This window comes from Medicago truncatula, chromosome 4 (genome assembly GCF_003473485.1).
Source record: "Medicago truncatula cultivar Jemalong A17 chromosome 4, MtrunA17r5.0-ANR, whole genome shotgun sequence".
NCBI lineage: Eukaryota > Viridiplantae > Streptophyta > Magnoliopsida > Fabales > Fabaceae > Medicago > Medicago truncatula.
In genome coordinates, this window is record NC_053045.1 from 7,974,697 (window position 1) to 8,111,566 (window position 136,870).

General features: G+C 31.9%; 13 protein-coding genes and 4 long non-coding RNA genes across 19 annotated transcripts; 7 read left to right on the forward strand and 10 right to left on the reverse strand.

Annotated features, from left to right (window-relative positions):
- Positions 1–5,883: 5,883 nt before the first annotated feature.
- LOC11419273 (F-box/kelch-repeat protein SKIP11) lies at positions 5,884–7,128 on the forward strand. Its single transcript, XM_003604925.3, has one exon. It carries the CDS (start codon positions 5,884–5,886, stop codon positions 7,126–7,128), a length of 1,245 nt encoding a protein of 414 aa, XP_003604973.1.
- A 4,585-nt stretch (positions 7,129–11,713) lies between these two features.
- On the reverse strand, positions 11,714–13,522 carry LOC11414306 (RING-H2 finger protein ATL33). The gene has a single exon (XM_003604926.4). The coding sequence runs from the start codon at positions 12,526–12,528 to the stop codon at positions 11,962–11,964; it is 567 nt and encodes a 188-aa protein (XP_003604974.1). The 5' UTR covers positions 12,529–13,522; the 3' UTR covers positions 11,714–11,961.
- Positions 13,523–15,106: 1,584 nt separating this feature from the next.
- On the reverse strand, positions 15,107–20,332 carry LOC11417930 (3-ketoacyl CoA thiolase 1, peroxisomal). Its single transcript, XM_003604928.4, has 14 exons — positions 20,082–20,332; positions 19,928–19,986; positions 19,201–19,285; positions 18,751–18,877; positions 18,392–18,490; positions 18,235–18,302; positions 17,615–17,722; positions 17,452–17,529; positions 17,240–17,372; positions 17,028–17,124; positions 16,211–16,334; positions 16,014–16,122; positions 15,469–15,552; positions 15,107–15,350 (listed from the first exon to the last, which is right to left on the reverse strand). The coding sequence occupies exons 1-14, from the start codon at positions 20,169–20,171 to the stop codon at positions 15,304–15,306; spliced, it is 1,308 nt and encodes a 435-aa protein (XP_003604976.1). The 5' UTR covers positions 20,172–20,332; the 3' UTR covers positions 15,107–15,303.
- Positions 20,333–23,678: 3,346 nt separating this feature from the next.
- LOC112420777 (uncharacterized) lies at positions 23,679–26,819 on the forward strand. The gene is made up of 2 exons (XR_003010846.2): positions 23,679–23,889; positions 26,564–26,819. It is a non-coding gene; the product is annotated as an uncharacterized lncRNA (long non-coding RNA).
- Positions 26,820–30,221: 3,402 nt separating this feature from the next.
- On the forward strand, positions 30,222–35,343 carry LOC11422508 (disease resistance protein RGA2). Its single transcript, XM_003604931.4, has 2 exons — positions 30,222–33,710; positions 35,195–35,343. The coding sequence occupies exon 1, from the start codon at positions 30,606–30,608 to the stop codon at positions 33,678–33,680; it is 3,075 nt and encodes a 1,024-aa protein (XP_003604979.1). The 5' UTR covers positions 30,222–30,605; the 3' UTR covers positions 33,681–33,710; positions 35,195–35,343.
- Positions 35,344–35,605: 262 nt separating this feature from the next.
- LOC11414308 (vesicle-associated membrane protein 722) lies at positions 35,606–87,011 on the reverse strand. 2 transcript variants are annotated; one of them, XM_039833105.1, is made up of 6 exons: positions 86,647–87,011; positions 85,164–85,305; positions 84,958–85,078; positions 84,672–84,734; positions 48,052–48,108; positions 35,606–35,736 (listed from the first exon to the last, which is right to left on the reverse strand). In XM_039833105.1, the coding sequence occupies exons 1-6, from the start codon at positions 86,834–86,836 to the stop codon at positions 35,650–35,652; spliced, it is 660 nt and encodes a 219-aa protein (XP_039689039.1). In that variant the 5' UTR covers positions 86,837–87,011; the 3' UTR covers positions 35,606–35,649. The 2 variants fall into 2 exon arrangements, with proteins under 2 accessions (XP_039689039.1, XP_003604990.1); XM_003604942.4 differs by lacking the exons at positions 35,606–35,736; positions 48,052–48,108 and adding an exon at positions 81,788–82,188 and having other exon boundaries at positions 86,647–87,007.
- Positions 38,544–41,109, reverse strand: LOC11421524 (vesicle-associated membrane protein 722). Its single transcript, XM_024780396.2, has 4 exons — positions 41,059–41,109; positions 39,071–39,225; positions 38,877–38,997; positions 38,544–38,651 (listed from the first exon to the last, which is right to left on the reverse strand). The coding sequence occupies exons 1-4, from the start codon at positions 41,107–41,109 to the stop codon at positions 38,589–38,591; spliced, it is 390 nt and encodes a 129-aa protein (XP_024636164.1). The 3' UTR covers positions 38,544–38,588.
- Positions 42,755–46,615, forward strand: LOC11414307 (putative disease resistance protein RGA1). The gene is made up of 3 exons (XM_003604933.4): positions 42,755–46,072; positions 46,161–46,241; positions 46,346–46,615. Exon 1 carries the CDS (start codon positions 43,009–43,011, stop codon positions 46,069–46,071), a length of 3,063 nt encoding a protein of 1,020 aa, XP_003604981.2. The 5' UTR covers positions 42,755–43,008; the 3' UTR covers position 46,072; positions 46,161–46,241; positions 46,346–46,615.
- Positions 51,472–52,805, forward strand: LOC112421322 (uncharacterized). The gene is made up of 3 exons (XR_003011578.2): positions 51,472–52,262; positions 52,344–52,425; positions 52,528–52,805. It is a non-coding gene; the product is annotated as an uncharacterized lncRNA (long non-coding RNA).
- Positions 56,311–58,143, reverse strand: LOC112421089 (uncharacterized). The gene is made up of 5 exons (XM_039833106.1): positions 58,015–58,143; positions 57,740–57,891; positions 57,509–57,661; positions 57,085–57,216; positions 56,311–56,979 (listed from the first exon to the last, which is right to left on the reverse strand). Exons 2-5 carry the CDS (start codon positions 57,777–57,779, stop codon positions 56,645–56,647), a joined length of 660 nt encoding a protein of 219 aa, XP_039689040.1. The 5' UTR covers positions 57,780–57,891; positions 58,015–58,143; the 3' UTR covers positions 56,311–56,644.
- On the forward strand, positions 62,942–72,394 carry LOC11419275 (putative disease resistance protein RGA1). 2 transcript variants are annotated; one of them, XM_039833104.1, is made up of 4 exons: positions 62,942–63,485; positions 67,408–71,729; positions 71,818–71,898; positions 72,003–72,394. In XM_039833104.1, the coding sequence occupies exon 2, from the start codon at positions 68,675–68,677 to the stop codon at positions 71,726–71,728; it is 3,054 nt and encodes a 1,017-aa protein (XP_039689038.1). In that variant the 5' UTR covers positions 62,942–63,485; positions 67,408–68,674; the 3' UTR covers position 71,729; positions 71,818–71,898; positions 72,003–72,394. The 2 variants fall into 2 exon arrangements, 1 of the variants encoding a protein (XP_039689038.1); XR_005645723.1 differs by lacking the exons at positions 67,408–71,729; positions 71,818–71,898; positions 72,003–72,394 and adding exons at positions 66,075–66,154; positions 67,055–67,192 and having other exon boundaries at positions 63,133–63,485.
- LOC112421096 (uncharacterized) lies at positions 66,631–67,291 on the reverse strand. Its single transcript, XR_003011071.2, has 3 exons — positions 67,153–67,291; positions 66,966–66,994; positions 66,631–66,871 (listed from the first exon to the last, which is right to left on the reverse strand). It is a non-coding gene; the product is annotated as an uncharacterized lncRNA (long non-coding RNA).
- LOC11412623 (uncharacterized) lies at positions 74,170–74,944 on the reverse strand. The gene is made up of 2 exons (XR_003011070.2): positions 74,900–74,944; positions 74,170–74,320 (listed from the first exon to the last, which is right to left on the reverse strand). It is a non-coding gene; the product is annotated as an uncharacterized lncRNA (long non-coding RNA).
- On the forward strand, positions 76,601–80,340 carry LOC11419276 (putative disease resistance protein RGA1). Its single transcript, XM_003604941.4, has 3 exons — positions 76,601–79,786; positions 79,875–79,955; positions 80,060–80,340. Exons 1-2 carry the CDS (start codon positions 76,725–76,727, stop codon positions 79,948–79,950), a joined length of 3,138 nt encoding a protein of 1,045 aa, XP_003604989.1. The 5' UTR covers positions 76,601–76,724; the 3' UTR covers positions 79,951–79,955; positions 80,060–80,340.
- Positions 87,012–91,491: 4,480 nt separating the features above from the next.
- LOC11428112 (sterol 3-beta-glucosyltransferase UGT80A2) lies at positions 91,492–102,373 on the reverse strand. Its single transcript, XM_039833703.1, has 15 exons — positions 102,239–102,373; positions 101,923–102,198; positions 100,181–100,362; positions 99,517–99,753; positions 98,732–98,843; positions 98,141–98,311; positions 96,828–96,891; positions 96,611–96,668; positions 96,343–96,520; positions 94,940–95,070; positions 93,395–93,497; positions 93,243–93,319; positions 93,028–93,075; positions 92,795–92,944; positions 91,492–91,940 (listed from the first exon to the last, which is right to left on the reverse strand). Exons 2-15 carry the CDS (start codon positions 102,110–102,112, stop codon positions 91,770–91,772), a joined length of 1,872 nt encoding a protein of 623 aa, XP_039689637.1. The 5' UTR covers positions 102,113–102,198; positions 102,239–102,373; the 3' UTR covers positions 91,492–91,769.
- A 6,113-nt stretch (positions 102,374–108,486) lies between these two features.
- Positions 108,487–122,570, reverse strand: LOC11428113 (sterol 3-beta-glucosyltransferase UGT80A2). The gene is made up of 14 exons (XM_024782534.2): positions 122,316–122,570; positions 119,343–119,524; positions 118,375–118,611; positions 117,189–117,300; positions 116,795–116,965; positions 115,007–115,070; positions 114,807–114,864; positions 114,539–114,716; positions 111,225–111,355; positions 110,298–110,400; positions 110,144–110,220; positions 110,014–110,061; positions 109,780–109,929; positions 108,487–109,087 (listed from the first exon to the last, which is right to left on the reverse strand). Exons 1-14 carry the CDS (start codon positions 122,497–122,499, stop codon positions 108,917–108,919), a joined length of 1,866 nt encoding a protein of 621 aa, XP_024638302.2. The 5' UTR covers positions 122,500–122,570; the 3' UTR covers positions 108,487–108,916.
- Positions 122,571–130,834: 8,264 nt separating this feature from the next.
- On the reverse strand, positions 130,835–131,568 carry LOC112420752 (uncharacterized). Its single transcript, XM_024780397.2, has one exon. It carries the CDS (start codon positions 131,496–131,498, stop codon positions 130,872–130,874), a length of 627 nt encoding a protein of 208 aa, XP_024636165.1. The 5' UTR covers positions 131,499–131,568; the 3' UTR covers positions 130,835–130,871.
- Positions 131,569–136,870: the final 5,302 nt, after the last annotated feature.

The following is a 136,870-nucleotide window of genomic DNA, read 5'->3' on the forward strand; positions in this document are numbered from 1 at the left end:
ACAAACTAGGATCGCTAACTATCTATAATTTGTCTAAACTAAATAATCGAACATGTCATCATATTCATTTATTTATTATAAAGTTAGCGTGTAACAATCAATTAACATGAGTTGATTTTATGGAATGGCTGGGGTGAGTAGTCTTAAAACATTCCTCTTTCTATCCGGCTAAAATACCTATCAATCAGGCTAGAGCCGCCATAACTCATCTTGTCATCGTGAAGGTTTTCCTCGGAGATCAAATTAACGTGGAGTCTCGAAGGAAACCAGTTATTAAATCAATTGTTTCTAAATAAATTACTAATTAATCATAACATGTCATATGTAAATTAGTGTCATTCCCATTCCTAGACACTTAATCATATTTCTCAGTTTAATCTCTCGTATTAATGCATTGGTCTTTAGCTTTGTTTTGACCTTTTCAAAAGTATAACATGGTAAACGATTATCACATACACGTGACCAATTACCATACTTACAAAAGGCAATTTTGAGGTTTTATCGATGTGTAACTGGTTACAACAGAGAGTGTAGCCGGTTACCATGTAAAAATTTAGGCTTAAATATGTATTTGATCCTTGCAATTAGGGGTCGTTTAAAAATTGGTCCCTGTAATCGTTAATCCTGGCAATTTACCCCTGCATTGTTTAATCATTTAAAATTTCGTCCCTCTCCCGTGGCAATCACTGCCACGCCACATGAAATTCCAATTTTACCCCTGAGTTTCCAATTCTTTCTTCAATATTTTGTCCTCTTCTTAAGGGCAAAATTGGAATTTCATGTTTGGCAGTGATTGCCACGTCATCAAATTAGTGACGTGGCAGTGATTAAGTTGGTCAAAGGACTAAATTTTAAATGATTAATGATTGCAAGGCTAGTTTGCAAGGATTAGCGAATACAGAGACCAATTTTTAAACGACCCCTAATTGCAAGGATCAAATACATATTTAAGCCAAAAATTTACGTTGTAGGCATTTTCCCATAGCTGGTAATCGGTTACCATAGGGGTGTAACCGGTTACCACCCCTCAAAAATTCAATTTATGGCTTATGTAAAGAAGGTAATTGGTTACCATAAGCTGCAAAATCATTTATTCAGTTCAAAACAGGCCTAAAGTAATGCTTCAACATGGGCGAGAGGTCATTGTTGTGAAAATCCCGACTTAAATTCTAAAATCCAGAATTTTGCAACTTTATTCACCTTCAACGACTCAATCCATAGTGGATTCCTAATATAGGCAAAATCCTAATAAAATCGCTTCTAAATCGCACAAAATCGTGAAATACATACAAAATTGCAGGATTTTAAAGGGTTTTGAAGGATTGTCCAATTTTTTTGGTCATTTTTGTATAAGTGTTTTGTGGAATTTAAACTGAGTCATTTCTATATAGAATTTATAACATATATTAAGCATTATTTTTGTTTTGACAAAATCCATCGATTTTAGTTGTGCTTTTACGATTTCGTATATTGATTCTACAAAAGTAGTTGAGTAAATCCTTCGATTTTGATTGCGATTTTACGATTTTCAACTTTTCTCTTCCCTTTCGACCTGAAGCAAAATCCTAATTTTGACAACCTTGAAACATATTACAATTGTTAAATAAATCAATTATCATTCATTTATCACTCACATAATCCTCAAAGCTATACCAAGGAGGGTTCTACACTATTAGGAACTCACATTGATCATTTTTGCCACTTTAATTAGTTTAACTTCAACTCCTCAGCCAAATATCAACTATCAACTCATATCACAACTTCAGCCTTCCATTTCAATCTTTGATCCTTGCACCCAAACATGCATACCAGCTCAAATTTTCACATATAAGTTCATCACAGAATCCTCACATGTATAACTTAAAATCATTTCTTGATCAGCAAATCCTTGTGTCTATCACCCATGATTCTCTTAGCACATAACCCCTACATGCATTAACTCATAACTGCTGAAGTGAAGAAATTGAATGAGAACAATGTGAGTTTTGGATTCGGCCAGAGGAAAGGAAAGGAGAAGAAGTGGAGTTCCATTGAGTCTTCAATTGCCAAGGGTCATCAATATATAGGTTATTGCATGGTGATTTGAGGTAGAAATGATGAGGGATGGCCGAGGGAGGAAGAGAGTGAGATGAGGGAAATGTTACTTTCTGACTTAGTAAAATGGAATGGAATGAGGGAAAACAAAGGAAGTTGGTTTATCTATAAACATAGGGAAAAGACTCTTATACGCTTATCTTACAAGAATTCTCTCCAATTATAAACATTCAACACTACATCTATTAGATTATAAGGAATGATAAGTGAACACAAAAATACAAACACAAAAACGAAATCAGGGGTAGTCTTGTAATTTCCAACAAAATTTAATGGCAAAATTGAGATTACAAGTTGAAATTAGGGACATTTTTCATAATCTCTCTCTCTCTCTCTCTCTCTGAAAAGCGAACAGTCACCACCATCCTCTTCACCACCCTCCCACCATCATCGTCACAGCCAGCCCGTCGACACCAGAGTTCTCATCCTCTCCACACACCGTCTTCGTCCATTCCACCAACCATCGTTCAAACCAGAAAATCGTTCAAATTCAATTTCTCCGCATACAACCACCATACCGTCCTCAACGGCCGCCACCTGATGAAACGCACAGATCCACTATTAAAGAACATATATGTGCGTATGGTCGCCGGTGAGAGTTGCAGATGAGAGAGTGATAAAAAGAGGAAGAGGAAGGTGTTTGAAAATGAGAAAGGGGAGAGTGATGTACGTGAGTCTGAGAGGGCAGAGAAAGAAAAGAAAGAAAAAAGGGAAAAAAATAGAGTATAGGTGAACAGTAAATACGGTGCTGTCGTATTTGTGTCTGTTTTTTTGTGTCCATTTATCATTTCTCTTAGATTATCATGTGGTTTATTACGATATACCCCTTTAAGAAATTTTTTTACTTCCAACTCCCAGTACTTTAACCATTAGGTGATTCTCCCCGTTCAACCCTCGATTTACTACACGAATTGATTTGGCTGATATGTCGAGTATGACATTCAAATCTATGGTTTTCAATTCTACACATGCTGAAAAGTATCTGGTATAAATTTCCTCAACCGAGAGATATGAAGAACATCATGTAACCCTATCATAGTTAAAGGTAAAGGTAAATGATGGCTATTGAACCAATACATCTGAGTATATGAAATGGTCCAATATACTTCGGACTGGGTATCTGAAATGCCCTAATATACTTAAAAAAATATATAAATTTTGAAAATTTATATGCTCCTTATTTTCTTTAAATAATGTTATTTAAATATCTTTAATATTTAAGTAGTACTCCATTTATACACAACCACCTCTCTCTTTTCTTCTTCCCAAACTCTAATCGTCACCATTTTTCTTCTTCATGATCTACCAAAGAGGGGCAATTTAGGGTTAATTTTGACTTAAAATCACCTATCTGAATTATTTTTCTCTATACGATTATTGTTTTGATTTTTCGTCTTTGTGCAGTGTGTTTTTTATTTTCCTTCTTAGTGCAGTGTTTATTTGTTTTAGGTTAAAAAATTAGCTTTAAACAAGTGCAGATTGAATCAATGACTTTGACATTGTTAATGTTGCAGCTCCTAAGTAAAACTTGACTTTATAAGCCCAAACGATAGGGATATTTTGGTTGACATAAAAACTCAAGAGACATACCCTAAGAAAAAAACCTCAAAAGACATGGTTTAAATCCTTAATCTCAACATCACTTGCATTATTTTATATTTTTATTGCTATCAATTTTATGGTCAAAAGTTGCTTTAATTTGTTCTATTAAAATAATTTTATAATATAATTATTATAATTACATAAAAATAGGAAAAATGGAGCTACTCTATGAGAAGTTACACTATATGATCGCAATCAAAAAATTTGATCCCAATCACTCACTATAACATCGAAATTCACCAATTCAACCTCTACATATAGTCGTATTATATAAATGATTAAGTATAACAAAACTAATATCAATTTTTCATTTGTAGACTTGTAATCTCATAATCAAAATTTACTTGTAATTTTAAAATGCATATTATATGTTTGGTTGATGTCATATTGTATTATAAATAAATGTAAACTCAAAAGTAAAATTTAATTTAATGTGATATGAACAAAATCTACCTATAAAACTTCGATTTTTAAACTCTATATTTATTCATATTTATTAGTAGTTGAAATTAAAAGAAAAAGTAAAATATCAACATGGTGTTGAGAGAGTTGATAAAATAACTCTCTTAAAAAAATCATTTGTGAACGATCAAACATTTTAAAAAATAAAAGTCTAATTGTTACTTCGAGAATTAGGCTCTAAAGAGGGCAAAAATCGTGGGATATCAAGGGGAGTACTATGAGTCAAAGACCCATTTTTTTAGTCAAATAAGTCAAAGACCCTAATTAATGTTATTAGCAGAAAAAGAAAATACCATTTAAAATAAAAGAGAAAGACTGAAAAATAAAATAAAACAGATGATAAGAAAGAAAAAACATATATGTAGTAAATTAAAAATAAAATAACTAGTAAACAATGACCCAAGTTCATAGTATTTGAAGGTAAGGGTCATTAAGGGTTTGACTTCAGTCATGCTACAATCCCAGATAATGAATCTGCACTGTGTAGTTTTAGTATGTCATAGGTGCATGTGTTTTTTTATTTATTCTTGCTATATTGTTTAATATTTTTTCCCAACTATAAATAAAGAATACTATTGACACACAAACAACATCGTCTCATAGAGATATATAATATTAAGGAATGAGTGTATACACTTTGGAGAATAGAGGTTGGAGATAGAGAACTAACTTTATAGTGCTTTCAAAATCGTAAGTTTTTCTTCGTGTTCACTCTTTTTATTTTGATCTGAGTGTTTTTTTTTTTCATCTACGTTTTTTTTCATGCTTGGTCGAATTTTTTTTCAATTTCTGAGTTGAAATAATTATGTAGAAAAATATGAATGGGATTCTTGCAAATTCAAGTTATAAGTGTTCTTTTTCAATAATTATTTTTTTGATTGAACGTGGAAGACCTTGAATTTTGAATTGTATGTCCTTATTTTAAGTAAATTATATTAATTATCGAAAACTGCTCACTCTTTTTTTTGAATTTCCATGCTAAGGTAGCCAATAACTATCTGATTTTAAAAAGCATAATTTATAGGACATTAAATTTTTATTTCATTTCCGTCTGTTCTCTCTTTTTATTGCTCCAACACATATAAATTATGAACAACATTCTTTATGAAATTAGTTAGCTTTTGTTTAAAATTATATGTATAGATGTTTGTGATTTCAAATTATAATAATATGCTTATCTTTTTAAAATACACCAACAATATAATGAATATAATATAAAATTTTATCTTTTTTAATGACATCAACAATATAACATTATTATAGAATAATTTTTCTAAGGGTATAATTGGAATAATAAATAATTTAAGTAATATTGTTGAGGTTGTTTATATTTTAATGGGATTTAAGTAATAAATTAAGTAATATTATAAAAACGATAAAATAATAAATAAAATACTTTTAATGAAGGGTAAAAGTGTAAAGGAAAAAAATCAGCCCGAATTCATGTATTTCTTTATATATAGTATATATTATATTATCGTTCTTCATAATATGGTATTGACAATTGGATACTCACTATCATGTGATCTATGTTTGAATATATTTTATCCATAAAGCATTAATTTATTATTTTTCATGCACTTTCTTACTCATTTACTGTAAAAATCATTAATGGTTCGAAATTGTTCAATAGTTTTTGTTGATTGTACTTTTCTATTTTACATTTGTATGAATGTTTAATTAAGTTTCTGTGTGGACCAGTTAGGTTTTAACACTCGTCACTTAATGGATCTTTCAAGCAATAAGCATCAACCAAATGGAGAAGAAAAGAAATATATGAAAAGAAAACTGGTAAAACAAGCAGAATGTCCCAAGGAAGAGAAGACGAATAAGGAAGCGGAGGAGCAAGAGTTTGCCATTTTTTCCCATTCCAAAGACGATAGGGATTGTAAAAGGCAAGAAGATATGACACATGACTCGAGTTTGCTTTTTCAACATCTTGGTCGGGATATATCAATCCATTGTCTTCTTCAATTGTCAAGGTCTGATTATGGCTTAATTTCTGCATTGAACAAGAATTTTCGATCACTAATTAGATCAGGGGAGCTACATCAGCTACGACGAAAATTGGGCATAGAAGAACATTGGGTTTACTTCTCTTGTGATTTACTTAAATGGGAGGCATTTGATCCAAGTCGTGGTCGATTTATTCAATTGCCTAAAATTCCTTGTGATAAAGTTTTTATGTTGTGTGATAAGGAGTCGTTGGCTGTCGGTACTGAGCTTCTAGTTTTTGGAAGGGAATTGATGGGTCCTACCATTCATAAGTATGACTATCTATCAAATACGTGGTCAATTGGAAAAATGTTGAATACTCCAAGATGCTCGTTCGGTTCATCCAGCCTTGGAGAAATTGCAATATTAGCAGGTGGTTGTGATCCATGTGGCAACATCTTGAGCTCAGCTGAGATTTACAACTCAGACACTGGAAAATGGGAAACCCTTCCAAACATGAATAAAGCAAGAAAAATGTGTTCGGGTGTATTTATGGATGAAAAATTTTATGTCCTTGGTGGAATTGGAGCTGATAAAACAACACCACTTACATGTGGTGAGGAATTTGATATAAAGAGAAAAGAATGGCGTGAAATACCCAACATGTTCCCAATGCCAACTGGAGTATTGGAGGCACCACCATCTTATGGACCACCTCCCTTGATTGCAGTTGTAAAAAATGTATTGTATAATGCTGATTACGCAACAAAGGAAGTAAAGAAGTATGATAAAAACAATAACTCTTGGGTTACCATTGGAAGATTTCCTGAGCAAGCCACCTCAATGAAAGGTTGGGGATTAGCTTTTCGTGCATGTGGAGATATGCTAATTTTTCTTGGAGGTCCCATTCTTCATTGTAGAGGCATGTTGGAAATCAATGCTTGGGTCCCAAATGAAAGAGCGATACAATGGAATCAACTTGCAAGAAAGAAAATAGGGAGCTTTGTGTATAGTTGCACTGTGATGGGATGTTGATGATGTTCTCTGTTGCATGAACTTTTTTTATGTGGATGTTTTTATGTTTTCAATTTAACTCAAAATATTGTCGTTCAATGAGTTTTGTTTATTGATGTGGGTGCTACTTTTTATAATATTGGATTTAGACTGACTTTTATTGTATATTGTTGTTGGTGTTTTTAATTTATATTTTCTATTGGTGTTGTTGGCAAAACATTTTTATAGTTGTAATAATCAGTCAACAAAGGTTTTAATTTTCAAAACTATGCAAATATTTAGCTAGATTTTTATAGAGTAATATATGTTAGATTCTCCTATGAAAGAAAATTTATGCAAAACTAACATCAATACAAATGAAATTTTTTAAAACATCACGAAATGTTTAATACACAAACAAGAATTTGTTTTAAAAAAATTTAAGAAAAGTTTGGGATACTATTTGAATTAGAGATCAATGTATAGAATCACAAAACCAAGAAATTTTTTTTTTTGAATAAAAAAAAAAAAAACCTAGTTATATTTGAAAATTTATCAAACTATAAATCATAAGGGAGCCAAATGCATTAACAAGCCAATACAACATCTCAACCAATCATAGTAGAGTCCACGAGTATGGAAGCCAAAATGTCCAATATACCACCGTCAAACCAACATTATGATATACTTCATTCTTCCCTTTATATAAACTCACCTGCAAACTTTTGCTTGCATATATTGAGAGAGAAATTTTTTTCACTGTAATTAATGTATTATTTTTTTGACAAAACACTGTAATTAATGTATGTATTTATCTAAAAGTTTCAGCTCAACTATGCCGATATTGTTAGACCGGATGCCATAACCGGGGTTCGAATCCCGGTACCTCCACTTATATGTGTGAGTTTATAATGACTTTGTCATTTCGTCTATCTACCAAAAAAAAAATATATGTATTTTACATAGGGCTATGACTAAATTGTCATTGTATTATATCAAAATCGTCAACTGTGTACTTGTTATTTATTTTCAAAATTCCAAGACAAATTAAGACTATCAATTAGAGATTTATTGGGAAAACATATAAAATACATTTAGTAATTTTAGATAATGCTTATAATTATGGACAATATTCTCCTAAAAAATAAATAAAGGCAATATATTTTCTCAAAAGGTGCTTATAAATAAAGACGGTGGTGGAGTATATCAGATCCGTTCCTAGAGTTTTACGGGCCTTACGCATAATATGAAAAAAGGGCCCTTACATAATGCATCATAGTTTTTTTAGCTCATTGTTGTGTTTTTTTTGCTTTTCATTTCGTTTTTTTATTTTGCTTTTCACTACAAAATAAATGTTATTTTTAGACAACATCTGAAAATAAATTAAATATTCTATATACACCAAAACAAAATAAAAATACCGTAGAAATAGAGAAAAATAGCACATGTGAAGTAGACTGAAATTTTAGCACCCTATTTTCAACTAAAATAGAATTTTCTTTTTACGAAAATTATCCCAATTTCTTGGATAATAAATATCGTCGATATTTTTAATATTAGTGAAGCACATTATTAGGAACAAAGGGCCCAAAAAATAGCACCAATTTCTTCGATAGTAAATTTTTTAGCATATTATGAAGAACAACCAAATTTTTTTATAAGAGGGTGTATATAGAAATATTTGTGTTATATGGGATATATATAGCAAATCTCACTAAAAGGGCCAAAAATACTAACAGATGTCAGCCCATTTCTTTATCATGTCAAAGTTTAGGCCTTTGAAGAGAATGTTTCTTATATACCCCCCGAAATCCAAATATTTCTAATAAAAAAGTTTTTGGACCCCCTACCGGCATGGGCTCTAGGCCGTCGCACTCGTGGCCTATCCCCTAGGACCGGCCCTGGAGTATATACGTACCAATGTTTTATGAAATTTAGAATAGTATATTAATTGGATTAATATTATAGTGACCCTAGCTTTTTCTCTTTCATTATTGTTTTTTTCTCCGTGACTCATTTTTTATGAGAGTGTTGCTAAATAGTCCGACAGATTCAACGCACGAAATTGTACGACATGTTCAATCATAGGCTATATATATTTTATCAATGACTTTCTTATAGCTTATGTCATATGTTATGCATATATGCTTATGAGTGATTTTGTATGTAGTATATATTAAAAAAATACTGTCACCAAAGAAATACATGAATAATCCACCCATTCCAGTTATAAAACACATGCAGAAGTGATTTGGATAAAGACCGTCGTATAAGAAAGTGTTTTGTTGTGATTTCTCATAAGCAAAATCTAAAAAATGCAATATTTATTATTTTGGATCAAATCAAAGTTAAGAGAAAAGGCTAAATACCAACTATAGAACCATTCGTCCATATTCCACGACAAATATATTATCGTGCATTTGATCATTTTCCTTTTTCGAATTGAGGAAATAAATAGTCTAGATAAAGAGGCTAGAGTGGGGCTAGACGTCATTGAATTATATAGGATGTTGGTTTCATCCTAGTTTTGGAAAGAAATAATAAAGAAGGAAAGTATTTTCATGCAAAAGTGCCGAACGACCAAGGTGAATCTTGAAAGTAAATATAAACCTAATGTTTGATCAAAAAAATAAAAAAATCAACGTAGTGAGATTTAGCTTAATCACTATATACACTTTTTCAATAATAATGTATGGTGATTAAACTCATTTGAAAATATGAAAACTCTATATTTTAAAAATTATTATTTTATTAAAATAACAAAAACAATCACCATAAATCTTTTATTATTATTTTGTTCTTATTCCTAAGTAACTAATGCTAGAGTGTGAACCTTCGTATTATTGATCTCTTGAATAAATGGTCTTCTCGGTGATAATGTGACTTGGTGATCTTTAGTGGAAAAACATAGGTTTTGGAGTGATAATAAGGTCATAGGTTCAACTTCCCACACTTCGACGAGTATGGGTTATCAAACTTCAAGTTTGTAGTATAGAGAGATGCGTCAAAATCGTTATGAATTAAATTATGTTATAGATTGAATTGATAATACTTTACATTTGATATTGAGTCATTTATTCCTAATTTCTCCCACTAACTTCCCTTGCCTGTCATTGAATATAGAGCTTATGGTATTTATTCATTTATATAAACAAGTATGAGGGATTGGTTTTGGTAAACACAAAGTATCATGAAATTTGGTTAGATATGTACCTCTCATCCAATCATTCAAGGTCATATCATATTTTTATATTAATTTGAAATAAATTCAAATGTTAGTGCAAAATAATAATAAATGTTGAATTGGTATTATAAAAGAGACAATTAATTTGAAACAAAAAAATAGTAAGAAAAACATCTAATTTAAGACAGATGAAGTCGTTTTTAATTGTGAAAACAACTCCAAAAGTGAGAGCCCGATTCATAAAGGCATTAAGAATATAAGTAAAAGGAGCATAGGAGTGTAGAACTTAAAAGTCAATCCTTATTTTTTAGTGAGAGAAGTTTCCTCTTCTTTCTAACCTTTCTTTTCTTTTGTTCATTAAAGAGGGGTAGTTTTGTGTCATTTTTTAAAGTTTGAGTTTGTTTAATTTATTTACAATTATTGTCGATTTATGAGATAAATAGACATAAGTGATAGGTTAAGTTACAATAAAAGACGGATGGCTAAATGGAGCAAACCCGGATTCCATTTCTTGACGGATCACCTCTTTACAACGTGTTTTTAACGATACAAATATGAAATCATATGTATTGTAATCACTTGTATTATGTTAGTTCTGTCAAGATTTGTTCGTTTTGTGCTATTAATTTTATGTTGTTAGTTTGTTTGCAAATTTATTTTTCAATTTTAGAATTTTTTATTTATGTAATCTACTGATTTGAAAGAATCCAATTAAAATTTAATTTGGATAGAAAATCCATGAAATTGATTTGGAAATAGATATTGAAATTAAGAGAGTAAGAGGAAAGCAGGTGGTTAAGGTAGGATTCATTCTGGGGATGTTACCGAAGAAATATTCAATAATTGAAGTTAGTTTTTTTCTTCTTTTATTTTACGAGGTTAGCTTCAAAGTCCATAGACAAATGATTGTCTTTTTTTTTTTCCTTTCTTTTTGGAAACAAACTTAACTGATATTATTGATTAAATATTGTGCAATATAAGAAGGATAAGTATAAAAAAAAACGGTGAGTAGTCTAAGAACAGACTACCATGATTAACGTATGAACAATCATGTTCATTTGACTCTTAATAAACTTCACTTCAAAATTGAAATGTAAAGATAACTAAACAATAATACAAGAATCAATAACAATGAGACGATAAAGATTGCATAAAACTATTAATCAAACGACAGATATAATCTAATTGACTAAAATTTGACTCATAGCAAAGGTAGTTTAAATTTCATTTATTTTATAAAAAATTTTAAATTTCATTATTGGAAAAATATATTTCATATATAATATGCAATAGATTTCAAATGATTTGAATTTTTAGAAAAAACTCGAAGTATTTTTAAGTTGTATTTATCTTTTGGTGGAACTTTGAATTACAAAGACCTATTTTCTAAAATTGGAGTGTTAACCAAAAAAAAAAAAAAAAAATGCAACTAGAACACCAAACTTGTTAAAAGTTTCTTCTATTTTTTCCTTCCTTGGCCATACATACAGATCTCTTTCTTTCTTGCTACATTACATTGGTAATTTGCTTGATCACAATTCCATTTTTTCAATAACTAACAGTTCATGGAACCCAGTAAAGTTCAATTAATTAACTTTACTATACTAATGGAACTTTATAAACGCAATATTTTCCTAAGCTAAAGTAAAAAAATTGAAAAAAATAAAATAAAATTAAGGGACTTCATAAATTCAAACTAAAGTAGAAGCATCTGGAAGACCCTGCATCAGATCATTATCTCTCACCGGAGCCGCCGCCGCCGACATATTCCGCCGTTTACCGGCGACCGTAGCACGACAAATCGGACAGCTAGATCGATTTCCAAGCCACAAATCAATACAATCAGCATGAAAATAATGCTTACAACAACTCAGCTCCCGGAGTTTCTCACCGTCGACGAACACCGACAAACAAACAGGACAATCACCACCGGTTTCCTTCACATGAGCATCCTTCCTGTATTTAAAATCGGAGACAGAAGCACCACCACCGTTGGTAAGATCATCAGAAGCGAAAGAAAGTTCACCGGAGTTTTGCTCCGGTCGCCGGCGGCAAAAGGAAAATCCAAAAGCAAAAATGAAAGTGTAGATTAAAGCAGGTATAGTGACAATAGCAATAAGAGCTAGTAGAAATTCGAGAGGAGAGAGATCGACAGAGCGGGAAGAGTCCGGAAAAGGCGGTGGTGGTGTTGTTAGGATGGCGATTTGTGCGGCAGTCAGTGGTGGCGCTGAGAACGGTAAGGGTGGTGGGTGTTCCATAATGATGAGATAGATTATAAGAGAAGTTACACAACTAAAGTGTGAGTATTATTATGTGTCATGTGGTTATGTTTTAGGTTTGGTTGAAAAAGTGGTTGGCTATGTTTGTTAATAACACAAATGAAAGGGATAGTTATGTTTTGATGTTACTTGTTTCAGCTTTATTAGGAATTTTTATGTTTTAATAATTGATAGGGGGGTGGGAGTGAGAACTAATATAATGTGGATTAGATGTTAAGTAAGAATATAAAACTACACCTTTTTTTGCGTGTATGTGTTTGGGCAGTTGGTTGATGATTGATGTGTGGTTAAGAGTTTGATTTCTGAGGAGTGCATAGATTTAAATTTAGTTATGGCACTCAACTATTCAGTTGATGTTAAAATTGATGTGTAATTTAAATCGTTTGATCTCAAATTAATGAGTGAGATTAAATTAATAAGTGAATTTGTGGAAAATTCTTAGGTAAAACGTCAGAGTGCATTGATGAACACTTGTTAGGAGATGTCTTCCCTTTAAACGAGTCTTTGTATGTCAAAAGATTAGTCTTTAACTTCCGACTCAATCATACCTTGGGGAGCAAAAGAATAATAATTTAGGCATCCCATGGTTGTTTTCATAACTTCCATTTTTTAACCTGTGATTGTTAAATTGGCTTGTGTCTTGAGGTGTTGTACTTGACTTTTGAACTAGGTAGATGAAGCTTCTGATATATGGCTGCTAGTTCTACAAGTAGTAATCACAAGATTGTACCTTTTATTTTGTTCTTGATGAAATGAATGGGCACATGCCTTTGTTTGGATGTTTTTAAATAATTTTACTGTTACTAGCAACTATTTGTAATCTTCATTATTCAATTTTATATAGAAGCTAATAGAGAAGCCCTAGATAAAAAAAATGTAAAGTAAAGCTTAATTTTTTATAAAAAAAAAAATAAACTAACAAGAATGTGACAATGTTGGGGAAACAAGGTTGGAAGTTTATGACCAACCTGGATACTATAGTAAAAAGAATTTTCGAAGTCATAAATTTCCTACATGAGGATTTTTTTAGAAGCGGTCTTGGGACACAATCCACGTTATGTTTAGCATAGTACATGGTCGACCCAAATGGTGCTGCAGGAGATCGACGATGGAAGATTGGTTAAGAAAAGCGGAGGCTCTTGCTATTGCTATTGCAACATCAAGGACAAGTAACATTCAGAGCATGGTGGTTCATCAACTTACAGACCAAAATAATGGAACGTGAAATGAACAATTGGTGGAGGAATTTTTATGACGGAGATTCAGAGGATATTATATGAATTCCGCTACTAGATGTCTATAAAAGGGACTAAATTATTTGACGTTTTAATAAGCATGGAAATTATACGGTGAAGAGTGCTTATAGCGTGTGTATGGAGAGACTGTTGAATTGGGATGAGCTTAAAGTTCCAGGAGATTGGTCGTGTATTTGGTCGCTTCGAATGTATGTACTTTCATATGCATTTGTTGAGGAATTGCTTGGCAAACCATATAAATCAGTAGGCTAGAGGTGTAATTTGCCGACTTTGGTGTGTAGGTTGCGATGATGATCTGAAAAATAATTGGCATGTGTTCTTGCAGTGCCTGTGCAGTGTTGAATGTGAGCAGAATATGGGAATCAAGGGCGGACTCAGGCAAATTATGGCACGTGCATCCATTTTTTTCAGAGGTGTTTTTCAAAGTCTGTCAGTTGCTGGATAATGGAGTTTTGGCCTCATTTCGCATGGTTTTATGGAGTCTTTGGAATAGAAGAAATACAAAAGTATTGGATGGCTTGCAAAAAGATTACTCTCAGGCACTGGCTATGGCATATCAAGTGATGCAATCTTGGTGTCATGCTCGGCCTGCTCATAGCAGAGACAACACGCGACAGTAGGTGCATTAATTGCAACATTGACGCTGCTACTTTCACTGCATCAGACTGTTGGTATGGGTGCCTGCATCCACAACAGTCTTGGCAGATTCCAAACTATAAATACGACATGGGCGACACCAAGATGACAGCAGCAGAAGGTGAGGCCTGGGGACTAATCCAGGCACTCAATTGGATTATATCCATCAATCTAGACAAGGTTATGATAGAGTTTGATTGCAAGCAAGCTGACGATGTTCACAATGATAAATCTGATATTACCGAGTCCCTTATATGTAAGGACCTTTTAGTTTTGAAAAACAACCACCAAGTTGTATTTACTAGGCAACAAGCAAATGACAGTGTTCATGCTCTTGCAAGAGCATCTACCAACTATGCTACTCGCACTGTTTTTTTTTTTTCGCGCATTCATTCTATTTGGAATAAAATTCTTATGAATAAAAAGTCTTGATTTTGTTTGCGTAAAATAAAACTATTGGTGGTTTGATTTGTGGTTATCAACATTTGTAGAGTGGTAATAATTAAAAGCAATATAGAGCTTGTGTGGTAGATTAAATATGGGACGGAGGAGTCCTATTTATCTGTCATAGTTTGAAACTACATTAAATATTTGTTTTTAATTATAACCTTAATTATTTATCATGCAGAGAGAAATAGATGTAATGAGATGAAGAACAGTCACAGTATCAAAAAAGACATAATTTCATCCAAAACAACAAAATTTATTGGTTTTCTTGATTAGTGAATTATGATGTATTAAAGTTCCACTCTATTCTTTTGCATGAACCCTCCATTCTATTTTATTCCTTATTTCATATAAATTCAAAAATACTTGTGATGAACGATTGTTAATTTCCTAAGCATTTAAACTTCGACAAATCTCAGAAGTCTCCCCTTTCAAATACTGCCGCAGCTCCCATACCAGAACCTGAAATGTATAACAGTACAAACTCTCCCATTAAGCTACTAATAATCTGTTTATTTTTCTCCTTAGGAATGGTCTGCTTCAAAAAAAGAAATTGAATAAGGTCAGAAGAAGAAATTACCTATACACATCGAGATTACACCAAACCGACAGTCCTTTCCACGACGCTTCATTTCATTCAACAAAGTTGCAACACAGCGTGCACCTGACAATAAAAAGACAGTGGGAAAATTCTCCAATGTAAGCATCATAAAGTCAGCATTAAATCAATCTGTTCAACTGGTGTGAGTGTAGTATTGCTTATGCTTTTCATAAAGATCAAACACGTGAGCTCAGCTGTTACAATAATATAAACACTATGCATGTTTCTAGGAGCCTTTCTTAATATTTTAGTGTACTCTTTGGTCTAATAAGAAGACACTGAGGGAGAAAAATAGAAAAAAATTCAGCCTCTAAGAGCCTGTTTACTTTCTAAAACTCTTTCCAATTTTTACTTCATTAGTGGCTCGAATGGAATTTGGTTATGACACTGAAAACACTAAATTTAACTAGAGATAATGAAATTTCGGAAACATGCATGGTGGCTTCTGCAATATTCTTTTTATCAGCGGAAATGAAAACATAAAATACGCTGAAGTTAACAGGTCTAAAATATCTCAACTTTACCTGTGGCGCCTAAAGGATGTCCAAAAGCCATGGCACCACCATTGACATTGACCTTTGTTGGATCAAGCCCCAATTTCTTGCAGGAATAAACAAACTGTGATGCAAATGCCTACACAAGACCACAAAATTGATAAATGCTTAGAAAATGTGCAATAAAAAGTTGTTGGTTGTTATCATGAAAACTGCTAAAACTTTACCTCATTTATTTCATACAAGTCAATGTTACTAAGTTCAAGACCAGCAGATTTCACTGCAGCTGGAATAGCAAAAGCTGGACCAACACCCATGACAGCAGGATCTACACCAACAGCAGAAAAACTCCTACAACATTGAATTTACTGTTTTTAAATTGGAAGGAATAAAAATAAATAAAGAATGAAGTTATACTATCCGAGCTTTTCCTATCTAATTAGGAACAATTTTTGAAGCACAAGAGAGTCTAATATTAAAACTAACAAAATTTCAAGTTTCGAATGTCCTTTATCATAGCAACATAAAGTACTTAATAAGTATTATCTAAAAATGTACTTCCCAGGTATCTAATTCCTTAGCCCATGGATTTTCTCTGATTTCCTATTAGATGTGCATAATCAAATTAAGAATTCAATTAGGTACACATATATCCAATTTAACGCGAATGAAAGTGGTGTCCTGGGCACATTACAGGAAACAAGCAGGATTTTGTCTAGATTAATATATAACGTGACTTAAATTTTAACAGTAATTTGATTATGTATCATTATGACTAAATCGTCAATTTGGTTCCTAAGTGTTTATGACGGTCTGACTATAGTCAATGTCCCTAAATGTATTAGAATTACAAAAACCTTCCTGATATTGTCTTTTGTTAGTAATTCATTTCATGGAGTACGCCTACTAACAGAAGACACATTCGATGACTAAAAAGACACGTTCATGGATGTATTTTGATACACTCAAGAACTTTAGATTAGTAACAGTGCTTGACACATTCAAGAACCAAAGTGAATGTTTACTCATATCATTATGGTATACCTGAAGATTCCAAGAATAGGAAGCCCCTTTTGCACAGCCACACTTCTCTTCATGAGAAGCACTGCTGCTGCACCATCGCTAACTTGGCTAGCATTCCCTGCGGTTAAATATAGTTAGAGGGGACATATTGACAAGATATAAGGAACGCAGGCTACATATGCGATCCAAGTTTGGATCCCAAAAATTAGCAAAAGAAAAACCTTCTTGATTACCTGCAGTTGTGGTTCCATCCTTTTTGAATGCAGGTTTCAGCTTTGCAAGATCTACCAAATTTGCATTTGGCCGGATACCATCATCAACAGAAACAATAATTTGTTTCTCCTCTCCAGTTTTAGGATCCACGAACTTTATAAACAAAATCATCATTAGAATAACACTACAAATTTTAAAAGGAAATTCATCTTGGCAGTTGAACTCAACTCACCTTTGTAGAAACTGGAATGATTTCGTCTTTGAATTTACCAGACGCTGTTGCAGCTGCAGCACGCCTGTGAGACTCGACCTAATTTCACATTAAAAGAATTAATTCACCTTTATAATCTTTTCATAGATTTTTATAGAACATTGAATGCACATTTCATGCTTACAGCAGCCTGGTCTTGCTCCTGCCTTGTCACACCGTAACGCTGTGCAACATTCTCAGAAGTTATTCCCATAGAAAGAAGACAGTCTCGGGCTTGTGCAAAGATTTCAACCTAATAAAATAATGAAAAGGTTAAGATAAGTAAAAAATGTTTCAAAGGAAAATATGTGGAATTGATAGGAACTAGTTATATAAGTGTTCACTGAAAGAAAACTTTATTACAATCTAGACGTGAGAGACATAGTTCTCTCCCACTCTAAATTCCTCTCAAAACCAAAGTTAACACTCACTAATCCTCCTTATCTCTTATTCATACACTGTGTTTCGATAAATAGATGAGAGCTTATCATATAAGTTCTTATGCACAAGCTGTTGTTATAATCAATGAGAAAATGTGGTTAAATTATTTTCGTACAAGTAAAAAGTTGTTTTTTATAAGCTATTATGAAGAACTTATTGAAATGAGGTAAATGCTTATGAAAATTACATATGCTGTTTTCATAAAAACTCCCAATCACGGTTAATCCAAATGCAACCATAGTCTATTCAATTCACATTGAATAGATAACTAACTAACTGAAGAGTTTATATTTCAGGAATTTGAAAAATGCAACTTCAATGTACCTTTGGATTAGTTTTGCGAACCCCTGAAATAGTATCTTGTGTCATACACTCCAATCCAGCCCCAATTCCTTCAGCAAATAAGAGGAAGAAGATTAGGCCAAAACATTACAAGGCCATGACATGTAAATAGAGTCTAGAGTCATTCTTAGTTTCTTACCAATGTCATAGAACCCAGCTTTTATGTAAGCGGCAACATCAGCAACTGCTTGAAGTCCAGATGAACATTGTCTATTAACAGTTCGAAGCGGCACAGTATCTGCTTGAGAATTGGAGATCAATCACATTGACAATTAAGCTAAAAGTACAAACTAACTTAAAACATTAAATCAAATAAATAACTGAGTTCTACGTATAATGAAGTCACTCAACAATGTCATATATATCATGTGCGTGTTTTTGGATGAATTAAAGCAATAGAAGCTGAATCTCAGTAGATAGTGTCAGCAAGACTACTTTGCCAATGAAATATCATGTGCTTGTTATCTTTGATGAATGAATCGAGACTGTAAAACTAACCTGGGAAACCAGCATAAAATGCAGCCATTCTGCACTCAATTGCTCTTTCTGATCCTGGTCCTAAAACTGTGCCTACAACTATGTCGCCTACTTCACTTGGTTCCACATTTGTTTTCTCTATCACAGCCTACAGAGAGCTCATGAATAAGAAATCATAGGAAAAAAACAAACTAATTAAGCTTAAAATAATTTTGAATCAAACCATTTTTTATATTAACCACTTGTTAGAACAGCAAATCCGGTTCAAACGTGAACAGATAAATAAACAGACACAAGAATGCAAACGATTGATCATGTAGTTTGGTCAATTGTGCCTACGTCTCGACCACAATGTGGTTGTTATAGGTTTTCGATTATGCAGTTCTTGGTGTTACAAAGTATAATGCAATGTTTACTACTCTAGCTCTGCTACGCTATACTCGACACCAATTGACTAATCAAAGAAATTACCTTGAGAACCGAGGCAAGTAGATCATCTGGAAGAGTATCCTTGAATCCCCCGCGCTTTGCTTTGCAAATAGCCGTACGATATGCACTGGTCATCATTGCAGTAAAATTAAAGTCAGAAATTTAATACTAACTCTAAAAATTTGAAAACATTAGTAAACAAAAACAATAGGTTCAGGTAACCAAAAAAATAAAAAATAAAAAGGCTCACGTCTATAAAGCACTCACACACACACTGGCACCAAACACAAACACGACAACTAGTAATAATTCAAAGAAAATATATATGGAATAGTCGAATGAATCTAACTACATGTGTCGGCGTCGTGTTAGTGAAACCGACATGTGTTGAACACCAAACACATCTTCAATATAAATGATCTATTTGTGAAGTATTGACATAAACATAAACACCAAACAAAACAAAACAAAAACACAGACATTTAACATGTTCACAACGATAATAATTTTAGAAAACTGAATAAGTGAACCTAGCTACATGCGTTGGTGTCGTGTCATGACACCTACACGTGTCAAACACCATACAAACCTTCAACATGTGTGTCTATCTCGGAAGCATTGACTCAGACACAAACACCACACATGACACTAACATTTAACACACACCGATAGTAACTTGTGAAAATTAAATAACTGAATCAAACTCGTGACAGTGACGTTGACATGTGTCAAACACCAGATACGCCTTCAATATTAATCAAGAACTTACGCTACAATGACCACATCATTTTCAGATCCACCTGTTTGTCCAGCAGAACATAATGAAGCCTGCAAGTGAAAAACAAAACAACTAATATAATCAAAACATAAAACACAACAAGACATCACTTGAATATGTACATAATAAAACATGTAAAACTTACAGAGAGATGAGTGGAATGATGAGATGAAGTAACTGAATTTGGATTGAGATGTTGAAGAAGAACTCTTTGTCTTTCAACTGCTTTCTCCATATTTTCTAGTATTTGTCTTTTCAGTTTCTACAACACTTTGAAAAATTTGTGACTATGATGAATGATATAGAAAGTGGAGATTGACTTTAAGAAAATTGAGTAAACGCGATGGCATCTTTCACACCCAAGTCCCAACAACTATAAAAATAACAAAAGACATGTTTAAAACACTTACTATCATTTTCAATGTACACCGACTACTTGTATAGGTAATACCTATTTTTATTTTTTCAATTATTTTTAATTTACTATCTTTGACATAATAATTCGTCTCCAATTTTATAGACTTCTAAAATTAATTTAAAACACTTTCCTAGTACCTTAATCATCAAAAAAGAAAAAATAGCACTTTTCAAGTAGTTGGTGTTTGACTATACAAACACGAGTATTCCGTGTTTTCATATAAGTAGTCGGTGTATATGAAAACATGGAATACTCGTGTTTGTATAGTCAAACACCAACTACTTGAAAAGTGCTATTTTTTTCATTTTTGATGATTAAGGTACTAGGAAAGTGTTCTAAACTAATCTCAGAAATCTATAAAATTGAAGATGAATTATTATGTCAAAGATAGTAAATTAAAAATAATTGAAGAAATAAAAATAGGTATTATCTATACATACACATCACTTATTTATAATATAACTTGGGGAAGTATAAGGAAAGCCAAGTATATTCCATGATTCATGCCGTAAATATGGTAACAATCGTATAAGAATAGTTTGATTGTAGGAATAGATTGTTGAGTTATAGGAGCATAACCATAAAATTAGAGATATGTATTTGTATATACATTGCCTCTATTTTTCTTAATGAAATCACAACAAAATCATTTCCATCTTCTCTTTTTCATTTTATGTTACATTTTTATAAAAATTGGAAGTATTGGAATTTCGAGCGGCTCTATCCATGTATTTGCATTCACTTCTCGTGTTAAAAAGAACACGTTTTTTTAAAAGTGTTTCATTCGTCCCCGTCTCTTACATGGTGTTTCACACATTTTTTACTTTATTTTTTTGACAAAGGATTGTGTTAAAATCATGATAGACAAACTAACATATTTTTTTTTATAAGTAAGAACTATCATTATTTATTTGGCTTAATTACACTTTTGGCCCCTATTTTTTCAGAAATTACCATTTTTGCCCTCTAATTAATTAAAATACAAAACAGTCACATATGTATTGGATCTTTAATTTGGCAGTTTTTTCCCCCAAAGTCACTTTTGACTTAGTCTTCGCTGAGGTGGCACCCATATCCCTTAAGTGAGGTGCCACACGTCGACCATTGTGGATGCCACGTCAGCGAAGACTTAGTCAAAAGTGGCCTTGGAGGCCAAAACTGTCAAAGATCCAATACATAGGGGACTGTTTTGTATTTTAATTAGTTAGGGGGTCAAAATCGCAACTTTTAGAAAGATAGGGGGCCAAAAAATACAATTAAATCTATTTATTTATTTTTGAGAGAGTAAAAGTTTTTTTTTCCTTTCTAAAAGACAAATGATAAGTTTAGATTGACTTATTTTAATTTATACATAAACATAATTATTTGTGAAATTGCTTTTGAAAGCATGTTAAAACATTATACGACATGTGCATAAACTATTTTCAAAGGAAACAACTATTTTCAACTTCATTTCATAAGCCGTCAAGGTTAGCATATAAAAATAACTTATAGTTTATACGAAAATAATTTTATATATCTTATTTGTCATTATAGAAATAATTTATACATAGATTCTTATCATGATAAAGGTTACATTACAAGCTCCAAATTATGTTGTTTATTCAAACATATCCTACATTCGGTTCCATAGTTTGCGGTGAGAGGTTTTTTTTTAACAATAAAAAATGGAATTATATTAATAACAAGAGTCTCAATAGCACAAGACGTGCCATAAATACTACTTCAGAATTTTGTACAACGCAAAACCAAGTTAGCCAATACCCAAACATTGTAACGGGTTTGACCACCAACTAAAAGTGCCAAACAAAAAAGAAGCTTTTCTAGCTTTCAACCAACCTAAAGACAAATATTTTACTTTATCAAGCAACCTGGGTAAAGGAGTAATAGAATCATTGAAACACATATTGTTACGTTCATTCCATAAGACCCAGACACAAAGAAGTCAAATAAGCTGGAGAAAAGACTGAGTAGCCTTACTTCCACGTGATGAGTGAACAAACTGAACAAAGTGATCAGACAAAACATTAGTGTCCACTCCAACAAAACCAATCCAATCACGAACCAACGACCAAAGTAAAGCAAAGTACGAACAAGAGAGAAACAAATGTTGCGCTGATTCCAAAACACCGCACCCAGAGACACACAAACCAGCTTCTGATGGAATTACACCTCTATAGATCAGATTCGATTTGGTAGGTAACCGATCACAAAGAAGCCGCCAAGCAAAGACTAATACCTTCGATTTGCGGTGAGAGGTTAAATGAGACTTCACTAAAAAAAACAATGGTAAGTAAATTCCCTCATTGATTTTATTGGTGTGTTTTATGATTTTTTTTTTTGGACTTGTTTTTGTGAGACCACGTTAGAGCATTCACATCCAAACCATCCACATTGATGATATAAATAGACCTCAAACAATATATATAATTACTTTACACTTTCTAATTATTTAAAGCACTCAACTACCTATACCATTTCCTAAAAAAAACTACCTATACCACTCTTAAAAAACTTTAAAACAGGTCCCATCTAATCTTACAATATACCTCAAATTTATACTTTAAAATCATATTATAATTTTATATTAATTTTATACAAAGTCATGGTGCTTGTTGCACAAAGTGAAATAATGGTAACACTCTGACATAGTGTCCTAGTTTTTTGCAAAGACACTCTAAAAGACAACTGATATTTATGCTTTAAAAATAAATGATTTGGAAGAAGATGAATGCGAAAGAACACCTTCTTTTCAACACTTTCTCTGATATCCACTCTCTTATCGGAGAAAATTAATGTATGTCCTACTATTTTTAGTAGAACCCATTTTCAAAGTGTGAGACCCACCTTAATTTTTTTATTTTGATAAAGTGACCCCATCTTGATTTAAACCAATAAAAAAGTGGGTGTTCGAGTGAGTGCTAAAAATAGAGTGTTGTTTACACTAATCTTTAGAAGAATTTGATTTTGATTACTATGTGAAACAATTATTAGTCATATATTACTTTTCTCTAGGTGAACTTGGGATCATTAGTATGGTGTACATGAATCGGTTTGGGTTCGGTTTGATCAAACCTAAAACTCGAATTATATAGGATACTCCGGTTTGAGTGAGATAAAATAACCACCCGTTATATAATTGGATGAGTTTGGTTAAACACACTAATTTTTGGGTTGGGTTGGGTTGGATTGAATAATGGGTTACCCAACTTATTAAGGAAGATGACCCTAATGATTCCTTAAGAATCAAAGAGGGGGTGCGAAAAGTAAACAGTTTACTTTGTCCAAGTTTTAAGTCCAATAAAACAAAATACAATTCTTACTCATCTTCTTCATTATTCGTTATTCAACCATCAAAACGCGATCGATCTGAGTGTGAGAAGCTTCAGCTATGGCGTTCTTGAAGGGAAAGGCAGTTGTTACCAAAGTGGCAGCGTTGGCGAGATTCGGTGTGCTTCCAGCTGCTATGGTGGCTGCTCTCGTCTACTCTCCTCCTAATTACGCTCAAAAACAAACCTCCGCCACCACCAATTAGGTAATTCATTCCTTCAATATTCATTTTTGTATAATTCATTTCGTTTTTTTATTGTTTGAGAATTTATTTTTGTTAGTTTATATAATTCAATGAAAATTTTTAGAGTGAATAATTAATTTAGGTTATGAAATTATTACTGATTAAAACTTTGCTAAAGGCCATTTAGTATTGTCTCCGAGTGGGTTTGAACTTTGGGTGCGTTTGATCTGCGAAAAAATGAATGACAGGATATGACATGACAACTTAAGTTGCATTGTGTTTGATTGTAAAACTGTTTTAGAGAGAGGGCGAATCGGGGCAAGTGATATGACAAAAGCTGAAATTCTTGTTCCTCGTTAAACCATGTCACAACTTTTTGTCCAAAGTACATGCCGTCTAAAATACTAAAATTGCATTTTGTCCACAAAAATCCATATACCAAAAAAAAAAAAAAAAAAATGTTCAATACCGTAAAAGTTTTTCTGTGTTGTTCTGACTAGTACTTAGATCAAACACACCTTTTGTGTCAATGGTAGTACTTAATTACATATTGCTAGTTTGTGTAGGTAGGTAGGTAGGTCTGTCACATTATCCTTGATCTCAAGTTGTTGTTGTTGTTGATGTTACGAATTTCATCACTATTGCTGCTGCTTTCTTTCTTTTTTATTTTTCTGAAATGATGTGTGACTTATATGGTTTCTCTGAATATCAATGGTGAAGAGTAGCATTTTGAGATGTGATGCATCTACTCTAAATTCTTGTATTCAATTCTTAAATTTGATTGCAAGTTGTATTTGGGGAAGAAATTGAGGGTTTCTAGCTATGTATCTTAAGTTGTATTGAAATTTTCAAATTCTCACTCTGGGTCTATACTGTTGTATCATTCAATAATTGATTCTTAACCATTTATTTATTAAGATTGAATCTCTTTCGAACTATCCTAATATAGTTAATTTTCCATCTTGAACTGTGCTCAACTGAACCAATCTGTACTTTCATGCTAATTGAATTTAGATTGAATCCTCGAAGCGATATGATAATTCATTGGCTCCTCGAAAGTTTAAGCCTACGCTCATGATTTTAGTCTCAAGTTCAATTTCTATAGTTCAAATAGTAAGGTTTACCTTTCAGTCCTTCCCCTACTACCTATGATTATTCAAAAGTCATTCAATAATTAGTGCCTGTATGGTATAAGGTTAGCAATATCTTATCAGGTTGTTTATTATACAATGGTGAATATCTATTCTAAATTCATGTATTCAATTCTTAAATTTGGTTGCAAGTTGTATTTGGGGAAGAAATTGAGGGTTTATAGTTGTATATGTGTTTGATTTAAAAAATCAGCTGTTTCTTTCACTTTGGGTATATACTGTTGTATCATTCAATTGATTCTTAAGCATTTATTTATTAAGATTGAATCTCTTTTGAACTATTCTAATTTAGTTCGTTTTCCCTCTTGAGATACAAGAATTGTGCTCCATTGGACCAATTTGTACTTTCATGGTAATTGAGTTTAGATTGAATCCTCTATATGATAATTCATTGGCTCCTCGAAAGTTTGAGCCTACTCTCATGATTTTAGTCTCAAGTTCAATTTCCGTAGTTCAAATACTCTTAAGGTTTACCTCTCAGCCCTTCCCCTACTACCTATGATTAGTTCAAATACTAAGGTTAGCAATATCTTATCAGTTTGTATATATGTAATAATTTAAGAGAATTTTTTTTGGGAATTCTTGACTTATGGAAGTTATTAAAAATAATTTGAAACATTAACTCATAGTAGTAGGTCATTCTTTATGAAAGGTGATTTTCAGTTGAGCAAGGGCCAATTATGTCTTGGGATGTATTTTATCAATAAAAATTATTTATATTCAATGTTCTCTTAGAATGCAACATCACATGGCTTTCCCATGATAATTCTGTTAGTGGTGCAAATGCAATACAGAAATTACAGCCAAACTTTGTTTTATTTGGGGTAATTAGTTGCTTGAGTCAATTGAGTATAGTGGGATCAATCAAAAACCATTTTGTTTTGAAAATAAACAAATGTTGTCAATTGTGGATCATGGAATGGAAAATAGCGGTTTGTTCAAACTACGTTATGCAATAGTACTATAGCGATGCTATAACAACTATTTGAGAACATTTTGTTCAAACTCATCTTCAAGGTTGACTGAAATAAAAATCAAAATGCCCTTGATCACGCGTTTGATCATTTCTTATATTGTTGGAACATTCTGCAAGGCAGCCTCCATTAAATAGCTCTTTTTGCATAGCTAAATCCTTCTACAAAAGAGGGTTTCCCCATAACAAGGAGTCTCCTCCTTCCGATCTATTAATAATACTAAACAGTAACCACCGCATGTAAACATTTATTGCCTCCTAAACTGTGATAACATATGCAGCAACTATTGGATCAACCTTTCATTTTAGTTACCTATCAATTGCTTAGAAATGTTCAAGATGGACTGCATAAATAATCATGTACATTAGCATCCATGCTTTGGTATGATACTAATAGCGGTTGACCTGCGTGGAAACCTTATATAATTGCCTTTAAATTTCATTCTTAGTCACTCACAAAGCATATAATCAATAATAAAAGATTGTTGACAGAAATACCATAAATATAATTGTATCATATGTTTGTAACACTATTTTAAATATTAAGATGAAATAATAGTTACTTTTTCAGATGGAACAGGTGCACGAGGGTAGCATGAAGAAAATCAGCAATATGTGAGAGTCCTTTAATGAAGCATGTTCTGTAATAAATTAGGTGATTAGTTTTTGTTTTTGAAATATTATGATTGTCTTGGAGAGACCATTTGTCTCATTTGGATTTTGTGGTATTTCTCTTTGTTAAGCATCACTAAAAATAATAACAATCAATGTACCTCCCCATTTATTATCAAGAGAAATGCTGGATAATGCAATATTTTTCGTTCGAATTGCACAAACTTTGACCAAATTCATGCATGGGAAAATATCTATAAGATTCAATCATGTGGGGTCATATTGTATACTGATATTTTCGTCGTATCATTAGAAAAACAAGCGAATGAGTGTTGGAGGGGATGGGGTTTCTAAGAATCCTATGCCCGAGCAAGGGAAAAGTCATGAAGAACATGATCATCTTATTCGTTGCGAGAAGAAAGTAAAGTAGGGTTATGGGAGAACAAAGATGCTAATTAATCTCTGAACTCTATCTCTTGTAATGAAGTCAAAGGCCATGGATATTCATATAGTGGAAAACTTCTGAACATGTCTGGTCCATAAAAATGAAACTAGAATTCCTTCATTCATTAAATACTAGTAAAACAAATTCCATTAAAATTTTAAAATACTTGTTAAATGGAACAAAAATTCAAAAATAAAGGCATAATAAGAAATAATATTTCTAAATAAAGCTTGTTCAAAAAACTATTTCTAAATAAAGACATAATGAGAAATAATTTATAAAGAAGGCCAATATAGGTCATTTTTCACGGTTTTGGAAGGTTTAAAATTGCTGCCATTTTTCACGGTCATTTTTCCTAACTAGAAAATTTAAAACACGATAATTGATATATTTTTACTTTTAAATAAATAAGTTAAAGGATATTTGATGCAATTTTGTTTAACTAATAGAAGAGATAATAGAAGAGAGTAAATGTAAAAAACATTTTACTAATAGTTAGGCATTGTTCTAAATCCAAATATCCATTAAGAGTAGACGAATTTTGCATGCATAGCAGTCACATATTTTCTTTGTTTTTTGGGAAAAAGTCACATGCTTTGTTAGTGCATTGTCGTTGTGAATTAGTGACCAAAATATGTTATGTTATCAGGTTTGGTTATGTTGGAACACTTGAGTAAATGAGGGGAAGTTGGAAGAGGAAACAATTTTAAATTGGATAATTATGAATTGAAAAAAGAGTAAATTACATTCTCCTCTCCTCAAAGATGTTTGAATTACACTCCTCTCCTCTCATGTTAAAATATACATTCCCCTCCCTTTTTTTTCAAAACATATTAGAAAACTTTTCACTCCCCTCCTCCAAGAGAAGCTTGAATTACATTCTCATCCCCTCTTATGTTAAAAATCTACACTTTACTCCCTCAATATTTTTATTTTTATTTTTAATAAACTAGCTAAAAAATAATAATCTAACACAATTCGAAAAAAATATTATTGCGGGTCTATTTTAATATAATAAAAATCGAATACATATCTTTTTCGCTATTTTTTATTCACAATTTCATTAGCACGTGGTTTTAAACCCTATTATAAAATATGAAACAACTCAAACTAAAATTAAAATATGTGAAAAATTAGTAAAGAGAATAAAACATGATTATTTAAAAGTTAATTTTATATTCTAAATTATAAAATTAATAGAAAAATGTTTAAATTTAATTATCATTGACATTTAAATTATAAAGAAATGAATTAATTTTTCTTAAATGGTGGTTTAAAATTAATATATATCATAAAAATATTTATTTATGTTAATAAATTAAAGTGTGGTGCATATTACTTATTAAGGGAGAAGTTGTAATTCAAGCATCTTATAAAGGGAGGGGACTGGGAGTATAAATTTTACTTTTCAAGGGAGGGAAGTGTATATTTTAACATAAGAGGGGATGAAAGTGTGATTCAAGCAACTTTGAGGGGAGGGGAGTGTAATTTCCTCTTAAAAAAAATGTGAAAGTCTCACATATGAGATAACACACATTACTTTAGTAGTGTTTATATAGAAGGGGGATCACTCCTAAATGTGTGCCCTTATGGTACCCAGTTTTAATAATCTAGCTAAAAAATAATAATCTAACAATTAAAAAAATATTATTGCGGGTCTATTTTAATATAATAAAAATCGAATACATATTTTTTTCGCTATTTTTTATTCACAATTTCATTAGCACGTGGTTTTATACCCTATTATAAAATATGAAACAACTCAAACTAAAATTAAAATATGTGAAAAATTAGTAAAAGAGAATAAAACATGATTATTTAAAAGTTAATTTTATATTCTAAATTATAAAATTAATAGAAAAATATTTAAATTTAATTATCATTGACATTTAAATTATAAAGAAATGAATTAATTTTTCTTAAATGGTGGTTTAAAATTAATATATATCAAAATAAATTAAAATGTGGTGCATATTTAATTATTAAGGGAGAAGTTGTAATTCAAGCATCTTATAAAGGGAGGGGAGTATAAATTTTACTTTTCAAGGGAGGAAGTGTATATTTTAACATAAGAAGGGATGAAAGTGTGATTCAAGCAACTTTGAGGGGAGGGGAGTGTAATTTACTCTTGAAAAAATGTGAAAGTCTCACATATGAGATAACACACATTACTTTAGTAGTGTTTATATAGAAGGGGGATCACTCCTAAATGTGTGCCCTTAAGGTACCCAATTTTGTGAACGAAGAGAACGCTCAAGAAAATATATATCACGCGCAACGCCGCCGCCACCTGCCCGTCCAGACGTGAGCTTGTGTCAAAAAGATATATATTTTTTATCACCTGGAAATGTTAAATTAATTAATTTAATCATCATCTGAAAGCTCTTTCTTAACAAATAATTTTCGTTTATATTTGATCCAACAAACTATTCGGATATTTTCGATCTTATCCGCTCGCGTGCTCAACTTATTTGATCCGTTTGTTACTTGATCTAATCTGCAAATTAGTTAATTCTTATGTTTCTCCATAGTTTTGTTACGAATTCTCCCTAAAAAGGAGAGTCCTCCTAGTTCATTCGGTATACCGAAAAAGAATTCCGAAACTTCAAATCTTTTTCTTTTTCTATCCCTTTTCGGTTTGTGTTGACGGACCTCTTTTTTTCTTCATCTCTCCTATATGTCCCTTCGGTTTCAAGTGGTATTCGTACCATAATTTGTGATACCCGTATCATATTTAGGGTGTTAATTCTCAGACGATTATCTACATGTAGTAGGTAATCGCACAGTGTGAACTGAACTGTTTTATCGTGGAGGAGGCATGGTCAATAGTTTGTTTTGCACACCTGTCTCATAGAAAGTGACATGGTCTTGACTCAACATGTTAATCACTTTGATGATAAAAATTCATTTTCAACGGTATTTTTCGAATTTCAAAACCAACATGTTCTCGTGAAAACTAATATCAAAATTCAAGCACGTCTAACTTAGACACAAATCCAAATAAAATTTGTTTGAGCACATGAATTAAAAAAAGTTAAAAGAGAAATAATTTAATCATCACTTTTTCTACAAGAATTTAATCACATCACTTAATCATTTTCTCTTTTAATTATTTTTATTTGTGAGTTTATGCCCAAATAAATTTTATCTGGGTTTGTACCTAAGTAAGATTTATCCTTGCTTCTGCTAGTAAGATGCTTTTCTATTGCTTTAGTAGGATGCTTTTGATTATTGTTCCTTGCTTTTGTTAGTAAGATGCTATTGATTATTGTTCCTTGCTTTTGCTAGTAAGATGCTATTGATTATTGTTCCTTGCTTTTGCTAGTAAGATGCTATTGATTATTGTTCCTTGCTTTTGTTAGTAAGATGCTTTTGATTATTATTCCTTGCGTTTGCTACTAAGATGCTTTTGATTATCGATCATCAACTATTGTTCCTTGATGACATCTTTATAAACTATATCATATATTTTTAAGGATACTATCCCCTCTGAAAACTTGTACCGTGTAAATTCAATCTCTCAAAATCCCGCACATTCTATCCACTTGCGAAAAAAATGGCTGAAGGTCTTTTGTTCAACATGATTGAAAAGCTGATCGGGAAGCTGGGTTCTGTGGTTGTTGAATGCTGGAACATGAGAGATGATCTTGACAAGCTGGTGGAGAATATGTCTGAGATCAAGGCTGTGGTTTTGGATGCAGAGGAGCAGCAGGGAACCAACAACCATCAAGTTCAACTCTGGCTGGAAAAGCTCAAAGATGCTCTTGATGATGCCGATGACTTGCTCGATGACTTTAACACTGAAGACTTGAGGCGACAAGTCATGACCAGTAACAAGAAGGCTAAAAAGTTTTACATCTTCTTCTCATCATCCAACCAGCTTCTCTTTTCTTACAAAATGGTTCAGAAAATTAAGGAACTTAGTAAGAGAATTGAGGCTCTTAATGTTGGTCAGAGAATTTTTAATTTTACAAATCGTACACCTGAGCAACGAGTTTTGAAACAACGAGAAACTCACTCCTTTATTCGTGAGGAAGAAGTTATTGGAAGAGATGAGGAGAAGAAAGAGTTGATAGAGTTGTTGTTTAACACCGGCAACAATGTGAAAGAGAATGTTTCAATTATTTCTATAATTGGAATTGGAGGACTTGGAAAGACTGCACTTGCTCAACTTGTATACAATGACAAAGAAGTGCAACAACATTTTCAGTTGAAAAAGTGGGTTTGTGTTTCTGATGATTTTGATGTAAAAGGTATTGCATCAAAGATCATAGAATCTAAAACTAATGATGAGATGGATAAAGTGCAATTGGAGCTCCGTGAAAAAGTTGAAGGAAGAAGATATTTGCTTGTCTTGGATGACAATTGGAATGAGGATCGTGATCTTTGGCTTGAATTGATGAGACTGCTGAAAGGCGGAGCAAAAGGAAGTAAAATAATTATCACCGCAAGAAGTGAGAAGGTTGCCAAGGCAAGTGGTACATCTTCTATCTTCAATTTAAAGGGTCTGGATGAAAAACAATCTTGGAGATTATTTAGTCAATTAGCTTTTGAGAATGACAAAGAACAGGAGAATGAGGAATTTGTGTCAGTTGGCAAGGAAATTGTGAAAAAATGTGCGGGTGTTCCTCTCGCCATTAGAAGCATTGGAAGCTTAATCTATTCCATGCGGAAGGAGGATTGGTCAACATTCAAGAACAAAGATCTTATGAAAATTGATGAACAAGGTGATAATAAAATTTTTCAGCTTATCAAACTAAGTTATGATCATCTACCATTTCATTTGAAAAAGTGCTTTGCTTTTTGTTCATTGTTTCCAAAAGACTTTTTAATTTGTAAAATAACATTGATTCGACTTTGGATTGCACAAGGGTTTGTTCAGTCATCATCAGATGAAAGTACAAGTTTAGAAGATATTGGTGATAAGTACTTCATGGATTTAGTTCATAAATCTTTCTTTCAAAATATCACCGAAGATAACTATTATGGCAGTGTGAGTTGCCAAATGCATGATATTGTGCATGATCTGGCAAGTGTTATTTCAAGAAATGATTGTCTTTTAGTTAATAAAAAGGGGCAGCATATTGATAAACAACCTCGTCATGTCTCTTTTGGCTTTAAATTGGATTCTTCCTGGCAAGTTCCAACTTCTCTTCTCAATGCTTACAAATTAAGGACATTTCTGTTACCACAACTTGGGAATCCATTGACTTATTATGGTGAAGGTTCAATAGAATTGTCTGCCTGTAATTCCATCATGTCAAGTTCTAGACGATTTCGTGTGCTGAATCTTAACATAGAATCAAAGAATATTCCATCTTGTATTGGTAGAATGAAACATCTAAGGTATCTTGACCTTTCTTATTGTAGAATGGTTGAGGAGCTCCCAAGGTCAATAACTGATTTAGTTAACTTGGAGACTCTTTTACTTAATTGGTGTACTCACTTGAAAGAGTTGCCCAAAGATCTTTGGAAATGGGTAAGACTTAGGCATCTTGAGTTGGATTATTGTGATGACTTAACTTCTATGCCACGTGGAATAGGAAAGATGACTAATCTTCAAACACTTACACAATTTGTGTTAGATACGACTTCTAAAGATAGTGCTAAAACTAGTGAGCTAGGAGGATTACATAACTTGAGGGGACTACTCGAGATAACTGGCTTGGAACATTTGAGGCATTGTCCAACAGAAGCTAAGCATATGAATTTAATAGGGAAGTCACATCTTCATCGATTGAGATTGAAGTGGAAACAACACACTGTTGGTGATGGCAATGAGTTTGAAAAGGATGAAATAATTCTACATGACATTCTGCACTCCAATATCAAGGCATTAGTAATAAGTGGATTCGGTGGTGTGACATTGTCAAGTTCGCCCAATTTATTACCAAATTTGGTTGAATTGGGCTTAGTCAACTGTTCGAGATTGCAATATTTTGAACTCTCACTGATGCATGTCAAACGCCTTGACATGTATAATTTGCCTTGCCTGGAGTACATAATCAATGATAGCAATAGTGATAACTCATCATCATTTTGTGCGTCACTCACATATATAGTTCTCTTTCAGTTAAATAATCTTAAAGGATGGTGTAAGTGTAGCGAAGAAGAAATCTCAAGGGGTTGTTGTCATCAGTTTCAGAGTCTTGAAACCTTATTGATTAATGATTGTTATAAGCTAGTTTCAATTCCACAACACACATATATCAGGGAAGTAGATCTTTGTAGAGTATCTTCAGATATATTACAGCAACTAGTCAATCATTCCAAAGTAGAGTCTCTTAATATAGAATCCATACTCAATTTGAAATCTCTTAGTGGAGTCTTTCAACATCTAGGTACACTCTGTGAATTGCGTATCCTCAATTGCGAGGAGTTTGATCCGTGCAATGATGAAGATGGTTGTTACAGCATGAAATGGAAAGAACTCTCGAACCTCAAATTGTTGATTTTCAAAGATATCCCAAAAATGAAATATTTGCCTGAGGGGCTTCAGCACATTACCACTTTACAAACTCTAAGAATCAGAAATTGTGAGAATCTTACATCTATACCTGAATGGGTAAAATCACTACAAGTATTAGATATCAAAGGTTGCCCGAATGTGACGTCTCGGCGGCATGTGTAGATGTGGAACATCAATACGTTCTACAACAAGGTAAATAAATTGTTTTGAATATATTATCATATCATGACATGATTTCTAGCTAGCTCTTGGCGATTCTTTTATGAGAATTGATGTTCCCACATTTGGTTTGGCTATGCCACACGAGTAATTTATCCAAATGCCCCTCGGCAGTTAACTGCCGAATTATGAAACCGGCTGCAGTAACTGCCGAGAAAAACTTTGGTAGTAAACTACCGAGGAAAACTGAAAACTTCGGCAGTTAACTGCCGAGGAAACCTCAAATCAGTTTTTTTTTTATTCATTGAGAATATTCCGCGGTCTTTATCATTTTTGATTGATTTTTCTTAATAATTCGTTTTTAATTTTGTTGATTTGCCTTCCTTATTTATTTTAATTGTATTATTCCTTTAATTTTTTTTTGTTATAACTGTTTTGATCTTCAACAATAGTGAATATTTTATTTCCAAAGAACTTTCACGGAATTTTCTTCTTTTATTTCCTTTTTACGGAAATATTCACAATTATTTTAATTGTATTACTCATTTTTCTTTTTTTGCCTATTTTATTTCCAAAGAACTTTCACGAAATTTTCTTCTTTTATTTCCTTTTTCTTTGTTTTAGGCTTAACATTTAAGTCCTCAAAAAACATTTCAATAAGTGTAAAAATTAAGTATTTGAATATTATTTTGCAAATTACTTAAATAAAAAAAATCTTTGTACACAATTATTTTAATGTAGAAAATATAACAACATATTATACCTTAAAAAAAATCGTTGTGCACAATTATTTTTACGATTTTTTTATTGTTATTTGTATTTAAGTAATGTGCAAAATAATATTCAAATGCTTAATTTTTACACTGATTTAAATGTTATTCTTATTAAGATATATACACATATAATTCTGCAATTGTTTAAAATGTACCAAAATAATGATTGAAACATTCAAAATCAATAAATATTATTAAAGACAACTTATGGTTTTTGTCAAAAAAAAAAAAAAAGATTTGTTATTAATGACAATTTATGGATTTTGTCAAAAAAAAAAAAACAGGTTTGAGGTTTCCTCGGCAGTTAACTGCCGAATTTTGTTTTTCCTCGGTAGTTTACTGCCGAAGTCTTCCTCGGCAGTTAATTGCAGCCGTATTTCTAAAACTTCGACAGTTAACTGCCGAGGGGCATTTGGGTAAATTACTCGTGTGGCATAGCCAAACCAAATGTGGGAACAACAATTCTCTTCTTTTATCATATCAAAACCCTCCTTATTTAGAGGAACTAAAAAAATTTATTGGGGGAGGGTTTTAGGAGGTTTTGGAGGGTTAATAAGAATTTTTTAAATTTAATCTATGTTGTTATTATATTTTTAAAATTAAAAATAAAGTAATCATATGCATTAATTTAATCTATATATGTTGTTATTATATTTTTCTCATATTTGTTTTACAATTATAAAGTATTATTTATGTTGTTGCTCGTCATCCATAATAATCTACTATGTTTATTTTTCATGGCAGATTGAAACTTATGTTAATTGCGTGTCTCATTTCAAGATTGTTTCTCAGAAACCAGAACGTGTCTTTACATTTTACTTTCAATACAGTTTGATAAAATACTTTGGGATTTTTAAGATGATTGATTGTAATATTGTATTGTTCAACTCTTTTTTGTGTTTCAGATATTGTACTTGTTTAATTTACTTCAAGTATTCATAAATGTTTGGGAGAAATGGTTAATCACCAATTTTGTTCATGAAAGTTTAAAGGAATGTTAATTTGTTGTAAAAAAATAAATAAATATTGAGGAAGGGAAATATTATGCATATCCTACCACACCTTATTTACTTCCCTTCCTAATTTTTTACATGAAGCTATTGAATGTCTAATAAACAAATCATAAAGTTCACTGTATATACTATTATATTACAAAACAATCCAATATATAGTGACAATTCTAGAAAAAATGAGAATAGTTAACAACTGAAGCCATGGCACACAGAAAGAACAATAATGAGAATCAATGCAATTATGATAGCAAGAACTATGAGCTTGATCTTCATGTTTTGATACTATTTCAATTGACATTCCAATAAATAACTGATAACAAATCAATCCAATAGTGCTAGAGTTTCAAGATTTTATTTAAATGGAATTATTGGATTTGGTTGCATCTGATCTAAAAACAAAGTATTTTTTATCAAAAAAAGAAAAGAATCAATCAGAATCAAATAAACTAAGCTCGAACCCCAGTGATCCCTAAGGCATCAACAAGAAAACTAGACTTGAGAATTTGGGAGCAACCCGATGATTCAGAACGACCAAGAGATTTGGACACTACAGCTCCATCCAAAACTTTAAAACATTGGGATATGAATCACATGTCTTATATATAACATTGACTATGTTCATAGTCGATGTAAACTAACGACTCGCACTTGAACCAAACAAGGACGTATTCAAGTTCAATTCCAGAACTAAATACTATATGCATGAGATTAATTAGGTGAGGCCTATGTTACCCTCTCTTGTTTAGAGGGTAATTTACCCTCTCATGATATCAACCAATCAAAATGTAATATACATAGGTATCATTAATTGTCAAATAAATGAATAGATTTTTTCTAAAAATAAAAGAGTTAATCTTAATTATTATTTTTTTGAAGGAGGGTTAATCTTAATTATAAGCTAACTTTTAATACTTTTAATTTTTATTTAATTTAATTTTTTTTGAAATAACAAATGATATAATTTTTTTTTATATTAAGATGTTCAATCTTAATTAATTTACACTACAAGACTTATAACAAATTCCTTCGAAAAAAAAAAGATTTATAACAAATAAAATTTCACATCAAATTTCTTTCATCTGGATGTCCTTAAATTCATCATTTACATTCATAAAATTTCTTCCATTCCAGAACCCCGAGAACAAAAACATCTCCTTCTTTCAAATTTCTTCTTCTTTATTCTTCCATATTGATCAATTTTTGTTTCTTTTTCATTCTTCTTCCCATTTTGATTGTTCAATTTTGTCGCTCCAAATTGCCGCAATTTCCAATTATCGTGAGAATTGTCGTTGTTTCTAGAATCGCATCAGGTATCGTGACTTATTTTTTTTTATTTAAGCAGCCAACCTAATAAAATCTGTTAACACGCATATATTTGTCTCACAGCCTTTAAGTCCAAATAAAAGAACAAAAGTCTCATCACATAACCATTTCAGCAGCAACCAAAAAAATGCTAGCAAACTCTCACAACATCACAACGGCAACACCTGCTAGCAGCCCTCAAAGTATACAACAGATGATTTACTCAATTGTTATAATTAACTACCTCACAATCAAGAAAAATCAAATCAAAAAGAAAAATCAAGTCATCATACCTAACGTTGGAAATAACGGCAATTCTCACGATATTTGAAATCATGACGATTCTCACGAAAATTGAAAAATGCGGCAGTTGGGAACGACGAAATTGAACAATCAAAATGGGAGGAATAAATTTTATGAATATAACTGATAAATTTAAATGCATTCAGATGAAAGAAATTTGATGTGAAATTTTAATTGTTCTAAGTCAGTCATGTAGTGTAAATTAATTAAGATTGAACACCTAAATATAATTAAGGCAATATTATATTATGGGTCATTTATCTTATTTATTTGTAACACTTTGGTCATTTGTCTTTATTTTTTCCGTTTAGGTCATTTATCTCTCTTAAAAGCACATATACATCTTTTTTCGCATTTTTTTTATTAAAAAATTCATAATTTTATTTTTAAAAATATATTTTTATTAAAACTGAAAAAAAAAATCCAAAAATATGATGAAGATGTTCATCATCTTCATCTTCTTCCTTTGAATCTTTAACATCTTCTTTAAATAAAAAAAATTCTACTAAAATATATCTTCAAATATCGTGAATTATTGTTATATTCACCTCAAATTTTATTTTAAACACAAAAATCAAAACCTTAATTTCACAAATGTTGCAAGGTGGATGGTGGAGCCTTAGTCACTGGCGGAAGGGTTAGGCTTTACGAAAGTTAAGATTGTTCTAGAAACAACAAAATTGATGTGCAAAGCTGCTATCAATTTTGGAGTTATTTTCATGTCGGGCTTGAATATTGAGTTAGAAAATAATAATAATAATAATAATAATAATAATAATAATAATAATAATAATAATATACAGCGTGACAATTTATATAACTAATTTTTATTTTTTTTGGTGATGAAACTAAATTTCTTTCTCTATAGAGGTTTGATTTTTGTGTTTAAAAGAAGATTTGAGGTGAATATAACATTAATTCATGATATTTAGAGATATATTTGTGTAGAAATTTTTTTGATTCAATGAAGATGATGAAGATTCAAAGGAAGAAGATGAAGATGATGATCATATTTATGAATTTGTTTCATTTTTAATAAAAAGATATTTTAAAAAATAAAATTATGTATTTTTTTTAATAAAAAAAATGAGAAAAAGGATGTATATGTGCTTTTATAAGAGATAAAAGACCTAAGCGGAAAAAAAAATAAAGATAAAGGACCCAAGTGTAACAAATAAATAAGATAAATGATCTCTAATTCAATCATGTCTATAATTAAATAAAAATTAAAAGTGTTAAAAGTTACCTTATGATTATAATTGATTCTTTTTTTAGAAAAAAATTGACTCATTTATGACATTTAATGTTGCTTACATTTTGATTGGTTGATATCATGAAAGGGTAAAATACCCTCTAAATAAGAGAGGGTAATCTAGAAAAAACCTGTAATTAACTATACGTAATTAAATACAAACTTTCCTCCATAAAATACCCTCTAAATAAGAGAGGGTAATCTAGAAAAAACCTGTAGGTTTGGCTCAATTGTGACTAAAAACAAACAATAAAATTAAGAATCTAACCTAAGAGCGAAGGTTCTCAGGTTTATCCACCAAAACCTCAATCTTCTCTCCCCTATCAATAACCTGCAAATAACATATAATACCATTATGACTTGCCACATGATATTAAATGAAATTCTAGAGACAATTAAATAGCTATGAAGCATCAAAACATACACGAACACCAAACACTCGATATGCCAATGACATGTAGATACCGAAGAGTTCTTCAATATGAAGTGTCAGTTCTATTTTGTCGGACAGTCGTAAAGGTGTAAGTATTAATATGTGCAGCAATCAATGCAATACCTTGTCGATATTTTCCATCATAACTCCTTTGACTTCAGAAACTTGTGCTTTCACTTTAGCAAGTTTTCTAACCTCCTCCGGATGTTCCACACAATACTGTATCTGCTCCTTCAACTTTGGTCTAAAGCATATATATCATAAGTATTATAAAGTAATTAACATGTAAATATATGTTGCACAAGAAGATAAAGTACCCAAATTCTTTGTTAAGACTTTTAGCAGTTGCTGTTGTAGCTCTTCCTCCACCATATTTTTTATTAAAATCATCTTTAATACGTTCAAGAAAAGCTATTGGAATTTGTCTACCAACAGACTCCACTGCAACAACACAGTAAGCTGCAAAATTCCACTAATCATGAAACATGTTCAACAGAAAAAGGAAAACAATATAGAAGATCTTTTCTTTTCTTTTTTTGAAATAGAAAACAATATAGAAGATCTAATGAGCCAGAAAAAATATGGGTGAACAAATTAAAATCATAAATTTGAAGATAGGGAGGGTCATTTTTAAAATTATAGCACCATGAACAATTTAAGCAAGGATGATCACTGCATGTTTTTTTTTTTTGGTAGCCGGAGTTTGAACCCCACACCTTGCATATATATTATACATTTTCTCTACCAACTGAGTTAAGCTCACGAGGACGATCACTGCATGTTTATTTTAACAAACAAAATTTCACTTTTTAGAACTTTTTATTAGTGAGCTTCAACTTATGGAAATAATTAGAATTGAAAAAGACAAAAAGTAAGATTTGATTTAAATGAAAATATAAATTATTAGTAACTTCTAAAAAAGAAATAATCAAATTTTATCAAGGGTTAAATATGTTTTTGGTCCCTATAAAATTTGGATTCTTTAAGTTTTATCCTTACTTAATTTTAATAGTTCTTTTAGTTCCTAAAAAAATTTCTACACTCAATATTAGTCCCTCCTCGATTCAAATTATTTGTTTAATTTATGTTTACACTCTTTTTGAACAATTTTTCACAGACGTGTTAAGCACATTACTAAAATTCCTCTGCAAAAAATTGACGCATATTTTGATTTCTACGTCCAAATTTTGTTAATTTTATCTTTAACTTTTGCCGTTTTAAAATATTCATATTTAATTCGTTTCATCTTAAAAAAATCTAAACTTTAGTAATTGAACCTTTTATAGTGTTCTAAACTTGTCTAAAAAAAGTTGTTCAAAAATTTTAAGAGTTTAAGGATAATTAAACAAACTTTGTTGTAACAGGGACTAAAATTAAAAGTAATTTTTTTGTAAGGACTAAAAAACCTATTAAAATTAAGTAAAGAATAAACTTTGAAATTCTTAATTTTATAGGGACTAAAAACATATTTAACCATTTTATCAATTGAGTTTAAAAAAAGCAATTTTCATCATTATATCAGAGGCAAATTAACTTGAGTTTTTTCACACAAAAATCTCCAAAGCATCATTGGATTATTTTATTACTTTACCTAAAATCATATTTTATTTTTAAAAGTCTTAAACAAGTTGTCCTTAGCCAGCTGTTGACAATTGATTCATTAATAAAAGGCCTAAATATGTAAAGTGTCCTTGTAGTTTGCTGTGTTTTTGCTTTTCGTCTCTGTATCTTTCTTTTTTCAAAACTGTCCGTGTAAGTTGTTAACGTTATGCTTTTCATCCCTCCCGTTAGCTTCTGTTACAAAAACGTACACATGACTAACATATGATGATGATGTGGTAGTGGTTGACATGGCCGCCGTGGCAAAGTGGATGATGAGTCACCAGGGAGAGGGACCAAAACCAAAAAACTAAATTTGTTGAGGGATCAAAACCAAAAAACGAAAAAATCGAAAAATTCAAATTTAAAAATAACAACTTTACCATCTTCTTCATATCTTTCTTCCACCATTTTCATCTTAGTCGCACATATTCACAGTTTCTTCTACCCATATCCTTCATTTATAAGTCAATGTATTCTCCACAAAATAGACCATTAAATAATGCAAGACTATTGAATCTAATAGTGAATCACCAACGCATAATTTTGCTTTCCTTTTCTTCATCTTCTACCTTCCATTGAACTTCATACCATAGTCATGAGCATCAAGGAAAAAACTCCAGAAAAAAAAAAAATTCAACAAATCACCATCATAGCCCACAAAGAAATGCAGCACCACCAGCACAAATTAGAAGAAAAAAATTACAACAGTATCATCACCACAATTATCATCAACATTATCACTCACCACAGTCATCGTCAACACAAAATTTCATTTCATAAAAAAATTGAAACCGTATCAATGACAAACTTAGAGAATTATATCCATAAGCCAAAGAATGAAGGGAAATTAAAAGGGTGAGAAAGTGGAAGTAAGTATCTGAAAAAATGTAGTGAATCATATCCAGAAGATCTATCAACAACAAACCATGATTAACAAATAATGCTTTTGTTCAAATTTTCATAGAAAGGGTAGTCTTTTAGCTGTTGTTTGCTTAAGTATGGTTATAATTTGACTAGTTTTCTTCTTTAGGTCTTTTCCTTTCTTGGGATTGATCCGGATTCTCTTTTAATAGGTTTTACTCTATGTATCTCTGTTGTATTGGTTGAGGCCTATCCTGTCTTTTATATTTTATTACTTTGATAAATCAATTATTCCCCGCAACCCAAAAAATCCAGCAATTATAAATAACGAATTAATGAATTTTTTTAATGATTTTGTTTTGTAATTTGATTTTGAAGGATTTTTTTTATGATTCTGGGTTTCAAATTTTTACGGGCAAGATTATGAAAATGAGGAATGATTATGGGTTTCAATTTTTACGGGCAAGATTATGAAAATGAGGATGAAGATGGAGAAGATGACGAGGGAAGAAGAAGAGGTGATAGCTAGGTTTCATGAAGATTTATTTTTTCTCGGCTATATGTGCTATTTAACATATAATTTATATGTGGAGTTTTAGCATGAATGGAGGATATGGGTAGAAGAAATAGTGAATATGTGCGGCTAAGATGAAAATGGTTGAAGAAAATATATGAAGAAGATGGTAGAATTGTTATTCTTAAATTTGAATTTTTCGACTTCTCATTTTTTTGTTTTGGTCCCTCTACAAAAAATTTTTTTTTTTTTTGGTTTTGGTCTTTCTCTGTGTGGCTCATCATCCTAGCTAACGGGGGGACGAAAAGCATAACATTAACAACTTAGAGGAATGATTTTTTTTTATTTTTTTTTTAAAAAAAAAGATACAATGTTGAATTGAAAAAACACGCGAACTTAAGGATTCATGATTGTTAAAATCTAATTTCAATTGATGGTTATTAGTTAAAAATGTACCGATTGCTATCATTATTCTAAATCCAAGTAACAGTTTATGCTCTTTGCATCTTTTGTTAGTTCACCTTTGTATTGAATTTGTGACCGCATGACTCATAGTGTTTTGTTTTTTTAGGGATGTCATTAAAAAAGAATATATCATATTCTGCACATACACTATCTATCCATTATTGCTCCTTGAATTATTGCCATTACTTTTGCTAGTACTTGCTAGTACGTTGTTTCTTTTGTCTATCAATTATTGCTCCTTTAATTATTGCTATCGTTATTATTTATCAAATATTAAATAAAAAATACACAAAGTATGATTGATTTCTTGAATATCACTTTCGCTTCAAAAAAATCAGACGCTTAGTAAACTATATCATATCTCTATAACTCTATAAGGATTCATGATTGTTAATATCTAATTTCAATGGTTTGGAAACTAAATTGATGGTTATTTGTTAAAAAATGTACTGCGTGCAGTCATTATTCTCAGTTAAGATAGCAATAGAAGATAACTCATCATTTTGTGCGTTACTCACATATATTATATTTTGCACATACAGTTTCTATCAATTATTGCTACTACTAGCATGTTGCTTTTGTCTATCAATTATTGCTCCTTGAATTATTGCTATTGCATATTCTGTTTTATTGTTATTATTTATCATAAATAAAATAAAATAAAAAATACACAAGTTCTTGAATATCATTTTTCCTTTAAAAAAAACAGACACTTTGTAAACTATATCATATCTCTTTGAATTATTGCTATATCATATTCTGTGTGAATTCAATCTATCAAAAGCCATTGCTCCTTATCCACTTGAGAGAAAAATGGCTGAAGGACTTCTGTTTAACATGATTGATAAGCTGATCGGGAAGCTGGGTTCTATGGTTGTTGAAGGCTGGAACATGAGAGATGATCTTCAAAAGCTGGTGGAGAATATGTCTGAGATCAAGGCTGTGGTTTTGGATGCAGAGGAGCAGCAAGGAACCAACAACCATCAAGTTCAACTGTGGTTGGAAAAGCTGAAAGATGCTCTTGATGATGCCGATGACTTGCTCGATGACTTTAACACGGAAGACTTGAGGCGACAGGTGATGACCAGTAACAAGAAGGCTAAAAAGTTTCACATCTTCTTCTCATCATCCAACCAGCTTCTCTTTTCTTACAAAATGGTTCAGAAAATTAAGGAACTTAGTAAGAGAATTGAGGCCCTTAATGTTGCTAAGAGAGTCTTTAATTTTACAAATCGTGCACCTGAGCAACGAGTTTTGAGAGAAAGAGAAACTCACTCCTTTATTCGTGAGGAAGAAGTTATTGGAAGAGATGAGGAGAAGAAAAAGTTGATAGAGTTGTTGTTTAACACCGGCAACAATGTGAAAGAGAATGTTTCAGTTATTTCTATAATTGGAATCGGAGGACTGGGGAAGACTGCGCTTGCTCAATTTGTATACAATGACAAGAAAGTGAAACAACATTTTGAGTTTAAAAAATGGGTTTGTGTTTCTGAAGATTTTAATGTAAAAGTTATTGCTGCAAAGATCATAAAATCTAACACTACAGCTGAGATAGAAGAAGTGCAATTGGAACTCCGCGATAAAGTTAAAGGCAAAAGATATTTGCTTGTCTTGGATGACAATTGGAATGAGGATCGTAATCTTTGGCTTGAATTGATGACACTGCTGAAAGATGGCGCAGAAGGAAGTAAAATAATTATCACCGCAAGAAGTGAGATGGTTGCCAAGGCAAGTGGTTCTTCTTTCACCTTGTTCTTACAGGGTCTCGGTGAAAAACAATCTTGGACATTATTTAGTCAATTAGCTTTTGAGAATGAGAGAGAACTAGAGAATGAGGAATTGGTGTCAATTGGCAAGGAAATTGTGAAGAAATGTTCAGGGGTTCCTCTCGCCATCAGAAGCATTGGAAGCTTAATGTATTCCATGCAGAAGGAGGATTGGTCATCATTCAAGAACAAAGATCTTATGCAAATTGATGAACAAGGTGATAAAATTTTACAGCTTATCAAACTAAGTTATGATCATCTACCATTTCATTTGAAAAAGTGCTTTGCTTTTTGTTCATTGTTTCCAAAAGACTATTTAATTGATAAAACAAAATTGATTCGACTTTGGATTGCACAAGGGTTTGTTCAGTCATCTGATGAAAGTACAAGTTTAGAAGATATTGGTGATAAGTACTTCATGGATTTAGTTCATAAATCTTTCTTTCAAAATATCACTGAAGATAACTTCTTTTATGGCAGTGTGAGCTGCCAAATGCATGATATTGTGCATGATCTGGCAAGTTTTATTTCAAGAAATGACTATCTTTTAGTTAAAGAAAAGGGGCAACATATTGACAGACAACCTCGTCATGTCTCTTTTGGCTTTGAATTGGATTCTTCCTGGCAAGCTCCAACTTCTCTTCTCAATGCTCACAAATTAAAGACATTTCTATTACCGCTACACTGGATTCCAATAACTTATTTTAAAGGTTCAATAGAATTGTCTGCTTGTAATTCCATCCTGGCAAGTTCTAGACGATTTCGTGTGCTGAATCTTAGCTTCATGAATTTAACGAATATTCCATCTTGTATTGGTAGAATGAAACAGCTAAGGTATCTTGATCTTTCTTGTTGTTTTATGGTTGAAGAGCTCCCAAGGTCTATAACTGAATTAGTTAACTTGGAGACTCTTTTACTCAATAGGTGTTCTAAATTGAGAGAGTTGCCCAAAGATCTTTGGAAGTTGGTAAGTCTTAGACATCTTGAGTTGGATCTTTGTCATAACTTAACTTCTATGCCACGTGGAATAGGAAAGATGACTAATCTTCAAAGATTGACACACTTTGTGTTAGATACAACTTCTAAAGACAGTGCTAAAACTAGTGAACTAGGGGGATTACATAACTTGAGGGGACGACTCGTGATAAAAGGCTTGGAACATTTGAGGCATTGTCCAACAGAAGCTAAACATATGAATTTAATAGGGAAGTCACATCTTCATCGATTGACATTGAATTGGAAGGAAGACACTGTTGGTGATGGCAATGATTTTGAAAAAGATGATATGATTCTACATGACATTCTACACTCCAATATCAAGGATTTAGAAATAAATGGATTTGGTGGTGTGACATTGTCTAGTTCGGCCAATTTATGTACAAATTTGGTTGAATTGTATGTATCCAAATGCACAAGATTGCAATATTTCAAACTCTCACTGTTGCATGTCAAACGCCTCCAAATGTATAAGTTGCCTTGCCTGGAGTACATAGTGAATGATAGCAATAGTGATAACTCATCATCATTTTGTGCGTCACTCACAGATATAGCTCTCTTTCAGTTAAATAATCTTAAAGGATGGTGTAATTGTAGCGAAGAAGAAATCTCAAGGGGTTGTCGTCATCAGTTTCAGAGTCTTGAAAGATTATCGATTAAATATTGTCCTAATCTAGTTTCAATTCCACAACACAAACATGTCAGGAAAGTAATGCTTTCAAATGTCACAGAGAAGATATTACAGCAAGCAGTCAATCATTCCAAAGTAGAGTATCTTGATATAGGTTTCATACTCAATTTTAAATCTCTCTGTGGTGTCTTTCAACATCTAAGTACACTGTCTGAATTGTGTATCGAAAATTGCGAGGAGTTTGATCCGTGCAATGATGAAGATGGTTGTTACAGCGTGAAATGGAAAGAACTTACGAACCTCAAATTGTTGCAGTTCTATGAAATCCCAAAAATGAAATATTTACCTGAGGGGCTTCAACACATTACCACTTTACAAACTCTAAGAATATGGAATTGTGAGAATCTTACATCTATACCTGAATGGGTAAAATCACTGCAAGTATTTAACATCGAAGATTGCCCGAAGGTGGAAAATCAATAAGGTAAATAAATTGTTTTGAATATATTAATACTATCATATCAAGACTGTATGTTTAGCTTTTGACACTTGTTTTGTCATGTCTTTCTTAGGATGCTGAGTTGTCCTTTTTTCAATGATGATAGAAGGATTATAACTACTCAAGTCAAAGCCCCTACACAAGAATAATAAGTGTAAGTTCTCTTAAATTTCTCATATTTGTTTTATAATTATAAAGTATTATTTATGTTGTTGTTCATCATCCATAATAATATACTATGTTTATTTTTGTTGGCAGATTGATACTTTTGCTGATTGCAAGTCTCATTTCAAGCGTGTTTCTCAGAATCAGAATGTGTCTTTACATTTTAGTTTGTCTATAGTTTGTTAAAATAGTTTGGGATTTTAAAATGATTTTTTTTTCGACAGAAAAAATGATTGTTTGTGATATTGTATTGTTCAACTCACTTTTTTTGTGTTTAATTTACTTAAAGGATTCATAATTGTTTCGGTGAAAGGGTGAATCACCATTTTTGTTTATGAAAAGTTTAGGGAAAGATTATTGTTTTATTAAAATGATATCAATGACCATTTTGTAGCTGAGAAGATTTGATCGCTCGAGGTTACAAGATGGAACTATGTGTATGTTTAGTTATGCGTAGACAATAATTGAGTTTTATTAGATTGATTATGATTAAAAGTGAATTGAAGGTAAATTGATTGTGTTTGGACATAATCATATAAAAATGATTTACACAATAAATATGTGTGTTAAATTCAATTTTAGACTCAATTCTGGATGCAAAATCAGTTTGTTTATTTAAAAGTTGTGCTAAGTTGTATCTGTTTGGTGAATTCTTTTAATTTAATTACATATTACTAGTAGGTGGGTCGGTCACATTAACTTGGTTTGTCTAGTTGTTGTTGTTGATTATCCATTAAGTTTTAGAATGAGTTTTTTTGTCTTTTGTGCAGTTTATACAACCGTGAAGAGTAGTTTATGCAATGGTCTTTTGTGTAGTTTATGCAATATTTTCAAAATCCATTAATTTGGCTGCAAGTTGTATTTGGGAAAGAATTTGAGGGTTTAAGTTCTATAACTTTCTGTTATAACAAATCAGTTGTTTCTTTCTTTCTCTTTATGTATCTATATGGCTATTAAGAAAACGGGGATTATGTTTGTTGGGAATATCTTAGTAAGTTGTGTATAATGTGCTATAATAATTTGAGAGAAAATTTAGGAAGTAAAGAAAAGCATTTTGAAACAAAATAACATGTAGTAGTTGGTCATTCTTTATGAAGGAAATTTTCAGTTTAGCAAGGGCCAATTATGTATTGTGATGTATTTTATCAGCGGAAAACAGTTAAGCTATTACTTTTTTCACTCTATTGGTTTCTCACGCGTCTTATTTTTTTCTTTTCAAAATATAATTTAATCTGATTGAATAATCAGATCCATATTTCGTATTATATAATCCGAACTGTTTCAGAGTTGAGCAAACTGTTTAAAATGATTTCATGTATTTGTGGATTTAACAAACTTTCATTATATAATATAATATAATATAAAAGATAATGAACTTACAATTATATCAAAAAACCATTATGTAGTTGTCAATGATATGTCGGTAGGATTCCATGTCTTTTATTTTTCATTATATAAAACAATTATCAAATCTAAGACTTTCATCTTTTTCAATCTAGATTCCAAGTCCAACAATACAGTTTATAGAGTAGGAACAATAAAAATGAAAAACATTATGCATCCTACCACACCTTATTCACTTCCCTTCCCAACTTTTTTTTACATGAAGCCATTGAATGTATAGTAAACAAATCATAAAGTTCATTGTATGAGACTATTATATTACAAAACAATCCAATATGTAGTGACAATTCTAGAAAAAATAAGAATAGTTAACAACTGAAGCCATGGCACACAGAAAGAACAATAATGAAAATCAATGCAATTATGATAGCAAGAACTATGAGCTTGATCTTCATGTTTTGATACCACATCTTTCTCCTCAATTGGGTTCCCTGCTGCCTGAAATCTTGTGCCTGCACAGCCATACCATTTCAATTGACATTCCAATAACTTACAATCCTCATAATTAATGGATAAATTAAGTAGCATAGAGCAAAGTTTTTGGGACTAAAAAACCTATTAAAATTAAGTAAAGAATAAACTTAGAAGTTCTCAATTTTATAAGGACCAAAAACATATTTCACCCTTTTATCAATTGAGTTTAAAAAAAGCAATTTTCATCATTATATCAGAGACAAATTAACTTGAGTTTTTTCACACAAAAATCTCCAAAGCATCATTGGATTATTTTATTACTTTACCTAAAATCATATTTTATTTTTAAAAGTCTTAAACAAGTTGTCCTTAGCCAACCGTTGACACTTGATTCATTAATAAAAGACCTAAATATGTAAAGCGTCCTTGTAGTTTGACGTGTTTTTGCTTTTCGTCCCTGTATCTCTTTTTTTCAAAATTGTCTGTGTAAGTTGTTAATGTTATGCTTTTTGTCCCTCCCGTTAGCTTCTATTACAAAAACGTACACATGACTAACGGATGATGATGTGGCAGTGGTTGACATGGCCGCCGTGGCAAAGTGGATGATGAGTCACTAGGGAGAGGGACCAAAACCAAAAAGCTAAATTTGTAGAGGGATCAAAACCAAAAAACGAGAAATCGAAAAATTCAAATTTAAAAATAACAACAACTCTACCATCTTCTTCATGTCTTTCTTCCACCATTTTCATCTAAGCCACACATATTCACAGTTTCTTCTACCCATATCCTTCATTTATAAGTCAATGTATTCTCCACAAAATAGACCATTAAATAATACAAGACTATTGAATCTAACAGTGAATCACCAACACATAATTTTACTTTCCTTTTCTTCATCTTCTTCTTAATCTTCATATGAACTTCATACCATAGTCATGAGCATCAAGAAAAAAAAAATCTAGAAAAAAAAAATTCAACAAATCACCATCATAGCCCACAAAGAAAGTCCACCAGCACAAGTTAGAAGAAAAAAATTACAACAGTATCATCGCCACAATTATCATCAACATTATCACTCACCACAATCATCGTCAACACAACATTTAATTTCATAAAAAAATAGAAACCGTATCAATGACAAACTTAGAGAATTATATCCATAAGCCAAAGAATGAAGGGAAATGAAAAGGGTGAGAAAAGTGGAAGTAAGCATCTTAAAAAATGTAGTGAATCCTATCCAGAAGATCTATCAACAACAAACCATGATTAACAAATAATGCTTTTGTTCAAATTTTCATAGAGAGGGTAGTCTTTTAGCTCTTGTTTGGTTAAGTATGGTTACAATTTGACTAGTTTTCTTCTTTAGGTCTTTTCCTTTCTTGGGATTGATCCGGATTCTCTTTTAATAGGTTTTACTCTATGTATTTCTGTTGTATTGGTTCAGGCCTATCCTGTCTGTTATATTTTATTGCTTTGATAAAAATAAAAAAACACTAGAAATCAATTATTCCCCGTAACCCAAAAAATCCAGCAATTACAAATAACGAATTCGATTTTGAAGGATTTTTTTTATGATTTTGGGTTTCAATTTTTTAAAGGCAAGATTATGAAAATGAGGAATGATTCCGGGTTTCAATTTTTACGGGCAAGATTATGAAAATGAGGATGAAGATGGAGAATATGAGGAGGGAAGAAGAAGAGGTGATAGGTTTCATGAAGATTTTTTTTTCTCGGTTATATGTGCTATTAACATATAATTTATATGTGGATTTTTAGCATGAATGGAGGATATGGGTAGAAGAAATAGTGAATATGTGCGGCTAAGATGAAAATGGTTGAGAAAGATATGAAGAAGATGGTAGAATTGTTATTCTTAAATTTGAATTTTTCGACTTCTCGTTTTTTTGTTTTGGTCCCTCTACAAATTTTGTTTTTTGGTTTTGGACTTTCTCTGTGTGGCTCATCATCCTAGCTAACGGGAGGGACGAAAAGTATAACATTAACAACTTACAGGGATGATTTTGAAAAGAAAAAAAAAGATACAATGTCGAATTGAAAAAACACGCGAACTTAAGGATTCATGATTATTAAAATCTAATTTAAATTGATGGTTATTAGTTAAAAACATGGTAGTTAAAACCGAACCGGACCGGCCGGTTCAACCGATTGAACCGGACCCATGTCCGGTCCGACTGACTCCCAAAACCGCTGGTTCAAAGAACCGGGTCAACAACCGGAAAACCGGTCAAAAGCCGGAAAAACCGGGAACCACCGGTTCAGACGGTTTTACAGGTTTAGCCGGTTAAGGTTTTATTTTTTTCCAAAAAAAATTGAAACGCGTTTCGTTATTGATTAATTTCCATTTCTTATCAATTTGTTCCCTTTTCACACAATTTTTTTAAAGATTTGTACAATTAATAACAGAGGTTTTTAATCTCATTTTGCTTCAATTGCCACAAGAGTCAAAACAAGAAAATATAATGGTTGAATCAAAAACAAATCAACAAAGATCAGTAAAAACGAAGAGTTAAGAAGAAAGATTAGAGAGGGAAGGGCAAGCAAGTTAAGGAATTTATTATGTTGAATTTTCCATGGAAGCACAAGTGAAGATTTAAGAGAAGAAAAAATACAATTGGAGAGAAGAATAGTGAACCATGGGACAATGACAGTGAGAGATGAAAAGGCAAAGTAGACGGCTGCATTTGATTATCAGGATTTCATATGACTGTGACAATTTATGGTTACTAATGGGTTGGGCTTATAAGGAAAGCCCATGAAGAATGGCTTTATTTGAAAAATAATTATAATTAATATATGCGAATTATAATTGACCATGTGTGTCTCTAGAAAAATAAAACTAAATTGACCATGTGTATGTGAGGTGATCTTTGCGAATGATTTTATAACATGTTTTTCTTAATTATTTACTACATCGTAATAAAAAAAAACTATAATAAAATAATAAAAAATATTATTTAATTAAATCCGGTTGAACCCCCGGTCCAACCCCGATTGAACCTCAAAACCTTAAACCCATGCCTACACCGATTTAATGTCCGGTCCGGTTTTGATTACCTTGGTTAAAAATGTACCGATTGCTTTCATTATTCTAAATCCAAGTAACAGTTTATGCTCTTTGCATCTTTTGTTAGTTCACCTTTGTATTGAATTTGTGACCCCATGACTCATAGTGTTTTGTTTTTTTAGGGATGTCATTAAAAAAGGATATATCATATTCTGCACATACACTATCTATCCATTATTGCTCCTTGAATTATTATTGCTTTTACTATTGCTTGCTAGTACGTTGTTTCTTTCTTTTGTCTATCAATTATTGCTACTTTAATTATTGCTATCGTTATTATTTATCAAAAATTAAATAAAAAATATACACAAAGTATGATTGATTTCTTGAATATCACTTTTGCTTCAAAAAAAATCAGACGCTTTGTAAACTATATCATATCTCTATAACTCTATAAGGATTCATGATTGTTAATATCTAATTTCAATGGTTTGGAAACTAAATTGATGGTTATTTGTTAAAAAATGTACTGCGTGCAGTCATTATTCTCAGTTAAGATAGCAATAGAAGATAACTCATCATTTTGTGCGTTACTCACATATATATATCCTTCTCAGTTAAGAAATCTAAAAGGATGGTGTAACTGTAGCAAAGAAGAAATCTCAAGGGGTTGTAGTCATCAGTCTCAGAGTATTGAATACTTATCGATTGATGATTGTTATAAGCTAGTTTCAATTCCTCAACACACATATATCAAGAAAGTAACTCTTAGAAAGGTCACAGAGAAGATATTAAAGCAAGTAGTCAATTATTCCAAAGTAGAGTATCTTCAGATGTTTTTCATGCTCAATTTGAAATCTCTTAGTGGAGTCTTTCAACATCTAAGTACACTGTGTGAATTGCGTATCCGCTATTGTGAGGAGTTTGATCCATGCAATGATGAAGATGGTTGTTAGAGCATGAAATGGAAAGAACTCACCAAACTCAAAGTTTTGGAGTTCCATGCAATCCCAAAAATGAAAAATTTACCTAAGGGGCTTCAGCACATTACCACTTTACAAACTCTAAGAATCAGAAATTGTGAGAATCTTACATCTATACCTGAATGGGTAAAATCACTGCAAGTATTTGATATCAAAGATTGCCCGAAGGTGGAAGATCAATAAGGTAAATAATATGTTTTGAAGTACTATCATATCAAGACTTGATTTTTAGCTGTTGACACTTGTTTTTTCATGTCTTTCTTAGGCTGTTGAGATGTCCTTTGAATCAAGAATGATAGAAGGATTATAACTACTCAAGTCAAAGCCCCTACACAAGCATAATAAGTGTAAGTTCTCTTAAATTTCTCCTATTTGTTTTATAATTATAAAGAATTTTATGTTGTTTTTTATCATCCATAATAATCTACTATGTTCTTTTTTGTTGGCAGATTTAAACTTATGTTGATTTAAAGTGTCTTTCTCAGGAACCAGAAAGTGTCTTTACATTTTAATTTGCTTATAGTTTGTTAAAATAGTTTGGTATTTTTAAGATGATTATTTGTGATATTTATTGTTCTGAAACTGCATAATCAGTTAAGGTTCTACCATGTTAATAAATGTAATAAAGTCTTCTTTCCCTTTGCACATCATTTACAATTATGTTGGAACTGTATACCATGCACAGAGAGACTATAAATAATAATTTTTAGAGGTTTTCTTTTCCCACCATCCTCGCTTCTCGCGCCACTCCGTTTTGACTATTTTACCCTGTTTGAATTTTATAATCCGAATCGTATTCGGATTATATAATGTAAAATGACTATTTTATGTTGCGTGAATTCTTCTAATTACATATTGTCAAGTTTTTGTTGTTGGACTTAATCGATATTGCATGGTGCTTTCTTCTTAAATGTTTTGTGACTTTTCAAAGAAAACAGGAGGAAAGCAGCAACAATAGTGATTAGCATATCCAATTGACAATTTTTAATACGTCGCTATCATCAAAATTCTCAAAAGGTAAAACACATTTTGTTCCAACAGTTTCGTGTTTGACCTTGCCGCCGCTAAACGCAACACCATCAATCGACAATCACGCAGCCTCTTTGATCAGCCATCAGTGTTGACTGGTCTCGAAATTAAAGGAGGTTTTAGCTTTTGTAAAGGGTGTGAAATTTGAGAGACTAAAAGTGTGATTTCCAAACTAGAGGGGCCAAAATAGCAAGTTTTGGAAACTTCGGGAACTAAAAGTGCATTTTAGTCTTCCTTTAGATTGTGTAATTCGAACCATATTTTAGATTATATACTTTCAACTATCACAAAATGAGCAAATTACTTGAAATGATTTCATGTCTTTGTGGATTTAACAAATTTTCATTATATAAAATAGTATAAAAGACAATGAATTTATAAAAAATCATTAAGTAGTTGTTAATGATATGTCGGTAAGATTTCATGTCTTTTATTTTTCATTATATAAAACAATCATCAAGTCCAAACCTTTCATCTTTTTTCCATCTCAACTCCATGTCCAACCTTCTTAACAAGCAACAACCTTCTTAAGGTCAAGATTTACAACAAGGTACAACCTGCTTCGACTAATCTATTAGGTTGCCTACTAGCTCCTATGACCTGAAGTACCCATCCTAACCAAATCATACCATATGATCACTATCATTATTTTGAGACTTCATTTTGTTCATTTTGGTTGAATCACTTTTTATTGATGTCATATGAATCAAATCAAACATAATGTTTTCATCCTTCAAAAAAAGAATTCATTTCGTTTATGGTATTTAATGGACATAATTTCGATATATGGTCTAGACATTTCTTGAACATGATATGAGCTTACAAGGATCACATATAATAGATGGATATAACTTGAGCAAATATTGAACATAAAAATGGTCATGATCTTGACATTAATATGAACATAAATTGACCATTAAGAATTGAAAACCAAATTGTTTTTTTTATTGGATGAAAACATTCCGTTTTATTTTTTTAGGACTAAAATTTACATATTTTTAGAAACGAAAAACTTATTTCAATCTACTTATGATTACGTTTTCAGTTTTATCTCTTCAATTATAATGAATGAAATGTCTTGAGCTTGTTTGAGTTAAATATACTAGGTGCCAATTAATTCTACTCTACAACAAAATAATATTCAGCAAGCTTGCTACAGACAGAGCATGACCATTTATATTGGAAGTGGTTGGCTCATTGGCTATAGTCACAAGATTATGTTGAATCAAATTCTCAACCCTTCTGCTCAACTACTTTATAAATTAATTCTGAATCTAATTATTGATCTTCCAAGTTAATCACTACATGATTAACATCATTGACAAGGCTAACATCAGTTTCCTTGGCAGTAACATCTAGCATAGGATGACTAGATTTCTTTTTAGAGATAGCATTGGAAAAAGCCTTCGTCAAATTCTTTTGGACAATTGGATTGCTGGGCTGGAAATGAGTCGAGTCGAGTCGAACTTGTCTGAGCTCGGCTCGACTCGATAAGAATTGATTCGGCTCGAAACTCGACTCGAGTCAGACTATATATAACTCAAGTTCAACTCATTTAGTTAACGAATTTAATTTTTAGCTCAAGTTCGGCTCATTTGGTTCATGAATCAAGTTCAACGAACTAATTACCGAGTCAAGTTCTGAACTTTATTCGAGTTGTATCGGTTCATTGTCAGCCCTTTGCTATTAACTAAATTTTGGCAATTTTGTATTGAGTGTCCAATTGATCGACAATTTTGAAAGGAGAAGACATCCTTAAAAAAAAATGTACTGATTGCTAAGCATTATTTCAAGGGTGTGTTTGTTTCATCTTAAAAAAAAAAAAATTGTGTAAAAAAAATCTAGAGATTTTTTCTATAGATTTTAACCTTGTGTAAAAATAATTATTCTTAAAATCCTAATCAAACAATAAAAAATGAAAAAAGTAATTATATAAGATTAAATGATTTTTGCATAGGTCTCACATCTTTTCTTTGTATTTTGGGGAAAAGTCAAATCCTTTGTTAATGCATGGTTGTTGTGAATTTGTGACCCACAATATGTTATCCAGTTCAAGAATACGTATGGTTCTCTTAAAAAAAGTTTGCCAAAATAATTATTCTGGTTTGGTGACATCTTTATATACTAAATCATATATCTTATAAGGACACTATCCCCTCTAAAAACTTGTACCGTGTAAATTCAGTCCCTCATACCACTTGTGAGAAAAATGGCTGAAGGTCTTCTGTTTAACATGATTCAAAAGCTGATCGGGAAGCTGGGTTCTATGGTTGTTGAAGGCTGGAACATGTGAGAAGATCTTGACTAGCTGGTGGATAATATGTCTGAGATCAAGGCTGTGGTTTTGGATGCAGAGGAGCAGCAAAGATGCTCTTGATGATGCTGATGACTTGCTCGATGACTTCAACACCGAAGACTTGAGGCGACAAGTGATGACCAGTAACAAGAAGGCTAAAAAGTTTCACATCTTCTTCTCATCATCCAACCAACTTCTCTTTTCTTACAAAATGGTTCAGAAAATTAATGAACTTAGTAAGAGAATTGAGGCCCTTAATGTTGGTAAGAGAATTTTTAATTTTACAAATCGCACTCCTGAGCAACGAGTTTTGAAACAAAGAGAAACTCACTCTTTTATTCGCGAGGAATAAGTTATTGGAAGAGATGAGGAGAAGAAAGAGTTGATAGAGTTGTTGTTTAACACCGGCAACAATCACTACACCATTTATCCTTTTTAACAACAATCAAAAAATGTTGTCAGAACTATGAAAAACGTCCCCTAAAGGTATAGGGGACGTTTTCTGGGCGACTCCTATACGAGCGTCGCCTATAGTCTATGGGGACGTTTTTTCATGTTCTTTGGGCACAGTTTTTGAAAACGTCGTCTAAACCTTAGGAATAGGAGACGATTTTTTGGGGATTCTGAGGGGACGTTTTTAAATGTTCCCATAGGTTGCTTCAGTTAATAATCGTTGCCTTAAACTTGAATATTTAAGAAATCATAAAAACGTCCCCATAGCTTACAGGCAACATTTTTAAAGTGTCCATGTAAAATTTTAGAATTTTCCAATTATTTTAGAAATGTAACTATAGCTTAAAGGCAATATTTGAATTTCAATTATAACTCAAACAAGATCGAATTTAACAATACAACCACAAAAGATGTAATATAATAACATAGTTCAAACATTAATTCAAGACATAAAAGTAATCAAAATGTCAAACATTACTTGATAAGTTTAATGCTTCGACATATAAGCCTAGTAAAATAACAAAACTATAGTTCAGACAAGTTTAGTAGTTTAACTACAATCCAAAATGTGGCTTAACTACAATCCAAAAAATAACAAAACTCCAGAATTCACAAAGCTCCCTAAAATGAGCTATTGGCATCTTTGGAGGACGATGTTTAAGTCTTTCGGTCATGTTGGGATACTTAAGAAAATGATTCTTCTTAATCTTGTGTTTATATCTTCTCCATGCATCTCTAACAGTAGTCTCAACCAAATCTCGTGCTTCAACCGACAAGATAAACTTCTGCTAAAAAAAAAGTATAAGAGAACACAAGATTAATAAATTAAAGACTATAATAATTATACATTCAAATTCACAGATACACCCACATACATTAGCATATCTCCATACACGGTTTTTATTTTTTTCAGGTATTCCTAACCAGTTGGTATATTTTAGAGGACAAAATGTTGAGTTCCTAGCCAATGTTACCAGGAAGAGGCTCAAGTCAGATACTACTTTTTTAGTGGGACCGATAGGCTGATCAACATCATTATAGGTCACTTCTACTCGCTCTTCAAAAGTTCTTGCATGAATCTTTTTGCACAAAGTTCTCCCACGAGTTTTTCTTTGAGATATTCCTACAATTTTATAAAGTAATTAACATGACAAAACAATATCACATGTTGGTTACCAATATATAAAGAATACATGAAATCATTATTATGAAATACAAAACTAATTACCTTGTTCTTCGTCTCTATTTGTGTTTTCCTCTTCTTCATTGACTACCGGTTCTCTCGAATCTTCCACTCTATTTTTGCCAGACAGTGGCTGATTTTTACTAGAGCTAGGGTGATGGTTGCTTCCCGGTTTTTCTCCATTGTTTGACTAAAGATATTAGCAATAATTTAAGGGAAAAGTAAATTTAACTCCCTTTAGGTTTCACTAAAAGACACTCAGAAAAAATGCAGCATATATACAACAGTCCGCAAAACTCAGCAGAAATGTAGTTGACGACAGTCAGCAACTGCCGTCCAAACCGCAAAACACAAAAAAAACACAACATATGCTGAGGTATGCCAAGCATAAATAAGAAGTATAGAGGAGTAGACATTTTAGAGGAAAATCACCAGAAGTAATATACATAACTCAAATAACAAAACTTACGTTGTACAACTTTGTCACCATGTTCATAATATTTCATTGCTTGAGGTTGCGAGAGTTTGGCTTTCTTTAATTTCTTTGTGATTGCATCTTTGTCCAAATCGCCACCAACCTTTTGAACTCTTTCTTGCTGAGTTCCTTTGCTTTTTGGTGTTTCTAAATTTAGTCAAAATTCATCAAAAGATATTAGCAATAATTTAAAATAATATACATAACTCAAATAACAAAACTTACGATGTACAACTTCTTTGTCACGATGTGCACCATCTTTCATTGCTTGAGGTCGCGAGAGTTTGGCTTTATCAATTTCTTTGTCATTGCATCTTTGTACAAATTACCATCAACCTTTTGAACTTGTTCTTGCTGGGTTCCTTTTTTTGGTGTTTCTAAATTTTGTGAAAACTCATAAAAAAAATATTAGGAACAAATATATATGAAAGAAATCCAAAACATAGATGTTACATATGTAATTTTATAAAATCAAAATCATGAGACAAGAAAAGATTTACCGTCTACAACTTCTACAATCCCTTGAGGCACTTCTCTTTGTTTCCCTGCAGCCTCTCATGCAACTAGGAAACAATAATGTTAGGCCAACTAAAACAAACAAAACCAAGACCACAACAATCCAGTTTAAATGTCCAAGAAAAAGCTCCCAAAAATCAGTCCAGCTACCACTAACCCCACCACTTAAAAACTGCCTAATCAGTACTAGAATCATCAGTGGTTTCATCGTCACTTTCAAGACTTGTGTCACTGTGATCACTTTCAATTGCTTTTTGCTTGTGGAGTTCTGACAAAGGCATTTCAAAGATATCATCTGGTACATCTTTCCTAACCAAATCCACTTCACAATCATCCTTTAAAATATCAAGATTTGTTGGAATATCATATTCTTGGCCATCTGAACTCAATCATTCTCCCATGTCAAATGAAATAAAAGTTTACTATAAGCTTATTATTAGTTTATTACCGTAAGCCTGTAAGGGAATAACTACAATAAGGCATTATAAACCTAATAAATGCATCATAAAAGTATTTTAACTAAACATAAGATTATATATCTTTATACTAACAATTTAGAGTTCTTAGAAATAACCTATTTCAAATTCCTTTCCTTTAAGGATGTCCACCTCATCAAAAGCCTACTTGGCATATGTTCCCAAAATTCCTCCTAATTTTTAATACAAGCTTAATAATTTTAATTATTATTAAAAACCGTTTTTTATTTAACATTAAATTGTACATAAAGTAAATAGTTAGTTACAATCAGATAATGATTAATATAATTACTGTTTCGATTAAAATTTATATTTTACAATAAAAATTTGAACGTTACAAATCAAATAATTATTAATCTAATTAGTATTCAATTAACATTTATATGTAACATTAAAAATTTGGTTGGTTACAAAATTATAATAAATAAATTGAATAAATTATATTTTGAATTTTGGGACGTTACACTAAGGCATTAACCTACTAATTAAAAAATTAATTGTACTAATTAGTTTTTAAGGTTATATAATTAATTTTTGTTTGTTACAAAACTATATTACATAATTATTTATAAGATATTATTAAATATTAAATTAAATTTCAAATGTTATGAAGTTAATTTTTTGTACGTTACATGAAATATAATTTAATCGTTTAATGCACGTTTTATAATATTAAAGACGTTGATAATATTAATTTTAAAACGGTCAAATTGATAATTAATTTATATTAACCGTTATGGTACTATTTTTCTATATAAATAGTAGAGTTTTTGGGTATGAGTACACAACAATCACAAAATATAGTTCTTCGTTTTCTGTTCTCTGGTGCTCTGATATCTATATTCTAAACTATTTCTGTAATTTTTCTATTGTAAAGGAAAATGTCTATGAAACACGACTTCGTCTCTAATGTTTCGCCAAAAAAACAATTATGGACATGCTTGTGAGGGTTGTTCGTGTTTGGTTTGTTCAAGACTACAAAAATAAAAAACTATCATTTTCCATGGAGTTAGTTCTAATGGATCGAAAGATACCTTTTTCATATCGTTTTTTTTTTTTTTAGTATTTTTTTGTTTAAAGTATAATGTTCTCATCTTTTTTATCTAGGGTGATCGAATTGGTGCGTCTACACGAAGAACATTGATCTACAAGTCCAAGGAGCAACTCCAAGAGGGAATGGTGTTCACGATTTCCTCATTTGATGTTGCTAGCAACAGTGGTTCGTATCGACCATCACGCAATGAATACAAACTGAATTTCACAATCAACACAAAAGTCAAACTATCTAAAACTGTTTTGGTCCCAACAAACGTGTATTCGTTTACACCTGCATCTGATGTTTTCAATGAATCTTACGACAACAACTTCTTGGTAGGTAAGTGACTATAATTTTCTTCATGTAGATTTTTTAAAATATTATTTTTGCTTACAAAAATAACACAATAATTTATATATTGAATTAATAAAATGTTTTGTTTAATATGATTCAATTGTATGTTATATTCTTTTAATAATAAATAGTAATTTGATCGTTATTTTAATGTGTGTTATATATGTAGATGTAATTGGAGTCATGACTGGAGTTGGAGTTGAAAGAGAGTACGAAAGTGATGGTGTAAAAACTAAAATGAATGTCATTGAATTGGATTCAAATGGGTAGGTTTGATTTTTGTTTGTTTTTGTAATTGTAATTTTTCAAGACCTGTATTATAGTATTTTTATTAATATTTCTATAATCTTTGACAATTTTAAATAGGTATCGTTTTAAATGTACTCTTTTTGGAGAGTATGTTGAGGAGCTGAGCTCTTTAATCTCAAAATGCTGTTGTAGCCATTATGTTGGCAAAAGTTAAATTGTTTCAAGGTAATAATTTATGACTAGCAATTGTGCTTGTTTGTTTATATGAATATATATACTTGATTCATATACTTTTGAATCTTAATAATAGGAAAACCAGCATTGCAAAATGCATTTTCTTCCACTAGAATCACATTCAATTCTAAAATTGGTGAAACAAGGAACTAAGGAAAAGATATATATATTTTTTTTAATATAACATTTTTTTTAAGTTATAATATTATTGATTGATACTTTTTATTATAGCTTTCTTAGTGCAAATACAAATTCTCCTGCATCGGGATTGATCCAATTACCAAATTTATCTCACATACCTGTAAATGAAGAGTTTCTCTTACTTACTCCTAGGACCACTATTGAGGAGTTAAATAATGTAAATAAGGTTTTTTTTTTATTACAGGTCTATTTTGGTAAAGTTTGTATACTTTTTGGTATAATGTTATTTTGTATGGTGATGCAGGGCACCTCTTTTATTGTCTTGGGAATTTCAATTTTCAATTGAACAAATCGTTTTCGTTGCATGTATTGACACTTCAATAAAAATAAAAAAAAATTAGTTTCCATATTTTCAATTTACAATTTACTTATGTCTTAAACTTTACACAAATTCTAAAGTAAATACAAAAATTAAGTTTCCCTAAGTGTGAATAATTAGCGATAACCTATTATATTAAAAATATTTTTGTGTTTTAAACTTATTTTTTGTTCACAAATATAAAAACCAAACATAATTTGTTAATGCTTTTTTTTATATTCAAAATTTAACATAAAAATTCTTTTTTTTTTAATGAAATAAAAAATATACATATATTTATGAGGTAAATTTTATTCAAAAATGTGCTTATTTTGATAAATTAAAAAAATAATGTCAATGAATATTATTTGAAACCAAGAAAAATAATAGATGTAACTAAAATTTTGAATGTAGGTTTTTTTTTAATTTATAATTGCGATTATAGAGATCATTGTGATTAAGTAAAAAATTAATATTTTTATTAAGAGTGAAAAATTAAAACATAGGTAATCATATCCATTTGATATATTGAATGACTGACAGACCAAAGTTAATACAAACTCTTACTAATTAGTTAATTTTTTAGAAATATATTAATTATTTAGAGTGTTTTTATCTTTTGGGTTTAATTGTACTTTTGTTGATTATTTTATCACTCTCACAAAAATAGTTATCTATAAAATTTAACTTTTTGATCTCAATAAATGATTATTTATTGTTCAATTTTAAATACGAAGATAAAATATCACATAACGCCAAAATTATGGATGAAAAGAAACAAAAACAATGATATTTAAAAAATCTGTTAAAATTTAAATTATATTAAAAAAATTTAAATAAAATGTATCCCGTGCTTGGCACGGGGCGTTACACTAGTTATATACATTTTAGAGTTTTTTTAAATCGACAATTAAAAGGATAAATTCAAATGAAACCAACATACCTGTAACTATTAAAAAAAATATTTGGTGTTCTAATTTTGTTGAAAATAAATGATAGTTTTTTATCCAGAAGTCCTAGCTCAACTGGCAAAATGCCAAAATTGTTAGGCCGGATGCCATGACCGGGGTTCGAACCCCGGTACCTCCACTTGTGTGTGTGAGTTTATAATGGCTTTGCCATTTCGTCTATCTACCAAAAAAAAAAATGATAGCTTTTTATTTAAAAATAAGTTGAATATGTTTTTTGATTAGTACCAAATCTTATTTTTATAAATTATTATATTGTTGGTGATGATAGTGACAGAGCAATCTTTTTCTTTGTTTGGTGGCTGTGGTTTGAACCACAAACCTTACATATATTAATGCATTATCAATATCAGCTGAGATACGCTCATGAGAACATAGATAAAGCAATCTACTTCGAACATGAATGGCTTTTTTTTATAATAAAAATCTACCCATTTTACAATTATTATTTCTTTTTTAACTAAAAAGACATTCGTTCTCACCTTTCGTTGTATTATTTTATCTCTCCTCAAAAAGAAAAACACAAACTCTATCTACTTTAAACCTACACTCTTTCAACGCCATCATTATTACGGTTTGTGATTTTTTTTTTTTTTTTGGTCAGGTAGCCTAATGGTTGGAGCTCACGCATTTTAAATGTGGAGAAGTGGAGTGTCCGGGGTTCGAACCCTGACCCCTGCATATAAAATACATTTGTCCCTACCAACTGAGCAAAGCTCACGGGGACCCGGTTTGTGATTTTTATTAGCCCTATTCTTAATTATTTTTTCTCAAAAGCTCTATTCTTATTTTTATAAAGGGTTAAATAAGTAAATAGCTCCTCTAAATATACCAACATTTAATTTTAATTACCTTAAAATATTTTTTAGGCTTTTGGTTCATCTAAAATTTTTCATTTATGAAATTAGTCTTTACTCTAGTGTAATACTTAATGTAGAGCAGAGACTAATTTCATAAATAAAAAATTTTAAAGACCCAAAATCTAAAGAATATTTTAGAGAAACTACCATTAAAATTTGGTATATTTATGAGGATTATTTATTTATTTAACCCTTTTATAATTATGATATTGATGATTTAAACAAAGCAATAATCAATACATATGATTGTTTGTAAAAAAAATCAATATATATGTTTATAGAGACTTCCAATGTGAGTGTCCTCTCTCTTTTTTATTTTAAATTAAAAAAAATCCAACAAAGCAATAAAAAATAAAAATCCCTGTTTTAGTAGGAGTATTGTTTTTATTTTATTTTTAAGATTATCACCATTTGCTTAAAAAAAAATTACCTATTCCACCGTTTCTTGCCATTCTTTCATCATCTCTAAAAAAACACAAACTCTCTCTCTACTTCCTTCTACAAATCCCAGCGGCAGGACTCACTTTGTCTCTCTAGAGTTTCAGTTGGCAGTGAAATAAGCACAATCTTCCTCCTCTCCTTCTAATCGTAGCTGTTTTTTCCAACTTCTGCCTCCGATACTCCGTTCTCGAGTGCTAACAACCTCCAATCATCCATTGAGCATTGGATCTATGATCCTCATCACGAAAAATCGTCGATTAAGTTGGATTATTTTGAGCTCTGACCACGTACCCATCAACCACCGCGCCGGAATTGGTCGCTCGATGGCGCCTCCGTGGGTATGAATTTTTTTATGAAATTCTTGTATTATTCTTTTTCTATTTAAGTTATTAAATTAATTTTAAATTTTCTACTAACTGATTTTTTCTTGGTTGAGCTCAAGAATGACAAAATGAAAGCTATTGAAACTAAATTACTGACTACTTGTTAGATTTTTAGATATTAGATTAGATTGTAATATACCCTAATCTCACCACTTTGTTATTTTTTAAAGGGTTAATAGGCCTTTACCTCCTGTAAATTGGGTCACTTTTGGTTTTGCCTCCTGTAAAAAACTTTATAAATTTTTTTTTTTTGTTTTGGAAAACTCCCTTAGACCAACTGACTGTGCATTTTTGCTGATGTGGCGCGTTGACTGTATAATTATTTTCATGGGGTACAAGTGACATTTATGATTTTTTTTTACAAATAAAAAATTCTTAAAAAATTTAAAAAAACGAAAAAATATTATAAAAAATAAAATAAATTCTGGAAAAATAAAAATATTAATAAAAATGATTAAAAAAACGAAAATAATTATGGAAAAATAAATAAAAATCTGGAAAATTTTAAAAATTCTAGTAAAATTTAATAAAAAAATCTGGAAAAATAAAAAAAATTTATCAAAATTTTCAAAAAAATTATTTAAAAAAATCTGAATTAAATTAAAATTATAAAAAAAATTAATATATATCGAAATTCTATTCTTCATGATCTAATGTTATGTTTTTTTAATTATGAATATACTTTCCAATATTTTTATTTTCTGTATAAAAAATAAAAAAAATAAACTTTTTAATTTCGAAAGAAGAAACTGAACTTTCATTTTTAATTCTATTCTTATTAGATTCATAAATTTTGAAATATTTTAAGTTGCTGAATTTTTATTTTTTTATAAAATAAAACTTCTTAATTTCGAAAAAAAAAATATGAATTTTTTTTATTTTTCCAGAATTTTTAAATTTTTCCTCTATTGAAAATTATATGGAAATATGAATTTTTTGAAATATATTAATTTTTCCAGATATTATTTTATTAAATTTTCTATATTTTTTTCATTTTACCAGATTTTTTAAATTATTCCAGTATTTTTTTTACTAAATTTTCTATATTTTTTCATTATTTTTCATTTACCAGATTTTTATTAATTTTTCCATAATTATTTTCGTTTTTTAATCATTTTTATTAATATTTTTATTTTTCTAGAATTTATTTCATTTTTTTATAATATTTTTTCGTTTTTTTTAATTTTTTTAATTTTTTAAAAAAAATAATCATTAATGCCACGTGTACCCCATAAAAAAATTATACAGTCAGCGTGCCACGTCATCCAAAAAGGGTGACGCAGCATGCCACATCAGCAAAAATGCACAATTAGCTAGTCTAGGGGGGTTTTCCAAAACAAAAAGTTTTTACAAGGACCGAATCCAAATTTTTTTTTTTACAGGGGGCAAAACCAAAAGTAAATATTACAGGGAGTTAAAGGAGTTAAAGCCCTGTTAACCCTTTTTTAAATAATGAAGTTTAATTTATTGATAAGGGAATTAATCAAGAGAATTAGTAATCGAAAAAGAAAATACTAAACAAAACACATCCCAATTTTGTGCTTCTTGCCCATTACTTAATTATATGCATCGCAACACATTATGAGTATCTTTGGCTCACTCATTAATAGAAAATGTTTATTTGATACCAAGTCAAAATACTTTTGATTAGCTTATAAATATTTTTACTGAAAATAGTGTTTTATTACTAACTCTTGTATCCTCATATACTTTTTTGTGTATGCATATACAGTTTTAAGCTAGCTCTCTACACTTGTTTGAATATGAGCACCTGATTTAAATCTAACTAACCATATTTAATTTAATTTAATTGATTAGATGCTTGTGGAAGGTAAATAAACACAATTCAAAACAGTTTAGGATTGACCCTCCATCACTTTTATATTACATATGAATCAAGTTTTATTGCATTGAAATGAGCAGAAATGTGAAAATACCTTCAGGCTTTTGCTAAAACACCTGTTAACAACCTAAATTATTTTTGTTGGAATTTCAAAAGGGTTTAATTGGTTCATCGAATTGGTATCTCTCTCTCAAGTTCCAAATCCAACCAAAAGATATAGAAAGGGCATTCGACTTCAAGGTTTTTTTTCTTCTGCCATAAACCAACTACAGACTAACAAATATATTCATGTATGCTTCTTTTATGGCATTCAACTGTGTTAAAAAGTGTGCGTATGTATTATTGCTTAAAATCATTGTTTATTTGAGTAGGTGATGAAGAGATACAACATTATTTATAATCAATGTTGATTTAATATTTTTTTTCTCTAACTCATTACCAAACCCTGTAAAGTTACTTCTCAACTTTTAAAATAAATAAAATGATATTATGCTTAAAAATCATTCTTTTTGCTCAGATTGCATAAAAAAACATAAAAAGTCACAAATTTTCTTTATTCTCTTTAATACATTTGTCCGTTAACTTGCATTTTGTACAGTTGAGCAAAAATATTGCTTCCTTAGTAGAATCTTTGGTATTTGAAGACCAAAGACTTCCTATAGTATCTAGTGATTAAAATTTCAAAACCTTGATTACTTCAGGTCCATCGGTGATACGAAATTATGGGTAGGTTATTATGATATATGCAGCTATGAAGGATTCTATTGTGAAAACCCACCAGGTAACAAATTCGCTATTGCTTAAGCCTCAATTGATTTCAATAGTTTCCAACTAAATGCTCCTACCCTTGATGGTTTTATTAATAAACTTCCTGATGTTACTCTTATTTTATCCATGCAAATACCACCAATTTCATTGGCACAATCACATCTCAAATCACCAAACTTCCTTATCTTTATGAACAATTTCAATAGTTGTTATGGGCATGAACTCTTATCTTGCACATATACAATTTAAAAAGAAACAATTTTCATTTGCTAAATTTCAGCCTGAATTCATTGTAGGTTTATATTTTAAAGCTTGTTGATGAACGCAATGCTATTTTTGAAAATGTTGGGATTTGAGAATGTGGCGAAGAATGAAAGGAACAAAGGATTTTAGAATAGTAATGATGAACAAAAACATTAAGTTTTCATTTTCTATCCAATACTTCTTTTTCTGATGTATGATAAGAAAAACCAACTCTTTCTATAAACATAGAGAAAGAAAAAAGTTAGTTTTTTTGAATATGTGTGAAGAATACATAAGATTTATACCATTTTCAATACAATAATGAATCTAAGGTAATAGAAATATGCAACCTTTTCCTTGCTTTGAAAACCAAAATTCTGGATATATTCTAGGTCTATGCTTATAGTATATTCCATTCTAGGCTCAGCTAACCCTCCAATGGAGATGCCATCAACTCATTATATTTCTACAAAGCTTCAATTAATGTCTGGATAATAAACACAACAACTTGATTATTGTAATATATAAGTATCTAAAATAAAAATGGATCAACACAATAGCTTAATTACATAAATATGCACCTGTCATTGTTGTAGTGACTGACTGTTGGCTGCTTAAATAAAATAACATTCTTGATTAATATACGTTTTCTTCTTTCTTTATTGGACAGATTGCATAAAAAATATTGCTTTGAAGAAAGAGAAAAGGATGGAGAAGAGATAAAAAAATTGGTATCTGTCATATTTGGAATGGAAAAGAGAAACTCACCACAAATGCAGCTGTCAATGCTTGAAGCAAAGCTTCTTCCTCTTACTGCATTTACTTGGCATCACCTAGGGGCCAAAATCAAGTAAGAACCGTCTTGTGTATCACTGCATATCTGAGCAATGTTAGTGGAGACAAATATTGAAATTAAAATGCATGGATCATCAATACAGCATGTTGATTATAATTTTTCAATTTCTTAAAAATCATAACTTTTTTGATTTGTTGAATGATCTGACTTTAGAACTCTTTTCGTAGGTCTTCATTGTTGCTAGTGTTGTATCCTCCAGTCTGTTGTTGCTGGTTGTTGAATCCTATAGGGTGGACAGAAAGAAGATGGAAGAAATTGGATGGATAAAGCTTTTGGTTTTTATCATCCAATATACCTGCATATGCATACTCAGTTTTAGAGCATGAAGAACCTATATATTAATAAGCATTTGAAATGTATAAACATAAGAAATGCATAAAAATGGAGAAGGATAAACACTTGCAGATTCACTTATCAAGTAGAGTATGAAGAACTTTGAAAATGGCAAATGAATGAGCAATGCACAACGTGAGAAATGAGGGATGAGCAACATCTATTTATAGCATTTTACTTACAAATGGTCTTAATGTGATTTGACAAAAAAAGTCTTTGACAATATCAGATTAGGTGGTTACTTGCATCACAATCAATGAAGAATCCCATGTGATGATACTAATGCAGCCAACATCTATTTCCCCGTTTGAATATAATATGATTTCACCCCTTTAATGAAATCATATTATATTTTTAAAAAAAACATAATAAATTGTCTTTTGACCTTTAAAAAAAAACAATTATAGAGAGGTAAACGGCCTTCACATCATACCTCCAATATATTCAAATGGGGAAAAATCCAAAATAAAATGGCACAAAAGTCAATCCACCAAAACTTGAGAATCTACAGTGGACGATTTTTTCACGTCTTGATAAGAGTATGGATATCATATCTCTATAACTCTATAAGGATTCATGATTGTTAATATCTAATTTCAATGGTTTGGAAACTAAATTGATGGTTATTTGTTAAAAAGATGTACTGCGTGGAGGCATTATTCTAAATCCATTTAATAGTAAATGCTTTTTGCATAGGTCTCACATCTTATGTTAGTTCACCATTGTTCTAAATTTGTGACCCCATGACCCATAATATGTTATCTTGTTATAAAACTCGTGGTTCTCATTGAAAAATAATATATTATATTTCGCACATACAGTTTCTATCAATTATTGCTACTGCCAGCATGTTGCTTTTGTCTATCAATTATTGCTCCTTGAATTATTGCTATTGCATATTCTGTTTTATTGTTATTATTTGTCATAAATAAAATAAAATAAATACACAAGTTCTTGAATATCACTTTTCCTTTAAAAAAATCAGACACTTTGTAAACTATATCATATCTCTTTAACTTTTGCAACGACACCCTCACAAATTGTACTGTGTGAATTCAATCTATCAAAAGCCATTGCTCCTTATCCACTTGAGAGAAAAAAATGGCTGAAGGACTTCTGTTTAACATGATTGATAAGCTGATCGGGAAGCTGGGTTCTATGGTTGTTGAAGGCTGGAACATGAGAGATGATCTTCAAAAGCTGGTGGAGAATATGTCTGAGATCAAGGCTGTGGTTTTGGATGCAGAGGAGCAGCAAGGAACCAACAACCATCAAGTTCAACTGTGGTTGGAAAAGCTGAAAGATGCTCTTGATGATGCCGATAACTTGCTTGATGACTTCAACACCGAAGACTTGAGGCGACAAGTGATGACCTGTAACAAGAAGGCTAAAAAGTTTCACATCTTCTTCTCATCATCCAACCAGCTTCTCTTTTCTTACAAAATGGTTCAGATAATTAAGGAACTTAGTAAGAGAATTGAGGCCCTTAATGTTGGTAAAAGAAGTTTTAACTTTACAAATCGCACTCCTGAGCAACGAGTTTTGAAACAACGAGAAACTCACTCCTTTATTCGTGCAGAAGAAGTTATTGGAAGAGAGGAGGAGAAGAAAGAGTTGATAGAGTTGTTGTTTAACACTAGCAACAATGTGACAGAGAATGTTTCAGTTATTTCTATAATTGGAATTGGAGGACTTGGAAAGACTGCACTTGCTCAATTTGTATACAATGACAAGAAAGTGCAAGAACATTTTGAGTTTAAAAAATGGGTTTGTGTTTCTGATGATTTTGATGTAAAAGGTATTGCTGCAAAGATCACAGAATCTCAAACTAATGTTGAGATGGATAAAGTTCAATTGGAACTCCGTGAAAAAGTTGAAGGAAGAAGATATTTGCTTGTCTTGGATGACAATTGGAATGAGGATCGTAATCTTTGGCTTGAATTGATGACACTGCTGAAAGATGGCGCAGAAGGAAGTAAAATAATTATCACCGCAAGAAGTGAGATGGTTGCCAAGGCAAGTGGTTCTTCTTTCACCTTGTTTTTACAGGGTCTCGGTGAAAAACAATCTTGGACATTATTTAGTCAATTAGCTTTTGAGAATGAGAGAGAACTAGAGAATGAGGAATTGGTGTCAATTGGCAAGGAAATTGTGAAGAAATGTTCAGGGGTTCCTCTCGCCATCAGAAGCATTGGAAGCTTAATGTATTCCATGCAGAAGGAGGATTGGTCAACATTCAAGAACAAAGATCTTATGCAAATTGATGAACAAGGTGATAAAATTTTACAGCTTATCAAACTAAGTTATGATCATCTACCATTTCATTTGAAAAAGTGCTTTGCTTTTTGTTCATTGTTTCCAAAAGACTATTTCATTCATAAAACAACATTGATTCGACTTTGGATTGCACAAGGGTTTGTTCAGTCATCATCAGATGAAAGTACAAGTTTAGAAGATATTGGTGATAAGTACTTCATGGATTTAGTTCATAAATCTTTCTTTCAAAATATCACCAAACATGTTTTCTATGGTGAGAATGAAATGTTCCAAATGCATGATATTGTGCATGATCTGGCAACTTTTGTTTCAAGAGATGACTATCTTTTAGTTAATAAAAAGGGGCAGCATATTGACAAACAACCTCGTCATGTCTCTTTTGGCTTTCAATTGGATTCTTCCTGGCAAGTTCCAACTTCTCTTCTCAATGCTTACAAATTAAGGACATTTCTATTACCAATGAATAATTATCATGAAGGTTCAATAGAATTGTCTGCTTGTAATTCCATCCTGGCAAGTTCTAGACGATTTCGTGTGCTGAATCTTAGCTTAATGTATTCAACGAATATTCCATCTTGTATTGGTAGAATGAAACAGCTAAGGTATCTTGATCTTTCTTGTTGTTTTAAGGTTGAAGAGCTCCCAAGGTCTATAACTGAATTAGTTAACTTGGAGACTCTTTTACTCAATAGGTGTTCTAAATTGAGAGAGTTGCCCAAAGATCTTTGGAAGTTGGTAATTCTTAGACATCTTGAGTTGGATGATTGTGATAACTTAACTTCTATGCCACTTGGAATAGGAAAGATGACTAATCTTCAAACACTGACACACTTTGTGTTAGATACAACTTCTAAAGACAGTGCTAAAACTAGTGAGCTAGGAGGATTACATAATTTGAGGGGACGACTCGAGATAAAAGGCTTGGAACATCTGAGGCCTTGTCCAACAGAAGCTAAGCATATGAATTTAATAGGGAAGTCACATCTTGATTGGTTATCATTGAAATGGAATGAACAGACTGTTGGTGATGGCAATGAGTTTGAAAAAGATGATATAATTCTACATGACATTCTGCACTCCAATATCAAGGACTTGGAAATAAGTGGATTCGGTGGTGTGAAATTGTCTAATTCAGCCAATTTATATACAAATTTGGTTGAATTGAAGTTATCCGATTGCACAAGATTACAATATTTTAAACTCTCAATGTTGCATGTCAAACGCCTTAACATGTATAATTTGCCTTGTCTGGAGTACATAGTGAATGATAACAATAGTGATAACTCATCATCATTTTGTGCGTCACTCACATATATAGTTCTCTTTCAGTTAACTAATCTTAAAGGATGGTGTAAGTGTAGCGAAGAAGAAATCTCAAGGGGTTGTTGTCATCAGTTTCAGAGTCTTGAAACCTTAATGATTAATGATTGTTATAAGCTAGTTTCAATTCCACAACACACATATATCAGGGAAGTAGATCTTTGTAGAGTATCTTCAGATATATTACAGCAAGTAGTCAATCATTCCAAACTAGAGGATCTACAGATAGAATCCATACTCAATTTGAAATCTCTCAGTGGAGTCTTTCAACATCTAAGTACACTGTCTGAATTGTGTATCGTCAATTGCGAGGAGTTTGATCCGTGCAATGATGAAGATGGTTGTTACAGCATGAAATGGAAAGAATTCACGAACCTCAAAGTATTGGTATTCAATACAATCCCAAAAATGAAATATTTACCAGAGGGGCTTCAACACATTACCACTTTACAGACTCTAAGCATTATACGTTGTGTGAATCTTACATCTATACCTGAATGGGTAACATCACTGCAAGTATTTTACATCAAAGATTGCCCGAATGTGGAAAATCAATAAGGTAAATAAATTGTTTTGAATATATTAATACTATCATATCAAGACTGTATGTTTAGCTTTTGACACTTGTTTTGTCATGTCTTTCTTAGGCTGCTGAGTTGTCCTTTTTTCAATGATGATAGAAGGATTATAACTACTCAAGTCAAAGCCCCTACGCAAGCATAATCAGTGTAAGTTCTCTTAAATTTCTCATATTTGTTTTATAATTATAAAGTATTATTTATGTTGTTGTTCATCATCCATAATAATATACTATGTTTATTTTTGTTGGCAGATTGATATTTTGCTGATTCCAAGTCTCATTTCAAGCGTGTTTCTCAGAATCAGAACGTGTCTTTACATTTTAGTGTCTTTAGTTTGTTAAAATAGTTTGGGATTTTAAAATGATTGTTTTATTTTCGACAGAAAAAAATGATTGTTTGTGATATTGTATTGTTCAACTCACTTTTTTTGTGTTTAATTTACTTAAAGGATTCATAATTGTTTCGGTGAAAGGGTGAATCACAATTTTTGTTTATGAAAAGTTTAGGGAAAGATTATTGTTTATTAAAATGATACCAATGACCATTTTGTGACTGAGAAGATTTGATCGCTCGAGGTTACAAGACGGAACTATGTGTTGAGTTTTTGTGGATTGATTATGATTAAAAGTGAATTTAAGATAAATTGATTGTGTTTGGACATAATCATGTAAAAATGATTTGCACAATAAATATGCGTGTTAAATTCAATTTTAGACTCAATTCTGGATGCAAAATCAGTTTGTTTATTTAAAAGTTGTGCTAAGTTGTATATGTTGGTGAATTCTTTTAATTTAATTACATATTACTAGTAGGTGGGTCGGTCACATTAAGTTGTTGATTATCCATTAAGTTTTAGAATGAGTTTTCTTATCTTTTGTGCAGTTTATACAACCGTGAAGAGTAGTTTATGCAATGGTATCTTGTGTAATTTATACAATGTTTTCAAAATCCATTAATTTGGCTGCAAGTTGTATTTGGGAAAGAATTTGAGGGTTTAAGTTCTATAAATTTCTGTTATAACAAATCAGTTGTTTCTTTCTTTCTCTTTATGTGTCTATATGGCTATTAAGAAAACGGAGATTGTGTTTGTTGGGAATATCTTAGTAAGTTGTGTATAATGTGCTATAATAATTTGAGAGAAAATTTAGGAAGTAAATAAAAGCATTTTGAAACAAAATAACATGTTGTTGATTGTATAATCAGAACCATATTTCGTATTATATAATACAAACTGTTTCAGAGTTGAGCAAACTGCTTAAAATGATTTCATATATTTGTGAATTTAACAAACTTTCATTATATAATATAATATAAAAGATAATGAACTTACAATTATATCAAAAACCATTATGAAGTTGTCAATGATATGTCAGTAGGATTCCATGTCTTTTATTTTTCATTATATAAAATAATTACAAAGTCCAAGACTTTCATCTTTTTCAAATTAGACTCCATGTCCAACATTTTTCTCATCAATAACCTTCTCTTTAGATAAGGTTGTCAACAAATACAAATCTTCATCTCCTACTACCTTATAACCTACGGCATATATCCACCTGCTTCGACTAATCTAGTAGGTCGCTTGCTACCTCCTAGGACCAGAAGTACCCATCCCAACCCAGTGGATTCAAACCAAATCATACCATATGATGATGGCTATCATTCCTTTGCCTCTTCATTTTTATTCATTTTGGTTGAACCACTTTTTATTAATGTCATATGAATCAAATCAAACAGAATGTTTTCATCCTCCCAAAAAAATTTGTTTCATTTTTGGTACTTAATGGACATAATTTCGATATTGATATGGTCTAGACATTTCTTGAACATAATATGGACTTTCATGGATTGCATATAATAGATGGATATAACTTGATCAAATATTGAATATAAAAATGGTCATAATCTTGATATTAACATGAACATAAATTGATCATTAGGGATTAAAAACCAAATAATTTTTTTTTGATAAGATGAAAACATCCTATTTTATTTTTTTAAGGAATAAAATCAAAATTTACTATATCTTTAGAAACGAAAAACTTATTTCACTTAATTACTTTTGATTAGATGTTCAATTTTATCTCTTCAATTATAATGAATGAAATACCTTCAGCTTGTTTGAGTTAAAAACACTAGGTGCCAAAACACCAACCATCACTTCATGCATTATACAGTGCCGATTAATTCTACAACAAAATAATATTCAGCATGCTTTCTATACACAATTCCATAAATGAAACAATACAATAAAAATGAAAAACATTATGCATCCTACCACACCTTATTCACTTCCCTTCCTAACTTTTTTTACATGAAGCCATTGAATGTCTAATAAACAAATCATAAAGTCCATTGTATGAGACTATATTATATTACAAAACAATCCAATATGTAGTGACAATTCTAGAAAAAATAAGAATAGTTAACAACTGAAGCCATGGCACACAGAAAGAACAATAATGAGAATCAATGCAATTATGATAGCAAGAACTATGAGCTTTATCTTCATGTTTTGATACCACATCTTTCTTCTCAACTGGGTTCCCTGCTGCCTGAAATCTTGTGCCTGCAAATGAATACCATTTCAATTGACATTCCAATTCACAATCTCATACAATATCCAAAATTAATGGACAAATTAAGTAGCATCATGCAAAGTTTTAGCCTAGATAATAAATAACTGATAAAAAAATCAACCCAATACTGCTAGAGTGTCAAGATTTTATTTAACTGGAATTATTGGACTTGGTTGCATCTGATCTAACAACAAAGTAATATAAGCTAAGCTCGAATCCCAGTGATCTCTAAGGATCAACAAGAAAACTAGATGTGAGAATTTGGGAGCAACCCGATGATCTAGGACGACAAAGAGATTTGGACACATTGGGATATGAATAACATGTCTTATAAATAACATTGACTATGTTCATAGTCGATGTAAACTAACCACTTATACTTGAACCAACAAGTACGTCATTCGAGTTTAACTCCAGAACTAAATATTGATATGCATGAGATTAATTAACTATGCGTACTTAAATACAAACTCTACTCCAGAATCATCTCCTAATTCAATTTACATATATAAAAATGTTGGTTTGGCTCAATAGTGACTAAAAACAAACAACAAAATTAAGAATCTAACCTGAGAGCGAAGGTTCTCAGTTTTATCCACCAAAATCTCAATCTTATTAATTAACGATGTTGTTCCTGAAGTTCAATAACTCCAAACCAGGTACTCACAAATTACTAATCGAACAAAAATATTTAATTAGGAGATCCAGTTATATATTATTTTATGTAACACAACAATTTTATAATTTTATTAATTTAATAACGAATATGGATTTATGTGAGTCCGAAAACTTAAAAAAAGTTAATTTTATTTTATATGTGTTAATATTTTTACTAAATCCCATTAATTTTATCTGTATGTGCATCTATAAATTTACAAGTATTTATAATATGGTTTATTTTATTATATTCGTGTGTATTTATTAAGATATTCGTCACATACCAATCCGTGATAAAATTTATTTGTAGATATCATACATAGAATTTGTTGATCTTCTTGAATATGTCTCTAATCCGGGCAACGCCGGGTAAATACACTAGTATATGTCAAAAAAAAGGGAAAAAAAAGCATAAGTGTACAAAATATTGTCAAAAAAAAGGCAACATGATAGCGATGCATTTTTTTAGTATTAAATAAAGTATACAAAATATTGTATAAAAAAAAGGCATAAGTGTACAAAATATTGTCAAATAAAAAGGCAAGAGGATATGAATGAAATTGATGTGATGCATATTTTTAGATGGAATTTGTTAGGTTAAATTACTGCTAACCTACTTCAGCATTTTAGAGGGAAATTATTAGGTTAAGTTGCTGCAGACCTAATAAAATTGATAAACAAGGATGTGTGTTTACCTAAGAATCAAAATACAAATATATATGTAATTGATTAATTGTCATTTTTTTATGATCAATGGTGCTTTTTTTTTTTTTTTTTGAGAGAGATGATCAATGGTGCTTATATTTATATATTGTGTATTTAGATACTTAATTTAAGATTTAATTTTTTATTAAAGTATCCCAATGCCGTATTTTAAATTTTATATCTTCTCGTATCGTCGTATCGGTATTGTATTGTATCGTATTTGTATCTTATAGAATATATGGACTTCGTAGGTTTGGCTTGAGAACAATTTTTTTTTACCAATTTTGCAGAAACACTGTATCTATCAATTATTGCTCTATTTTTTATATTGCTCCTTGAATTATTGCTATCGTCAGTACTGGTGTGTTGTTTCTGTCAACCAGTTATTGCTCCTTGAATTATTGCTATTGCTAGTACAAATGTGTTGTCTGCCTAATATCAGTTTTTGCTGCTTGAATTATTATTATTTACTAGTACTAGTATGTTGTTTTCATCTACTTCTTCCGTCACGAAATAAATGATTTTGTTTGATTATGTCACTTCTTGATCATATTTTTCTATTAGTATAAAATTAAATGATAATATATAAGGTATTATTAAAAAAAATTGAAGGAAGGTATTATTAAATTTGTTTAGATGAGTACTTTTAACACTATGAAGAAAAAATTGACACTACCAAAAAAAGATAAATACTTTTAAAATATCAAATTTTTATAATTTTTTTTTAATATATGTGCATGGATATGTATATAACAGTAAAAAAAAAAAAAAAAAAGTCATTTATTTTGGTAGGGATGGTGTATTAGTTATTGCTCCATGAATTCTGTTTCATCGTTATTATTTATCAAAAATAAAATAAAAAATACACAACTTACGATTGATTCTTAAATATCACATTTGCTTTTAAAAAATCAGATGCCTTGTAAGTAAACTACTATATCATATCATATCATATCTTTTTAACTCTACCAAATTGTACTGTGTGAATTCAATCTATCATAAGCCTGTACTCCTTATCCACTTGTGAGAAAAATGGCTGAAGGTATTCTGTTCAACATGATTGAGAAGCTGATCGGGAAGCTAGGTTCAGTGGTTGTTCAATGCTGGAACATGAGAGATGATCTTGACAAGCTGGTGGAGAATATGTCTGAGATCAAGGCTGTGGTTTTGGATGCAGAAGAGCAGCAGGGCACCAACAACCATCAAGTTCAACTATGGCTGGAAAATCTCAAAGATGCTTTTGATGATGCCGATGACTTTCTCGATTACTTCAACACGGAAGAACTGAGGCGACAAGTGATGACCAATCACAAGAAAGCTAAAAAGGTCCGCATCTTCTTCTCATCATCCAACCAGCTTCTCTTTTCTTACAAAATGGTTCAGAAAATTAAGGAACTTAGTAAGAGAATTGAGGCCCTTAATGTTGATAAGAGAGTCTTTAATTTTACAAATCGCGCACCTGAGCAACGAGTTTTGAGAGAAAGAGAAACTCACTCCTTTATTAGTGCAGAAGATGTTATTGGAAGAGATGAGGAAAAGAAAGAGTTGATAGAGTTGTTGTTTAACACTAGCAACAATGTGAAAGAGAATGTTTCAGTTATTTCTATAATTGGAATTGGAGGACTTGGAAAGACTGCACTTGCTCAATTTGTATACAATGACAAGAAAGTGCAAGAACATTTTGAGTTTAAAAAATGGGTTTGTGTTTCTGATGATTTTGATGTAAAAGGTATTGCTGCAAAGATCATAAAATCTAACACTACAGCTGAGATGGAAGAAGTGCAATTGGAACTCCGCAATAAAGTTAAAGGCAAAAGATATTTGCTTGTCTTGGATGACAATTGGAATGAGAACCGTAATCTTTGGCTTGAATTGATGATACTGCTGAAAGACGGCGCAGAAGGAAGTAAAATAATTATCACCGCAAGAAGTGAGATGGTTGCCAAGGCAAGTGGTTCATCTTCTATCTTGTTTTTGAAGGGTCTCAGTGAAAAACAATCTTGGACATTATTTAGTCAATTAGCTTTTGAGAATGACAGAGAACTAGAGAATGAGGAATTGGTGTCAATTGGCAAGGAAATTGTGAAAAAATGTGCGGGTGTTCCTCTCGCCATCAGAAGCATTGGAAGCTTAATGTATTTCAAGGAGAAGGAGGATTGGTCAACATTCAAGAACAAAGATCTTATGCAAATTGATGAACAAGGTGATAAAATTTTACAGCTTATCAAACTAAGTTATGATCATCTACCATTTCATTTGAAAAAGTGCTTTGCTTTTTGTTCTTTGTTTCCAAAAGACTATTTCATTCCAAAAACAACATTGATTCGACTTTGGATTGCACAAGGGTTTGTTCAGTCATCAGATGATGAAAGTACAAGTTTAGAAGATATTGGTCATATGTACTTCATGGATTTAGTTTATAAATCTTTCTTTCAAAATATCACCGAAGATAACTTTTATGGTAGTGTGAGCTGCCAAATGCATGATATTATGCATGATCTGGCAAGTGTTATTTCAAGAAATGATTGTCTTTTAGTTAATAAAAAGGGGCAGCATATTGATAAACAACCTCGTCATGTCTCTTTTGGTTTTCAATTGAATCATTCCTGGCAAGTTCCAACTTCTCTTCTCAATGCTTACAAATTAAGGACATTTCTATTACCATTAAAGTGGGTTAATTCAATGAATGGTTGTGATAGATGTTCAATAGAATTGTGTGCTTGTAATTCCATCCTGGCAAGTTCTAGACGATTTCGTGTGCTGAATCTTAGCTTCCTGAATTTAACGAATATTCCATCTTGTATTGGTAGAATGAAACAGCTAAGGTATCTTGATCTTTCTTGTTGTTTTATGGTTGAAGAGCTCCCAAGGTCTATAACTGAATTAGTTAACTTGGAGACTCTTTTACTCAATAGGTGTTCTAAATTGAGAGAGTTGCCCAAAGATCTTTGGAAGTTAGTAAGTCTTAGACATCTTGAGTTGGATTATTGTCATAACTTAACTTCTATGCCACGTGGAATAGGAAAGATGACTAATCTTCAAACACTGACACAGTTTGTGTTAGATACAACTTCTAAAGATAGTGCTAAAACTAGTGAGCTAGGAGGATTACATAACTTGAGGGGACTACTCGAGATAACTGGCTTGGAACATTTGAGGCATTGTCCAACAGAAGCTAAGCCTATGAATTTAAGAGGGAAGTCACATCTTGATTGGTTGGCATTGAATTGGAAGGAAGACAATGTTGGTGATGCCAATGAGTTAGAAAAAGATGAAATAATTCTACAAGACATACTTCTGCACTCCAATATCAAGACCTTAATAATAAGTGGATTCGGTGGTGTGAAATTGTCTAATTCAGTCAATTTACTAACAAATTTGGTTGATTTAAACTTATACAATTGCACAAGATTGCAATATATCCAACTCGCACCATTGCATGTCAAAGACCTCTACATGAGAAATTTGCCTTGCCTGGAGTACATAGTGAATGATAGCAATAGTGATAACTCATCATCATCTTGTGCGTCACTCACAGATATAGTTCTCATTCTGTTAACAAATCTTAAAGGATGGTGTAAGTGTAGCGAAGAAGAAATCTCAAGGGGTTGTTGTCATCAGTTTCAGAGTCTTAAAAGATTATCAATTTCTGGTTGTTGTAATCTAGTTTCAATTCCACAACACAAACATATCAGGGAAGTAATTCTTAGAGAGGTCAGAGAGACGATATTACAGCAAGCAGTCAATCATTCCAAAGTAGAGTATCTTCAGATAAATTCCATACTCAATCTTAAATCTCTCTGTGGAGTCTTTCAACATCTAAGTACACTGTATGAATTGTATATCACCAATTGCAAGGAATTTGATCCGTGCAATGATGAAGATGGTTGTTACAGCATGAAATGGAAAGAACTCTCGAACCTCAAAATGTTGACTTTCAAAGATATCCCAAAAATGAAATATTTACCTGAGGGGCTTCAACACATTACCACTTTACAAACTCTAAGGATATGGAGTTGTGAGAATCTTACATCTATACCTGAATGGGTAAAATCACTGCAAGTATTTGACATCGAAGGTGGAAAATCAATAAGGTAAATAAATTGTTTTGAATATATTAATACTATCATATCAAGACTGTATGTTTAGCTTTTGACACTTGTTTTGTCATGTCTTTCTTAGGCTGCTGAGTTGTCCTTTTTTCAATGATGATAGAAGGATTATAACTACTCAAGTCAAAGCCCCTACACAAGCATAATAAGTGTAAGTTCTCTTAAATTTCTCATATTTGTTTTATAATTATAAATTATTATTTATGTTGTTTTTCATCATCCATAATAATTTACTATGTTTATTTTTGTTGGCAGATTGATACTTTTGCTGATTGCAAGTCTCATCTCAGGCGTGTTTCTCAGAATCAGAACGTGTCTTTACATTTTAGTTTGTCTATAATTTGTTAAAATAGTTTGGGATTTTAAAATGATTGTATTATTTTCGACAGAAAAAAATGATTGTTTGTGATATTGTATTGTTCAAATCACTTTTTTTGTGTTTAATTTACTTAAAGGATTCATAATTGTTTCGATGAAAGGGTGAATCACCATTTTTGTTTATGGAAAGTTTAGGGAAAGATTATTGTTTATTAAAATGATACCAATGACCATTTTGTGAGTGAGAAGATTTGACCGCTCGAGGTTACAAGACGGAACTATGTGTTGAGTTTTTGTGGATTGATTATGATTAAAAGTGAATTGAAAATAAATTGATTGTGTTTGGTCATAATCATGTAAAAATGATTTGCACAATAAATATGCGTGTTAAATTTAATTTTAGACTCAAGGATGCAAAATCAGTTTGTTTAGTTGTTGTTGATTATCCATTAAGTTTTAGGAAGTTCTGGACTTTAGGAAGTAAATAAAAGCATTTTGAAACAAAATAACATGTAGTAGTTGGTCATTCTTTATGAAGGAAATTTTCAGTTTAGCAAGGGCCAATTATGTATTGCGATGTATTTTATCTGTGGAAAATAGTTAAGCTATTATTTTTTTCACTCTATTGGTTTTTCACGCGTCTTATTTTTTTTCTTTTCAAAATATAATTTAATCTGATTGTATAATCAGAACCATATTTCGTATTATATAATCCAAACTGTTTCAGAGTTGAGCAAACTGTTTAAAATGATTTCATGTATTTGTGGATTTAACAAACTTTATTATATAATATAATATAAAAGATAATGAACTTACAATTATATCAAAAAAAACCATTATGTAGTTGTCAATGATATGTCGGTAGGATTCCATGTCTTTTATTTTTCATTATATAAAACAATTATCAAGTCCAAGACTTTCATCTTTTTCAATCTAGACTCCATGTCCAACATTTTTGTCATCAACAACCTTCTCTTTAGATAAGGTTTTCAACAAATACAAATCTTCATCTCCTACTACTTTATAACCTACGACATATATCCACCTGCTTCGACTAATCTAGTAGGTCGCTTGCTACCTCCGAGGACCAGATGTACCCATCCCAACCCAATGGATTCAAACCAAATCATACCATATGATGGCTATCATTCTTTTGCCTCTTCATTTTGGTTAAACCACTTTTTATTAATGTCATATGAATCAAATCAAACAGAATACTTTCATCCTCCCAAATAAATTTGTTTCATTTTTGGTACTTAATGGACATAATTTCGATATCGATATAGTCTAGACATTTCTTGAACATAATAATATGGACTTTAAAGGATTGCATATAATAGATGGATATAACTTGATCAAATATTGAATATAAAAATGGTCATAATCTTGATATTAATATGAACATAAATTGATCATTAGGGATTAAAAACCAAATAATTTTTTTTGATAAGATGAAAACATTCCATTTTATTTTTTTAAGGAATAAAATCAAAATTTACTATATCTTTAGAAACGAAAAACTTATTTCACTTAATTACTTTTGATTAGATTTTCAATTTTATCTCTTCAATTATAATGAATGAAATACCTTCAGCTTGTTTGAGTTAAAAACACTAGGTGCCAAAACACCAACCATCACTTCATCCATTATACAGTGCCGATTAATTCTACAATAAAATAATATTCAGCATGCTTTCTATACACAATTCCATAAATGAAACAATACAGTTTATAGAGTAGGAACAATAAAAATGATAAACATTATGCATCCTACCACACCTTATTCACTTCCCTTCCTAACTTTTTTTTACATGAAGCCATTGAATATCTAATAAACAAATCATAAACTTCATTGTATGAGACTATATTATATTACAAAACAATCCAATATGTAGTGACAATTCTAGAAAAAATAAGAATAGTTAACAACTGAAGCCATGGCACACAGAAAGAACAATAATGAGAATCAATGCAATTATGATAGCAAGAACTATGAGCTTTATCTTCATGTTTTGATACCACATCTTTCTTCTCAACTGGGTTCCCTGCTGCCTGAAATCTTGTGCCTGCAAATGAATACCATTTCAATTGACATTCCAATTCACAATCTCATACAATATCCAAAATTAATGGACAAATTAAGTAGCATCATGCAAAGTTTTAGCCTAGATAATAAATAACTGATAAAAAATCAACCCAATACTGCTAGAGTGTCAAGATTTTATTTAACTGGAATTATTGGACTTGGTTGCATCTGATCTAAAAACAAAGTAATATAAGCTAAGCTCGAATCCCAATGATCTCTAAGGATCAACAAGAAAACTAGATGTGAGAATTTGGGAGCAACCCGATGATCTAGGACGACCAAGAGATTTGGACACATTGGGATATGAATAACATGTCTTATAAATAACATTGACTATGTTCATAGTCGATGTAAACTAACTACTTATACTTGAACCAACAAGTATGTCATTCGACTTCAACTCCAGAACTAAATATTTATATGCATGAGATTAATTAACTATGCGTACTTAAATACAAACTCTACTCCATAATCATCTCCTAATTCAATTTATATATAGGGTTAATAGTGTTTTTGGCCCCTGTAATATAGTGCACTTTTGGTTTTAGCCCCTGTAAAAAAAAAAATTTAGATTCCACCCTTGAAAAATGAAGATTCTTCAGGATTGGCCCCTCACCCCAATGACTCAGCAGAATCTCCTACGTGGCGCTGATGTGGATATTTCTTTTTATTTTTCATTATTTTTTCATTGGCCACATGTACAATTCATTTAACACATCATATTTAATTAAAAAAAAAACCCAAAAAATAAAATATAATTAAAAAAATCTGAGAAATAATTTTTGAATTTTTTAAAAAATAATTTTCAAAATAAAAAGTTCAGATTTTTTTTCTCAAAATACTGAAAAAAATTTAAAAAATCTGGAAAAATTATAAATAAAAATTTTCTGTATTTCTAAATAAAAATTAAAAAACTTAAAAAATAAATTAAAATACTGAAAATTTTAAAAAAAAATGCAAAAATTAATAATGATTAAAAAAACATTATATTAATTTTCCAGAATTTTTTGAATTTTACCGGAATTGAAAAAAATCTTGAAATTTGATTTTTTTCTAAATATATTAATTTTTAGAAACTTTATTTTTTCAAAAATTTAAAAACATTCAGATTCTTTTAGAAAGTTTTTTTATATTTGGATATTTTAGAATTTTTTTCATAATTACTTTATAATTTTTCGAAATATATTAAATTTGAGATTTAACACATCATATTTAATTAAAAAAACCCAAAAAAAAAGTATAATTAAAAAAATCTGAGAAAGAATTTTTGAAATTTTTAAAAAATCGAAAAAATAATTTTCAAAATAAAAAGTTCAGATTTTTTTTCTCAAAATACTGAAACAAATTTAAAAAAAATCTGGAAAAATTATAAATAAAAATTTTCAGTATTTCTAAATAAAAATTAAAAAACGAAAAAAACTTATAAAATAAAATTAAAATACTGAAAATTTAAAAAAAAATGGAAAAATTAATAATGATTAAAAAACATTATATTAATTTTCCAGAATTTTTTAATTTTACCGGAATTGAAAAAAATCTTGAAATTTGATTTTTTTTTTTTCTAAATATATTAATTTGTAGAAACTTTGTTTTTTCAAAAATTAAAAAACATTCAGATTCTTTTTGAAAGTTTTTTTATATTTGGATATTTTAGAATCTTTTTCATAATTATTTTATAATTTTTCGAAATATATTAAATTTGAGATTTTTTAAGAATTTTTTTCTAAATTAAAAGAATTATTTTTTTCCTAATTAATTCATTTTTTGTAATTTGTCATAATTATCTTGAAATATTTTTCCAGAATTTAAATCAAAATCTTAATTTCAGTTTTTTTTCAAAAATTTTAATATTCTGGAAAATAATATATATTTTCTGAAAAAAATATTAAAAAAAGAAAAATTCTGGAAAAAAAATCATTCTGAAAAAGGTTGTTTAGACTTTTTATTCCATAATTTTTATATTGAAAATAAATCTGACCTTTTTTAATTTCAAATATATTTTCTATTTTTTTTTTATTTTGAAAATTATGTTCCAGATTTTTTTGAGAAAAAAATCTGAACTTTTTATTTTGAAAATTATTTTTTTCGATTTTTTAAAAATTTTGAAAATTATTTCTCAGATTTTATTAATTATATTTTTTTTTTTTGGGTTTTTTTATTTTTTAATTAAATATGATGTGTAAAATGAATTGTACATGTGGCCAATGAAAAAATAATGAAAATAAAAAGAAATATCCACATCAGCGCCACGTAGGAGATTCTGCTGAGTCATTGGGGTGAGGGGCTAATCCTGAAGAATCTTCATTTTTCAAGGGTGGAATCTAAAAAAAAAATTTTACAGGGGCTAAAACCAAAAGTGCACTATATTACAGGGGCCAAAAACACTATTAACCCTTATATATATAAAATTGTTGGTTTGGCTCAATAGTGACTAAAAACAAACAGCAAAATTAAGAATCTAACCTGAGAGCGAAGGTTCTCAGTTTTATCCACCAAAACCTCAATCTTCTCTCCCCTATCAATAACCTGCACATAACATATAATAATATTATGACTTGCCACATGATATTAAATGAAACTCTAGAGACAATTTGATAGCTATGAAGCACCGAAACATACACGGACACATGACACGATATGCCAATGACATGTAGATAACAAACAATTCTTCAATGTGAAGTGTCAGTGCTATTTATTTGGACAGTCATAATGTAAGTATTATTAATATGTGCAGCAATCAATGCAATACCTTGTCGATATTTTCCATCATAACTCCTTTGACTTCAGAAACTTGAGCTTTCACTTTAGCAAGTTTGCTAACCTCCTCCGGATGTTCCACACAATATTGCATTTGCTCCTTCAACTTTGGTCTAAAGCATATATATCATAAGTATTATAGAGTAATTAACATGTAATATTATGTTGCAAAACAAGATAATAAACATAATTAAGTACCCAAATTCTTTGTTAAGACTTTTAGCAGTTGCTGTTGTAGCTCTTCCTCCACCATATCTTTTATTAAAATCATCCTTAATACGTTCAAGAAAAGCTATTGGAATTTGTCTACCAACAGACTCCACTGCAACAACACAGTAAGCTGCAAAAATCCACTAATCATGAAATATGCTCAACATAAAAAAGGAAAACAATATAGATGATCTAATGAGCCAAAAAAAAATATATAGATGAACAAATTAAAATCATAAATTTGAAGATAGGGAGGGTAAGTTTTAAAATTATTATAGCACCATAAGCAATTTAAGCAAGGATGATCACTACACATTGTTTTATTAGCGAGCTTCAACATATGGAAATAATTAGAATTGAAAAAAACAAAATGTAAGATTTGTTCAAAAAAACAAAATGTAAGATTTGATTTAAATGAAAATATAAATCATCAGTAACTTCTAAAAAATATACTATAATCTAATTTTATTAAATGAGATTAAAAAGCAAATTTCATCATTAAAATCACATCTTATTTTTAAAAGTCCAACTAGCGTGTTTTGACAATCAACATGTTTTTATACAATTTGTTTTTGACAATTTCAGTTTCCTAGCACCAGAGGTTGTTGACCTTCTACATAGAGTTCAAATGATCGTGCATAGCAATTTTATGTCTCGTAGATCCATGAATGTTATGTTTACAATGATTGGTTTTGTGATCCAAAAAGATCTAGCAGTGCAACTTGTTGCTCGCTTGTCATCTATTCATATTCATGCGAGTAATCCTTGATGTATATAAATGAAATTTCTATCTAAAAATAAATAAAATATATATAAAAATTAAACAAGCTGTCCTTAGCCAACGGTTGATGACACTTGATTCATTAAAAAAAAAAATAACACAACTATTACACATTAATTAAAATTATAATAACACCAACTAGTTATTGTTCCACCTATTAGGCAAAGTTTGGACCATTGACCCATACATTGCTCAAAATACCATCACGATTAATGCCACCATCCAATAATAGAAGTGGACGGTCTATTTCATCATCACAATTAAAATAGTAACATGATTAATGTCAAATTGACAAAAATAAGAAAAAACAAATATTCTTTCAAAAAAAAAATATATATAAATTGAGTTTTGTGACTTGTAAGTAAGTTTTTTTTTTTTTTCTTTCTGTTTTTGTAAAACCAACATCTACACCAAGTAAATATCTCAGATGTTGCAACAAGACATTCTTAAACTTATATTTTTGGAAGCCTGCGTTAATTATGCTAGATTTTCAGATAAATTTCAAGCACTAAGGTACCTTATTTTTTGTTTTGTCTAAAGACGAAGGAACAAACATCACATAAAAGTGATGTCAGTTCGAGAACCCTATTAAGAATGTTCAGTTTAATAATATCGACATTATCAGTTGAGGAAAAAGAGGTATATAAAAAGAAAGAAACAAGCGAAAATAAAATGAAAAAAGATGATTACTGAATCCATTATCGACGAGGAAGCTGAAGGTATGTCCATCACAGTTGTAAGTAAACCTGTTGTTAGAAGCAGGGAGTTTTTGAAGACACTGTAAAGCTATGGTGGTGAAGTTTCCTGTGAAGTCACTGTACTCCGCAAGAATCACCGTACCACGAGCCACAAAGCTATAGATCAATGATTGTTGTCCCATGAATGATCACAATTCACAACTCTCTGCAACAGATTCAATACAAGAGAGAAAGATTTTTATATTTTTTTTGGAAAAGAAATGGAAAATGATGAAGAAATGAAAAGGAGAGAGATATAGAGAGAGAGGTGTTGTCAAATTTGGAGGCTGAAAAGAGTGAAAAAAGGAAGAGGACAATGTCAAATACCAACGTGAAACCGAGAAAGTCGCTTAATCTAGAAGTGATTTTTATTATTTTTTTTATACAAATTATTTGATTTCATATTATTATTTTTTAATTCTAACTGGTTATAATTAAAATACTATGTCAAGCTAATGACGGCTTTTATGTTGAAAGCAGGCAGACATTTCGTTTTCGGAGCATGAAAGAAGTAGGCAAATTGGGTAGGATGTATGTATGTATGATATGATATAGTGCCATATATAATAAATTCTATTTGACCCAAATAAATAAAAATTCAAAAGAAAGGTTTATTCATATGGATGGTGTTGAATAAGCCTTCAAATTGAGAAGTCAGGAAAGGGTGTTGTGCTGGGGGAGGCATGGCAAAATTTTAGGTTTGAAAAATATTTGTGTACATTGTGTCTTTTGACTCGAGAAAAGATTTAAGAAAATGGTAGAAATTAAGGTTTGTTTTTGTAGAACTATTTTAAGGTTAATTTCTTGTAACTCTCATGTGTCTTTGTGAAGAACTATTTCAAAGTGAATTGAGATATCTCTGAGTGAACAACTATCGTCGTGTTTTTTATTCTTCTCATTTATCTTATTGCTTTTGTGTTGTATGATCAGTTTGGTTTGGTTGCCGTTAATTTTGCTCCACATATCAAAACATTTGTGTAAATTTTTATCCAAACTCACGACAATTGACCTTTATCATGACGTAATTGGAACAAATCATTAAGCGAGCACAATGATTAACAAGTGAGGTATCAAGAAATTCATCAAAGACAACAATTTCATTATATTGTGTCTCGGAGATAAAGTGTTAAGAGAAGTTGCGACAGAGACAACCGCGTTGGTGAGGTGGGCAAGGTTTGAGTCGTTGTATATGATCAAGTCCTTGGTTCATAGGCATATTTTGGAAACAAAAACTCCAGATCAACTCGCTTATGTTGGTGGAGTATAAAACAATAACATATCGATTGAGGGAGTTCAACAAAATCCTTGATAATTTGGTGAACATTGAAGTGAAAATTGAAAATAAAGACAAGACTTTAATCTTATTGAAGTGAAAATAATGTGGCCCAAGCGAACGTAAAACTTAGTTCATCTAACAACGCATATGATGTTATGTTCGACATATTCACCCATACTAGAACACAAAATCTTATAGTGTATGTGTCAGTTCGAATGATACTTACCACTTAATCTACATACCAAAAACAAATAGTGGGGCTGTTCTAATTACTAATACATCATTTTATATTTAATAAAACCTAATATACCAAGACTTATCAGAAAAACTTTTATTTTGCGGTTAACAAGACATATTTGTACTACATTATTACCTCCTTCACTTGTGACTTGCAAAACAATTATTCTTATTTAACAAGACATGCTAAAAACGATATGGATAAGGATCTATTACGAAATTATCTGTTTATATGGCCCATTATATTGACAAAGCGAAAGTGATTGGAAGCTGAAGCTCCTACATCTCATCTCAATCAAAGGCACAGAAAGTGTCATTATCACACTAACGAACATTAGCAAAATAATTAACTAATTGTCCAAAGTGGGGGCATCACTATAGGGGCATACCCAGGAGATATTTTGGAAAACACATGTGATGTTTTAAAGTGTCGATGCTACGTAATTAGATAATTATACCTTTAAAGTAAAGTGAAATTTGATTAAGAATTGTTCCAACTGAACCCATTTAGATTGGTCTAGTGGTATTGATTTTGGATCTGGGAGTATGCTCCTTCTCAAGGTCTCAGGTTCGATTCTCTCTTCTGTCAATTTGAGGGGTTAGTTTAACTTCTTCAAAAAAAAAAAAAAAAAATTGTTCCAACTGAATTAAAAAAGTAATTTTCATCATTACATACAGAGACGAATTAACTTGTGTTTTTGCAACAAAATAAAAATATCTAAAGCATCATTTGATCACTACTTTATCTTTAAATCACATTTTAAAAGTCTTAAACAAACTGTCCATAGTTAATTGTTGACACTTTCATTAAAAAAATTAAGCACAATCATTAGGCTAATTAAATCCATAAATACATCAACAAGCTATTATTCCGCTATTAGGCATGTTTGAACCATTGACCCTAACATGAAAATTGCTCAAAATATCAGCACAACTCCGAATCAATCTTGAGACTTTTGGTGTTCTGAGCAAATACGTATGGTTGTGTCATTTTAGTTAGGCTTAAATGCATTTTCATCCCCTATGTTTTCCGTCGTAGCAATTTTGGCCCCCCAACAAAAACAATGCAATTTTGACCCCCTAATTTTCCCAACTATGGTGAGAAGCTGCCACGTGTCCCAAAAAAGGGGTCATAATCGGAATTTTTATGCAAAGATAAAGGGTCAAAAGAGCATATTTCCCTAAACATGGCAAAAATAGGGGGTCAAAATTGTATTTTTTTTGTTAGAGGATCAAAATTGCTACAACGGCAAACATAGGGGGCCAAAAGTGCATTTAAACCTTTTAGTTATTCAAAAAAATATATTCTTAAGATTTTTTGTTGCAAAAGATTCATTCATAAATAAGGTTTCTAAAAAAAATTATTTTTAATAGAATTAATCAAAACAAGTTAAATATGCACACGCACACGCACACTCACAAAACTAACTAATAAGTAAAAATAATAATTTTGATGCCCCTAAAAAATTATCCCCTAGGAGGCTGTCGTGTGCTATGCTCAAGGCCACCCATCCCTGCATGCCGCCCTTAATCAATACAAGTTCACGGGCTCACAATTTAGACGTGACATGATTAATCGATGTCAATTTTACAAAAATATAGAAGAAGAAAAAAACAAACCAAGTTAAGTTTTGAATGACGTAAATATGTTTTCTCTAGTTTTTGTCAAACAAATATCACCCAAGTAACTATCTCAAACTTTACAACAAGAAAAACCTTCAATTTAAAAATTTTTGGAGCCGGCGTCAACAGAGAAGGATTCTTTATCTTTACTATTTGATATCTTTGATGCCTTTAGTGTATTTTATAAATATATTCTTGATTAAAATAAATTGTTTAGATGAGACAATCCCAATTCGATGTTAACTATGTTGGAGTTCAAAAAAAATTCAAGCACTTGTGACATATGTTAGTCAAAGGAAGAACATGTATATAAAAAGAAAGAAACAAGAAAACATCCACAAAGTAAGATTAAAAAATGGTTATTACTAAATCCATTATCGATGAGGAAGTTGATGATACTAATATTGTTAGGTTTAACATTTTAACCCAAATTAGAATCACCACATTGTGGTGTGTGATTTTCAGTGGTGCTTACTATTAGATTCAACATTTTAACCCAGATTTGAATCTCTACAATGTGGTGTGTGTGAATTTCAATGGTGCTTACTATTGTCTCTACATACCCAAAAGAAAGTGTGGCCCTGCAATTACTATTACATCATCTTATATTTACCAAGACTTAATCGAAATTCACCAAGACTAATTAGAAAAACTTTTATTTTATGCCTATTACTTATAAATGTTTACCCTTTTCACATGTGACTTGCAAAACAATTATTCTTATTTAACAGACATGCTAAAAACAATGAAGATGAGAGTTAATTACGTAATTATCACTTCATATGTCCCATTGTTCACAACCCGTTGTATGCGAAAGTGATTGGAAACAGTGTTCCACCACATCTCAATCAAAGGTTGAGAAAGGGGTCATTATCACACTACCAAACACGAGCAAATGATTAACTAATTTCCAAAGTGGGGTATCACTAGCAACATATGAAGTAGATGTTTTGGAGAACATGAGATATGTTTCTATGGACAGCTTCAATTTGAAGTATCGATGAAACATAATTGAAGTATCGATGCAACATAATTAGGCAGTCGCACCTTCATATCAAAATGATGTTGCTACATCATTACTGTCACATAGGTATGTGTATCAAATGTCTATATATAATAATTAATGGAATTCAAATACCTGAGCTTTGACTTCAGCAAGTTTATTAACTTCCTACGTTCAACACAAAACTGCACACGCTCCTTCAACTTTGGTCTACAACATACAAGTACTTACACAACATGAAGGAACAATGCAAAGCACTAGAACTTGGCGAACTATCGATTCTGAGATTTTCTGAATTTTAGATATGTGGTTCTTTTTACAGTTTCTCTGCATCCTACAGACCAAATAGAAGGGCTGGTTCTCGGTCTGATCAATCAAACTGGTCAGTCCAGTCAAATTTGATAACCTTGACCTAAACAAGTGGTGACTTATATTAGATAGTTCATCCAAGTGCTATGTTATTTTATATAGCAAGTAATTACTTATGGGTCTTGCTAACCGATGCCCCCCAGTACTTGTTTTGATTGCTTAATCAATGCCCCATGGGCACTCTTTGGCATTCTCCATTATTTATAAGATCTTTCTAACTCATCACTAGTGACTTGATTTTTATCCAATATTATCTTGAATTTTTATACCTAAACTAAACCAACTTGGCATACCCTTAATTATAATCAACAAAAGGGATTAGACCACATGTATCTGGTCATGGTGAAAAAAGGATACATTTGTGTAGTGCAAAACAGAAAAGAACAAAAGCATTACACAGGTACAAGGGAATCAATTACAGACACAACAGAAAATTTACACACATATTGAAGCTCAAGTTATATAGAAGCATGCACAGAAATTTGCAATCACGTGACAGCTCGGAAATATAGATTGGAATGTACATAGAGATTGAAAAACGGTGGCGGTCTGACCAGCTTGCACTGGATCAGGAATGACCAAAACATCTAGCTATATTTGAGAAACAACTAGATGGAGATGGCTCTGTGTTAGTCTCGGGTTTCTTTTGAGGAAGCTGCTTAAAAAATGCTTTCACAGCCCCAGTTACCCCATCCTCATTTTCCATAGCTTTGGCAAGTTCAATTGCATGCTCCTTTACCTAGAAGTATAATGAGCAGTTAAATGTAATATTTATGTTTATTCAAAGCGCACCAAGCAGAACCAAGAAACAATGCAACCAAAACTGAGATTGGTTTACACCTCAAATTTTGAGGCCACGCAATGTAAATATAAAACCTATCTAAATACATCAGCCCATCCAACAAATATAAACCAAATAATAAGTTTCAAACATAGAATTCAATGTTAATTGATCTTGTATAACTAATGGTTCAATTATCGCAGCTTCAACAAGTTTGTGACACAGTAACACCCAAAAAGCAGTTTGCCTTCGTAGAAAATCTACTGCAAGATAGAAAGGTAAAGTGACAACAGGGAGTGGCTACATTATGTTAAAGTACTTTTGTTGCACAATTTTGATGCTGATTTGTCATGGTCTGTCTGTCCACTCTCAATTGGAGAATTTTTAGGGCATGTGGTTTCCTGTTCAGCCTTGTTTTACCCAAATTTGTCGGAAGTCTTTGGATTAGGTGTTTTCTTCCATGGTCAACGAGAAAGACTACATTGGGTATATCCGACTTAAAGCTGCCCAACCAGCCTCTAACCCGGCTATTATTGCCTAATGCCCATAGAATAGATGTATAGCTTACACATATATTTGTTTTGGATCATAAAAAAAGACATGAGATGAAATTCAGTAGTTCGGAGTATTTTTTTCATAAGCTTGTTGTATATAAGGGAAACACTTCATTTATATAACATGCACTAATAATTTGCAAATCAACAGTCACATCACACCAGAAATTTATCCTCCGAATCTACTTCTGAAAGAAGCAAGCCCATTTCATTTGGCTGATACACATAAAATTTTAAGGAAATTAAATTTTTATTTACCTTGGGATCTAGCATAAAATTTATGGCATCAATCAACTTAGGAAGCGAAAACTCGTCAACTGGGATAGGTGGAGGGCCGACTCCTCTATCATGTACTCTCTCACCCCAAAAGGGTTGATCACCGAAAAAAGGAACTATGGTTGTTGGGCACTGCCACAAAAAATATAAGTTATTAAAAATAAAACCAAACGATATCATATTTACTAGGGATTCAAAAAGGTATTATTTCTTACAGCAGCTTTCAGCCCTGCAGCTGTTGTTCCTGCTCCTCCATGATGCACCTACAAAAAATGCATAAAAAAATAAGAACTTTTATTGTTAAATAATTGAAAAGAACAACTGAAATGAATGAGTAGTTTGATAGAACTATGACTTTGTCGTTATCTTCAAATGTGATTTAAACCTTTAAAAAATAATGAACTAAGAGTATTAAACTAGATGATCTTACCACTGCTTTACATTGTAAAAATAGCCAATCATGGGGAACATTATCCAACAAGTATATAGAGTCCTTTGGTTCTGTCACTGGGAAAACAAATTGTTAAAGAAACAAAACTAATAAACAACTCAAACGAAAGCATGAAGAAGCAGTATCCTTACAGTCCCCAAGACCTCCCCATCCTTTATTGATGATGCCCCTCTGTCCCGTGGTTTCCAGTGCTTCTACAATTATTTGTGTCATCTTTTTTGGATCTTGAACAGGCTGTAACGGAAATGAGATAAGTATATATAAAGAGAGGGAGGGGGGCATGAGATTATAAAGTACAGAGAAATTATTTGTTATGTAGGAAAAGAAATTGTGCAAGAGATATACAAAAGCAAGGAGAGGATAATCCTCGACAAGAAAACTACAATAACGACAACCAAGGCTTATCCCACTAAGTGGGGTCGGCTACATGGATCAAATTCGCTATAATGTTCTATCATATTTCGATCAAACTCATTAATCTCTAGATCTTTCTTAATAGTTTCTCTTAATTCGCCAGAAACTATGACAATCAAAAACTATGACAATCTTATAATCGTAAAACAACAACTTATGAAGAAATGGTCATGGTTATGAATCCAAATCCATATAAGTGATTTATAAATGGATATTGTTTGGTCGGTCAGAATATTCGACCATGCACACCCCTAGCAACAACATCATTTTCGTTATGCTTATGTTATTCTCGTGTTGGTTCTTCACCGCCCAATACTCCGTACCATATAAAAGTGTCGGTCTTCCAGCTGCCCGAGAGTTAGGACAAGAAAACTACAACAGCAACAACCAAGCCTTATCCTATTAAGAGGGGAGTCAAGCGCCAAAGAGATGTGAGGATCTTTATTCCTTCCCGTAATAATCCTAAAACATCTAAACATCCTGAAAAATCCAAGCATTCTCCTCCAACAAAAAGGACCACAAAATTGTGAACTTAGCACATTTCCACAGAATCTTAACCTCTTTCTTTCCAAACCATATAAATGTTATTTACAGAAAAGTCTCCAGGTAGTCAGGACAAACCCAATATAGCCCATCAACAACTAACAGACTTGCACAAGCAATTAGCAAGCTAACAATGAAAAGAGGGTGTATTACAAATTAAGAATGGCTGCTTTAAGTCTGCATCAAGTATCTTAAAGTTAATAAGGTTTAGACATTAAAAATGTCCAACTTTGGGTGAAGCAATCTGCCCATGCTTGGTTTGGAACAGTGTTATCAATCCCCAATAGGGGTTGTAGCAACTGTCCCTGAAAACACTATAGTGGGAACTGGGAAGCCTACTATACCAAAATGTGTATAAATTCAGATACTTTATAGTGTAAATTATATAACTAACCAAAAATGACGGAAAAAGTGAGAAAGTGAGAAAAGAGTAGCCCTAGAACTGCTTTGGTGTTTTTAAATTGCAAAATTCCTAAAATACCCCAACCAAAAAGCCATGATGATTACTTATTCTTAAGGGCTTTTTGGAATTTGCGACCCCATTATAAGTTGTGCCCGCTACGCCAAACCACTCTACTATTGTCTATCCTGTGGTGGCCAGGGCCAATAAAGCCTATAGCATGCTATTGACTACACTGGTTTGGAAGGTTCCTACATCTATCATTAACACAGAAATCATGTGGACAAGATACATGCATGATGCAAATAAATACACTCACCAGGCTACCAAACCCAATGTAAATCGGCTTGTCACCATCTTCAAGCCATTTTACAAGGGACTCGGGAGGTTCATAATTTGATGCTAGATCAAGAAAGCAAAACCCTACTACATCAATTTTCGGTCCCCAATCTGCAAATAAAAAAATCACATATTTAATTGTTAGTAGAATGTTCTGAATAATTGTAATAAAAATATACAAGAGACTGCACATTTTTAGACAAGAGAGATTCCCTTAAAAAACTAATAATGAAGGGAATGAATAACTAGTATTTACAATAATAAATATTCCCCCCAAGCTGAAGTATATGCATTATATGCATCCAACTTGTTAAATACATAGTTGATATGAGGTCCTCATAGATTAGTGATTATGAAAACTGAATAATACATTTCAAGTTATGAATGTACAACCAGTCAACCACTAATGAGTTTATATAGGCTATTCTGACCTAAAGGGCCTGACTAATGAACTAATGGGCTAAAATCTCTACCAACAAACCTTGAGACAAAAACACAGAAATGATCGACCAAAAAAGCAGCAAAAAAAAATGTTCTGGAATGCATTATAGACATTAAAAACACATCCAACAACAAGAAACCTCCAGCACACTTCCGAAACTTGGGACCCAAATTCTAGATAGAATAGGTCACCGCTATCGGGCCACTAGAGTCACGCTTCAGATGTCAAGTCCTATACGTGGGTTAAATCTCATATCTTTTGAGATAAGGTCTGAACATAAGTTTACAAGTGGGGTAATCCTCACCTTACAAGCTAGTTTTGTAGGATCGAGTTAGCCCAACCCAAACTCTATTAATATTTAATACTACACATCCGAAGCATAGACAAATTTTAATGGAATAATAAGGACTGCAACACACACCCTCACACTCAAGACTGAACCTCTTAAGCATGGAGAAATGTGGGTAGCGCCAATCTTTATATGCCACGGGGAATGATTAACATGAGATTGACCCAATACAAATTGAGGATAGACTCTAATATCAACTTAGATTTTGAGTATAATTCAACTCAAGAAAACAAGATTATAAGGTGAAGGTTGTTCAAGCCATATAAGTTTTAAACAATAATGAGGGTATGCAAACAAGATCTGCATAAAAGATGAAACTAAGATACAAAGGAAACTAACTATACAGATAGAACATAATAGAAAGTATTCTCCTAAATATATGGTACTTTCCAACAGATATAAATAATTTATTAAGCACTATTTTCATTAGTCACAAAGACCACTTAAAAATAGTGATGTTCACGACAGCACAAAGCACATATTACAAAAATCATGTGACGTCACTCCCAAATATATAAAAACAGCAATGAGTGAACTTAATGTATCAATGACTACAGATACAAAGTATGAACATTAGGATCAAAGTAACCACCTTTTGGTTTAGGAACAAGATGAGGACTCCATATATATGCATGAGGAATGTCATTTTCAAAACCCTGTGAGCCACTTAAATATGTGACCGGTCGTAGCTTCAACTTTTTCTTCCGAAGATCATTAATCATGTCTCGTATTCCAAGCCAAATTAACGAGTCGACTATTTGATATGAAAGCTGAACAGTTATGAATGATCGATATTAAATCAAATATGGTTGCAAAAAATTAGCTGGATGATAAGAACCAGATTTAATTAATGAACTGACCCTATAACCAGCTTGTTGCTTTACACGAGACAAAGGATGTGGAAAGTCAGCTGTTGGCCTGGGTGAAAAAGATAAAATACATACAATGAACTTCAATCAGAAGGGGAACTATAAGAAATAACCAATTTTAAAAGAACCAAAAGAAAAATTAGTAAACAAAAGACTTAAGGAAAATAAAAAGAGAAAAAAATACAATAATATCACCTAGATTACTTACGTCCATGGCATTGTGAAAAAAATATGAATTGGAATTTGTAAGGCCTCTGCGACATGGGTATGCCCTATTTTAAGTATTAAACAGTGTCAGTAGCAAAAACAATGGTATGAATTACAGAGTAATATAATATCTTCCAATGTCATAAAAGTAGAAAAAGCCAGCAAGAAATGTGAAAGAGATTAAGATCCTAATATGAGAAATGAGAAAATGAGAAAACAATATTAAGTGATAGAGAAATGAGAAAACATTATATCATGTACAAATATGTTAAGAGAAGTAGTTTGAACTTTGAGCTAGATTAAGATCTGAATCATCTGATTTAAATTGTAGTGTTGCATCTTAGATTTCTTTGAATTTTGTGCCCCGAATTCTAGCAGATTAGTTAGTCTTTCCTATACAACTCTATATGGTAACAAAGCCCGTGCTTTGATCTAGGAACTGTCAAAGTCCGTGTTTTGATCTAGTAACTGTTAGGCAGAATAACCCCAAACCCATCAACAAGACGACAACGACCATTGCAGCACTTTTCAGGGAAACCAACCAGAACCTTCATCGTCTTTTGTTGAGGCCTTATTTCAAATATTCAGCCTGCAACTCATCATTTACAATCCCACTGTAAAGACTTATGTACTGGATGATAGGGGAAATTTATGGTATCTGACTGGACACACCACAACCTTGAAACAACGATCATGCCATGCAAAAACTGTACTTCGCCATGGCCCTTCTTCTTAGTAGCAAACTGAATTCAGACTCCATGAACAGTTTAATTGTACATCAACCGATCACATGATAGATTGTCCTAAATTAGTCCTTATGCAAGTAACAGCAAAACTGAAATTGCATATGGCCCAGTCTCAGCAATGGCCGGAATTGGTTCTGTCCCATATTCCAATGATTAACACTGCATAATGTCCTTAGGGTGCATTTTATACGCATAGAAGGACAGTAAAAGCACAACAACATAGAACAAACTCTTGAGTTATTGGATGACACCTACACAAGTTTTGACATCTATTCAAGTGTTTCAAGGCATTTATCTAAAGGGATGACAAAAGTAGTGTTAATTCTGTATATGGATCACATGACGCTTATAGGAGATTTGCGCGCGCACGCACGCACGCACCCGCACGCACGCGCACACAGTGTGTGCGCCCTTGTATTTGTGTGCTGAATAGCCTTAATACTTAAATATAGCTGCCCCAACGCCACGGTAGCATTGGCTTTTCAATTGAACATAAATCGTTGCTAAATAAAAATGCAAAAATTAAACCAACCATATTATAAAAAATGTAAGTAACAAGAAAGCATACCATATGCTGGGGGATTGGCCATGATTGCATCTGCTTTAAAGGGGACACCCGAATCAATATCAGGTTCTTTACATGCAGGAAGCAGAGAGTTAATAATTTCTTTCATTTGATTTCTCTGAACAGGTATCTCAGAGGGTCCCGATGGCAGAAAGCCCTTATTTTTAACCATATCTGCAAAATCATAAAAATCATATTAGATAAAAACAGTTTATCCATATCATTTGATTTGAGTAAAATCATATTACGTAGTTGTAGGGAGGACAGTTATATTCATGATCTGAACTTAGTAAACAGTTTATTCATGACACACAGCACATTTTTAAGTGATTTAATATATATTCCCAACTATTTTCAATAACTTATTGGCTAAGAATGTGCAGATGAAAAGTAACACAGATATTTAATTGCTTAACCACTGGAGTTGATATTTCTAACCACAAAAATTTGTGCTTGCAAAATTTCTTATCCTACCATTTTCCCAAACAAAAACACATTGGAGAGTATTATTGGAGAGAAAAAAAGTAAGAAATCATGCATTAAATCCAACCAAAAACTAGAAGAAGAAACTGCAGTTGGGTACGTAGTACATACATCCAGCAAGGACTTTTGGATCGCCCCCTAACGGATAAAACTCCAACCCAGCTGTCAAAACAAACTCCTTAAAATTTGAATGAGTTGCTAATCTAACACGATGACCATAATCCTGCGCGTAAATGTGAATAAGGACCTCAATATTGTTAACAATAATAACATAAAAGTAATTATTAACATTAACATAACTAAGTATTTAATATCATATGATTTTGTCAGAGGATAACTAAATAAAAAAATGTATTCATTCAATAAAGATGGGAAGCTCCAAGCTAATTAAAAATACAGCAGAAAATACAAGTCTGCAGCATCTCTTTCTCTTCATTAGTTTATAAGTTTGAAGGAGAACATTTTTCAAAAGAGAAAAGAACACAACTATAAATATACTGTAAAGGGTCGACTCTCCAAAAAGCCTCAAAGTTATTACGTTAAGAGTTTTTTTTCACAAGATTATTACGTTACAAGTTATGAATTCTTTTATTTCTAAAATGCAAAATTCCAACTATTGGACTAATTGGGATTCAAATGTGAATGATGTACATGCTCACCTTGTTCTAATAGAAGCAACAAGGATCAAAATCACATCTAAGAAATGAAAAGAGATATACATAACAGGTATACATAAGAAATGAAAATTTTATACTTAAGAAAATGTCAACACGTAAAATCAATCTCTTGTTGTTACCATAAAGACCATACATCACATTCCCATGAACCAACAACTAGCAGCACATGAAGGACGAAAAGAGATATTTGGACATAATAAAATGCCACCATTACTATACCTGTAAGCGTTTTCCTATTGCGACAAATGGCTGTACATCTCCTCGTGTACCAACAATAAGCATCACTATATTCAATGGAGGGATGTAATCAAGGTCTGTTGCACCATGTGAATCATCAATAACATTATTTACATGTTTGGATCCAGCACCAAGGGCATCAGGTTCAACATCTATGGGAACGTCAAATTCTACAGTTCCGTCGTCTTTTACGGTAGCTATTCTGTTCAACAATCTAAGCTGCATGTGATTAAAAACAACAATAAAGATGGTGATGATGATCAGTAGAAACAAAAAAAGGAAAAGAAAATAAATTATGGTGTAATATAATAATTTAACAAAACCTATGGTGATAAAACTTTGAGTGGGAAAATAAATAAATTATGATATGGTGAGAGTACAATTCAATAGTTTTTTGTCTGTTCAACATTTTTAGTCATAGATTTGATTGTAATCTTCCCACACCTCATTTTCCCAACCACATCTCTTCATCCAAACATAACAAGAGAATTTTTTATTTCAATTGGGGAACAAAACATTCTAAATTACCAACATACATACAAATATTTAACACTTTTAGGAAATCAATGCCACCATATAGACATGTTTCCACAGACATAAGGGGAAAACAAAAGGCTAAGAAACATCATAGATGACAATAGCATACCTTTTCCTGTACAGGAATTTTGTTATTAAAAATTTGTGCTGCATCCTCAGGCCTTAGATGTCTCTGCCGCTCTGTTTTTGATCTTTCCAACTTAAACTTACTTGGACTTGACTCAATTTTATCTCCATGGGATATATCTACTGGCAATGTGGTAACTTTGGACAACCCCGTGCTTGGAATGCCTAAATACAGGCAGAAAACAAAACCATCATAGTTAGAGCTAAAATTGAGCAATGAAATCAAACAAAACAGTGATATCAAATATAATATTCAGAGAAAAGAGATGAATTATATTAAAATTCTAAGGGAACATGGCATGATCAATTTTACTAAATTAATAGGGTTTCACTTTTGGATATACAAAGACATTGACAAGCTTTGCTCAGCTAATGAGTTTTTAGTATGTCTCTGCCTCTGGTTTCTCTTAAATAAATTTATTTCTTCATGGAGAAGCATGGAGAGAGAGCAGGAGAACATAAATTAGTGTAGCAGCACTAACCAGCTTATGTTGCAGAAGAAATGTCAAGATCATAGGAGCATGTTCTAGAACGAAATTAATTAGGTACTTCTCTAATAAAGGATCAAAATGTATTGATACCACCGAAGCAAATAATAATATTAAAATGAGTAAATGCTTATATAACCATTGAACATGTTTATACATGATAATGGAAGTGATACAAATATCAAATCGTGATAGCTGAATGAGACTGTCTCTGCAATTTGGTTCTGATACAGCTTAATGTCTGCCTTGACCATTTTGGTGGACATGCAAATTTTCCTTAGTGTCTTTTTTCTCATTTTGATGGAAGTTCATCTATTATATATAAAAAACTTAGGCTGGGATACTCAAAATGAAGATTATTTAATTCAAGTATTAAGTTTAACATAGATTACTTACTAACAAAATCTCTCTTAACAGTTGTACTATCCTCCAAGAATTCACTTCACCTTAATGATAAATCCACCTAATAAGAGACTACCGTTTTTTTTACAATGGCAAGTACCATAATTTTCTCTCTAATGATCATACTTCAAATCCTGTATTAACTTATGTAATCACTCATCCATCATAACACTCTCATATCTATGAGAATGGGTTAGTGCCCGCCTAATGTAAAACTACTTTACACTGTCAATGCATATTCTATTTCATCATTAAAGAAATTATATATAACGAAGCGTCATAGAAAAGGCAGACAAACAGACACATTAGTGCTCGCCTAGCGCCGTCATTCTTCCAAAATTAATTATGTAAAATATAATCCTCAGTCCCACAATGCATGATACATTTGCTTATTTAACGGTTTCTTTCTTTCCCTTATAATTTACCAAATTAATTTTATAAATATCGGTATATTCATCATTGGTATAAACAAGTGAAAGTAGTTAAATCGAAATTGATACATGATATATTAACATTACACTATAATAAATTGAAAGTGACATTCATTTGGGACACTTCAAAACTTATCTTGTGGTCCATATTTTTTCACGTCATTAACAAAACAAAAAAAACGCATTAATTAAAACCAAAACCAAAAAGTAAAAACAAAACCATATCAAAGTAATAACGAAAAACACTTCAATTTTCAATTCAAATTCAACACTTCTTTCTCTAAGTCAATTAACTAGTCACAAATTCAACATAACTATGACTAAATCGAACAATTCATAATATATATATATATATATATATATATATATATATAGAGAGAGAGAGAGAGAGTAGTAGTAGAAACCTGATGTTGAAGAACTACTTTCACCGTTAATAGCAGAAACTCCATTGGAAACAGAATCAGTACTATCCACAACTTCATTGGTAGTACTTTCGTTGCCGGTAACAAATTCACGCTCAACTTTAACCGATCGATCGCTTGAAGAAGATGAACTTGAAGAAGAACGCCGGCGATTGTCCGGCAATTCCGCCATTTCCGCCGTCGTGTACGACGCGCGCGAGATTCCGGTGAATGTGACCTAGATTCGTTGCACCGTTATAGGGGGAAGAGAGAGAGAGAGAGAGAGAGAGAGAGAGAGAGAGAGAGAGAGAGAGAGAGATTGAATCGAAGAAATGAAAAAGCGTTGGGAATAGTTTGTGGGGTGAAGAAGGTGCTAATATTCGATGTGGTGCGGTCGCTTTATTGATTAGTTGTAAGAATCAAGTCGAACCGAAATTATTGGACCGGACCGGAATGGACCGGATAAGATTCGAATGTTTATTGAGTAAATAAACAACTCGGTTAGTCTATGGTTTTTTTTAAGACAATGATACCCCTAACTAAACTCAGAATACAAATTAGTATGTAAATCAAATAAATTCTTAATTGTTTTGTTTTGAGTCAATACTTTTAACAAACCAAATAAATTCTTTTTTTTAAGAAACATCAAATAATTCTTAGATTATAAATATTTGACTGGTGCTAGTCACACCCCAAAAAAAACAAGTTACACCTCAGAATGACTAATATACCCTTTAACTAAAATAAAAATTTCAAATTAATTAAATTTACATTAACGTAAATTGAACATAAGTAAACTTAATTTACATTAACCTAAATTGAACATAAGTAAACTTAATTTACAGTAACCTAGATTGAACGTAAGTAAACTGAATTTACAAACTTAATTTCTACATTAACCTAGATTGAACGTAAGTAAACTGAATTTACACTAACCTCTTATATACATATGTAAACTAAATTTACATTAACCTAAATTGAACATAAGTAAACTTAATTTACATTAACCTAAATTGAACATAAGTAAACTTAATTTACAGTAACCTAGATTGAACGTAAGTAAACTGAATTTACAAACTTAATTTACATTAACCTAGATTGAACGTAAGTAAATTGAATTTACACTAACCTCTTATATACATACGTAAACTAAATTTACATTAACCTAAATTGAACATAAGTAAACTTAAACATAAGTAAACTTAATTTACATTAACCTAAATTGAACATAAGTAAACTTAATTTACATTAATCTGGATTGAACGTAAGTAAACTGAATTTAAAAACTTAATTTACATTAACCTAGATTGAACGTAAGTAAACTTAATTTACACTAACCTAAATTGAACATACGTAAATTTAAATTTACATTAACCTACATACGTAAACTACACTAACCCCTTTTATATACATACACGTAAACTTAATTTACACTAACCTCTCACTTAAAATCAAATTGACAGGCATATCTCATACCAAAACAAACAATAAACAAATAGAAACTCATCGAAAATGAAATTCATGAAATTCACTAATCTTTATGAATATAGTACAGATCAATAACAAAGATGTTGATTCAGATATTGGTTGCACATCTATGGTGGTTTATGAATGAAAGGGGGTAAGGGTTCAAAATGATCATAAAAGATGGGTTTTTAAAAATTTACATGAAGATGGCAATTTTGGTATTATTGTAAAATTTGAAATAAATTTGGGTGTAACTTGTTTTTTTTTTGTGTGACTAGCACCAGTCTAAATATTTTCACTACCAAAAAAAGATTATAAATATTTTAAAAAATCTTTAACTTTATTAAACTATAAGTAAGAAGGTTGTTTCTAAATTTAATCATTTTCTATCATTTATTATCAATTATATCATTATGTTTTAACAACTTATACCCTCGGGTCATTATTACAAACAAATATTTCAGCCGTCTCAAATTATAATTCGTTTAGAAAAATATTGTATTAAATTATAAGTCATTTTACATTTATAATTAATCTTATTTTTTCTATTATATCTTAAGGGTGCGTTTGATTTGCTAAAAAGTGAAAGATATGACAGAACAATTTCAGCTGTCCAGTGTTTGATTTGTAAAACTGTTTCATGTACAAAACAAACTGAATGCAAGAGACATGATAAAAACTCGTATTTTTGTCCTTCACTAAACCATAACACAACTTTTTGTCTCACGTACAAGTTGTCTAAAAATCCAAAATAGCATTTCGGCCTCCAAAAATCGTATAAAACAAAAAATTATTCAATGCCATAAAAATTTGTCGTGTGATGTTCTGTCTTGTGTTGTGTTGTTTTGTCTTGTACTGTTAAGTCCAATACTTACTATTTTGCAAACCAAACACACCCTTAGTTATTTTTAATCTTTCTTCTATCAATCCTTAGTTTATTTTTCTCATACAATAAATGAAGGATAGTTTTATAAAACAACTCATCATTTCTCTTTTCCATACAAAATTAATTATATTTCTTAATTTGTGTGAAACTAGTAAAATGACTTAAAATTTAGGGTGATAGAGTATTTCTTTTTGGTGCATTGTTTATTTTATTAACTACTTATTAGTATCAATTTAGTCTCTAACCCTCATTCAAAAAATCGATGTAAGAAAAATTTGACGGATCCAAACACTTTTTGAAATATTAATAAGGCCAAATATCTCTCGCAGTCCTTTAAGTTAGATGTTTATAACAAAATAATCTTTTAAGTTTTTTTGGTACACATTGATCCTTTAAGCTTTTTGTTACAAATTGGTTTTTAAGTCATAGAATATTTACATTATTATCCAATTTTTTAGTAAACTTCGTTCAAAAATGCTTATGAACCGTTTAACATTAAGATGGTAGGTTTAGAAGTGCTTATGAGGTCATGCATGGTTACTTACACACTTTTATTTTTAATTCAAGCCTAATTTCACATGTAAATAAATCATCAATAATATTATAAATCAAGTAATTGATTAATTTTATTTCAAATAAAGGTTGACGCTCATTCAAAATATTAAGGACCTGCTGAATTCAAGAAATTACTTTATTCATCACTCGCTCAGAGTGGGTAATCATTGTGCAGACTTTATGGCGAAGCTAGGAGCTACAAAAGATGTTGATTTAACTGTCTACTCATCTCATCCTGAAGATCTGCTGTCGCTGCTTTTGACATATGAGATGAGAACTTTGTTCCTTAGGATCTAGCTGTTCTTTTCCAGTTTTCCTTTCTCTTTTTGTTTCTTTTTTAGCCTTGTAACAAAAAAAAAATAAAGGCTGACACGGTGAATTTGAACATACCAACTTAACATTAAACATTTACATAAACACATTTTAACTGAATTTAGACATATCAATTTCACATTAAAGGATCAATTTGAAACAAAAAAAAAAAAAAAAAGTTAAAAACTAACTTATTATAAACATCCAACTTAAAGGATCACATATGATATATATTTGGTCTATTTATAATCTCATAGATCTATTTGATATCAATTTACCTATAATAATATGTAACCAATTTTTTTTACCTATAATATATTTTCTGAAGAAGTAATACAAACGAAAATATATAAAGAATATTTTAAAATATCTATAATCTCATAAATTTATTTGAGAGCGATTCTAAAGAAAATTGATGAGGCGTCTACAAGTTAATGACTAGTTTAATGGGTTTACTTTTTGTGATGTGGTTAATTTACTTTGTCGTAAAAATCAAACTAGTCGAATCGGATAGACCAGACGGTGTATTTTAAGCAAAATACTTTTTTTAGTCCTTTAAATTTGACAAAAAAGACCGGATAAATCTTTTAAGTTTTTTATGTTTTAAATAGATCCTTATTACCTTTTTAATGACTTATTTGAAATTTAAATAAACTTAAAAACTTACTTAAAACTTAAAAAAAAAAAAAACTTAAAAATAATTTACTTGAAACATAAAAGAGTTAAAAACTACTAACATGTTATTTTTGCCTTAAAAGACCAAAAGAAATATTTTGTCTTTATTTTATCAATATCATTATCAATCAACAATATATGTGTGTAGGTTTTGTTTGCGTTGCGTGTTACACGTGTGTGGATGAGTGGATGAGATGATTGAATTTTAATGTACAGAAAGAGACCCCAACATTACAGGTAGGCACTCGATTCAATACCATTTGGGATATTTTTTTGGCTGAAAGGGAAACATGTCCACGCATTGAAGTAGAGAAATTATGTCCCTTCACTTTACACAAATTATCGAACTTATAAAATGTTAGTAAAAAAGTATTGTTCAAAAAAAATAAAATTGAACAAGAAGTATTCTTCTAAATTAAATTGAAAATGAATTTGTATATATAAAAAAAAACTCACACAAAAATAGTAGTATATACTTAAATTATTCAATATATAATAAGTTAGTATTAGTTTAAAATAATTATATTATAAAGTTAATATTCATATTGTATAGGTTTTGAAAAAAAAATTTACAAAATAAATAAATATATTATATAAATGTATTAAGATATTTGATTTTACAAATATAAAGTATATATGTTTCTTTTTGTAAAAGGCAGCAATTCTTTTTTTTTTAAGAATAAAAAATGAAATATATTAACAACGGCAGCAGTACCTCTTTAGCATAAGATGTGCTTAAGAGGTCACCTCAAAAAAACAAGTTGTCACTGTACAAAGTCTGAAACAAGTGTCAGTCAATACCCAAACAAAGTAACGAGTCTGACCACCACCTTTGAGTATCTAAAGCAAAAGTAATTTTATTGGCTTTAAGCCACCACACTGAATTAAACTTAACCTTTTCCAACAGCTGTACCGCGGAATTTTGAACGTTATTGAAAAGTCTGTTATTCTGTTCCGTCCATAAAATCCACACTCCTAGTAACCAAAGAAGCTGCATAAAAGATCTACGTGTCCTCGAAGATCCTAGAGCATATGTAAACTGCAAAAAATGATCATTAACAGAATACAGATCAGCTCCATAAACTCCTAGTCAATGCCGAATGTGCTGCCATAAAGCTCCAAGAGTATTGCAATGGAAGAACAAATGAGGAGCCGTTTCGTCGTTTCCACACCCCGTAACACAGTAAAAGGCGGCAATTCTATTAATAGAACAAAATATATATTCTATTAATAGAAAAAAGGAGCATTCAATCAAATGGAGGACCGAATCAAAACCCGACTTAAAAGGAAAAGGAAAACAAAATAGAGGAAGTGAAGGGGACCAAACTTAAACTCAGTGATCAAAGAAAACTAAAATTGGACAAATCAACCAAGTCTCAAACAAAAAAGAGATGGACAAAGTAAAACAAAAAATGTATATCTCGGTGGATTGCGTTGTTGTGTATTTGTCTGCTACACATTTTGGTTTTATTCTGGATTTTTGTCCGGTTGGTTTTTTAATACAACTTTTGTCAAAATGGTGGACCAAAAGCGTAATTAAGGTAAACTGAGACATTTTTAGGAGGGATGAGCATTAAGCAATCATTTTTTACTCTTGCCTCTAATATCACCCAGACTAGTATTTCCTTTCCTTCAAATATAACAGTTTCTAAGCCTCATTTAAATCATTGTACTAAATTCAATATCTCTTTTATATTTGTCGACAAAGAACAATATACTAAATATTAAGCCATTTCTTATTTGATTTTAGTGTGAAATTGCAACAGCAATGGCTCATATCCTTACATTGGTTCTTTTATTGGCATTATCTCAACTATACTTAAGAGCTCCCTCCATGATGTTGGGAACTCAATTCAAGAGCCTCTATCCTCCTTCATGTTAGGTCAACAGAATATATATACATCGATGTGTAATGTTAGTCCTTAAAAAAAATTGATGTGTAATGTTAGGTCAGCTATCTAATTATAATAAAACATTTACAGGAAACTAATATAACAAATTACAACCAAATATTCTATTCTATCATGATGTGTACTAGTTTTGTGAAAATAAGATCTCTTAAATCACCTTTAGATTGAAATATATATGCATTCCATGAATCTCTCTCTCTCCCTCTCTCTCACTCTCTCTCTTACCAGATCTCTTAGAGCTCAGAAAATCAATAATCCGTTCTGCATATTTCTCCTGGTTACCACTTACCATCGTTTGAGGTTCGAAAATATGGTATTTAGTATTGACACTCTTTCGCGTAGCTCATTGAGGATGAACAACACCAAAGTTTATTAACTTGATTAATGAACTAGGGTTTAGACCTCTTGGTCATGGAGGCTGTGATATAATTCCGTGAAATACCTTGATTATATTTTCCATCATCGGTCCTTGTTTTGAATTCAAAAACCAGAGCTTTGACTTCGGCACATTTATTAACTTCCTACGTTCTACACAATACTGCATATGCTCCTTCAACTTTAGTCTAAAACATATAAGTACTTACACAACACGAAGGAGCAATGTAAACCATTAAAACTTGCCGAGCTATCCATCCATTCTGAGATTTTATGATTTTTGAGTCAGTTACGGTTCTTTCTTCGGTTTCTCTACGTCCTGTGGACCAGATAGCAGGTCAATTCTCGGTCGGTTCAATCAAACTAGTGGTGACTTATATTAGATAGTTCATCCAAGTGATATGCTATTTTATACAACAAGTAATAATTTATAAGATCTTTTTAAATCATCACTAACGTGACTTGATTTTTTAAACCTAACACAACATCACAAAACCAAAACCAACTCATCATACACTTAATTCTAATAAAAAAATTAGACCACATGTATCTGGTCATGGTGAAAAAATGATATATTTGTTGAGTGCAAAACAGAAAAGAACAAAACCATTACACAGGTACCAAGGGAATCGATTACAGACACAACAGAAAATTTACACACATATTGAAGCTCGAGTTAAATAGAAGCATGCACTGATATTTGTAATCACAGAACAGTGTGACAAGTCGAGCATGGAAATAGAAGCATGCAATAACATATATAAATGGGATGTACATATGGATCGAGAAATGGTGGGGTCTAACAGCTTGCATTGGATCAGGAATAGCCAAAACATCTAGCTATATATGAGAAACAACTAGATGAAGATGGCTCTGTATTAGGCTCAGGTTTATTTTTAGGAAGCTGCTTAAAAAATACTTTCACAGCTCCAGTTACGCCATCCTCATTTTCCATAGCTTTGGCAAGTTCGATTGCATGCTCCTTTACCTATAAGTATAATGAGCAATTAAATGTAACAGTTATCTTTATTCAGAGCGCACCCAACCAGAACAGGTGTACGCAAGCTTACCGTTGCACCAAGACTTGCCTTCACCCATCCAACAAATGTAAACCAAATAATAAGTTTTGAACATAGAATTCAATTTTAATTAATCTCGTATAACTAATAGTCCAATTATCACAGCTTCAACAAGTTCGTGACACAGTAACACCCGAAAAGAAGTTTGCCTTTGTAGAAACTCTACTGTGAGATAGAAAGGTAAAGTGATGACAGGGAGCAGCTACATTAGGTGGTTAAAGTACTTTTGTTGGTGGTTTAATCCATGGCCAAGGAGAAAGACTACATCGAGTATATTCAACTTAAAGCTGTCCCTCCAGCCTCTTACTCAGCTACTATTGCCTAATTCCTATAGAATAGATACAGCTTGCACATGTATTTGTTTTGGATCATCAAATAATACATGAGATGAAATTCAGTAGTTCGGACTTCAGAGTATTTTTCTCATAAGCTTGCTGTATATAGGGGAACACTTCATTTATTTAATAACATGCATTAATAATTTGCAAATCAACCGTACCATCACACAGAATTTATCCTCAGCATCTACTTATGAAAGAAGAAAGCTCCTTTCATTTGGGTGATATGGACAAAGGTTTGAGGAAGTTAAATTTTTATTTACCTTGGGATCTAGCATAAAATTTATGGCAGCAATCAACTTAGGAAGTGAAAACACGTCAATTGGGATAGGTGGAGGGCCGACTCCTCTATCATGTACTCTCTCACCCCAAAAGGGTTGATCACCGAAAAAAGGAACTATTGTCGTTGGGCACTGCCAAAAAAAAATACAAGTTATTAAAAATAAAACCAAATGATATCATATTTACAAGGGATTCAAGAAGGTATTATTTCTTACTGCAGCTTTCAATCCTGCAGCTGTTGTTCCTGCTCCTCCATGATGTACCTACAAAAAGTGCATTAAAAAAAATAAGAATTTGCAGTGTTAAATAAAGGATGATTAAGAGTATTGAAATAAATGATCTTACCACTGCTTTGCAGTGTAAAAATAGCCAATCGTGGGGAACATTATCCAACAAGTATATAGAGTCCTTTGGTTCTGTCACTGGGAAAACAAATAGTTAAAGAAACAAAAAACTAATAAAGAACTCAAATGGAAGCATGAATAAGCAGTATCCTTACAGTCCCCAAGACCTCCCCATCCTTTACTGATGATGCCCCTCTGTCCCGTGGTTTCCAGTGCTTCAACAATTATTTCTGTCATCGTTTTTGGATCTTGAACAGGCTGTAGCGGAAATGAGATAAGTATATATAAAGAAGGAGAATGGGTGGGAGGGTGTGAGAGGAAGCAATGAAATGAAATAGTATAGAAAAATTATTTGTTGTATAGGAGAAGAAACTGTGCAAGAGATATACGAAGCAAGGAGAGGATATCCTTGAAAAGAAAACTACAAAAAGAGAAAATTCCTAAGAACCATCAAACAAAGTCACGAAAACTAAAGTTGCACAGCCCAATTTATATGCACATCTCAAACGAAAACATCCTTTGAGAGACCATGACCCAAGCGCCAAAGAGATATGAGGATCTTTATTCCTTCCCATAATAATGCTAAAACATCTAAACAACCTGAAAAATCCAAGCATTCTCCTCCAACAAAAAGGACCACAGAATATGAACATAGCACATTTTCAACAGAATCTTAACCTCTTTCTTTTGAAACCCTATAAATCTTATTTACAGAAAAGTTTCCAGGTAGTTAGGACAAACCCAATGTAGCCCACAAACAGACTTGCGCAGGCAATGAGCAAGCTAGCAGTTAAGAATTATCCATGCACATAAAACAAGTATCAGGGGAGTGGCTGTTTTAAGTCTGTATCAAATAACTAGAATTGGTCTTATTTAACCACAGTCAAGGCGAAAGACTCCAACTAAGAAGGTGCTATGAATTTCCAAATATAATCATTCAGGACAAGTTTCCCTCAATTTAGAGAATGAGTTAAGCTATACAAGAATGATTTGCAAAAGTGATCATTAAAATGCCAAGCTATCATTAACACATAGAAATCATGTGGATAAGATACATACGCGATGCAAATAAATTAACTCACCAGGCTACCAAACCCAACATAAATCGGCTTGTCACCATCTTCAAGCCATTTTACAAGGGACTCGGGAGGTTCGTAGTTTGATGCTAGATCAAGAAAGCAAAACCCTACTACATCAATTTTCGGTCCCCAATCTGCAAATAAAAAAATAATATATTTAATACTTAGTAGAATGACCTGAGTAAGTTTTTTGAAAATATACAAGAGATTGCACATTTAAATACAAGAGAGAATCCCTTACAAAACTAATAACTAATGAAGGGAATGAATAACTACATTAATTAACATTGCACCCAAGTTGAGGTATATGCATTATATGCATCCACCTTGTTAAATATATAATTGATATGAGGTCCTCATAGAGATTAGTGATTGAGAAAACTGAATAATATATTTCAAGTTATGAATAATGTAAAACCACTTATGTGTTCATATAAGCTTTTCTAATTTAATGGGTCTGACTAATGAACTACTGGTCTGAATACAAATTACTACTAATAATAAAAATTACTATTAATAATAGTAAAAATACATTATTTACAGCAATGATACTACTATAATTGGTCAGCTGATTGTTGGAACTCATGGAGGGATTATTGATGGTGTTTGAAAGGAAGTTTTATCTAATGAAATGACACTCAAACTTCAATAAATTTAATCCTCTCATGAAAAATAGGGTTTGAGGAAAGATGCAATGTTGATTGGTCATCACAAACAAGTTGCATAGGACCTATGTTAGACTTCATACCACTTACAACAGATCTTCTATTAGAGAACAATAATCTGAAGTAGATCTTCTTACATTCACATCACTTGCCCAATATGCATATGAATATCCAACAGTATTAATATGGCCTCTGTCTGAATAAGCAGGTCCTTTTTTCAAGTGACCCTTTACATACCTCATGATCCTAACCACCACGACATTCCAATGGCTATCACAAGGTGAGTTCAGAAGTTGACTCACAACACTACCATCAAACGAAATATCTGGTCTAGTCATAGTGAGATAATTCAGCCTCCCAATCAACCTCCTGTATGTGCCTTGGGTTAGGATACGGCTCTCCTTAAAAGCTTCACATTGGGGTCCATGGGAGTATCAACTAGTTTACACTCAAGCATCCTGTCTCTTCATAGATATCGAGAACGTATTTTCCCTGAAAAATAGCAATGCCTTCTTGGGGCTGAGCTACAATCCCTAGAAAATAACGCAACCGACCTATATCTTTTGTTTGAAAGTGGCTGAATAAATGCTGATTTAGGTCTTTAATGCCTTCTTGATCTATACCGATAATAACAATGTCATCTACATATATTACAAGCTAAATGACTTTGTTCAAATATGAACATTTAAAAAATACAAAATGACATGTTTCACCATGAATCATACCAAACTGTTGAATAACCTTATAGAATTTTCCGAACTAAGCTCGAGGTGATTGATTTAGACCATACAATGATTTTTGTTACTTGCAAACAAGGTCATACACCCCTTTAGAATAATCAATACTCACCTTACAAGTTGGTTTTGAAGGGTTGAATTAGGCCAACCCAAATTCTAAGGTATCAGAGCCTATACATGATCCGTTGGGCCATGTGATATCAATGCACCACTATCAGTCCACTCGTATCACGCTCCGGATGTCCAGTCATGGGCGTGATTGGAGTGTGTTAAGAGTCCCATATTTGATAAGGCATGATCATATTTGCCAATCTAACACGACTCACAATCAAGAGACATAAAATGTGACAGTTGAGGAACAAACACTTTTGACTTACCCATATTTGGATGACCCAAACGACGATGAATCGTGCTTACAGTTGATGAAGGAGACTGAAGGTGATACAAGACCCTATGATTCAGAGCCTGTTCAAACTGTCTTTGCTGTACTTTGGTCTTGTATAAAGAAAGAGTCATAAGTAAATGTATGGAACAATTGAGAGAATAAGTAAGTTTACAGATTGAAATCAAATCAAAGGGGCACTCAGGTACAAATAACATGTAATCTAAGGATAGAGATGGCAAAGGTGAAGCTTGTTATGTATGTTAGGAGGCGGTAAGTTACCCATAAGAGAAGGATTACCAACTAAATGATCAAACACACCCGAATCTAAAAGTCATGAACCCATAGAGTGAGATAGGCAAAAGCCAACATGACTGAAGTTGAAACATGTCGGCCAGCCATCAAATACAAACACAAATAATGGACTAAAAAAACTGTAAACCGTTTAAACAACAACGATAAATGTGCAGTGGCAGATATGCACAACAGATGCAAAACACAACAACCAGGTTGGCTCGAAATCTGAACCAACAAACCTTGGGACACAATCACAACAATAATTGACCAGACAGCAGCTAAGAAAATGTTCTGGAACGCGTCATGGACATTAACAACAAACCCAGCAACAAGAAACCTCCAAAACAATTCTGAAACTTCGGACCCACATTCTAGAGAGATGTGCAGTGGCAGATATAAAAACACAAATAATGGACTAAAGCAACTGTAAACCGTTCAAACAACGATAAATGTGCTGTTGCAGATACGCACAACAGATACAAAACACAAAAACAAGGTTGGATCGAAATCTGAGCACAAACCAAGGGACACAATCACAAAATTAATTGACCAAGACTACAGCAGAGAAAATGTTCTGGAATGCATCATGGACATTAACAACAAACGCAACAACGAGAAACTTCGAAAACAAAAATGTTGGACCCACATTCTAGATAGAGTATGTCACCTCTAAACATAAGTTGATGAGATAAGGTCTGAACACAAGTTTATAAGAACTGCAACACACACCCTCACACTCAAGACTGCACCTCTAAAGCATGGAGACATGTGGGTATCGCCGATCTTTGTATGCCACGGGGAATGATTAACATGACATTGACCCAATACAAATCGAGGATAGACTCTAATATCAACTTAGATTTTGAGTATAACTCAACTCACCAAAACCAGCATATAAGGTGATGGTTGTTCAAGCCTTATAAGTTGTAAACACTCAGGGTATGCACACAAGATCTTCATAAAAGATGAAACTAAGATACTAAGGAAACTAACTATACAGATAAAACATAATAGAAAGTATTCTCCTAAATAGATGGTAATTTCCAACAGATATAAATAATTTATTAAGCACTATTTTCATTAGTCACAAAGACCGCTTAAAAATAGGGATGTTCACGAAAGCACAATGCACATATTATAAAAATCATGTGACGTCACTCCCAAAATAATAAAAAAAAAAGCAATGAGTGAACTTAATGTATCAATGGTATGAACGTTAGGATCTAAAGTGACCACCTTTTGGTTTAGGAACAAGATGAGGACTCCACATGTATGCATGAGGAATGTCAGTTTCAAAACCTTGTGAGCCACTTAAATATGTGACTGGTCGTAGCTTCAACCTTTTCTTCCTAAGATCATTAACCATATCTCGCATTCCAAGCCAAATTAACAAGTCGACTATTTGATATGAAACCTGAAGAGTTATGAATGATCAATATTAAGTCAAACATAGTTGCAACAAATTAGGAGGATGATAAGAACCAGATTTAGTTAATGAACTGACCCTATAACCAGCTTGTTGCTTTATACGAGACAAAGGATGTGGAAAGTCAGCCGTTGGCCTGGGTGAAAAAGGTAAAATACATAGAATGAACTTTAATCACAAGGGGAACAATAAGAAATAACCAATTTTACAAGAACCAAAAAGAAATATGAATTAGAAAATATAAAAAACTACGATAGTATCACCAACATGAAACTTACGACCATGGCATTGTGAAAAAAATATGAATTGGAATTTGTAAGGCCTCTGCAACATGGGTATGAGCTGTTTTAAGTATACAACAGTGTCAGCAGCAAAAACAATGATATGCATTACAAAGTAGTATCTTCCAATATCATCATAAAATAAGAAAAATAGGAATAGCCAGCAAGAAATGTGAAAGAAGGATAGCATTATCAGAAATAATAATCCAAAATTTAGATATAGAAATGAGAAAATGCTCTATCATGTACAAATATTTTCAGAGAAATAGTTTGAATTACATTTAGATCCAAATTATCTGATTTAAATTGTAGTGTTGCATCTTAGATTCTTTGTTTTTTGTTTCCAAAGTTCTAGCAGCTTAGTTAGTATTTCCTATCCAACTCTATATGGTAACAAAGTCCGTGCTTTGATCTAGCAACTGTTAGAGAGAATAACCCCGAACCCGTGACAAGACGACAACGATCATCGCAGCACTTTTCATGGAAACCAACCCGGACTTTCATCGTCTTTTGTTGCAGTCCTATTTCAAAATTTCAACCTGTAACTCATGATTCACAATGCCAGTGTTAAGAACTTATTTGAATGGTTGGCTTATGAAATTGACACTGGATGATAGGGGAAAACTATGGTATCTGACTGGACACACCACAACCTTGAAACAACGATCTTTCCCCACAAAAATGGTTCTGTCCTAAATTATTTAATTATACAGCAACCAATCACATAATAGATTGTCCTAAATTAACCATTGTGCAAGTAACAGAAAAACTGAAATTGTATATGGCCCAATCTCAGCAATAACCAGAATTGGTTCTGTTCCATATTTCATTGATTAACACTCCATATGTCCTTAGGGTAAGCTAGATACGTATAGAAGTACATTAAAAGCACAACAACATAGAGTAAACTCTTAAGTTATTGGACAACTCCATAATGTCCTTAGGGTTTTTTTATTCATTTAATATGAACTGTATGATTTATTGATTTTAACGATTGAGATTTGGTGCAGGTCATGTAACTTACATCTGGTGTCAGGATCCTCTCTCACTCTTCGTGTGCACGGGTGCGCATGTGCGTGTGTGCACGTGTGTGTGTGTGTGTGTGACGTATAATATAGAGTTAAATTCAAGGACTAAGAGTCTAATCTGTCGAGGATATCAATTTGTCTGCTACGCAAGTTTTGTCTGCTACCTAAAGGGATGACGACGGTTGTGTTAATTCTGTATATGGATCATATGACGCTTAGAGGAGATTTACTAGATATAAACAGGTTAAATAACACATTCTCCATATATTTTGAAATTAAATATCTCAATCCCATAATATATGTTTGGGTGGGGAAGTTGCAACATATTTTTTAGATTAGGATCTAAAATATCAAATTCAGATGAAATAATTTTCTGTTTTTATCTCTCGTCGTTTTTATTGGCTAGTATTTTTCCAACTAACTCTGCTTATATATTTCATATTTGTGTGTGTTTGAGTGCGTGCGTGCATGTGTGTATTTCATCTTTTTATTAATTAGTGAAGTTTTATTCTAACCAACTCTTCCCCAAAAATAAAAAATCAGTATATATGTATCTACACATACATAAGTGTACATGCATACCAATATTTGTGTGTGAATGTGTGTGTGTGTGTGTGTTGAATAGCCAATACTTGAATATAGCAGCCCCAACGCCATGGTAGCATTAGCTTTCGATTACACATAAATCGTTGCTAAATAAACATCCACAAATCAAACCAACCATATTATAAAAAATGTAAGTGAAGAGAAAGCATACCTAATGCTGTGGGATTGGCCATGATTGCATCAGCTTTAAAGCGGACACCCGAATCAATATCAGGTTCTTTACAAGCAGGAAGCAGAGAATTAATAATTTCTTTCATTTGATTTCTCTGAACAGGTATCTCAGAGGGTCCCGATGGCAGAAAGCCCTTATTTTTAACCATATCTGCACAAGCATAAAAATCAAAGTCAAATCATATTACTAGTTGTAGGGAGGACAGTTATATTCATGATCTTAACTTAGTAAACAGTTTATCGATGACACAACACATTTTGAAGCGATTTAAGACATATTCCCAACTATTTTCAATAACTTATTGGTTAAGAATGTGCATTAAAACCAATCAAACACCAGAAGAAAAAACTGCAGTTGGGTACATAGCACATACAGCCAGCAAGGACTTTTGGATCGCCCCCTAATGGATAAAACTCCAACCCAGCTGTCAAAACAAACTCCTTAAAATTTGAATGAGTTGCTAATCTAACACGATGACCATAGTCCTGCACGTGAATGTGAACATGGACCTTAATTTTGTATACAATAATAGCTTGAATACATTTGTTAACATTAACATAACTAAGTACTTCATATGATATCTTATGTCAAAGGATAACTAAATCAAACAATGTATTAATTCAATAAAAAATCAACTAAAGATGGGAAGCTTCAAGCTAACAACACATATCAGAGACAAGTTAAAGAGCATTACCAAAAAATAGAATACAAGTTTGTAGTGTCTCTTTCTCTTCATTAGTTTATAAGTTTGTAGGAGCATTTTTCAAAAGAGAAAAGAACACAACTATAAATATACTGTCAAGGATCGACTCTCCAAAAAGCATAAAGTAATTGCGTGAAGAGTTATGAATTGTTTTATATCTAAAATCTAAAATGAAAAAATTCAACTATTAACAAATTGGGCTTCGATGTGAATGATGTATAGGCTCACCTTGTTTTAATAAAAGCAACGAGGATCAAAATATCTACCAATTGGTCATATAGGCTGTGATAGGGCATCGCTATCAAGGACCAACTATCCACACAAAGCTTAGAGTGTTATGATGAATCTTCAAATTCGTGGTTGAGCCTAACACTTATAAACACTTGTTCAGGCCATCTCTCAACTAATGTAGGACTCTTTAACACACCCCCTCACGCCCAACGGTAAAAGGCTTGGTGCATGGATATAAATGGTGGGTGGCCCAATAGCGGAAACCTGATAGAAGGTGGTCCAACGATCTTGGTGGAGGCTCTGATACCATCTTATAATTTGCGGTTGGGCCCAACCCCACAAAGCTGGCTTGTGAGGTGAAGATTACCCCCACTTATAAACACTTGTTCAGGCCATCTCTCAACTAATGCGTGATTCTTTAACAATGAAGGCTAATAAATGGTTTTAAATCTGACATATACATAAGGAATGGAAATTTTAGATTTGAGAAAATGTGGAGACATAAAATCACTCGCTTATTGCTACCATAGAACCATACATCACATTCCCATGAACCAACAACTAGCAGCATATGAAGGAGGAAAAGAGATATTTGGGACATAATAAAATGCCACCATTACTATACCTGTAAGCGTTTTCCTATTGCGACAAATGGTTGTACATCTCCTCGTGTACCAACAATAAGCATCACTATATTCAATGGAGGGATGTGATCAAGGTCTGTTGCATCATGTGAATCATCAATATCATTATTTACATGTGCGGATCCAGCACCAAGAGCTTCAGGTTCAACGTCTATGGGAACATCAAATTCTACAGTTCCATCATCTTTTACGGTAGCTATTTTGTTCAACAATCTAAGCTGCACAGTTGTAAACATTAACTAACGTTCCAGCCACATGTGATTAAAAACAAAAATAAAGATGGTGATGATGGTCAGAAAAAACAAAAAAAGGAAAAGAAAATAAGTTATGGTGTAATATAGTAATATAACAAAATCCTTGACCTACTATGCAAGGTAAGTTACACGGATCAGATAATGCAATAATGTATTATCAGAAATCATGTCTATTAACACATCATATGTAACAATTTTGATATAACTTTGAGTGGGAAATTAATAAATTATGACATGGATTTAGCCTTTAGTCTTCTCTCTTTTTTCTTCCACTCTTTTTTAATCTGTACACCTTCAATTTTCATACACCCATTAACCACCTCATTTTCTTTGTATCTCTTTCTTCCCATCACATCACTAACATATCACATCTATCATATCACCCTCTCTATTCCTTTCTCTCTCAAGCTGTAGAATGGATGTTAGGTGTCTATCAAATATTTTCCATTTGTTAATGAAAAGTTAGATCAGAAGAAGGTTGTCAAGTAGCAAAGCCAACCACAGCAGGAAGTACAGTTACGTTAAAGTGACCCTCTAAGAGAATAAATCATTGAGAGAAGATTTAAAATGAAAGGGTGAGGTGCGTAACTCTAATTTCAACTACTCACATATGCTTAATGGTAAAAAATTTGTCAATAAAAAGATAAGAAATTTGTGCAAAAAGATAAGAAACATCATAGATGACAATAGCATACCTTTTCCTGTACAGGAATTTTGTCATTAAAAATTTGTGCTGCATCCTCAGGCCGTAGATGTCTCTGCCGATCTGATTTTGACCTTTCCAACTTAAACTTACTTGGACTTGACTCCAATTTATCGCCATGGGATATATCTACTGGCATTGTGGTTGCTTTGTGCAACCCCTTTCTTGGAATGCCTAAATACAGCCAGAAAACAAAACCATCATAGTTAGAGCCAAAAAATGAGCAATGAAATCAAACAAAACAGTGGTATCAAATATAATATTCAGAGAAAAGAGATGAAGTGTATTAAAATTCTAAACGAACATGGCACATTCAGTTTTACTAAGTTAAGAGGGTTTCACTTTTGGATCTACAAAGACATTGGAAAGCTTTTCTCAGCTAATGAGTTTTTCATATGTCTCTGCCTCCGGTTTCTGCTATCGGTTTTTCATATGTCTCAGCTATTGAAATTAATTAGGTACTTATCAAATAAAAGATCAAAATGCCATGATACCACTGAAGCAAATAATAATATTAAAAATGAGTAAATGCTTGTATCACCATTGAACATGTTTATACGTGATAATGGAAGTGAGACAAATATTAAAGTGATAGCTGGATGAGCTACTGTCTCTGCAGTATGTTTCTGAAACAGCCTAATGTGTGCCTCTTAAACATTTTGGTGGTCATGCAAATTTTTCTTAGTGTCTTGCCTTTTCTTATATTAGTAATGGAAACTTAAGTTGGATATTTGTAAGGATCGCCAACTTGATGAACTCCATGATTTAACATGGGAAGCAAGAGGAAACATTGTGAAAGGTTCTGGATGGCTTTGACCTGTGAAAGAATGCTAACTGCGCATCCTTGCTGCATAGTCTATATCCGTGTTCTATCTTCTGATAATTTATCATCTGGAATATTATCTTCGGATGTAAGGAGTTATGCTCCCTCCTGCTAATATCAGAAAAGTTGCGAAATACTAATAGTGTAATATCTTCGGTTTATTTAATTAACTGCTAAACCTAAGAGGTTGGGATCCACTAAGCTGAAGGTCCATGACATAACCAATGTCTTTAATGAGCCATGAGTCCTAAATTTAAAGTTAATGGTTGTTTACAAAGGATGGCAGGAAATGTTAAAGTATTGTGCAGTTGATACTCTATCAGCCTATAAGCTTAACAGTTAACATGCAGACCGCAAGGCCTCAAAATTAAAGTGACTTAGCAGTGGTTAAATATCAAAATTTAGGAATATGAATTGTATTTCATTTTTCAAATTACCACCCACTACTTGCTAGTTGCAATTGAAGTTACTCTATGATTATTAAAATCGTAAAATTTGCTGACAAACGCAGCTACTGTTATTGCAGGGATCTAATATGAGACAACCAAATTAAATGAAAATAAGTTTTATGCAAAAAAAAAAAAAAAAGTTAAACGGGCATGCACGTTTTACACTTCATCCAATAACAAACCATTAATCTATCATATCATAGAACTAATTTCAAAATATCTTTGTGAAGGAATAAAAGATCATCATTGAATGTTAGTGTAAAACTATTTTACATTGTCAATGTATCTACTATTTTCCATAGAATAAATTATCCCTTATAGGGTAATGCTATCCCGTGCCCCCAGGTACCGGTTAAGGAACAATAAAATTAATTGGTTCCACTTAATTTACTTTAATTAAAATGAAAAGTTGGTCAACTTAATTAAAATAGAAATGGTTGTATTCAATACTCATTAAACTCCATCAATATGATTTTGTATTTCATACTTTAATTGGATATGTTTTATCTTTGTAATTGCAAATTTATTTTGGACTATATAATGTTTGTTTTATTTTAATTATTTCTACATTTTTTAATTAAAAAAAGCAATAGTTTTTTTCACCGAAAAAAGTCATCGAAAAAAATTGGTTTGAGTATAGGCTTTTTAGTGAATTGGCTTGCAAAAAAAAATTGATTAAAAAAAAATCACAGAAAAAAAACTCGTTGGAGTAAAATTCACAAGAGAAAAAATTGTTAAGATATGAAAGGAAGCAAGGGGATTAAAAAAACGGATTCTAAAAAGTTCACAAAAAAAACAAATGAAAGGAAGCGTATCTTTCTAAAGAGTATTAAATGCATCGTTTTCCTATTTTAATTAAATTGATAAACTTTTCACTTTAATTGAATAAAATTAAATGAGACATGTTAATATTATTGTTCCTTAACTGGTGCCCGGGGCACCGATTAGCAACACCCTAAATTATATATATTGAAACATGCAGACACATTAGTGCCCGCGTGGCGCCTGCTGCCATATACTCACTCTTTTGTAGGGGGTTGGATTAGCTAGCTACTAACATTTATCATTAAAAAAAAATACTCCATCTTTCTGTCCATGTAAGGAAATGTTATAAGAGGTTGGTAATTTTACCAAATGAATTTAAAAGTATTGGTGCATTGAATTTAATTTATATGCATTTTCTGTCTAAAGTTATTCTACACATGTATCTAATGATATCTTGCGTTATCAACCATATTAAATTATGTGTGAACATCATGTGTAAAATAATTTTACTAATTAATTAAAATCTTCAACATTCCTATAAATGCCAAGTATTTGTGACAATTTTATCATTTTTACAAATTTGTAATTATATATAAATTCCCGTAAACTTATCATGCGGCACATTTGCGATAATTTGTGACGTGTGCGCGTAAACTTATCTTGTGGTCCATAATTTTTCACGTCATTTCATTAACAAAAAATAAAAACTCATAAATCCAAGAAGTAAAAACAAAACCATATCAAAGTAAGAACGATAAACACTTCAACTTTCTATCCAAATTCAAAACCTCTTTCTCTAAATCCATTAACTAATCACAAATTCAACATAACAAAATTGAACTATATATATATATATACATGAACTCTCTATATATATATATATAGAGAGAGAGGGGGGTGAGAGAGAGGTAGAGAGAATTGTAGAAACCTGATTTTGAAGAACTACTTTCACAAGAAGAAACTCCAAAAGAAACAGCATCAGTACTATCCACAATTTCCTGGCCAGTGCTTTCGTTTCCGGTACCGATTTCATGCTCAACTCTGATCGATTGATCGCTCGAAGAAGATGAACCGGAAGAATAACGCCAGCAATTCTCCGGCAATTCCGCCATTAATTGCCACCGTCGTGTATGACGCGCGCGGGAAAGTGACTATCAATTTGTCGTTAGGGGAGTTTGTTTGGTGAAACCACTATATTACTATATCTGGTGCTTCCCTTTATGTAAAAATCAAACCGGACTGATTGGACCAAACCGGACCGGATTAGATGGTTTATTGAGTAAATCAGTTAGTTAGTCATTGAAATACTTATATTTTCAAAGGATGTTTAAATTTATCATTAAACATTTTTTTAAATTTAATCACTTAGATAATTATATTTTAATAATTTATTAGTTTGATTGATATATTTAACCACATTTATTATAAATTTAGTGTTTGACATACTTTTAAAAAATTAATGTCAATAAAATTTGATAGATCCAAAGGCTTTTTTGAAATATTTATAATATCAGATCTACTTGATATCAATTTAATCCTGACTTATATCTCTAGAAAAATTAATACGAGTAAAATTCAATAATAACTTTTATAAAATATTTATAATCGTAGAAATTTATTTCAGAGCTTTCTACTACTTATAGTCACTTTTATAAGCAAAAACAATTATTTTTTTTCTTTATTGAATAATATAAACCGTATACATTAATTATTCAATAATTTTTTTTTCCACTTATAATAATGACCAAAAGGAGTACAAAGTTAATAATTAATTTTGGTTTACTTTTTATAATTTGGCTAATTTACTTTGTCATGAAAATTGAACCGAATTGATTGGACCAAACTAGACCGTTTATTGGATTAATTTATGTGTGGGTTTTTTGTTTGTGATGAAGTGAAGCGTGTTACACGCGTAAATGAGATGCTTGGATTTTAATGTACAGGTTGCGGCAATCGATTCCATAGTATTTGGAATTTTTTTTGGCAGGAACCAAAGGGAAACAAGTCCACGTAGAAGTAGAAATTATGTCCCTTCACTTTACACGAATTAAGAAACTTTAAGCAACAAATAGATTTAACTTAATTTTTATACATGAATCTAAAATTAATATTTTTATATTCTTATAAAAAAAATATTAATGTTCTTGTATTAATTCGAGTGACTCAAGTGTTTAAATAAACTGACACAAGTATTTTCTAAATTAATCAGTATCTTGAGTTTAAATCAAGTATTAACAAATTATTTGGCGTTAATTTGAATATTAGTTCAAAGATTAGTTTCAGCAAAAGTACGCGGAGGATGTATGACTTTCTCCAACAAAAAATATTACTTCAGGTGTCTAAATTAATGACTGAAGTTTGAGTATTTTAGATGAAAAAAGCGTTTTGAAGAAAATCTCATTAAAGGAGGTCAAACATTTTTTTAAAGTGGAGATTAATTATTGATAAAAATTAATGGATGTTTTATACTAATGATATGGTTATCTTAAAATATGATTATCTAAAAATTAATGGAGTATAGTTGAATCATTTAATGCATGTCTATTCTTGGATAATCACGTTATTGATGCAAATAAATTCTATGATAAGAAGAATCTCCTTTTCAAAAATGTGCCTACTTCTTCTCTCAAAAAAAAAAAATGTGCCTACAAGATTTCATGTTCCATAGTCAATAGGGATTGATGTTGCATGATTTGAAAGAAAATCATTTTCAGCTATAAGCTCTTTTCCAAAATCTTTTAAAGAATATAGGACCGCCAATCTTGTGTATGATTCAGATATTTCAACTATCTTATAAATGTATATATAGGAATGACGTGTGTAAGCCACATAAAGGCATGTGCCCCCTTAAACTTATCGTTTCATTGAATTATTTTTTATTTTTTATTTTAACTAAAAATTCAAACGTTGCCTAGACTAGGAATTTTTTATTTTTTAAATAACTTAGACCAGGAATTATTGAATGATTTTAGTTGTAGCGAATTAAATACATAATTGTGTGGTTTCCGTGAGCTTAATCGTGTGGTAGAAATATTGCGCTATATATATAGGAGTAGAGATTCAAATCATTTATTCATCAGTTATTCATCTTAAGAGGTCAATTTTAACCATGAGATTATTTCACCAAAAAAAAGTTAATTATGTGAGAGATAAATTATTGCATTTTTTATGTCATACATACAGAGAAATTATATTTTAGTGGTGTTGAAAATAATAAAAAATATATATTTAAAACAACTTTAAAATAGGAAGATACATCGAGATCAATTATAATATACTACCTCCGGTCCTATTTATAAGAGAAATTTAGGTTAACAAAAGTGAATGTATTTGGATTGAATTTTTAACTAGATACATCAACTTTTGTTGACCCAAAATTCTCTTATAAATAGAACCGGAGGAAGTAGTAGATAAAAATAAATGATATTCATTCATTCATTCAATTGATAAAGTACATCGATATAATACAACTCGAAAGTCGTTAAATATAAAAAGGATGAATCTAGATTGACGTTCACTAAATCATGGGTATTACCAAATTTCGAGCATGAGTATTACCAAATTGATTGACGTGTAAGACTTTTAATGCACATGATTTTTTTATAATATTTGTTTTTCATGTTAATACCTAAGAAAATATTTTTATATTTTTTATGTAAGAGATATAGTTCAAGGCTACAATTCACTATAGTAAAATTTGAATTTTATTCACTACACAAACATTCAAGTCGTAAGAAACTTTTGCTTATGCACAATATTGAATAACTTCTGAGTCATTTGTTGAAATAAAAATATTTTTTATGAATGTTTTAATGATAACAGACATTATGGAATAAAGGCTAAATTTATTAATGGTGATCTACTAATATTTGCACTTAAGTTTTTCATAGTAGTAGACAAGAAAGAAAGTCTTTTACAAGTGCATGTATTTACTCAATGAAAGAATGCCAAAGCATTAACTTCAAAATCTCAAAGAAGATATAGAAATAATATTTTTCGAATCAAAAGAGTATTGATTGAAGATTCAACAAGCCGACGAGAATAATGATTAATTGATTCATACTCATCATCGCATGGTTTTCAACAAAGTCTTAAAGATTCAAGGAATATGAGGTTAATAGTTGAAAGCTACACAAGATTACTCTTAAAAGTCATGTGACAAAACACTTATTGAGTTTTGTTACATACTTTGAGTGTTTAATAGATATGAAGATTCAAGAATGATTTTCAAACAGTTTCTAAAATAGTTTAAGGAAAAGGCATAAAAGTTTCATTTAAGAGAATGATTGATTGTACCTTCATGACTACATGCACGTATAAACTTAAACATCTCAAAGATACTCAACGGATAAGAAACGGAGTGTGCAATCACCAACATGAATTATGAGAAGTATTGTATCATCGACAAAGTAATTCAAAAGCTAATTGACCAAGAAGATATTGTCATCTCATATAGAAGAGAACATTATTAACTCTTATGAAAGAATATTCTGAAGATGAAGATGTTTATTACACCTGAATTTATTCTCATTATTTCATAAAAATGGTTGGAATCAACTTTGAAAAGAAACTAATTTGTGAATAAATTATTCATTGAGTCATTCATTATTGATATTGATCCAAGAATTATCAAATAAAAAATTCATGATCATATGCATGGAGATTCTATCAAAATGGACTTAGGATGATCCAATAATTGTTCATCATTATTCAAGTTATAGCTTGGAAGAATAGAAATCAAACAAAGCAATTTTGACTTTGAGAAAGGTTTCTCATGTCCCTAATAGAACATTTTGGACATACAAAGAGAAGGAACATCCCCATCAAAACAAAGGAGCAAAATGACAAGCATGAAGTTTATGTTATATTATAGATTTGAATCATTAAGATCAAAACAAATACATTCTTTTTGTATCACCATAGGAAGACATAAAGAAGTTATGTCACAGTGATATAAATGAAAGGTATCAAATATATCACACAATGCCTTTGCATTAAAAGGAATATTCAACAATAAAAGGTTGAAGGATTTCGATCCTTGCAAAGAAAAGGAAAAGGAACCATATCAAGTAACATTATGCAAAACCGTTCTGGTAATCTAACGAGAGTGTTTTCGTCATAATACAAAGGAGTAAAAAGATCATTAAAATGCAAAGCATCAAACACATCAAGGAATTATTGCACATAGGCCATGTAATCAAAAGTGAACAAGATTTGTAAAAAGGTCTTCATGTATTTCGACTCATCAAGGAAAGAAATAAAAGATTCATCAAAGTGTTATCTCAAATAAATGATCCTTGTGATAAAATCATATGACATCAAGATGAGATCAATATGTCTTATCAAATGGATGGAAAATTTCATAGCACTTTGACAACTCATGGCAGCTTGCAAAAACGTGTTTATTCTTTACTCAAGTTGGATAGTACATAAAGAAATTTCTGGGCAGCAACGAGTACGTTCTGGATGAATAAATAAACATGCTTTCTCTCCAAGCAACAAGGTGGAGCATTTTTCACATTGAAAAACGTTTTCAACAACACTTTTCAGAGTTTATCTTTATGACACATGAGGTTTCTATAAATAAGGGAAGATGCAAAGGTTTACGACAAGAGTTTGAAAATAAAAAACATTCGTGAAATCATCACTGCACATAAAATCTTCACAAATAACAAACTCCAAGCTCTCTCATTATATATTTGGATCATAATCATTTGAGTTTGTTCATTAGAATCTCAAACATGAGTTGAGACGCGTCCTTTCCAAAACCATCTTATCATACAAATAGTATTTATTTCTCAAGTCTATTCGTTACAATATTTTGATAAAGAATTATTAATATATCTAGAATGTTTTGGTCCTATTAAATTTACTTGCTTAATATATATATCCAGAACATTCTGGTCCATAATTAAATTATTAATATTACACTATATTTATGTTCATAATTAACCATATAAATCTTATCCAAAACACTTTGATCATTTGTTAATCATTTGCTAAATATTTATTAATATCTTATCCAGAACATTCTAGTCCTTGTTAAATTAATTGTCTAACCTCTATCAAGAGTTTTTTGAGTATACAAGTTTTGTAAGTTGCATGACTAAATTTTAAAAGGGTCACAATTCAAATTTCCCCTTTCCTATGACTATTTCTTCCACTTCATCACTTAAATTCAAATGGGGAATTATTGGAACACTGTGTTTGTTTGTGAATTGAAAAATTCTTAGCAGTCCCACATTTCTGATGGTCGGATATGGAAAGTGTACCAAATCATTTACCAAGTAATAAAGTGATAAGTAGAGTATCATATCCACATGGATTGTTGTTTCGTCCAAACAATCTGCATTACTTATTTTGGTAAGTTTGACGATATAAAAGATAAAAGGCTTAGGATTTGCAATTTTCATCTGTTTGCAATAGAACAAGTTTACCTGTTTTTGGTTGCAGAAAAATAAGCAGTGGTTAGGATTCTTTGAATCCCCTCTGTTTATATTGTTGGATATTAAATAACAGTAATATCACGTTTATTTATCTTAGGTAGACTATACAAGAGATGAGGTCGTTCGGACGTTTCTAACCTAGTCGGTCATCAAGTTGCACATGTTGATCGCACAATGATCCTTACGTGCGGGGTCTTACTCTCCCAGTTGATTATAGGTCTATCCCTCCGATGGCTAATTGCACCTGCTGATCGCACGGTGATCCTTACGTGCGGGGTCTTGCTAATTCAAAGTTAATTGAAACATAAACTTAAATTGGCGTTCCAGTTATTCCCAAGGCAATGAAGGTCAATGTTCCATTAGTTCAACCCATTTATGAATCTTAGGACACTCATAGCACACCCTCTCTCTGCTCTTAGTAGTTCTACAAACGGGTAGCCCTATCTCTTCTACCTTACTGAAGGTTTTGAGAGAATGGTTCGATCTAGGTTTATTCCCCGAAGACGTTTGTTTCCTTAATTACTAACCAGTTACATCATAGGTTCAGCTGATTTACTACTCAGTCTTAGTAATCTCACCTCCTAAGTACTATTACTAGGTCAACTCTCTTTCAGTATCTTTCACTAGTTATTAACCAATTACTTCCTAGACAGATAGTTACTAGTATAATGCTATAAATATCAAGATATAAACAACAAGATAGTAATAACAATGTTAGGCCCTGTCACAACCTAAGTATCTAATATAGGGTTACACTCCTTTGAAACAAATGACTAAATCAGGAACTTAATAGCGAGCAAAAAATAAATAAAATAAACGACATTATATTAAATAAATATCCAACAAAAATAAACAGAGGTTCATCTTAGAACTCTAACCTAAAAAGATTTAGTTACACATGGTAACTAAAAACAAATTACTAAAGATAAAAACATACCCTAGAAAATCAAGGAGAAGATAGAAATTCTCTTGAAGCTCCAAAGTTCCCTTCCTCTTGAACTATCACCGTTCTGAACGAGAATTTCTGAATGATGAAGGCTATTATTTATAGTGAGAGAATCTAACTGGATTTGGGATAAAAATGCAGGATTTACCACAAAAACACACAAGATTACACCTGCGCCCTCGACATTTAAAATGCCCAAGGCACATCTAGTGTATTTTTTAAGATGCCCCAGGTGCATGTGGCATGCTTAAGCCATGCCCAAGGCGCATCTATTGTATTACTTCAAAATCCCCTAAAATTGCTATGTTTCGGGAAAACTAGAATTACAGACTCAAATATAGAAAACATTACAAAAGTCCTGAAATCATAGGCAATTGTTCTAATACTCCTCCTTTTTGCTGCTAAAACCTACTGAAAATGATTGAAAAAGATGCTAAGAATAACGTAAGACAACATCAATTTCTTAGTTTATACACATTGGTTAGTTTCCAACATTATATAAGGAGTGTTCACGACTCTTTCCAAAGTTCACCAAAGCTTTAGAAAGTTCCTAGCTTTCTCTTTTCTCTCTTCTGCTCGACGTACTTCTAAGCCACTTCTCTCCTTTCTTTTATGTCCCTGCTGTAATTTTTTCTCTTCGGAGAAATTTTGTCTCTTCTGAGAAATTTGTCCCTTCAGTTCAGGAGTGGTCATAGTACCATTGACCCTTCGGTTAAGGAGTGGTTCTAGTGTCATATTAGAGTGTGCCCTAGTACCATATTAGAGTGGTCATATTATCCTACTAGAGTGATCATAATATTATATTATAGCGATCTTAACACCATATTTGAGGTTGTATTTCTAAAACGGATTCTACAGTGTAGTAGGACTCCGATAAGTTTTAGTTGTTCTGTTTTATCATATGGATGTCTTGATTGATAGTCTGTTTTCAAAATTTTAGACACTACCACAAAACGTCATAAAGACATCTAACTAGTCTACGACTCATCTTAGTAATCTCTTCGGCAACTGGAAAAAAAAGAAAAATTTAATTGCTTCTTAAATATTGTTTCAACATGAATTATCAATTGCAAGCTCTAGTTTGCAAAATTATTGCTATGTAATTTGCTTAATTTTTTTTTGGTCTAACATAAAAGTATTACATTGAGACACGTGGTTGACAAGACATCAACAACGTTGAAGTTATTTTAAAAAATGGTATCCAACCTAAGGATTAACTAATTCAGAAGATCAATCTCATTGTACATTAACAAAAGACTCATTTAAAGATAAAATAAAACTCTGTATAAATTAACTCATATAAATTGACAACGTCACGATTCAAACCTGAAACCTTAACTGATAATGTCCCCCTCTTTGGTGCACTTGGCTCTTCAGTCATCCTAAAAAGCCTATTGAGTACTTCTTTGTTGTCAACATGGTCATGGTCATCTAATGGATGGGAACTTCTCAAACTCATCGTCAATGCCACCATGACCACATGGACCAGTGGTCCTGATATACTCAAGCAATATAAGACAAGATAGAATGATGGAGAGGATTTCTCTCACTCAATTTCTATTTTTTAGGCAATAGAAATTGAAATTTTTTCCTTAAAAAACTTAGGGCATCCGAGTCAGCTTGAATGTTTGGGGCAAAAAGCCTCCAAGCATGTGAGCTGGAGTTAAGTTTAAGGAAATATTAACTAGTGCTTCAGGGCATTAGTTAAGAAATTATAAAGGAAAATTTTATCCATAATATCTCACTGTAGCCAACATTTTTTTTTTTTTTTATGGATAAAAAATAGTGTTCATAGATAAAAATTTAAAGAATTATGGATAAATTTTTAATCTTTGAACACTACTTTTTATTTATACATAAAAAATTTGTTTATAAAAAAAAGTAGTGTTCATGGATAAAAATTTCAAACTCCTGTGTAAAAGTAGTGTTCGTAGATAAAAATTTTGTAACCAGCATTTTTTATTTTATTTGAGGCGGCCAGCAACTTACGAGCTTCAATTTTTTTTTAAGTTATCTTTTTATAAAACTTTAATTTTTTTTTTTGGTTACATGGCTAATAAAAAGAAGAGACAAAACTAGAAAAAAAGAAAAACTAACACCTCAAAAAGAGCGTTCCTAATTCATCCGACTGCAACAAAGGGTAGAGCCCGTCTGGAGGGTGGGAGTGAATTAGCAAATCAACATCATTGGAAGCTCCGATCTTGGCCATGAAATCTGCACACTGGTTTCCTTCTCTTAGTGAATGATGAAGAGAGAAATTACGTGCACTAATGAGGTCTTTGATGTTCTGAATGAGCACAGCATAGACATGATATGGGTTCAATTCATCGTTGATGAGATTAACCGTAAGCATAGAATCTGAGTAGCATGCCAACTCGTTGTAATTAAGATTGGTTGCTAGAAGCAAACCTTGATAGAGAGCTGTGAGCTCCGCAAAAAGGATGTCTTTGGAGTGGTGAATGCGCCCTGAAAAACCAGAAATGAAGCGTCCTGCATGTGTTCTAAGTGTACCACCGAAACCAGTTTGGATGGGCGCTCCATTACAGCTACCGTCAACGTTCAAAATAGTACAATGATGATTATTGTTATTCCATCGAATGTATCTGTCCAAAGAAGGTGTTGATGCGCTGACATCATAGGCTGACCTGATTTCTTCAGTTAGAGCATGAATATTGCAGCAAAGAAAAGTTGAAGATAATGTTTCATTCCCAATACACATGATATTTCGATGTCTCCAAATCCACCATAATCCAGATAGAAAAAGATTAGACCGAGTTGAAGTTGCTCCTTCATTTAGGGTTTAGGGTTTAGGGTTGGAAGAAAAGAATTGTTGGGATGAAAAACCAATTTTCTTCCATATGATCGTTGAATATTTACAGTCCCTCATGCAGTGAAAAAAGTATTCATCTTGTTGACCACATCTTGAGCAAGTAGGCGAAGGCACCATTTTCCTATGATTTAGCAGAGTTAGCGTGGGAACAGCTTCATGGCAAGCTAACCAAAGCAAAAATTTGAACTTTTCCGAAACTTTGAGTCTCCAAATCCAGGTACAAGAAACACTTTGATGGTGGGGAGGAGGATTGCGAGAGAATAACCAGTTGTATCCGCTTTTGGCGGTGTAAGTACCGGCTTTATTATGAGACCAAATGAAAGCATCCGCGATTGAAGAATTAAATTGAAGCCTGGTGTTGTTAATAACATCTACCAAATGAGTAGGAAGAATGGTGTAGAGAGATTGAGTGTGGTTACCGTTGTTGGTGATAACATCATGTATGGTGAGGTGTATGTCATGAATGTCGACGTAAGGAACCTGGGGACCAAGAGCACCAAGCGAACTCCAATTGCTATACCAAACGGAAGAATTTTCGGAGCCTGCTCTCCAAATGTATCCGTCTTTCAACACATTTTTTGCACGGATTATTGAAGACCAAGTAGGAGAACTATTACGGTGAGCTGAAGCATTAAAAAGTAAATCAGGACCACTCACATAATTGCTAGAAAGGAGGTTAACCCAGAGTTTGTCACTGTTTTGCACCAGGTTCCAAACAAGTTTACCAAGAAGGCTTGTGTTTGCGTCTCTAGCAGATCTTACGCCCAACCCCCCAGCTTGCTTCGGGCTAGCAACCTTATTCCAATTAACCAGATGCACACCTCTGTTATTATTGCCTCTCCAAATAAAATTGCGAGTTGTTTGATCAATGCTATCACAGATATTTTGTGGTAGCCAATTAATCTGCATATAATAAGTGGGGATAGATGATAATACCGAGGAAGCAAGAGTCAGTCGACCTGCTTTGTTGAGAAGGTTGCCTTTCCAGGAAGCCAGTCTATTTTGCATTTTGTCAATGATAAACACAAAGTCACTTCTTTTTGGCCTCCCCTTGAGCATAGGGAAGCCTAGGTATTTATCAAGGGAGGTAGTACTGCGAACTCCGGAGATAGATGTGAGCTTATTAATCTTAGCCTGTGGAGTCCCTGTAGAGAAAAAGGCTCTAGACTTGGACAAATTAATATTTAACCCAGAAGCTTTGCTGAAACCATCAAACAACTCAAAAACCACTCGGAATTGGGCGCTTTTAGCCTTAGTAAAAAGAAGGACATCATCCGCGAAAAGGAGGTGAGAGAGATACGGCCCAGTATCATTGATACGGATTGGTTCCCACCTTCTTTGACTGACAGCATTGTTGATGGCGATAGAGAGCTTTTCCATACACAAGATGAAGAGATAAGGAGAGAGAGGGTCACCCTGGCGAAGACCATGAGTTGGCTTAAACTGCGGAAGCTTGTTACCATTCCATAAAACTGAGAAAGTAGATGAAGTGACACAGTGCATAATGAGTTTGTTGGTAATGTCTGGGAAGCCAAAGTCATTTAGACAATTTTTAAGAAACTCCCAATTTATATTATCAAATGCCTTTTCAAGATCCAGTTTAAAGGCCACAAACCCTTTCTTCTTTTTGGATCTTCTCATGAAGTGAACAATTTCCTGCAAAACAATTGAATTGTCAGTTGTTCCCCTACGAGGTAGAAAACTACTTTGGTAGGGGCCAATAATAACATTAAGAATCGGTCTGAGACGGTGAACCAAGACTTTGGTGATGAGTTTGTACACAATGTTGCAAAGGCTAATGGGTCGAAAGTCTTTAAATGTTGTGGGAGGGTCAGTTTTGGGAATGAGGGCAATGAGGGTGTCAGATATTTTAGGGTCAAAGGTACCAGTTTGGAAAGCATTTTGAACCATATGGAAAATATCATCTCCAATAATGTGCCAATATTGCTTAAAAAAGATACATTGGAAGCCATCAGGACCTGGTGCTTTATAAGGTTTCATGCTGTTGAGAGCTGCTAGGACTTCATTATTGGTAACCGGTTTAATGAGGGAGGCGGCGCCTTGCTCATCAATGGTGGGGTGGTTGCCAATATTATAACTGTGGTTATGGGGGGGCTGGTTTTTAGTGAAAAAATGTTTGAAATAATTGTGAGCTTCTTCTTGGAGGATGTCGCAATCAGTGGTCCTAAAGCCATTAGGAAGTTGAAGGTTGTGAATTTTATTTCTCTTCCTACGGATTATGGTTTGGGTGTGGAAGAAAGAGCTGTTTTTGTCACCAAACTTAACCCACTTTTCTCTGGATTTTTGATACCAAAGCATCTCTTCCTGAAACAGAATATGATTGTATTCTTGTTGGAGCTCTTTTTCAAGAAGAGTGTGTCTTAAAGAGTCCACTCTTTCAAGGTAATTTTGGACACCCTTGAGTCTTCTTTCCACATGCTTCTTTCTTATGAAGATATTGCCAAAGACTTCATGGTTAAAAATAATGGAGTTGTCTTTGACACTATTGAGAGCATTGATGGTGTTATGATTAGAAGTGTTCCAAGAGTCTCTTACCAGGGTCTCATAATCTTTGTGGTCGATCCAAGCAGCTTCAAAGCGAAAAGGTCTAGGCCCTCTAGCTAAAGGGAGACCACCAAATCGGAGAAGCAAAGGATTGTGATCAGAGTGGAGCCTACAAAGTACTTCCACAAAAGCTTCAGGGAAGGACATGCGCCAATCAATATTAGCTAGGCCTCGGTCGAGCTTTTTGGAAAGAATTCTCATGCCATTATTGTTACGGTGCCAAGTATAATGACCACCTGTTGTAGTGATGTCAAGCAGATTGCAGTTGCCCATAAAAGTAGAAAAAAGAGCAGCTCTATTATGCTGGAAGACGCCTCCTCTTTGATCAGAAGGGAGAAGAGTTTCGTTAAAATCACCAATTAGCAACCAAGGACCATTAATGGAGCGGCTGGTTGTTGAAAGATAATTCCAAAAGTTAGTGCGCATGGTGGGATTGGGACTGGCATACACACAAGTGCAAGTAATGATTGCGGAACCACGGCTTATAGTGAAAGTGATAGAGTACTGGTTGTAATCAAGAACAGAAGAGGTAGTTGTAGAAGCTGAGTGTATCAGAAGCCAGATACCTCCCGAGTGGCCATTTGCTTCAATGATATGAACAGGAGTGTAACTATTATTATTCCAGAATGAAGAACTCTTAGTATAAGGAGAGTGGGTTTCATAGATAGCTAAGTAATTGGGATGATACTTTCTCAGTAAATCTTTCAGCTGCCTTCTTGCATTATTGTTTTGAGCCCCTCTAATATTCCAAGAGAGGAGTGAAATATTGAGTAGAGCTTCCATTAAAATAAAGAAGATAGGCGGAACAGTTGAAGGAAAAAATTAAGAAATCATGTCCTCCTCGCCGTCGATGGACTCCTTATGAGTATCATTGGTCACTGACATATTCACATTCATATTATCAAGGTTCTCATGGCTAATCATGGTATCATCTTTCAATTCCTGGGTGGTAAGTTCGATAGAATTTAAAAAATTCTCTTTACTGGAAGTTCCAGGACTTTGGGAATTATTGGAATTGGGAATGGCATTTTTGTAAATAGTATTGTGATGGGGGGAGTTATGGCCGATTTGTTAGTGGGTGAAGGTGGGGCCATGATGCTTTTTGGTTGGATGTTTTCAATGGGGGAATTCACATCTTGCGTGACTCTTTGTAGGATAGGTTCTTTGGTGATAAGCTTAGTTGGTTGTGTGGGACCACTGGTAAAGGTTTTAGGGGTGAGAGAGAGACTTGCAATGAGTGGGTCATCATTATCATCATTGTTTCGGCGGCACTTCAATTCAGTTGAAGTTTTGGGATCACGTGTTGTGACAACAGTAATAGGTTTAGGAGAAAAGCTTTTAGGTTTGGTTTGGTGGGCCAGGTTATTGAAGACCGAAAATTTATTAGCTTTGGTATTATTAGCTTGCTTTGATTGGTTTGATTGCTGGCTATTGGCAGTTTTTTTTCTTCTTGAGACTAGCAGCCAATCACCATGTAGCTCCTGGGATCCTTCACTAATGCTAATAACATCACCATTAAAAATAGAACCTTCACTATTACTAACATTTAATTCCTTACCGTTTATGTTTAGTGAAATTGAATGGTTGGGGACGGTTACTGGTGCTTGCTGTTCGGCATGCTGGCTGTTATCTTGGTGGTTAGCAGCTGTGTGATGGTGGTTGGCGGCGGTTTGATGGTGTTGGGGGTTGACTTTGTCGATTTTGGTGGTTGGTTGATTGCAATTTCTCCCCAGATGACCATAACATCCACAATTAGTGCAAATTAGATGAAGTCCTTCGTACTGTATTTTGTACCAATGTCCATTGACCCAAATTTTACCCACTACCGGCACCGTAAGATCAATCTCAACACAGACTCGAGCAAATTTTCCTCTTTCCACTTTTAAAGTATTAGTGTCTACTTTTATTGGACGACCAATTGCTGATGCCATGGCCAGCAAGAAACTTTCATCGTAATAGACTAGATTTAGGCCAGGAAAACGTACCCAAACAACTGTGCGCTCCACTCTAGCTTCTGGTGACGCAAATTCAGGGGACCAGTGAGTGACTGCCAAACAATGATCAAAAATCATCCAGGGACCGCCGGTGACGACTTTCTCTTTGTCTGCTTCTTGATCAAATTTTACCATGTAGAAGCCATTATCATTATCCATAATTTCAAAGCCGCTTTGAAGCTTCCAGATTCTTTGAAGCCTGTCTTTCATGGTGTTGTACCCGAGGTTCTTCCCTAGCAGTTTGACAACCAAAGCATCTTTCCATGGTGTGCATAATTCTTGAAATGTTGTAGGCTCCAGGTATATCTTGGGGAGGAGGCGGTTACCATTTTCTAGCTCAATGCGGACAAGTTTCTTTTCGATCAAGTCCTCTTTTTCACGTGTTGGGATAACGTTAGGAGATCCTAAAAGTTTATCTCGGAATGAAATCTTAGTTTTGTTGGGATCGAACGGTTTGTTGGAGTGTTGGGGGCTTGGTTCACCTTGGACGGAGAAGACAAACTCAGAGCTCATCTCTCTAGAATCTCTCTCTCTCAAAGATGTAATTTATAAAACTTTAATTTGTTTCATCGTTGTTTTATTTTGTTTTTAATAAAATATTATGGTTGTTTTATGGTTCTTAAATTTCACAGACAAGTATATTTTAAGTTGAAGTATTTTTTCCCTAAAAAAAAAAAAGTTGAAGTATTTTTGATTAGATAT

Bases quoted from the DNA above. Each gene is read 5' to 3' on its own strand.
- LOC11419273 (XM_003604925.3), top strand. From the start codon at position 5,884: ATGGATCTTTCAAGCAATAAGCATCAACCAAATGGAGAAGAAAAGAAA.
- LOC11414306 (XM_003604926.4), bottom strand. From the start codon at position 12,528: ATGGAACACCCACCACCCTTACCGTTCTCAGCGCCACCACTGACTGCC.
- LOC11417930 (XM_003604928.4), bottom strand. From the start codon at position 20,171: ATGGAGAAAGCAGTTGAAAGACAAAGAGTTCTTCTTCAACATCTCAAT. The intron at 17,723-18,234 runs GTACATTGAAGT...TTATTTTATTAG, and splicing joins TTCGCAAAACTAATCCAAAG to GTTGAAATCTTTGCACAAGC. The intron at 17,530-17,614 runs GTAAGCATGAAA...ATGTGAAATTAG, and splicing joins AGGAGCAAGACCAGGCTGCT to GTCGAGTCTCACAGGCGTGC.
- LOC11422508 (XM_003604931.4), top strand. From the start codon at position 30,606: ATGGCTGAAGGTCTTTTGTTCAACATGATTGAAAAGCTGATCGGGAAG.
- LOC11421524 (XM_024780396.2), bottom strand. From the start codon at position 41,109: ATGACTGTGGTGAGTGATAATGTTGATGATAATTGTGGTGATGATACT. The intron at 39,226-41,058 runs GTAATTTTTTTC...TTTCATGATTAG, and splicing joins ATTGTGGTGATGATACTGTT to TGGAATTTTGCAGCTTACTG. The intron at 38,998-39,070 runs GTACTTTATCTT...TATATGCTTTAG, and splicing joins AGTCTTAACAAAGAATTTGG to ACCAAAGTTGAAGGAGCAGA.
- LOC11414307 (XM_003604933.4), top strand. From the start codon at position 43,009: ATGGCTGAAGGACTTCTGTTTAACATGATTGATAAGCTGATCGGGAAG.
- LOC112421089 (XM_039833106.1), bottom strand. From the start codon at position 57,779: ATGAAAGATGGTGCACATCGTGACAAAGAAGTTGTACATC. The intron at 57,217-57,508 runs GTAAGTTTTGTT...CAAACAATGGAG, and splicing joins TGGTGACAAAGTTGTACAAC to AAAAACCGGGAAGCAACCAT. The intron at 56,980-57,084 runs GTAATTAGTTTT...ATAAAATTGTAG, and splicing joins AAATAGAGACGAAGAACAAG to GAATATCTCAAAGAAAAACT.
- LOC11419275 (XM_039833104.1), top strand. From the start codon at position 68,675: ATGGCTGAAGGACTTCTGTTTAACATGATTGATAAGCTGATCGGGAAG.
- LOC11419276 (XM_003604941.4), top strand. From the start codon at position 76,725: ATGGCTGAAGGTATTCTGTTCAACATGATTGAGAAGCTGATCGGGAAG. The intron at 79,787-79,874 runs GTAAATAAATTG...TGTCTTTCTTAG, and splicing joins GAAGGTGGAAAATCAATAAG to GCTGCTGAGTTGTCCTTTTT.
- LOC11414308 (XM_039833105.1), bottom strand. From the start codon at position 86,836: ATGGGACAACAATCATTGATCTATAGCTTTGTGGCTCGTGGTACGGTG. The intron at 85,306-86,646 runs GTAATCATCTTT...GGATTTTTGCAG, and splicing joins CCTCGTCGATAATGGATTCA to CTTACTGTGTTGTTGCAGTG. The intron at 35,737-48,051 runs ATGAAGATCAAG...TAGTATCAAAAC, and splicing joins GAAAGATGTGGTATCAAAAC to ATGAAGATCAAGCTCATAGT.
- LOC11428112 (XM_039833703.1), bottom strand. From the start codon at position 102,112: ATGGCGGAATTGCCGGACAATCGCCGGCGTTCTTCTTCAAGTTCATCT. The intron at 98,312-98,731 runs GTATGTACTACG...ATGATTTTGCAG, and splicing joins TCCAAAAGTCCTTGCTGGAT to ATATGGTTAAAAATAAGGGC. The intron at 93,320-93,394 runs GTAAGGATACTG...TTGTTTTCCCAG, and splicing joins ATGGGGAGGTCTTGGGGACT to TGACAGAACCAAAGGACTCT.
- LOC11428113 (XM_024782534.2), bottom strand. From the start codon at position 122,499: ATGGCGGAATTGCCGGAGAATTGCTGGCGTTATTCTTCCGGTTCATCT. The intron at 115,071-116,794 runs GTATGCTTTCTC...TACTTAAAACAG, and splicing joins GGCCAATCCCACAGCATTAG to CTCATACCCATGTTGCAGAG. The intron at 114,865-115,006 runs GTAAGTTTCATG...TTTTTCACCCAG, and splicing joins TTTTTCACAATGCCATGGTC to GCCAACGGCTGACTTTCCAC.
- LOC112420752 (XM_024780397.2), bottom strand. From the start codon at position 131,498: ATGTGTATTGGGAATGAAACATTATCTTCAACTTTTCTTTGCTGCAAT.